Here is a 119354-nt window from a genome sequence, read left to right as displayed (position 1 = left end):
CGACCCTAAGTCTTGCGCGATTCCTCACGGAGGATCCTCCCACTCCCAAAATCGATGAGCCAAACGTGGCTTCATCGTCGGATGCAAACGTGCATCCGAAAGTTGATGTGCAAGCGGCTTCGGCCATTGATGCTTGGCACCATTCAGATTTCTTATGCAGAAATTACGTGCTGAATGGCTTATCAGATTCATTGTACAATGTGTACAGTGAAAAGAATACGGCCAAAGAACTATGGCAATCTCTTGAACGTAAGTACAAAATAGAAGATGCGGGTGCAAAAAAGTTTATGGTCGGTCGATTTTTGGACTACAAAATGGTAGATTCAAGACCGGTCATTAAACAAGTTCAAGAGATTCAAGTTATTTTGCACGAAATTCATGCTGAGGGCATGATTTTGGGAGAAACCTTCCAAGTGGCTGCTATTATTGAGAAGTTGCCACCGTCTTGGAACGATTTCAAGAACTACCTTAAGCACAAGCGAAAGGAGATGAACGTAGAAGAATTGGTGATTCGTCTACGCATTGAAGAGGAAAATAAAAGCGCCTCAAAGAAATACTTTAGTCAACATGTGGCTAAAGCAAATGTGGTTGAGCATAGTAAAGACAAGAAGAAACACAATTCTTTTGTCAAAAACCGGAGCCTTAATCCTAAAGGAGGAATCTCTAAGAAGTTCACTGGCAAGTGTTTCAATTGCAATGGCATGGGCCATAGATCTTCCGAGTGCAAGAAGCCGAGAAGAGTTCGAGAGGCTAACTTGACTCAAGGATTATCGGACATGGATCTATGTGCGATGATATCTGAGGTTAACTTGGTGGGGTCTAATCCACGAGAGTGGTGGGTTGACACAGGAGCTACAAGACATGTTTGCTCTAACAAAGATGTATTTTCAAGTCTCGAAGAAGTGAAGAATGGTGAAAAGCTGTTCATGGGGAATTCTGCCACTTCTGACATACAAGGTGAAGGAAAAGTGGTGTTAAGGTTGTCTTCAGGGAAAGATTTAACATTGACTAATGTGTTGTATGTTCCGGAGATTCGGAAAAATTTGATATCCGGATCTCTTCTAAATAAGCATGGTTTTAGAATTGTGATTGAGTCGGATAAAATTATTTTATCCAAAGGTGGAATGTTTGTAGGTAGAGGTTATGCTACTGATGGGCTTTTTAAGCCAAATGTAATGGCAGTTAAGCCAAGAATGAATGAAAAGAATAAGTCCTCTATTTATTTGTTGGATTCTTCCATTTTATGGCATGGTAGACTAGGTCATATTAATTATGATTCGATGCATCGATTAATAAAATTGAATAGTATACCTACATTCGAAATTAATAAGAAACACAAGTGTGAAATTTGTGTTGAAGCGAAATTGACGAGATCATCCTTTCGAAACGTTGAAAGAAGTAATAGACCGCTTGATTTAATTCATACAGATGTGTGTGATTTAAAAGGAACACCAACACGTGGTGGAGGAAAATATTTCATTACTTTTATTGATGATAACACAAAATATTGTTATGTGTATATTCTTAAAAGTAAAGATGAAGCCATAGAAAAATTCACTCTTTATAAAAATGAGGTTGAAAACCAACTTGGTAAAAAGATCAAGGTGTTAAGAAGTGATAGAGGAGGTGAATATGAATCACCTTTTGCCGAGCTATGTGCTCAACATGGTATAATCCATGAGACGACAGCACCTTATTCTCCTCAGCAAAATGGTACGGCTGAGAGAAAAAATAGAACATTAAAAGAAATGATGAATTCACTTCTATTAAGTTCTGGTCTACCACATAACATGTGGGGAGAAGCTATTTTGACAGCTAATTACCTTTTAAATAAGGTTCCACGAAAGAAGCTAGATAAGAGTCCATATGAATTATGGCATGAAAGAAAACCATCATATGAATACTTACGAATGTGGGGGTGTCTAGCTAAGGTAGCCGTACCATTACCTAAAAGGGTGAAAGTTGGACCAAAAACTGTTGATTGTATATTTATTGGATATGCACATAACAGTAGTGCTTATCGTTTTCTTGTATTTAAATCGGACATTCCGGATATTCATAAGAATACGATAATGGAATCGAGAAATGCATCGTTCTTTGAACATGTACTTCCATATAAGTCTAATGAAGAACAACGTTCTCCAAAAAGATTTCTTGAACTAGATGAACAAGAAAAGGAGAATGAAGTTGAGGTTGAACTTAGACGAAGTAAACGAGCTAGAACCGAAAAATCATTTGGTCCAGATTTTATTACTTTCATGATGGAAAGTGAACCTCAAACGTATAATGAGGCAATTAACTCGTCTGAAGGGCCTCAATGGAAAGAGGCAATTAATAGTGAGATAGAATCTATCTTGCAAAATCATACATGGGAACTAGTGGATCTTCCTCCGGGAAATAAACCACTAGGTTGCCGATGGATTTTCAAAAGGAAAATGAAAGCTGATGGATCAATTGATAAATATAAGGCAAGACTGGTGGTAAAAGGATATCGCCAACGAGAAGGTCTTGATTATTTTGATACATATTCTCCAGTTACGAGAATAACTTCTATTCGATTGATTCTTGCGATTGCTTCTTTGCGCAATCTAGAAGTTCATCAAATGGACGTAAAAACAACTTTCTTAAATGGAGACTTGGAAGAAGAAATTTACATAGATCAACCTCAAGGGTTTTCTTCTCAAGGGCAAGAAAATAAAGTTTGTAAATTAGTTAAGTCATTGTATGGCTTAAAACAAGCTCCAAAACAATGGCATGAGAAATTTGATCATGCTATGATCTCAAGTGGATTTAAGATCAATGAATGTGATAAATGTATTTATATTAAAGACACAAAAAATGGTTACGTCATTTTATGTCTTTATGTAGATGACATACTTATCATTGGAAGTGATGATAAAATGGTTAAATCCACTAAAGATATGTTAAATTCAAAATTTGACATGAAAGATATGGGATTGGCTGATGTGATTCTTGGAATCAAAGTGATTAGAACATCGGAAGGGATAGTTCTAAGTCAGTCACATTATGTGGATAAAATCCTCGAAAAATTTAATAATGATGATTCTGCAATGGCTAAGACTCCGATATATACGAGTCAACATCTATCTAAAAATCGCGGAGAGAGTGTATCTCAATTAGAATATTCTCGAATAATTGGGAGTCTAATGTACTTAATGAGTTGTACAAGACCAGATATAGCCTATGCAGTAAGCAAACTAAGTAGATACACGAGTAATCCGGGTAATAATCATTGGAAAGCCATTGTACGATTACTTAGGTATTTAAGAAATACTCGTGATTATGGTCTGCACTACACGAGACATCCTGCTGTTATCGAAGGGTACACTGATGCTAATTGGATTTCAGATATGAAAGACTCTAAGTCAACAAGTGGATATGTATTTACACTTGGAGGTGCAGCTATATCTTGGAAATCTTCTAAACAAACTGTTATTGCAAGATCCACGATGGAATCTGAATTTATAGCTCTTGACAAATGTGGTGAAGAAGCTGAATGGCTACGTCTATTCTTAGAAGATATTCCAATATGGTCTAAGCCCGTACCAGCAATTTCTATTCATTGTGATAGTCAATCTGCGATTGGACGAGCTAAGAGTCATATGTATAATGGTAAGTCTAGACATATACGTCGTAGACATAATACCATTAGACAATTACTCTCTAGTGGAATTATCTCAATTGATTACGTAAAATCAAAAGATAATATTGCGGATCCGCTAACCAAAGGGTTAAATAGAGAGTTGGTGTTAAAGTCCTCACAAGGAATGGGACTTAAGCCTACAATAAGTTAGTATGAAGGGAAACCCAACCTATGATGACTGGAGATCCCAAGAACTAGGTTCAATGGGACAACCTAATTGTACTAAAACTTGGTAGATTGCTATGGGTAAAAATCCTACGATAAAATAGCATTTCGGGAAAGGATAAGCACACAGGCTTTTAATGATTCTTTATGAATAAAGAGATCACCTATGTGAGAGAGAAGTGGGGCCGCTTCGAAAGAATTGCACGGCTCAATTCTAGACCCTCTCACTGAACCAGGCGAGTGTTCATGGCCAAAACGAACACAATCATGAGAACTGACATGTATCAGGAAGAATTTTATGTGAAAGTGTGTAATCGTTTACACAAAAGGCAGAATAGTTCAAGGACATCGAGTCTACTAATCGGCTAGTAAAGTTATATACTTTCATAAGGGAAGGTTCAAAGGGTTACACCTACCTATCCTATGTAAAATTCAACTGTTGAACCTTTCACCGGGTTAATCTTTCAATTTCCATTAATGTGGGGGATTGTTGGAATTAAACTAATTCCATTAAATAAATGGAAATGATATTTGGGCTAATGAAATTCACACCAAATTCAAATGTGAATTAAGTGTGAAATTAATCCAAATGAAATTCACATGAAATTCAAATATGAATTAAAGTGAAATTAATCCAAATGAAATTCACATGAAATTCAAATGTGAATTAAAGTGAAATTAATCCAAATGAAATTCACATGAAATTCAAATGTGAATTAAGGTGAAATTTCATCCAAATGAAATTCACATCAAATTCATTGTGAATTAAATTTGTTAATTGTTACAATTAACATAAATGTCTTGAATGAGGCAATTAACAAATGATGTTAATTGCCATTGTAACTACAAAATATTTATTGTAGGATGTAACTTGCAAAGATGATGAAAAGGCAAGCAACGATAACCGTTGGATGAATGGATGATGGATTAGTGACCGTTGGATTAAAGAATTGATTATGAGTTTAATTTTCAACTATAAATATCCCTTCACATTGTATTCCTCTCCACACATTATCTTATCACTTCTCTCTCTAGAATTCTAAAGTCTTTCCTTGTTCTTGTGAGTTTTCTTGTGAGTGTTCTTGTGAGCGTTCTTCGAGTTTCTTGACTCGATCATTTCTGTGCGAAACCCGGTTATTGTGATTCAGGTACTTTTGTCTAGTTCGCTGTTGTAGTGGTTTTTCTGTGCTAAATCATTGCAGGTTCCGTTGTACCCTGGGAAGCAGCCACCGACGAAACTCTCCAGCACAAACGGGAGACGGTGAAACTGTTTTAAGGGAACTGTGTTTCACAGGCCTCGGAGCAAACGAGAAGTCATTTTTACATAATCTATTGTATCTTTTGTATTATCCTTTTATTGTATTCATATATTATTTACGTGTAATTTTTTACGAGATAATATTACCAACACACCATAGATTAGGCGGAGATTAGAGATCCTATGAAAAAGAAAAGGGTTTGGCTTGGTACCTTCAATTTAGCTGAAGATGTTGCTCGAGAGTATGCGACGATGTTGTTCGATCCTTGTGCGAAGCCAAAACCAAGACTAATTTCTCAAACAACGTCTGTAAAAGTTATGTCAAAACGATTCATTAATGTTTAGTTATAATCTTGTTAGGTAGTTAGAAAGTATTAATAATATGTTACAACCATTATTAATTAATTAGGAGTGGTTATAACCATTATTATAACCATTATTATGATAATTAATACTAATATAAAAGTTGAGGTATAATTTGTGCCTATATTTTGTTGAAAGACTTATTTAGACTATGTGGGAGTTTTTTTGTACCTATAATGGATACAATGATCTGTTCAACTTGCAAACACAATTTTCTTTATTAGCAACTTTGAATTCATCTTGTTGATAAATGTAGATTTCCTCGTTCAAATAACCGTGTATGTCTGCGGTCTTCACATCTGGTTGAGTTAGCTCCAAATTCATTTGCGCTATCAAGGTCAAAAAAATTCTAATGGAAGAGTGTTTAATAACAGGAGAAAATACCTCATTATAATCAACTCCTTCCTTCTAAGTGTAGTCTTTAGCTACAAACTTTTCCTTGTAGCGAACATCAAACTTTTCAAGAAATCCTTCTTTCTTAGCAAATATACATTTACAACCAATAACCTTCTTCCCTTTTCGTAGATGCGTCAATTTGTATGTCTCATTCTTCTGAAGAGATTGCATCTCATCTTCCAAAACACCTCTCCTTTTTCCATTTTCAGTACTTCGACTGACATCTGAAAAAGTGGTTGGAACATCATCTACGACTAGAAGTGCATAGGCCGCCATGTCAATAAACCGAGATGGTTTTTGAGTAACTCACCTTGGTCTATTCACAATAATTGATTCACATTGTTCTGAAGGTTCTTGGGTCGAAACCTCTTCCTCATTTAACTCTTCGTCTGTTGTCGGAGAGTCACTTATTGTTGAGCTTATCTTTATCTGCTCAAACTCCACCTGTTGCGGAGTGCAATCAATCTTGTCTGGTGTTACCTTATTCAACATTGAATAATCATCAAAAGTAACATCTCTACTAATAATAGTTTTCTTTTCATTCAAATACTAAAGGCGATACCCTTTAACTCCAGTAGTAAATCCCATAAAAGAGTCTTTTTTTCTCATGGATCCAACTTTGATTCAAATAAATGATAATATACAGTAGAACCAAAAATATACAAAAAATTATAATTAGTTGCAGGTTTTCCAGACCATACCTTTAATGGAGTCTTTCCACAAAGTGCAGATGATGGCAGGCGATTTACCAAATGTTGAGTGTATGACACATCTTCTGCCCAAAATTTCTTGTCTAACCCAGCATTAGACAACATACATCGAACTTTCTCTACCAATGTCATGTTCATACGTTCCGATACTTCATTCTGTTGTGGTGTTTTTCTGACTGTGAATTGTTGAACTATGTCACACTCTTGGCATAACTTCTGGAATGGATCATTCTTGTATTCTTCACCGTTATCAGTCCAGAGAATTTTGATCTTTCTTCCTGTCTCGTCTTCAACTTGAGTTTTTCATTTAAAAAAAATCCAAAACACTTCACCTTTATTCTTCATAGTAAACACCCATACTCTTCTAGAAAATCATCAATAAAAGTAACAAAATAATGTCTACCTCTAAGAGAAGGAGTCTTGGAAGGTCCCTAGACATCTGAGTGCACGTAATCTAAGATACCCTTGGTGTTATGGATAGAAGTGCCAAATTTTACTCGCCTTTGTTTTCCCAGAATACAATGCTCACAAAAATCTAACTTACAAACTTTTCTACCTTTTAACAATCCTTGCTTGACAAGAGTTTGCATAGATTTCTCACCAGCATGCCCCAATTGCATATGCCATAGCTTTGTTGCCTCTAATTCGTTATTGCTCCTGAAAGTTGATACAATTGTTGTCCCATTAACCTTGATAGTAATACAAATTATTACTTTTCTTGATATCTTTCAACATCACTAACGCTCTAGATATTACCTTAAGAATTCCATTTTTCAATTTCACGTGTAGGCCTTTTGACTCCAAGGCCCCTAAAGAAATGAGATTCTTTTTCATATTCGGTATGTACCGAACATCTCTGATAATTCTGGTGGATCCGTCATCATTTCTCATCTTGTTTGAACCTATCCCTTTTATTTTACATGTACTAGCATCTTCCATGTAAACAACTCCACCATCTAGCTCATTAAAGTCAAAGAACCACTTTCGAACTGGTGTCATATGATAAGTGCATGCTGAGTCCAATATCCATGCGTCAGGATGTGATGTTGTGTGTGACATCGATAAAGAGTACCATGAAGTAACGTTGTTTCTAAGTGTTCAAATTCATCAGGAAAGGACGATAGCAACATCAAAACAAGATCTTCATCCTCAAACTTACATTCAAGGTTTAACATATCTGCTACTAATTCATTAAACTTAGTAATATGTTCATTCATAGTAGTACCTGATTGATAATCAAACCGCAACAACCGCTTATTCATAAGAAGCTTATTCTGACTACTCTTCTTCTGAAATTTGTCCTCCAATGCTTGCCATATTTTCTATGCAGAAGTTTCGTTCTTCACAACATACTTCTGCTCTTTAGACAGGCACGATCGAATTGTTCCGCACGCCAACCGATTCATGTTACTCCATTCTTTTTATTCTATACTATCTGTATTTTTCAACCTAAATAACAACATCTAGACCCTGCTAAAAAAGATAATCTAGAACCTCACCTTTCCACATGCCGAAATGCCCAGTTCCATCAAAGATTTCCACCACAAACTTCAAATTCGACATCGGTGTCCTCGTCTAGGATGACGAAGGAGTTGACTCCCCTTTTGAAGACTCCACCATGCCAAGGACGAACCTTCGGCTCTGATACCACTTGTTGGGAAAAACTCTAACGGAAACACAAAAGAAGAAAACAACCGAAAGAATACACTAACAGAATTTGATATCGGAGTTCGACCAAAATGTTGCATACGTCTATGAGAAATAAGACTATCAATTAATAGAAGAAAAGATACTAATATTGAGTGCAATAAACCAAAGAGGGAGAGTTTCTTTTATTCACTAAGAAACTTCCCCAACTCCCATCATCTTCCAATGTGGGATTTATTCTAATTGTGAATATAGTTTCTTTTATATACTAAGAAACTTCTTTCACTCTCATCATTTTCAGATGTGGGATTCTAATTGTGCCAAAACAACAATTCATCCAACATATCATACAAGGCTAACTTTAACTATTGTTGTTCTCACTAGAGAGCTTTATTACAGATGGTGTCTTAGCGTCCAACTTGTCTTATTAGCTAAGATAAAAATCGGATTCATAGATGGATCGTTCCTAAGGCCTACAGATCTAGAAGATGTAAGGTAGTGGGGAATCGTCGACTCTATGGTTCGTTCCTAGATGATGAATATGATCGACGTGAGACTTCAAAGAAGGTTTTAATCAACTAAAATAAGTCGTGATCTCTGACTGGAAATTAAATCAAGATACGAAGGAAATAACAGTCCAAGAAGGTATGATCTCCAAAAGGATATTATCATACTACAACAAGGATCAAATGGACTAGAAGAATACTACTCTAAGGTTAGAAGAATGTAGGATGAAATTCTTATTTTGAAACCACTTAGAAGATGTAGGTGTAAAGGAACTAAGGTATATTGTGATGGATATTTTCTGAAACTTGAAATGATTCAAGATGACAATGAGAATAAGTTACTACAATATCTGATGGGACTTAATGATCAGTATGAATATGTGAAGGATCAAATACTAATGTGAAAACTATGACATGTTGTTACAAGGTTTTTACAATGTTGCAGAATGTGGAAAAGAAAAGTTATCTAAGAAATGTCAATTAAGACAACTCCATGCATGCAAGAGAAAGAAGAAGTAATTCAGACATGTCTAAGTCCAATAATCTTTTGTGTTTTCATTACGGAGGTAAGGGTCATTTGAAGGAAATTTGTTTTAAGATTGTTGGTTATTCGTACTGGTGGAAACAACCTAAGGAAATAACAACAAGAAAATAGGAAGCATAAGTACAATCAACAATGCTTCAAAGTATGAGTATAGAGATGCAACTTTTGAAAAATATAGAATGTATAAAGATTTTCTGAAAAATATGAGATATGTCAAAGGAAAAGGAGCAACTAGAGCATCCTCAAGTGGTTGCAGATAAGTGTTCTAAACTTATATCTCATTTATATACATTTTTTGAGTTTAACATGAGCAACATCAACTTAGTTAAAGATACAAATGAATGGTTAATAGACTCAGATGCATCATGTCATTTATGTAATAGCATGAATCTAATGATAAACATTAGGATATTAGAGACTCCTAGACTTATATTTAGTTATGTCAAAATGATTATAATCTTGTTAGATAGTTAAATTTTTAAATATAACTATAGTAATTAGTTATAACAATTAGTAATTAGTTAAAAGTGGTTATAACCATTATTGTGTTAATTACTACTAATATAAAAGCTGAGGTATAATTTGTACCTATATTTTGTTGATAGACTTATTTAGAGTAGGTGAAAGTTTTTTTACATGTAATGGATTTGTGACACTATTTATACATAATAAAATATCACAAATCCCTATCGGGATTTTCTCTCATTCTTGTGTTCATTGCTTTCTCTTTAATTTTCTTCATAACAATTTTTAATTATCTCATTAACACCATTTCTTGACCTTGATTTTTGTTAAGTTCTACAACGTCGCTAAGCTTTATAGGTTATAAAAGTCGTATAGGATATTATGGCCTAGATTTAGTTATTGTCAAAGTTCCTTATGATGAGGGAGGAGGTGATATTGCGAGTTAATCATATGTAGAAAATTTGATGGTAAAGAATGGATGGTTGAATCAGAACCAGAGGAAGGACGTTTATGCACTGTATGCGGGAGTTGCGACGACAGAGATCATGGATATATTTAAAAAATAACCATAACATCATAGATAAATTAAGTATTCTTTAGCAATGTTAAGGAAATATAACACTATTGATATAGAATAAGTTATACCAATAGGATTTTTATATGTTGTTTGTCAAAATTTTAATATGGGTATAAACTTATACCTCTTTCTAATTTATACCCTTAGGTATAATATTTTTCATATATCATTTAATTTTTAATTTATTATTATACCATTTATTAATATTGTATATAACTTAATATTATATAATATATTAAATATATTATATTTAATTTCTTATATTATTATTATACATAATTATTTTTAATATATATATTTTCAAATAGTTCAGTATTTTAATTAAAGAATGTATATTTATTTTTATAACGATAACTTTATTAATTATTATTTTATATATTTACTTATTACAAAATAATATTTTTTATTTTATATATTAATTTTATTTTATGTTTATTTTATTGCAATTATTAATAATATTTAAATTAAAAAAATACAATTTACAATTTATATTATAATTAATTTTTTATAATTTAATTAAAATTATATTAATTATTAAATAATAACAATTCAATAATTTATAATAATAAATAATATTATTTATAATATAAATAAATTTAAAAAATAATAATAATAATTTCAAATTCATATTGATACAACTTATACTACATTTTTTATAGGAAAAAAGTGACGTATGTACTTATACAATTAGCTCACTTAAACGTTTATACTAATAAAATGTCATTTAAACGTATGTACTATCAAAAATTGGCTCATTTAGCCTCTTTTAGTAACCATAGTTAACTTTTATTTTTAAATTTATATATTTATTAATTAAATATTAATATATTTTCTCTCTTTCCTTTTCATTTATTATTTCATTTATTAATAATAAATGAATCCTCTATTTTTATAATTTTTTATTATTTCTATATGAGTATTTATGATTGATTATTTTAATTTAATTTTATATATATATATATATATATAAAAGCATTCATCATTAATTATTTTAACTCTATATTTCTTCTTTTTTTATATATATTTTTTATATTCATATTAATTATTAATTATTTTAAAATTGTTTGATCCAATAATTGAATATAACAATGAAAATTCTTTCAAAAATAAAAATCATTTAACACAAAAATAAATTAATTAATAATTAAGAATTGAATAATAATAAAAATCATTCATCAAACACCAAAAGAGTAATAATCAAATATTAAACAAAACAATTCTTTTACTACTAATATAAGTGGTGAATAAAAATAAAAATAAAATTATTAATTTCATTTTTATTTATATTAAACTAAATAAGAAAAAACCCTTTTTCATTTTTATTATATTAAATTAAATAAGAAAAAACCCTTCAAAAAAATATTATAGTAAAACATAAAATTCATAAATAAATTATTAATTTTTTTAAAAAAAATGAGAATTTAAGAAATATAAGAAATAAAAACTAATAAAAAAAATGAAATATAAAAGAGAAATTAATATTAAAATAAAATAAATTATTTAGTTTAATTAATGAAAAAGAATGAGAGGGAAAATATATTAATATTTAATTAATAAATATATAAATTTAAAAATAAAAGTTAACCATAGTTATTAAAAAGACTAAATGAGCCAATTTTTGATAGTACATCTGTTTAAATGACCTTAGTACATACGTCTAAGTGAGCTAGTTGTACAAGTAGATACGTCTAAGTGAGCTTTTTTCCTTCTTTATACTATATATATCAAACATAAAACTATAAACCACATATAACTTATACCATTTCTTATAATTCATATCAAACATCAATAACATATACAACTTATACTACCCTATACAATTTATAAATTGTTATAATTTATACATCTAAACAACATATACCCTATATAATTTGTATCACATATGAAACACTACATTTCCATATTAAAATTAATCCAAAAATAAAAATAAGAATAGAAGAAAATATGTTTTTTGAATTGTAATATTAAATAGACAATTTATTGGGTTTTTTTTATTGATAATGAATTGAATATAAATATATATATTTATTTTATTTTGAAAAAAAGTTAAAAAGATCATAATAAAATATCAATAACCATGACAATGACAAAAAAAAATCACTATTCCAATTAAAAAAACGAGACTTTAATTTTGAATAAAAAAAGAAAATAATAAAAATAATCAAAAAAATACCAATTAAATTTTAACATTCATGAAAATATATCCATCAATCTCACGACAATATGAATCTAAGATACATGAAAATAGAAAAAGTCACCAATCCGTTTAAAAAAACATAAAATGCTTATGGACTAAAAAAAATTTGAAGGGGTGAAATTTGAACAATAACCACCCTAGACGAGGCAATCAGGTTGATGATGAAATAATGAAATAGAATTTCATAATGTAATATCTAAAAACATTATCCTCAACTTAAGGAGACCATAATGTTGGAAGATAAGATGAAGAAAATTGTTCAATCCTCGACTTGGAAGTAAAAGAAAAACACAATTTTTTGGTTTTCCACCACCGTCCTTTTGTAGGGTGATGTTTCTTGACCATGCAAGATCTTCTGGAAACTCTGGGATAGGCAATATGTGATTTTGTGCAATAAGAACATTCATATTTCTCTTCTTATTAGATTTCACCATATTGCAATGGAGAAACTTGTTTTGTAACAATACTTGAAATGCATCTTTTAGCCTAAACTTTAGTATAAAGGAAGACAAACATACATTGGCATTTGGATAATTGATAGATAACAAATTTCTAAAAAAAGACATAGAAAGATAGCACAAGAGACACTTGGGGTCATACATCTAATACATGTATGAACAGACTAACACATCTCTATCTACTTTTTATTATCGCGAAAGGGAGTTGCTAAATTTCAATTCAATTTCTTAAAATAATCAATCTGGAGGAGTATATTTATTTAAAATAAACAGACTAAGCACAGAAAGTTGCTAAATTTACTCATAGAAGATGATAGATTCGTAATTTTGTGACACAATTTTATTTCACCTAACACTAAACAAAAGGACAATGGTATTATCTGAAAAATTAATAACAAACATGGACCTGAACTATTTTACAAAAGATTATAATGTTGGAATAGTGGTAGTTTAGACATTGTGTTGCCATTGTTACAAACTGTATCCTTAAAAAGAAATTGAGTTAAACTTTTCCATCCTTTAGCACATATCCAGGGGATGCTTGGTACGTAATTTTTATACTCAGGAATGAAAAAGGGAATAAAATGAAGTGTTTGGTTGATGAGTTTCATTCCAGAATATTGTTTGATTCCCGGATACTCCGGATTCTCTTGTAATGCATTTTCTTTTTTATAATTAAAATAATAATAATTTTTTAAATTTATTTATTAAAATAAATTATTTCAATTATTTAAATAATATTGAGAAATTATTTAAAATAAAATATAATGAATAAAATAAATTAATTTTTTTATAATAATTATAATAACTAATAATTATTTTTATATAATTAATTTATATTTTATATATTAATAATAAAATTATAATAAATTAATTAAATTATAAAAACTTAAAAATAAAATAACAATTTTATTTAAAATAAATATTTAAAAAATATTAGAAAAGTTAAATATAAAATATTTTAATAAAAAATGTTATTAAAAATATTATGCAATGTTATAGTATATATTATTAAATAAAATATTATATTATATTTAATTTGATTAATTATTAATATACAGTATTTTAAAAACTTTATTTTGATAAATAATTTTTATTTATAAATAAGAAAATTGAATCATTAAACTATAATTAATATAATAAAATATTAGATATTTATATTTTATTAAATTAAGATACATTTCAATATTTTATATATTTTAAACATTTATAATATAAAAATAATAATATTTTGTATTTTTAATTAAATAAAATATAATAATAAAAAATTAAAAATTTTAATATAATTTAATTACAAAATAATATTAATAATTTCTCTCTAATAAATCTAAACATTATCAATAGAATGGAAATATCCAAACGCTGTCAATGAGATTGAGAATGATTAATACTCATAAAAAAATAATACACTTCTATCAATCATACACATTTCCATTTCGCACATTTATCAATCTTATTCTTATTAAGATACATGAAAAAAGAAAAAGTCACCCATCTGTCTAAAAAACATAAAATCCTTACCGATTAAAAAAGATTATGGGTGAAATTTAAACAATGATCACCCCTACAATCAGGTTGGTTGGAAGATAAGATGAAGACAACTGTTCAATCCTGGACAGGCAGAAGAACATTCATATTTCTCTTCTTATTAGATTTCACCATATTGCTATGGAGAAACCTAGAAACCTGTTTTTGTAACAATACTTAAAATACAGCTTTTAGCCTAAACTTTATATTTTGCAAGAGTCTAAGGGAAGACAGACAGACATTGACATTTGGATAATTGATAAATAACAAATTTCTGAAAAAGACTAACACTTGGGGGTCATACATCTAATACATGATGTACGAACAAACTAACACATCTCAATCTACTTTTTATTATCGCGAATGGGAGTTGTTAATTTTCCGTTCAATTTCTTAAAATAATCTTGAGGAATATAATAATTTAAAATAAACTGACTCAGCTCAGAAAGTTGCTAAATTTGATCATAGAAGATGATAAATTCGTAATTTTGTGACACAATTTTATTTCACCTAACACTAAACAAAAGGACAATGGTATTGTCTGAAAAATTAATAACAAACATGGATCTGAACTAGTGGTAGTTTGGGCATTGTGTTGCCATTGCTACAAACTACATCCTTAAAAAGAAATTGGGTTAAACTTTTCCATCCTTTAGCACATATTCAATATACAAATAAATCTTGTTTTATTCTGACGAGGTTTTCATTTGTCAGTGAGTGACAAAAAAAAGTATGATATAATTATTTTATAGAAACAAGAACAGATAGATGAGAAAACTAATAAAAATATAACTTAATCAATATTTGAATTCTCAACTAATTAAAAAAGGTAATTGAAACAATGACTTAACAGCTTGTTTGCACAGTTAGTGTCACTTTTAAGATAAAAACTAACTAACGGCACAACGTTCCAATCTAAGATAGCACAAACTAAACAAGAAGGTTAATAGTAACAGAAGAAAGGAGGGTTGAGTTCATTCCATTAGGAAGAAATAAGAATCGACTAGCCATCAGCTACTAACTAATCATACTGCTAGTATGAGATATTGGTTATCTAACTACTTCTAACAATATAATACTACTAATACAATCTTCCATGAGGTTGAACTCCAGTGTATGTGTATTGTTTACTTCATGTACTTTTCCCAGGTAATTACAGAACACTATGTAGCTGTTAAGTTATCTAAGATACATAAAAATAGAAAAAATCACCATCAATCTAAAAAACATAAAATTTTATCAATTAAACAAGATTAAGGGGTGAAATTTGAAATATGACCTCCATTGGACGAGGCAATCGAACAGTCAATCCTTATTGATGATGAATAAAAATTCATAATGCAATATCTAAAAGCATATCCTCGACAAAAGGGGGCTATAATGTTGGTCAGCTTGGAGGTAGAAGAAAAACACCATTTTTTGGCTTCCCACCACCACCCTTTAGTAGGGTGATATTTCTTGACCATGAAAGACCTTCTGAAAACTCTCGAAATGACAATATGTGATTTTGTGCAAGAAAAATTAATCCTATTCCTCTTCTTATCAGATTTCACCATGCTGCAAGTATTAGAAAACTAACCGAATGGTATATAATCTCTATGGAGAAACCCTGTTTTATAACCATACTTGAAATGCATCTTTTAGCCTAAACATTTGTATTTTGCAAGAGTCTAATGGTAGACAGACAGACATTGACATTTGGATGATTGATAGATAACAAGTCGTTTGAAAAAGACATAGAAAGTTAGCACAAGAGACACTTGGGGGTCATACATCTAATATATGTATGAACAGATTAACCTTCTATCTCTACTATTTTAGTTCAATTTCTTAAAATAATTAATCTCGAGGGAGTGTAATTATTTATAATAAACAGACTAAGCTCAGAGTTCATAAAGTCTATCTTGTATTCCAATCTAAGACAGCCCAAACAAAACAAGAAGGTTAAAGTAACAGAAGAAAGGAGGGGCTGAGCTAATTCCATTAGGAAGAAATCAGAATCGACTAGCCATCAGCTACTAACTATTAATCTAATCATACTGCTGGTATTACATATTGGTTATCTAACTACTTCTAACACTACAATCGCTCCAACTACTAATACAATCTTCCATGAGGCTGAACTCCAATGTATGTGTATTGTTTACTTCATGTACTTTTCCCAGGTAATTACAGAGCACTATGTAGCTGTTAAGTTGTCTATTAATTTAAACATGATAAAGTTGAAATTCGGAACACACTTTCAATATATGTACTTCATCTTACTAACATGACATGTCTTTTTCCTGAAGACAGGATGAAAGGGTGATACATCTAATATATGTACTTCATCTTACTAGACCAACTTCATAGATGAGAACATCATCTCAGCAGGTCTGAAGAGTTTAAAGATTCAATGTATGAACAGATTAACACCTCCCTCTCTACTTTTTATATCATGAAAGGGGGTTGCCTGAATTTCCATTCAATTTCTTAAAATAATCAATCTTGACTTGAGGAGTGCAACTATTTATTTAGAATAAACAGACTAAGCTCAGAAAGTTGCTTAATTTGCTCAAAGAAGAGACTCTAATATTATTAGAGGCAATTCTCATACAAGAGGTGTCAGAAATAAGCATCAATCATCTTTGCCTATAAAGTGTATATATATATATATATATATATATATATATATATATATGATCTTCTCTTACATACTCTTCAGTTCAGGTCTCCATGATTATCAGAGATCCAATAATGTTTAAAGAGAAAAGTAAATAAAAAAATAAAAATGAAAACAATTCAAATCAGTTAGAGCGACAAATTGAAAACTAAGCAGGGTTCTTTCTAGAATATTCTAATGGATAGAGATGGATCAGAAGATTCCTGGCTTGGATTTCTCAAATAAATAAATGAGAACAGCGCTCGATAATTTCAGTTTCGATCATCTGGGGAAAAATTCATCACATCCATCATCTCAAATCAATCTCTATATCAAGCCAGATACATTAAATGAGAAAAACTTCATACATGAATTGGATGATTCCTGGCTTGGATTTCTCAAATAAATGAGAACTTTCAGCTTCGATCATAGGGGGAAAACATCAAAGAAATCGAAACAGATATATAACTTCAATTAGGCGGATCAAAATGAAGAATACATTCGCAAATCGATAAATAAAAATTGCGATGTATAATGGAATTCGAATAGCGTGTTGTATATAATGTGAGAGTGGAGACTAACCTAATTATGTGAAGATAAAAAAGAGGCTAATGTTTTTAAATTATTGGGCCTCCTGTGTATTTATTGAGAATATATTGAGCCTTTATTTATTGATAATACAGTAGCCACTAACCTAATCAAAATTTTATAAATTAATAAACAAATAATATATATATATATATATATATATATATATATATATATATATATATATATATATATATATATATATATATAAACAGATTTTCAAGAAAATAAATTAAATAATAATAAAACATTCATAAATAGTCAGAAGTTTGGGATAACCTATTTAAAAATAAATAAAAATATAAATTGTTCTTGATTTTTATTTAGGTTACTAATTAAAAATATATAATTATTTTAAATACAGTAACCGGGATCACCAAATCAGGCTTTAGGAGACTATTAAAGCTATTTTGTGATGTATTGCTTTTTCACTTTATAAACCAAACCATTTAACGAATAATTAACGAATCAATAAACTCAATCAAAATAATCCGATTAAAATAATTCCAGGCTAAATTATTTCTTAAAATATTTGAATATTTTAAATTAACATCATCAGAAATCAAAGAAGGAAGTTTTAAAGAAAAAACTAAACAAATAATAAAAATAAAAATAATTCAAGTAAGTTAAATTGTCAAATTGAAAACTAAGCAAAGTTCTTTCTAGAATATTCTAATGGACAAAGATGGATCAGAAGATTCCTGACTTGAATTTCTCAAATAAATGAGAACGGTGCTCGATAATTTCAGCTTCGATCATTTGGGAAAACATCATCACATCCATCAAAGAAATCGAAAAAGTTTAATAATTTTTACGATGATCAAAATGAAGAAACGTTACAAAATATGAATAATCATTAAATAAATAGAAGATCGATATATAATGAAAACCGAAGAGCGTGTCATATATACTGTGAGTGGAGAACTAACCTAATTCGAAAAAGAGCTAATGACTTTTAAATGACTTTTAAATTATTGGGCCTCTATTTAAGGGGAAATTTGATGAAATGACCCTACTAAAAGGCCTAAATAAATAAATGGATCTCGCTTGATAATGTTGGTAAAACGGGCCCCTTTGCCCTGCGAAAAGTCTGTAATACCCTCGCGCACTTGATTTATCGTTCATTTATGAGAAATGCAACTCACGCGTTTTCATCTAAACCGCGTGAGTTGATTAACGTGTTTTAGATGAAATGCGTGAATGACATTTCCCGTAAATGGAAAGTCAAGAAATGCGATTCACGCATTTTCATCTAAAACACGTTAATCAACTCACGCGTTTTAGATAAAAATGCATGAGTTGCATTTCTCGTCTTTAATCGTATAAATACTTTTTTTGCCCTGATTTAAAACAAAACCCCATTCATGAATATCGATCGACTCTCTCACTTGCCCCCTTTCCACTCCAGCTCTACTCTCAAACCCTACTCCCCTAAAGACCACGACCACGATCACGAGCAACAGCCGCCGCCGACGACGACCTCTTCGTTTAAAGTCGTGACCCACTACTCTTCGTTCTCAAAATGGGTATATTTATTTTATGTTTTTTAGTGATTATAAACAATAGGTTGGGTTATATGAACAATAAGTTGGTTATATTATAGTATAACTAGGTTATATGAACAAAGAAAGATGTATTATGCTCACTCACTGAGGAGGAGTTTGCTGGTATGTTTCATGGAAATACAATGTGCCAAGAATTGTCCACGAGTTTGCTTCAATGGACCTATTAGATAGGGGGTTCTTATGCCATTAGATTCATTGAAGCAAACTTATGAAAAAGTTGTTGCATTGGATTTCTTGAAAGTCTACCAGCAACCTCCTCGGTTATGATTCTTGAAAAGTTGCTGCATTGGATTTCTTGTAATGTTGTTGAACAATTTTCAATTACAGCTCAAGTACTTCTTTACTTTGATGGAGAGTGGAAAACTACTGATGATGTTACTCATTTTTCTACAAAGTCAAATAGTGATATGATTGTTCCCCAAAATTGTACTTATGCCCAATTTGTTTATCTAATTTATTCTGCTACTAATGTTTACATATCTAGATATGATTTATTACTTCAAGCCAAATATAATGCTCTTGGAATGAAGGTCAAATTTTCTTATATAATTGATATAAAAAAAAGATGTGAATGTGGAGTTCTTTTTACATGAAGCAGTTTTATTCCACAATCGCATTCCATTGTGTGTATCCTTAGCAGAGAAGTCATTACATCCAACAAACCCAACTCAAGAAAGTGTAGTGGTTCCATAAATTGATAATCCTGACGTATTCTCGAAGCAGTGGGAGGTTTTCTTTGAAACTGAAAATGACATTGAAGATGAACCATGTTTGCGTCTGAATGAGAGGAGTGATGATTGGGTTTCTATTACCCAACCTAGTAGTGCTGCTTGTGTTGCTAGTACTAATACAAACAGTGCTTGGGTTCCCAGGATTGGGTTCTAACCAAACTGTAGTAGTGATTGGGTTGCTAGTAACATACCTGATATTGAAAATCCGATACCTGAGGCATTAACTTTGGAAGTTGAAGTCAGTTCGTTGTTTGAGAATAAATGAGAGCTTCAACTAATGTTATATAAATATGCGATGGATAATCATTTTGAATTCAAAATGGCGAAGTCAAAAAAACATAGTTGGGTGGTGAAATGTTTGTATCCGAATTGGAAGTGGAGATTGCGTGCTGTGAAAGGAAAATATTCGGAAATGTTTGAGATTCGAAAATTTGTAAAAGATCATACATGTTCAATTGTGTAATGTCGAGAGAATGAAAGGCAAACACCATCATGGGTTATTGGGGAATGCATGAAGTGCAAGTACATGGACCATCACCATGATCACATGCCTAAAAAAATAATTGAAGACATGCAGACAATTTATGGAATAAAGATGAGTTATAATAAGGATTGGAGGTCTAGGGAACATGCCCTAATGGAGGTGCGAGGAACTATAGAGGATTCCTACGGTAAATTTCCATCATACCTCTACATGTTGGAGATAAATAATTCGGATATCATAACAGACATACAGACGGATGAGCACGGCCATTTCAGGTATATGTTCATGTCCATAGGCCTCTCAATTAGGGGTTTCAAAACCAGTTGTCATCCTGTATTGTGCGTCGATGTCAGTTTTCTTAAGCATAAGGTTGGAGGTCAACTATTGGTGGCTATAACATTGGATGCAAATGAACAACTATATCCTATTACTTTTGACGTGGTTGATTCAGAGAATAATAACTCCTTGACATACTTAATGCAACAACTAAGAGTGGCAATTGGATCAGTCCAAGATCTCGTCTTCGTATTCGATAGACACCCAAGTATTGTCAATGCATTGTGCTCGGTTTTTTCAAAAGCATATCACGGTGCATGCACATACCACATCAAGATGAATATAATGACCAAATTTAAAAATGATCACTGCCACGCATAATTTGAATTGTCTTCTCGTGCATACGTTATCCTAATGTTTAATCGATTTTTTGACAAGATCAGGATTTATGACCTTCATATAGTTGTCTCTTTGGCAGATATTGGGATGAAGAGATGAAGTCGTGCATTTTTCCCCGGTCAAACAATTACGCCAAGAGCTTTAATAGTCAGAGTATAGAAGTTAGAAAATATCCCATATCAACCTTAGCTGAATATTTTAGATTCACAATACATGATTGGTTTCAATTTAGAAAAGAAAAGTGGATAATCAAAAAGAACGTTTATCTCAATATTATGAAAAGTTCTTACGTGAGCAAGTTGAGAAAGCCATACTTTTTAACATCAATTTACTTAACTGATTCGAGTTTTATGTGCATGACGGTGAATCTCATTTTAAAGTTAACTTACACGCAATGACTTGTAGTTGTAGGGTATTTGATGTATTTGGTCTTCCTTGTACTCATGTCTTAGCTGTTGTCCGTACACGAAAATTGGATCCCTATGAGTTTTGCTCAAGGTAACAATTGCATTTTTAGTCGTTGTCTTTAATCTATCTATCTAACCAATTGCTCACATGTTTAATCGTTATCTTTTTCAGGTATTACTCAACTCAAATGTGGTTGAATGCATATTCAGAGACATGTTATCCCTTTGGTGATGAAAAAGAATGGGATATTCCATAAATTATCAAACTACGCGTCTGCCTAAAACCACATGTTAAGGTGAAGAAATGACGACCAACAACAAAACATAGGTCATCCCAAGGTGAGACTCTTAAGGTCCGAAGACGATGCAGCTCATGTGTTGGTCAGGGTCATAACAGGGCAACATGCAAATCAGTGATGCTTGTATCATCTACTGCAAGAGTAGCATCTCAGTAGTAACATCAATCATCATCATCTCAGCAACAACATCAACCATCATCTCATGTAAGACTTTTTATATTTAGAGTGAATTGAATGCAAAATAGTGTTTAATTCTAAGTGGTTAAGGATTATCTAACTGTTTTATATTTAATTTTAATGGAAGCAGGACCCAAGCAGGTGAAGGAATGCAGGCATAGGCAGAGCAGTGCTGCATTGGTTTATTCATTGAAAACCAAATGTATTATGAAATGTAAACTTATTTTGGATGTATTCATTGAAATCCAAATGCATTAGATTTCTCTTTAGAATATTTGAATCTTAATTATGTTTATATAGTTGAATATTTCTCTTCAAGTAAACAGAGAGAAGCCACAAACTGTCCATCTAGGTTGGCCATGTTAATGACTCAGCTGGTTGAACAAACAGTGACTCACGCATATTGTAATACGCGTGAGTGAGTCATGTTGTAATACGCGTGAGTAGTAACTGACGTATATTGTAATATGCGTGAGTCATAACTGACGCATATTACAATGTGCATGAGTTATGACTCACGCGTATTACAATATGCGTGAGTCATGTTGATGAGTAGTAACTGACACATATTGTAATATGCGTGAGTTATAACTCATGCGTATTACAATTCAATATTACACAATATGTTAGGATACCAGACTGTCCACTTTTTAATGATGATGATAAACAATATTCAGTATTACACAACATGTTACAACAATAATATTGAGTATTACACAACATGTTACAACAATAATATTCAGTATTACACAACATGTTAAACAGTATTCAACATATTCAACTTCATGGCTCTAAAATTTGGTGGAACAACCTGACTGCCCACTTTTCTCTATAAAATTTCATGTTATCTGATATGCAATTTTCTAGACCAAGTTTAGCAGTCAGGTACTCTATATACATTAATACAAAAGTGTCATAGTCCCCACTTATTGTTGCTTTTGGTACTTCTGTATGTGGGATTCTACGAAATCTTAAAGTCTCATTTCTCATGTTAGGATACCTGGCCATTTGAACTTCAGACAACGCTTTATGAAGGAAGGGCGACAACATTTGACACATGCGTATCATGAATTCTGCAAAATTGTCGTCTTTGAAAATTGACTGATCACAATCATAAACATAAATTCTCCATTCTTTCATTCATAGAACACATAGTGCCCAGTACTTGAGGTCAAGGTTGAGGGGGAAGTAAATGTCATCAACAATGCCCAACTGAGAATATGTTTATCTTCTCTACCCCAATAGTACAAGTAAAAGGATTCATCAAAATAATGTCCTTCTGGTTTATCAGGATTAACCGAATCAACAATAAATTGGTCATAGTGTTCTGTAAACAAAGGGACGAAATGACAATCTAAGATGGTGAAATTCGCCGCGTACGTCTTAGGGTAGGTGAATGCTCTTTCTCTTAGAAGATCACATCCGGCATTGATCTCCACATCAGTTAACCATTTACGTGTACTCATAAGTGTATTGAAGAATGAATAACCTATAGTGCCAACATAGAGCTCCAACTTTTTACATTGACTTCTTCTCGCAAACTTTTTCATCATAGTTGTCTTAAGTTTCGGATCAAACTTCGCCATAGGATCGACAATGATTGGATCTTCTTTCACCTTATTTTTTGGACGAGGGACGGTGTAGGGACTAATTAGAGCTTTCGACCTCAACCTCTTTCTCTTAAATTGGATATGGGATGCATCGTCCAATTCCACCACATCCTCCTCCTCATCCACCTTCTGCTTCAACTTCTTATTCTGCCCAACCTTCTTATTCGGAACCTTGTCTTCATTCTTCTCCACAAACAAATCATCGTCCACCTTCTTCTGCACCAACTTCTTATTCTACACCACCTTCTTATTCGGCACATTTTCCACCTTCTCCACAAACAAATCATCGTCCACCTTCTTCTACACCACCTTTTTATTCTACACCACCTTCTTATTCTGCACCACTTTCTTCTCCTCCACCCTCTCATCCTTCACAATCCCAACATTGTTCACAATCCCATCATCCTTCACAAAAAAACAAAATGATTGAAATATACAATTTGCAATTGCGAGAAATGCACCATTTGAAAATGCGAGAAACACACCATACATAACTCAATATCCTCAATCTTCTTCTCCACAATCTCATCATTGGATTTCTCATCAAGCACATGAGCTTCCTTCATAATAATAAATAGTCAGAAGATTGGGATAACCTATTTAAAAATAAATAAAAATATAAATTGTTCTTGATTTTTATTTAGGTTACTAATTAAAAATATATAATTATTTTAAATAAAAATATTATGATTAAATAACATAAAAGTAACCAGGATCACCAAGTCTGACTTTAGGAGAACCAATGAAAAATTGAAGCTATATTTTCATGTATTGTTTTTTCCTTTTATAAAACAAACCATTTAACGAATAATTAACTAATCAATCAACTCAATCAAAATAATTTAATCAAATTAATTCTCCAGACTAAATTATTGTTAAAATATTAAATATTTTAAATTAACATCAAAAATCGAAGAAGAAAGTGTTTAAAGAGAAAACTAAACAAATAATAAAAATGAAAACAATTCAAGTCAGTTAAATTATCAAATTGAAAACTAAGCATGGTTCTTTCTAGAATATTCTAATGGACAGAGATGGATCAAAAGATTCCTGACTTGGATTTCTCAAATAAATGAGAACGGTGCTCGATAATTTCAGCTTCGATCATTTGGGGAAAGCATCATCACATTCATCAAAGAAATCGGAACAGTTTAATAATCTTTAGGCCGATTGAAATGAAGAAACATTACAAAATATGAATAATCATCAAATAAATAGAAGATCGATGTATAATAAAAACTGAAGAGCATGTCATATATAAGGATGACAATTTAAAACCGCCCCGCGAAAACCGAACCGAATTGCCCCGTTTGGGACGGTTTTTCCCCGAAACCGAACGAGGATGGGGCGGGGATGGTATTTGTGTCCCCGCCCCGACCCGCCCCGATTTCACCCCGTTTTTACCCCGAGTCTGCTCCGAATACCATAAACATAATTAAATATATTAAATCACCAATATATTTATTTATTTACTATATTTTATAAGAGTATTAAAATTATTTCTTTATAATAATATAAAGTTTTAATATATTACAATATATATTATATTAAAAAATTCATTTATATAATTTTATTGTATAATATTTATTTATTTTTTTAAAATAAAAATTATTAACGGTGCCCTGCGGAATTCCCCAAAACCGAAAAAACCCGAACGGGGCGGTGATGGTATTAAAAAAATCCTCGAAATTAAAACGGGGCGGGGATGGTAATTGCATTCCCCGCCCCGAACCGCCCCATTTCCATCCCTAGTCATATATACTGTGTGAGTGGAGACGGGAGAACTAACCTATTTCGAAAAAGAGCAAATAACTTTTAAATTATTGGGCCTCTATTTAAGGGGAATATATTGGCCCTTTATTTATTTAAAATATAATAGGCCTTTACTTGGACTTTTCTCATCCTTCAACAATGGACTATATAAACTTCGATAATAAAGATTGATTGCATTTATAATATGGTTTTTACTTGGAGAAGTTTTTTAGTTTGATATTTGGTTACTTTTTTGAAATAAAAATATAATTATATATAAATCAATGATATTTTTATTTATAATTTTCTTATAATTATTTTTAATAATAATAAGAAATTTTAATATATTATTTTATACCAACATCATTTTATATAATTTATGTCATCTCAATTATACGTTATATAAACAATTTATCAATTAACTGTATCAATAACCAAATAATCTATCATTGTATTTAAGCATAACTAAATCCCAAAAGTGATCACATAAATCAATATAATTAATTAACAAATAATTTCACAAATTTCTCGCACCATAATATTTACCGTGTCATTTTTCATAAATCCTACTTAACTATACTTTAATGGGACTTTACTTTAGTTTTTCTCATACTTCTAACAATAGACTAGATCAACTTCCATAATAAGGATTGATTGCAATTATATTTCTGTTTATTCTAATTGTTATATATTTAAACAATAATGAGTATATTTAATAGTCATATTTTTTTTAAATAATTAATATATTAAACTTAATATAATTATTATAATTTATTGACAAAAATGTATATAAAAGATGATGTATCACATTAAAAAATTCTCTCCTATTAAATTTTTAATCCACAAAATACATCATTTTCTATATTTTCTAGTCATTATTTTTCTTGTCAAATTATATATAAAAACACGAAAAATAATTTAAATAACACTTGTATTTTTTTTTTCCAAATGTTACTTATAAAATATTTATCTTGTCAATTTGTCATACTAGACCCAAAAACATTATAAATATATATATTTATTTGATTATTCTTTGACTCAAAAATTATTTTTTTTAATAAGAAAATATAAAAAACAAAACCAAGCGTACACACGTGAGTAAAGAAATACTACATATTTGAATAACTCTAAAAACACTAACACATTTCCCTAGGCAAACTAAGAATATATTCTAATAATCCTTATTAATTGTCCTATGATATATGACAAAAAAACAATTTATACATTATAGTATGATATATACACAAACATGTTATAGACTTTCAAATGTATCTAGACTTTCAAATGTAATCTAGATACATGTTTTTTGTCCCAAATTATTGTTTTTTTCAAATATTTTATTATAATTTTTAAATATTCAATAAATGTGCTAGATAGGTTAGAATATCAATAATATTACTAATATCTTTAATTTTTAAAATAAAAACACAAAATATTATGCAACTTTGGTACATTTCCTTTATAAATTTCAATTTTAGTTATGTCTTATTTATGTCATAGCCAGTGGCGGACCCAAAAATATTTTCTCGGGGGGGCCAAATATATAGTAACGTAGCATTTTTTAGTGATCAATTAAATACATTTTCTAATTAAAATTTTACTCGATAATTACATAAAAATACTAGCAAACACAATTACAAAATACTAATAAACGCAATCACTAAATTATTCTTGTTCATGAGTCGATTCAGAAGAAGACAAATTTATTTTACGAGATTCTATTTGTTGAAAATATTACAATATTTGGAACATTTTCAATTGTTGAGAAAATATCTTTCTCAACATATACAACTAAACTATCATTCATCTATTCATCTCCCATTCGATTACGCAAATCAGTCTTCACGGTCTTCATTGCAGAAAAAAACTCTTTCAACGGATGCAGTTGCAACTGATAAAACTAAAGCCAACTCTATCAATCGATAAACCAATGGAAAGACTATATGTTTTTCTGTTGCAATCAATTTTTGAGCAAGAATTCCCAAGTCTTCAATTTAAGAAAATTGAGGATCATCCCGCAAATTAAATAAGTAAGCCCGAAGTTGTTGTTCCAAAAATAAATAATCACTGCCTGTGAAATTTTTGGGATAAAGTTTGGCAAGACGAATGAGTTTACGAATATCAAATTGGGAGAATGAATTTCTGGGAGGAAGACATGATATGCAGCCAAATAATTCTGTATTAAATTCTGAAAAACGATTATTCATTTATTGCATAATCAAGTCAACAACCTAACATTAAATAATAAATAATAACTATTAATGAATAATAAATAATAACTATTAATAGATAAGAAATAATTTTTATTATACCTGACAAAAGATTTCCACACGATAATGATGAAGATTAGTGATGAGTTCCTCTTTTCTTCTCCCCCTATCATTGCTATCAATTATCATATGTTTATTCATATCAAATATTAAGATCGGGTGTAATTGACAAAAACTGTTAACTTGGTCCAAAATATCATGTCATCCATCTTCTCTAAATTTTTGTAATTGATTTTTCGAACTCGAAATCAATGACATGGCTTGAACTATATTTTGCTCTCCTCTTTGTAGGCAAAGTGACAACTCACTTGTAATTTCCAATAATTTTTTCATCAAATGCAACACAAAATAAATAGATTTCAGCCTAACTATTTTATAAGTTAAAATAAATTAAAGGAGAGGCTAGGGTTTGATCACCTGACCTCATCTTCAGAGTTTGGTTACCAAACCAACTGGACTAAGACTTACTTGTCAAATATATATAAAAAATAATTTATCTTAAGGTTGGGGGAGGCCCGGGCCCCCAAGGCCCCCCTTGTAGGTCCGCCACTGGTCATAGCACATGATTTTGAAGCAATGTCTAACCTAAATGAAAATTAATAAGTAACATTGATGATGATGAGATCCCTACATTATCAACATAGGTTCACAATTCATTTTCTAATAAAGTAAAAATCATTATTGTCAATTTAATACATTAGAATGAACAACTTTTCCACAAAATTCAACAACTTTATCAACAAGTTACCTTGATCAAGAGATTCCAAATTCTCGTGACAAAGAAATAATATAATTTAATAAAGTTGTTAAAACAAATAAGTGTACCATTATAAATTAATAAACAACAATAAACAAGTTTTTTCTACTTCCCAATTAAAATAATTAATTGAAATCTAGTCTAGAGATGTTACTTACTTGAATGTTTGTCATTTTTTCCACAGAAATGAGATATGAAGATTTGTCTGTAATAATAACTGAATAACGACAATGAGGAGGTGGAAAGAGATGCCTGAAGCAGCCATAAAAGTAACTACTTAGAGAAATCAACAAAGTTCGTCATCTTTGTAGGTATGTTCTCAAGTAATTCATCAACACCTAAATAAGATGTTTCTTAAATAGTGGCTCCACGCATCTCATCCCACCGCCTCGTTCTTCCATGTCCAAGCCTATTCTTCCATGTATTGACTTCTTAATTTGTCTATTTATAAATATTTTATATAACTAATTTAGCCTAATTAATAGTAGACTATTTTACTTCTTCTAATCCTTTAATTCTAAAAAAAATAAAAAATTCTAATTAATAGGAGATAATACTAATTTTCCTGGTTTATTTGAATTATAACTAATATACTATTTTTTTTCTTTTTTTAATTATTTATTTGAATTATGATTAACTTTTTTCAAATTACTAACTATATATATATATAATACAATTTTTAGAATAACCATTAAATAAATATAAAAGAAACTAATTAATGATATTTTAGAATAAAATAATTTGAATTTGTTTAAGTATGATTAATCATTTTATTTTATTTTATGATAATAATATAATTAATAGGAGATTAAAAACTAACATGTTTAAAATATATTATATCTTCTTTTTATTATAAATTCTCTCTCACAAAATGTTACGGCTTCTATATTTATATATAAATAAATAAAGATACCAAACAATCAAGATCATTTATTTCTGTTCTATATTTCTTAATAACTAATTAAACTGAAAAACATTATTTCAATCCATATAAATCACTTATTATATTTCAATTGGTATTAATCACTTATTATAAGTGACACTAATTAATGTTGCCAAATAAAAGTTAGTTAGATTAGTTAGGAGTTAGTTACTTAAATTTATAATTAATTGATTTTATTCATTTTTTTTAGGAAAATAGAGGAAAAATTAAAATATTAAAAATCATTAATTTTAATGAGCCAAGATTCATCAATAACAAGTCAAGATCATAAAGAATCCTCAAGAATGTCAATATCCATCAAAAGATCCAAGAAATGCTAAAGAATGTCAAGATCCACTAAGGAGAATACCCAATTTCGAAATTTAAACCATGGTCAATGTTAATGGTAAGTCAAGACATGGATCCAACTGGTGACTTGACCCAAGATCCAACAAAAAAAAATAGCATGTTTTTCCTTTCATATTTCTATTATTATTGTGTTTGCATGGTTCATTTTTTGTGCTGATTTAATTTTCTGCTATTGAAATGTTACATATGTAATAGTATGTTTTGCCTTTTATATTTCCATTATTATTGTGTTTGTATGGTTCATTTTTTGTGCAGATTTAATTTTCTGCTATTGAAATGTAACATATATAATAGTATATTAATAACATGAATATAACTTAAAAGAAACATAAAAAAAATCTAAACCAAAGAACATAAAAATTAAGAACATAGATTAAGTTTTTTAGGTTTTGTTTTTATGTTGAAAATTTTAGGGCTCAATAGGTGTAATAAGGGTTTTGAATAAAGCCCAATTTTTTTCAAAATTAATGATAAATTGAGATCACTTGACCTATGATATTCGAAAAAAGGGCCAATAGTTGTCGTTTGAATTCTTATTAATTTAAAATTGATTTTTTTTTTCTTGCACTCATATGAATTATATTGTAAATAAAGAATTTTCTCAAAAGAAAACTAAACATATAAAAAAAACTCATAATAAGCTAAGAATTGAAAAAAATAATATCTACAATCTCTTTCTTCCTCTATTAATCCGGACATATTTGTAATTATTCTTCATTTATTTACATTATACTTCTTCCTCTATTTCATCAAATGCATTGAGAACGAAGTTGACAGATCTCCAAAATATCAAGCACCCTAAATGTTAATACATCGATCATGCAAAGAGGGAATAAAACAACGATTGGTCATTAATGTTGGAAAAATCCTGACAGAAACACAAAAGAAGAAAACAACCGAAAGAATACACTAACAGAATTTAATAACGAAGTTCGATCATAATGTTGTCTACATCTTCGAGGACTAAGGCTATCAATTAATAAGGAAGAAAAGATACTAGTATTGAGTGCAATAAACCAAAGAGGGGGAGTTTCTTTTATACACTAAGAAACTTCCCCAACTCCCATCATCTTCCGATGTGGGATTTATTCTAATTGTGAATATAGTTTCTTTTATATACTAAGAAACTTCTTTCACTCTCATCATCATCCGATGTGGGTTCTAATTGTGCCAAAAACAATAAATCTCCACCTTGGCACAATATCCAAATACTAATATTCAATATTAAAAATAGTTTTTCAGTGCTTCTAATTGGCGCTCTTCAGTGCCGACTCAAACGCGGAATATGGTTATAAAATCTAAACAAGGTTCAGATTTGGTTTATCCTGTGTCTTTCATCTTCAACTCTTTACCCAATTGAGCCTTCAATTTGTCAATTTCATATTGAATCTTTGATGCTATCAACATATCATCAACGTACAAGAGTAAATAGATATAAGACTCATCTTACAGTTTGCACAAATACACACATGAACTAAATATGCTTCTTGTGTACTTGTGCTCAATCATAAACTTGTCAAGTCGCTTGTACCATTGTCTAGACGATTGCTTCAACCTGCACAATGATCTGTTCAACTTGCAAACCCAATTTTCTTTATTAGCAACTTTGAATCCATCTGGTTGATAAATGTAGATTTCCTCGTTCAAATGACCGTGTATGTCTGCGGTCTTCAGATCTGGTTGAGCTGGCTCCAAATTCATTTGCGCTATCAAGGTCAACAAAATTCTAATAGAAGAGTGTTTAATAACAGGAGAAAATACCTCATTATAATCAACTCCTTCCTTCTGAGTGTAGTCTTTAGCTACAAACTTTTCCTTGTAGCAAACATCAAACTTTTCAGGAAATCCTTCTTTCTTAGTAAATATACATTTACAACCAATAACTTTCTTTCCTTTTCGTAGATGCGTCAATTTGTATGTCTCATTCTTCTGAAGAGATTGTATCTCATCTTCCATAACACCTCTCCTTTTTCCATTTTCAGTACTTCGACTGACATCTGAAAAAGTGGTTGGAACATCATCTACGACTAGAAGTGCATAGGCCGCCATGTCAATAAACCGAGATGGTTTTGAGTAACTCACCTTGGTCTATTCATAATAATTGATTCACATTGTTCTGAAGGTTCTTGGGTCGGAACCTCTTCCTCATTTAACTCTTCGTCTGTTGTCGGAGAGTCACTTATTGTTGGGCTTATCTTTATCTGCTCAAACTCCACCTGTTGCAGATGAAAATCAATTTTGTCTGGTGTTACCTTATTCAACATTGAATAATCGTCAAAAGTAACATCTCTACTGATAATAGTTTTCTTTGCATTCAAACACTAAAGGCGATAATACCCTTTAACTCTCGTAGTAAATCCCATAAAAAGAGTCTTTTTTTCTCATGGATCCAACTTTGATTCAACTAAATGATAATATACAGTGGAACCAAAAATATATAAAAAATCATAATCAGTTGTAGGTTTTCCAGACCATACCTTTAATGGAGTCTTTCCACAAAGTGCAGATGATGGCAGGCGATTTACCAAATGTTGAGCGTATGACACATCTTCTTCCCAAAATTTCTTGTCTAACCCAGCATTAGACAACATACATCGAACTTTCTCTACCAATGTCCTGTTCATACGTTCCGATACTCCATTCTATTGTGGTTTTTTTTTCTGACTGTGAATTGTCGAACTATGCCACACTCTTGGCATAACTTCTGGAATGGATCATTCTTGTATTCTCCACCGTTATTAGTCCAGAGAATTTTGATCTTTCTTTCTGTCTCGTCTTCAACTTGAGTTTTTCATTTAAGAAAAATCTAAAACACTTCACCTTTATTCTTCATAGTAAACACCCATACTCTTCTGGAAAATCATCAATAAAAGTAACAAAAGAATGTCTACCTCCAACAAAAGGAGTCTTGGCAGGTCCCTAGATATTTGAGTGCACATAATCCAAAATACCCTTGGTGTTATGGATAGAAGTGCCAAATTTTACTCGCCTTTGTTTTCCCAGAATACAATGTTCACAAAAATCTAACTTACAAACTTTTGTACCTTTTAACAATCATTTCTTGATAAGAGTTTGCATAGATTTCTCACCAGCATGCCCCAATTGCATATGCCATAGTTTTGTTGCCTCTATTTGTTACTGCTCCCGAAAGTTGATATAACTGTTGTCCCATTAACCTTGATAGTAATACAAATTATTACTTTTCCTGATAGCTTTTAACATCACTAACGCTCTAGATATTACCTTAAGAATTCCATTTTTTAATTTCGAGTGTAGGCCTTTTAACTCCAAGGCCCCTAAAGAAATGATATTCTTTTTCATATTCGGTATGTACCGAACATCTCTGATAATTCTGGTGGATTCGTCATCATTTCTCAGCTTGATTGAACCTATCCCTTTTATTTTACATGTACTAGCATCTTCCATGTAAACAACTTTACAATCTAGCTCCTTAAAGTCAAAGAACCACTTTCGAACTGGTGTTATATGATAAGTGCATGCTGAGTCCAATATCCACGCGTCAGGATGTGATGTTGTGTGTGACATCAATAAAGAGTATTCTGAATCTGCATCAACTTTATTTTCTACAACATTTGCATCTTCAGAATCTTTCTCTTTCTTCTTCAACTTTGGACAGTTAGTCTTCCAATGTCCTTTCTCACGACAGAAAACACATTCATCTTTGGCAACTCTACTTTCATATCTTCCTCATTTCCCTTTTGATTTGCTTTGTTGACGGCCCTTGACCATCAATGCTTCATCTGTTGTACCTATTTAGCTTTTGCTTTTGTCCTGCTTTCTCAATTCATGACTATATAAAGCAGAACTTACAACATTAAAAGAAACATTTTCCTTTCCATAAAGTAACGTTGTTTCTAAGTGTTCAAATTCATCAAGAAAGGACGATAGCAACATCAAAACAAGATCTTCATCCTCAAACTTAACATCAAGGTTTAACATTGTTAGAAATAATGTCTTGAAATAACAGAAAAATATATATACATACGATGTTACAAATAAATAAAATAAAATAAGATATACGAAGAACAATATCACCGTATTTGATGGTTGATTTGAGGTATGTGTTAGACACATTTCCCTTAAAACAGTTCCACCGTCTCCTCATGTGCTAGAGCTTATCACAGATGGCTGTCTCCCAGGGTACAACGAATCTAGTAGTGATTCAGCACCGAAATCACTACACAACGAGCTTGATAAAGTACCTGAACTATCATCGGGTTTCAACGGAAAAATCGAACAAAGAACTCGAAGAACACTCACAAAACAAGAAGAAGGCTTTTGGAATTCTAGAGTGAGAAAGATGAAGGATGAAGTATTTGTAAAATGAATAATGAATGGGTATATATTGCTGAGAATTAAACTTGTAAATAAAACCATCCAAACGTTTATTAGCAATAAATATTGCTCATTCATTTGTTAATTAATCCATAACTAATTAACATCAGCCTATACGTTGATTTGCAGAAATGCAATGTCAGACATTCAATGCTAATGCTAGCTAATTGAAGAGTCCATACGTTAGCCAATAGAACAATTAAAGCTAAATGTTTATCCTAACATTATGCTTTAATTTTCTAATTAGGCATTAAATATTAATTAAACAATTAATATTTAATTATAATTTGGATTAAATTCACCGTTAATTCACGTTTGAATTTGTGTGAATTTTATTTATTTACAATCTTATTTCCATTCATTAATGGAATTAGCTTAATTCCAACAAACATATCTGCTACTAATTCATTAAACTTAGTAATATGATCATTCATAGTAGTACATAATTGGTAATCAAACTACAACTACCGCTTATTCATAAGAAGCTTATTCTGACTACTCTTCTTCTGAAATTTGTCCTCCAATGCTTGCCATATTTTCTGTGCAGAAGTTTCGTTCTTCACAGCATATTTCTGCTCTTTAGACAGGCACGATTGAATTGTTCCGCACGCCAACCGATTCATGATACTCCATTCTTTTTCTTCTATACTATCTGTATTTTTCAACCTCAATAATAACATTTAGACTATGCTGAAAAAGATAATCTAGAACCTCACCTTGCCACATGCCGAAATGCCTAGTTCCATCAAAGATTTCCACAACAAACTTCAAATTCGACATCGGTGTCCTCGTCCAGTATGACGAAGGAGTTGACTCCCCTTTTGAAGACTACACCATGTCAAGGACGAATCTTCGGCTCTGATACCACTTGTTGGGAAAAACCCTGACAGAAACAACTGAAAGAAGAAAACAGCCGAAAGAATAGACTAACAGAATTTGATAACGGAGTTCGACCAAAATGTTGCATACGTCTCTGAGAACTAAGGATATCAATTAATAAAGAAGAAGAGATACTAATATTGTTAGATAGTTAAACTGTTTTTTTTAATTTGTTATAACAATTAGTAATTAGTTAAAAGTGGTTATGACCATTATTATGTTAATTACTACTAATATAAAAGCTGAGGTATAATTTGTACCTATATTTTGTTGAGAGACTTATTTAGAGTAGGTGGAAGTTTTTTTACATGTAATGGATTTGTGACACTATTTATACATAATAAAATATCACAAATTCCCATTCTTGTGTTCATTGCTTTCTCTTTAATTTTCTTCATAACAATTTTTAATTATCTCATTAACACCATTTCTTGACCTTGATTTTTGTTAAGTTCTACAACGTCGATAAGTTTTATAAGTTATAAAAGTCTTATAGGATATTATGGCCTACATGTAGTTATTGTCAAAGTTCCTTATGATGAGGGAGGAGGTGATATTGATGATAGTGCAGAAGTAAATGATGTGTTTAAATTGCGAGTTAATCTTATATAGCAAATTTGATGGTGAAGAATGGATGGTTGGATCAGAACCAGAGGAAGGACGTTTATGCGGTGTTTGCGGGAGTTGCGACAACAGAGATCATGGATATATTTAAAAAATAACCATAACATCAAAGATAAATTAAGTATTCTTTAGCAATGTTTGGTTACGGGTATAAGGAAATATAACACTATTGATATAGAATAAGTTATACCAATAGTATTTTTATATGTTGTTGGTTAGAATTTTTATATTGGTATAAACTTATACCTCTATCTAATTTATACCCTTAGGTATAATATTTTTCATATATCATTTAATATTTAATTTTTAATTTATCATTATACAATTTTTTAATATTGTATATAACTTAATATTATATAATATATTAAATATATTATATTTAATTTCTTATATTATTATTATACATAATTATTTTTAATATATATATTTTCAAATAGTTCAGTATTTTAATTAAAGAATGTATATTTATTTTTATAACGATAACTATATTAATTATTATTTTATATATTTACTTATTACAAAATAATATTTTTTATTTTATATATTAATTTTATTTTAAGTTTATTTTATTTCAATTTTTAATAATATTTAAATTAAAAAAATACAATTTACAATTTATATTATAATTGATTTTTTATAATTTAATTAAAATTATATTAATTATTAAATAATAACAATTCAATAATTTATAATAATAAACAATATTATTTCTAATATAAATAAATAAATAAAAAACAATAATAATAATTTCAAATTCATATTGATACAACTTATACTACATTCTTATACTATATATATCAAACATAAAATTATAAACCACATATAACTTATACCATTTTTTATAATTCATATCAAACATCAATAACATATACAACTTATACTACCCTATACAATTTATTCATGGTTATAATTTATACATCTAAACAACATATACCCTATATAATTTGTATCACATATGAAACACTACATTTCCATATTAAAATTAATCCAAAAATAAAAATAAGAATAGAAGAAAAAATATTTTTTAATTGTAATATTAAATAGACAATTTATTGGTTTTTTTATTGATAATGAATTGAATATAAATATATATATATATTTATTTTATTTTGAAAAAAAGTTAAAAAGATTTAAAATTAATTAGATCATAATAAAATACAAGGTTTTGAAAACCGTTTCGGTCATCAACCCCGGTTTTTGTGATGTACTTCGGTCCGACCGGTTCAACCGGTTAAACCACTAGTTGAATCGGATTTTTTTTTAATTTTTTTTAAAATAAATTTAAATATATTAATACATAAATTATATATATAAATTAGTTAGACATATAAAAATAATCAAATAAATACTAATTGAGCTTAATAATTGTCAACTTAATACTTAAATTAAAAACACGTTTACCTACATCCAACAATCAGTCAACAATACCTAAATTAAAACCAGTTTACCCACATCCAACAATCAGTCAACAAATTCAATACCAATAATTAAATTGAAGCAATCAACAGTCAGCAAATCCATTAAACAATAATCAAATTAATAAACCCACACATCACATTGAAGAACCCTAATTACAATACCTAAATTAAAAAACCCTAATTGAAGAATGAATCATAATTGCATATTCATTGTTTGCTGCTCATTCTCTTCTAAACCCTAATTAAACAATGAATCCTAATTGCATATTCATTGTTTGCTGCTCATCAATGATAAACCAACATATTATCGGAAATACTACAAGAATTCATACTTACTGAAGATCTGAAGAACAGCCGAAAATTTGACAAACAAATGTAGATCTGAAGAACAGCCTAAGATCTAAAGTAGATAATCGTCTTTCTCCTTCGTCTTCAACCTTTCTCCTTCGTCTTCAACCTTTCTCCTTCGTCGTTTCTTTCTTTCTCTCTGTTTTTGTTTAGTGTTTACTGTGATATGTTAAAGCAAAAGCAAAAACAAAAGCAAAAAGTAATAATAAATATAGGCTCACAGTCACAGGCTCACAACTCAGGTAGTAAAGTACTGAATACAGACAAAAAAAAATAATTAAATATTATTATAATAATATTATAATAATAATTATATAAAATTTATATAATTTACCTTTCCAATCGGAAAAAACCGATTTGTTTTTCAGGTTAAGTCGGCCGGTCGGACCGGATTTTGACCGGTTCGAAAGGTGACCGTTTTGAAGGTAAAACCCGGACCGCTCACCAAACCGTTTCGAGGTCGGACCGGTTGGACCGCCGATCGGACCGCGTATTTTAAAACCTTGATAAAATATCAATAACAATGACAAAAAAATCACTATTCCAATTAAAAAAATGAGACTTTAATTTTAAATAAAAAAAGAAAATAACAAAAATAATCAGAAAATACCAACTAAATTTTAACATTCATGAAAATCTATCCATCAATCTCACGACAATATGAATCTAAGATACATGAAAATAGAAAAAGTCACCAATCCGTCTAAAAAAACATAAAATGCTTACCGATTAAAAAAGATTAAGGGGTGAAATTTGAACAATGACCACCCCTAGACGAGGCAATCAGGTTGATGATGAAATAGTGAAATAGAATTTCATAATGTAATATCTAAAAACATATGCCCAACTTAAGGAGGCAATGATGTTGGAAGATAAGACGAAGAAAACTGTTCAATCAGCGGCTTGAAAGTAGAAGAAAAACACCATTTTTTGGTTTTCCACCACCGTCCTTTTGTAGGGTGATGTTTCTTGACCATGCAAGATCTTCTGGAAACTCTGGGATAGGCAATATGTGATTTTGTGCAAGAAGAACATTCATATTTCTCTTCTTATCAGATTTCACCATATTGCAATAGAGAAACTTGTTTTGTAACAATACTTGAAATGCATCTTTTAGCCTAAACTTTAGTATAAAGGAAGAAAAACATACATTGGCATTTGGATAATTGATAGATAACAAATTTCTAAAAAAGACATAGAAAGATAGCACAAGAGACACTTGGGGTCATACATCTAATACATTAATACATGTATGAACAGACTAACACATCTCTATCTACTTTTTATTATCGCGAAAGGGAGTTGCTAAATTTCAATTCAATTTCTTAAAATAATCAATCTTGAGGAGTATCATTATTTAAAATAAACAGACTAAGCACAGAAAGTTGCTAAATTTGTTCATAGAAGATGATAGATTCGTAATTTTGTGACATAATTTTATTTCACCTAACACTAAACAAAAGGACAATGGTATTGTCTAAAAAATTAATAACAAACATGGACCTGAACTATTTTACAAAAGATTATAATGTTGGAATAGTGGTAGTTTAGGCAATGTGTTGCCATTGTTACAAACTGCATCCTTAAAAAGAAATTGAGTTAAACTTTTCCATCCTTTAGCACATATCCAGGGTATGCTTGGTACGTAATTTTTATACTCAGGAATGGAAAAGGGAATAAAATGAAGTGTTTGGTTGATGAGTTTCATTCCAAAATTTTGATTTGATTCCCGGATACTCAGGAATCATCCATTCCTATCTGAATTGGGAGAAATGAATCACATTCCCTTGTAATTCATTTTCTCTTTTATAATTAAAATAATAATAATTTTTTAATTTATTTATTAAAATAAATTATTTTAATTATTTTAATAATATTGAGAAGTTATTTAAAATAAAATATAATGAATAAAATAAACTAAAATTTTTATAATAATTATAATAACAAATAATTATTTTTATATAATTAATTTATATTTTATATATTAATAATAAAATTATAATAAATTATAAAAATTATAAAAATTTAAAAATAAAATAATAATTTTATTTAAAATAAATATTTAAAAAATATTAGAAAAGTTAAATATAAAATATTTTAATAAAAAATGTTTTTAAAAATATTATGCAATGTTATAGTATATAAATAATTTTTATTTATAAATAAAAAATAGAATCATTCAACTATTTTTTTTATATGTTCTTAATATATATATATATAATTAATATAATAAAATATTAGATATTTATATTTTATTAAATTAAGATACATTTCAATATTTTATATATTTTAAACAATTATAATATAAAAATAATAGTATTTTGTATTTTTAATTAAATAAAATATAATAATAAAAAATTAAAAATATTAATTCAATTACAAAATAATATTAATAATTTCTCTCTAATAAATTTAAACATTATTAATAGAAATAGAATAAAAATATCCAAACCCTAATCTAAACATTATCAATAGAATGGAAATTTCTAAATGATATTAATGAGATTGAAAATGATTAATATTTATAAACAAATATTATACTTCTATCAATCATACACATTCTCATTCCACACATTTATAAATCTCATTCCTATTCCGATACATGAAAATAGAAAAAGTCACCCATTCGTCTAAAAAAACATAAAACTCTTATCGATTAAAAAAGATTAAGGAGTGAAATTTGAAAAATGACCACCCTTAAACGAGGCAATCAATCAGGTTGATGATGAAATAGAATTTCATAATGTAATATCTAAAAGCATATTCCCAACTGAAGGAGACCATGACGTTGGAGGATAAGATGAAGACAACTGTTCAATCCTCGGCATAAGAACATTCATATTTCTCTTCTTATCAGATTTCACCATATTACAATGGAGAAACCTAGAAACCTGTTTTGTAACTATACTTGAAATGCATCTTTTAGCCTAAACTTTGTATTTTGCAAGAGTCTAAAGGAAGACAGACAGACATTGGCATTTGGATAATTGATAGATAACAAATTTCCGAAAAAGACTAACACTAAGGGTCATACATCTAATACATGTATGAACAGACTAACACATCTCTATCTACTTTTTATTATCGCGAAAGGGGTTATTAAATTTCCGTTCAATTTCTTAAAATAATCAATCTTGAGGAGTATAATTATTTAAAATAAACAGACTAAGCTTAGAAAGTTGCTAAATTTGCTCATAGAAGATGATAGATTCGTAATTTTTTGACACGATTTTATTTCACCTAACACTAAACAAAAGGACAATGATATTGTCTAAAAATTTAATAACAAACATGGACCTGAACTATTTTCCAAAAGATTATAATGTTGGAATAGTGGTAGTTTAGGCATTGTGTTGCCTATTCTACAAACTGCATCCTTAAAATGAAATTGGGTTAAACTTTTCCATCTTTTAATACATATTTAATATACAGATAAATCTTGTTTTATTCTGACAAAATTTTCATTTGTCACTAAGTGACAAAAAAGTATGATATAATTATCTTATAGAAACAAGAACAGATATATGAGAAAATTAATAAAAATATAACTTAATCAATATCTGAATTCTTAACTAATTAAAAAAAGTAATTGAAATAATGACTTAACAACTTGTTTGCACAATTATTGTCACTTTTAAGATAAAAACTAACTTACGGCACAAATTTCCAATCTAAGATAGCACAAACTAAACAAGAAGGTTAATAGTAACAGAAGAAAGGAGGGTTGAGTTCATTGCATTAGGAAGAAATAAGAAACGACTAACCATCAGCTACTAACTATTAATCTAATCTTACTGCTAGTATGAGATATTGGTTATCTAACTACTTCTAACACTATTATACTACTAATACAATCTTCGATGAGACTGAACTCCAGTGTATGTATTTTGTTTACTTTTCCAGGTAATTACAGAACACTACGTAGCTATTAAGTTATCTAAGATAAAAAAGTTGAAAAAGTCACCATCAATCTAAAAAACATAGAATATTTTTCAATTAAACAAGATTAAAGGGGTGAAATTTGAAATATGACACTGGACGAGGATATCAAGAAGTCAATTCTTGTTGATAATGAAATAGAAATTCATAATGCAATATCTAAAAGCATATCCTCGGTGGAAGGGGGCTATGATGTTGGTCAGCTTGGAGGTAGAAGAAATACACCATTTTTTTGGCTTCCCACCACTGCCCTTTTGTAGGGTGATATTTCTTGACCATGAAAAACCTTCTTAAACTCTCGAAATGACAATATGTGATTTGTGCAAAAAAAGCAATCATATTCCTCTTCTTATCAGATTTCACCATACTGCAAGTATTAGAAAACTAACCGGATGGTATAATCTCTATGGAGAAACCCTGTTTTATAATCATACTTGAAATGCATCTTTTAGCCTAAACATTTGTATTTTGCAAGAGTCTAAGGGTGGACAGACAGACATTGTCATTTGGATTATTGATAGATAACAAGTCGTCTGAAAAAGACATAGAAAGTTAGCACAAGTGACACTTTGGGGTCATACATCTAATATATGTATGAACAGATTAACCTTCTATCTCTACTATTTTAGTTCACTTTCTTAAAATAATTCATTTTGAGGGAGTGTAATTATTTATAATAAACAGACTAAGCTCAGTGTTCATAAAGTCTATCTTGTATTCCAATCTAAGACAGCCCAAACAAAACAAGAAGGTTAATAGTAACAGAAGAAAGGAGGGGTTGAGCTAATTCCATTAGGAAGAAATCAGAATCGACTAGCCATCGGCTACTAACTATTAATCTAATCATACTGCTGGTATTACATATTGGTTATCTAACTACTTCTAACACTACTATCGCTCCAACTACTAATACAATCTTCCATAAGGATGAACTCCAATGTATGTGTATTGTTTACTTCATGTACTTTTCCCAGGTAATTACAGAGCACAACTAGACCCAACAATGATCACATAAATCACAACTAGACCCAACAATGATCACATAAATCACAACTAGACCCAACAATGATCACATAAATCAATACAATTAATTGACAAATCATATCATGAATGTGAGGAATGAAAATTCCATGCAAGGTGATCTTTTCATGTCAATTTTCAACTGATCCTACTTAACTTTAGTGACATCATACTTTAAACATAATTATACAAAGTGTAATGAACTGAATAATACTTAAGTTCTGATCAGAATAAAAACTTTATAAATATCTATAAAATAATTAAACTGAAAGATTTCAAAATTACAAACTCCCGCTGAAGTTAGAGATCGTTGATCTCTATAACACTCATACGAGCAATATCCTCATGAAAGACATTAAATGATAAACTTATTTCCATGAGGTTCATAACCATAGAGTTTGTACATATATATTTTATAGAAATCTATCCACTTTGTATCATTTCTTTCATAAAATAAACTTGATGTCAAAATCACTTAATTTGATGCCTAGTAACATGTTAGAAATTTCTCTGCAATAGTGGATGACGCCATAAGTGTTTGTTTGACACTTCTTCAAGAAACGACAAAACCAGCTAGCAAAAAATATTATCCGAAGTAGATTTCATACTATTTTGGCATCTCGTAATATCGGAGTCAGAATACTCAATGATCTCAAGACTTTCCGACTTCTTATATGTGAGCATTTAATTCTTAATTCTTTTCAAATATTTCATAACAATTGGGCTACTTAATGTCAAGCAAAGTTTGTGACAAACAAAATGTAACCCATATATAAAACCATAAATAAACATTTATTCCCACTGAACTTGTGATACACAAATAATCAATTAAATTCACCTCAAAACTAAAAGAGAGAATTGTTATTTTGTGAAACTTATGGTATCACTAACGAGAAGCTTCTTTAAGTCTTTAATTTGCAAACCATATTAATTTAGTTTCTCAACACAAAGTTTTCTCATTGCATTAAATTGTTTTTCAATGTCTCTATTGAAAAACCCCCCTTAACATCTATTATGGTGAAGCTCCATATCAAAATATGCAACGAGTACTATAAATTGTCCTTAAAGAGTAATTCAATTAAACTGGATTGTCATAAAGACACTTGATTTTGAGGTTTTTGAGTTTGTACTTAATGAATTTGATCAATATTGTCTTGTTACTCTTGATTTTTGAACATTATCATTAATATCAATAAAATCCTTATCAATGTCAAAAACACTTGAGATTAAATCAAATCTTCCATAATAGAAATTATTGATCTAAATCATTTTTAAAGACACGATCATTTCTCCCCTCAAACTCAATATCCTTAAAAAATATTGCAGTCTCGTCTAAAAAAAATTATTTTTATCTTGACATAATAAAAAATTATAGCCCTTGATCACTTAGAATATTTAATAAAATAGTTGTTCACATTTATAAACTTAAATAACAATTAAATTCAAATAATGATTTATCTCATCTCAAAATACTTAATGCAACATTAATATCAAGTCCTTGGACAGTAATATTAATTGCTAATAGTATTTTGGTGTAATGATCTAACATTAATAATAAGACATGTGAAATAATCAATCTATCTTTGGATGGATTAATTATTCACATGAATAAGACTTTATAATTATTACATATTTATCATCACAAGTATTAATGTAATTATGTCAATTAATTATCATCTTTGTGCCAAATAATATAATCACATGAATTACACAATACTACCATTAAAAATTGTCTTGAATTAATTTTAACAAACATTGTCACTTTGGTGATTATTTGTATAAATCAATACAATCCAAATAATGAACAATAATATCATTATTTTAAATTTAAATGTCATATTATTGTATATAACCCAAATCAATAATACATAATTTTCCAAGAAACATGTAATTTAAAAAATAAAATTATAACGTAGGCAAAATCTAACTTGATTTTGAAATTTGTAATATATCATATTAATCCAATTAAATAATAAATCTTTAAGATTTATTTGATTAAATTTCAAATATTTTTATGGCGAAATCCAATTATTAATTTATTAATAATCATTAACCTTAATCTTTTAATCCTAAAATAAAGAATATAATTAAAATTTTATTATATATATATATATATATATATATATATAACCTTAAACATTATTCCTTAATTCTCTTCTTATTTATAATATATATTATATATTATTTAATCCCTTAACAACAAATATAACAGTCAATTTAAAACGGTCAATTTAAACATATTTAAAACAGTTAATTTAAAACAGATTTAAAACAGTCAATTTAAAACAGAGAATTTCTCCCTTTAACGATAAAATCTAAACTTTAAAACAGAAAATTCCTCTTTTCACTAAAAAATCTAAACGAGAATCTAATTATCTATAAATCTAAATCTAGTAAACATTATTAAATAATATCATAAATTTTTATATTCTTAAATCAGTTATTCCATATTATTGGAAAAATCGATATATCCATATATTCCGAAATCAATATCCATATACTCCGAAATTAGAGAGAAAATTTAAATATTTATTTTAGGGATTTTATCATCTTAATTAACGTAAAATTCAAATATCCGATTAAAACTTTCAAATATATATATATATTCCTAATAACATGCTTTTATTTTTATTATGAATTGCATGCATATAAATTTCATGCATATATATAGATAGATATAATTTTTTCACATATAATTTTCTCACATAATTGATATAATTTTCTCACATAATTAAAATATAATTTTCTCACATAATTGATATAATTTTCTCACATAATTAAATTAGGATGGCTATGATACGAATTGTTAGAATTATATCATAATTTAATGTGTCAGAAATTAAAATCTGCGGAGGAAGCGTATCTTAATTAATCGCATGAATCTTCTCTTTCCTTATAATAGAAAAAACTCTTTAATGTCTCTCTGTCTTTAGACTTTCTTTATGTGGAATGGTTCTTCCATTTGATGAGTAAGTCAATAGTTTTCACTCTTTGTTGATGGGGACGCAAAGGAGAATTGATGTTACATAAAAATGGGGACCATTACCGTTACATATAACCAACAACAAGTTAGTTATTATGGTTTGGCAATTTCTAATTTATCCCCTTCAAAAAATTAAAAATGTCACTTAGTTATCCTCACTTTATATTCATGATAAATACAATCATAATCCATAAACTTAATTTCACATTAGATCACATTATTTTGGCTTATATTAAATATGACATATGCATAATTATTTATTATACAAGTGACCCTAAAAATTTCTAACATTTTGTCCTCAAACATTTGTACTTTGCACAAGTTTGAGTGCAAACATACCTGTGCATTTAAATAATAGATACATAACATACCTTTTTCTGAAGAAAGGGGATGAGAGGGTCATACATCTAATATATGTACTTCATCTTACTAGACCAACTTCATAAATGAGAACATCTCAGCAGGTCTGAAGAGTTAAAAGATTCAATTTATGAACAGATTAACACCTCCCTCTCTACTTTTTATTAGGATGAAAGGGGGTTGCCTGAATTTCCGTTCAATTTCTTAAAATAATCAATCTTGACCTGAGGAGAGCAACTATTTAGAATAAAGCTCAGAAAAGTTGCTAAATTTGCTCAAAGAAGAGACTTTAATATTAGAGTCAATTCTCATACAAGAGGTGTTAGAAATAAGCATCAATCATCTTTGCCATAAAACCATCTTTATTGTAATGTCTAATTAAACAAGAGCACAAATATGAACTTCCCTTACATACTCTTCAGTTCAGGTCTCCATGATTATCAGCATGGTTTGTCTCAGGAGAACGAATGTTTTTAAATTAACATCATCAGAGATCCAAGAAGATGTTTAAAGAGAAAAGTAAACAAAAAAATAAAAATGAAAACAATTCAAATCAGTTAGATTGACAAATTGAAAACTAAGCATGGTTCTTTCTAGAATATTCTAATGGACAGAGATGGATCAGAAGATTTCTGGCTTGGATTTCTAAAATAAATGAGAACGGTGCTCGATAATTTCAGCTTCGATCATTTGGGGAAAGCATCATCACATCCATCAAAGAAATCGGAACAGTTTAATAATCTTTAGGCTAATCAAGCTGATCAAAATAAAGAAACGTTACAAAATATTAATAATCATCAAATAAATAGAAGATCGATGTATAATAAAAATCGAAGAGCATGTCATATATACTGTGTGAGTGGAGAACTAACCTATTTTGAAAAAGAGCTAATGACTCTTAAATTATTGGGCCTCTATTTAAGGGGAATATATTGGCCTTTTATTTATTGAAAATATAATAGGCCTTTACTTGAGCTTTTCTCATCCTTCAACAACGACTATATAAACTTCCATAATAAAGATTGATTGCATTTATTTTCTGGTTTCAATTTTTACTTGGAGAAGTTTTTTAAGAATGATATTTGGGTACTTTTTCGAAATAAAAATATAATTATATATAAATCAATGATATTTTTATTTATAATTTTTTTTTATAATTATCTTTTATAATAATATGAAATTTCAATATATTATTATATACCAACATCATTTTATAAAATTTATGTCATCTTAATTATATGTTATATAAACAATTTTATCAATTATCTGTATTTAAGCATAACTAAATCCTAAAAGTGATCACATAAATCAATATAATTAATTGACAAATAATTTCACGATTATGACGAATAAAAATTTCATGCACCATAATATTTACCGTGTCATTTTTCATAAGTTCTACTTAACTATACTTTGTACATAATGGGACTTTACTTTAGTTTTCTCATACTTCTAACAATAGACTAGATCAACTTCCATAATAAGGATTGATTGCAATTATATTTTCATTTTCATAAGTCCTACTTAACTATACTTTGTACATAATGGGACTTACTTTAGTTTTCTCATACTTCTAACAATAAACTAGATCAACTTCCATAATAAGGATTGATTGCAATTATATTTTCGTTCATTCTAATTGTTATATATTTAAACAATAATGAGTATATTTGATAAAAATATATTTTTTAAATAATTATTAAATTATAAATATATTAAACTTAATATAATTATTATAATTTATTGACAAAAATGTATATAAAAAATGATATATCACATTTTAAAAATTATCTCCTATAAATTTCTATTCCACAAAATACATCATTTTCTATACTTTCTTGTCATTATTTTTTTTGTCAAATTATATATAAAAACACGAAAAAATAATTTAAATAACTCTGTATTTTTTTTTTCAAATGTTACTCTCTTTATAAAATATTTATCTTGTCAATTTGTCGTACTAGACCCAAAAATATTATAAATATATATATTTATTTGATTATTCTTTGACTCAAAAATTATTTTTTTTAATAAGAAAATATAAAAAAAACCAAGCGTACTCACGTGAGTAAAGAAATAACTCTAAAAACACTAACACATTTCCCTAGGCAAACTAAGAATATATTCTAATAATCCTTATTAACTGTCCTATGATATATGACAAAAACAATTTATATAATATAGTATGATATATACACAAACATGTTACAGACTTTCAAATGTATCTACTTTCAAATGTAATCTAGATACATGTTTTTTTATCCCAAATTATTGTTTTTTTTTTCAATATTTTATTATAATTTCAAATATTCAATAAATGTGCTAGATAGGTTAGAATATCAATAATATTACTAATATATTTAATTTTTAAAATAAAATCACAAAATATTATGCAACTTTGGTACATTTGCTTTATAAATTTCAATTTTAGTTTTGTCTTATTTATGTCATAGCACATGATCTTGAAGCAATGTTCAACCTAAATAAAAATTAATAAGTAACATTGATGATGATGAGATCCCTACATTATCAACATAGATTCACAATTTATTTTTTAATAAAGTAAAAGTCATTATTGTCAATTTAATACATTAGAATGAACAACTTTTACACAAAATTCAACAACTTTATCAACAAGTTGCCTTGATCAAGAGATTCCAAATTCTCGTGGCAAAGAAATAATATAATTTAATAAAGTTGTTAAAACAAATAAGTGTACCATTATAAATTAATAAACAAGTTTTTTCTACTCCCCAATTAAAATAATTAATTGAACTCTAGTTTAGAGAAGTTACTTACTTGAATTTTATTCATTTTTTCCATGGGAATAAGATTTGAGGATTTGTTTGTAATAATAATTAATAATTGGATGACGATTGAAAGGGATGCCTGAAGCAACCATAAAAGTAACCACTTAGAGAAATCAACCAAGTTTGTCATCTTTGTAAGTACCATTATAAATTAATAAACAAGTTTTTTCTATTCCCGAATTAAAATAATTAATTGAACTCTAGTTTAGAGAGGTTACTTACTTGAATTTTTGTCATTTTTTCCACGGGAATAAGATTTGAAGATTTGTTTGTAATAATAATTAATAATTGAATGACGACAAGGAGGAAGTTGAAAGAGATGTCTGAAGCAACCATAAAAGTAACCACTTAGAGAAATCAACCAAGTTCGTCATCTTTGTAAGTATGTTCTCAAGTAATTCATCAACACCCAAATAAGATGTTTCTTAAATGGTGGCTCCACGCATCTCAGTCCACCACCTCGTTCTTCCATGTCCATAACTAATATAGCCTAATTAATAGGGAATAATACTATATAACAACTAGCCTAATTCTAATTAATAATAGACTACTTTTACTTTTTCTAATCCTTTAATTCTAAAAAAAATTCTAATTAATAGGAGATAATACTAATTTTCCTGGTTCATTTGAATTATAATTAATATACTATTTTTTTTTAAATTATTTATTTGAATTATGATTATCTTTTTTAAATTACTAACTATATGTATAATACAATTTTTAGAATAACTATTAAATAAACATAAAAGAAACTAATTAATGATATTTTAGAATAAAATAATTTGAATTTGTTTAAATATGATTAATCATTTTATTTTATGATAATAATATAATTAATAGGAGATTAAAAACTAACTTGTTTAAAATATATTATATCTTGGCGCACAACTTTTTATTTATTATAAATTCTCTTTCTATAAAATGTTACGGCTTCTATAATCATTTATTTCTATTCTATATTTCTTAATAATTAATTAAGCGTAAAAAAATTATTTCAATTGATATTAATCACTTATTATCAGTGACACTAATTAATGTTGCCATATAAAAGTTATAAAAGTTAGTTAGATTAGTTAGGAGTTAGTTACTCAAATTTATAATTAAATGATTTTATTCTTTTTTTAGGAAAATAGAGGGAAAATTAAAATATTAAAAATAATTAATTTCATGAGCAAAGATTCATCAAGAACAAATCAAGATCCATAAAGAATCCTCAAGAATGTCAATATCCATCAAAAGGATCCAAGAAATGCTAAAAAAGACCAAGATCCACTAAAGAAAATATCCAATTTCGAAATTTAAACCATGGTCAATGTCAAGGTTAAGTCAAGACATGGATCCAACTGGTGACTCGACCTAAGATCCAACAAATAAAAATATAGCATATTTTGCCTTTTATATTTCCATTATTATTAAGTTTGTATGATTCATTTTTTGTGCTAATTTAATTTTTTTCTATTGAATATAACTTAAAAGAAACAGAAAAAAAAAATTTAACCAAAGAACATAAAAACTAAGAACATGACTAAAATGACTCATTTTCTATCATCATAGATTAAGATTTTTAAGTTTTGTTTTTATGTTGGAAATTTTAGGACTCAATATTTGTAATAAGGGTTTTGAACATTTGAATCCAAAAAATATCAAAATTAATAATAAATTGAGATCACCTGACCTATGATATTCGAAAAAAGGGAAATTATAAATATTTGTCATGTGAATTCTAATTAATTTAAAATTGATTTTTTTTCTTGCACTCATATGAATTATACTAATTTAAAATTGATTTTTTTTTCTTGCACTCATATGAATTATACGGTAGATAAATAACTTGCTCAAAAGAAAAGTAAACATATAAAAAACTCATAATAAGCTAAGAATTAAAAAAAAAAATAATATCTACAATCTCTCTTCTTCCTCTATTAATCCAGACATATTTGTAATTATTCTTCATTTTATTTACATTATACTTCTTCCTCTATTTCATTAAATGCATTGAGAATGAAGCTGACAGATCTTCAAAATTGAATTTCCTCGGAGGATGCATTTTGACCGGACACAGATTTAGAAGATCTCAAACTACTGGTGGTAATAGTAAGTAATGTTCTCTACCTGTTAAGAAAGGGAGACACATGTCAACCCAAATCTAATTTCCCAGAATATGCGAGGAGGATGATGAAAGAACAAACATTTATAGATAGAGAACTCGAGGAAGACGGTGACGAGGAGAGAAGACAGAAGAAAAGAAAAACGAGTTATTCTTTTTCTTCTTTCTTTTGTAGATTTCTGAGTTCACCACAGATTATGCGGAGATTAGAGATCCTATGAAAAAGAAAAGGGTTTGGCTTGGTACCTTCAATTTAGCTGAAGATGTTGCACGAGTATACAACAAGCCAAAACCAAGACTAATTTCTCAAACAATTTCTGTAAAAGTTATGTTAAAATGATTCATTAATGTTTGGTTATAATTTTGTTAGGTAGTTAGAATGTTTTAATAATTTGTTATAACTATTATTAATGAATTAGTAGTGGTTATAACCATTATTATGTTAATTGATACTAATATAAAAAGTTTAGGTATAATTTGTATCTATATTTGTTGAGAGACTTATTTAGACTAGGTGGGAGTTTTTTTGTACCTATAATGAATTTATGACACTATTTATACATAATAAAATATCACAAATCTCCATCAGATTTTTCTCTCAATCTTGTGTTCATTGATTTCTATTTAATTTTCTCCATAATGGTTTTTGATTATCTCATCAGCATCATTTTTTAACCATTTTGTTAAGTTCTACATGGTATCAAAGCCAGATTGATCTACTACGATTGCTAAAGAAAATCAAAATGGTGAATATTAGCGAAATATAAAGCAACTATAACCCTAACTCTACTTAAAATTGAAGGAATTATGTCCTTTAATTCAATGTGCAATGACTAAATGTGAATAAGACAATTAAGAAAATTAATTTAATCCAATTATTTTAGGAGTCGTAGTGCTTTGCTAGAAGCCAACTATGATTAATAGGGTAATACCTACCGCTATTATAATTGGGTCCTACGAGGTCACACATATAGGGTTTACCAATAGATGAAATGAGAATGATTATATTACTAATATATTAGATATTAGTAATATATATTATTCCTTTTATTTTGAAATAAAAGAGTAACTTTGTGGATAAACAATATATTAGATATTGTTAAAGACGTTTAAGCAAGAAAGAAATAAATATATATATTGAGGATATATTTATGAAAGATAAAATTATAACATATTTTATTGTCATAAATATGTTACGGTTTATCAAAAAGGAAGGTGGAAGGTTTCTTACATGACAATTAAAAGGGAAATAAATTTTCCTAGGTGAGAGGGGCATTTAAAAGGATGATTATTCAATAATCAATGAGACACACAAAAACTTCCCCATCCCCCTTTTTCTATAGCTGGAGAGAAGTTCTTTAGAACAAAGGGTGCTCTTGATTCTGAAAGCAAGCAATCAGATTGTTTCCTTTGGTTATCCTACGATCTAGCAATCGACGGTAACCGGATCTATTGGAACTCGTGTGGACCAAATAGAGGAGCAACAAGTGGGGCTCTGATCCTGATCCAATCAACCAGATCTGTCAAATTCACGCATCAAAGGTATATCATTTCAAGCTGTATGTTTATTCTATCAGTTATGCTATTATATCAATGATTAGGTATTTTAGATTAGATCTAAAATTTCCGCACATATAACTAATCAAAAACAACAATGGTATCAGAGCTAGGTTGCATAAACTGATAGAACTATTTGATGCAATCTGAATAATAATCTAACAAGTTAATGATTAATTATAATATGATGATATTATTCGTAATATACAGTTAATTGATCTTGTTATGAAATGTAATAAGTTTTGTTTAGAATTAAAATATATAAATATGATTTATATTATTTACTTTTTCTCAAAAGTTAAGAAAAGAAAATGCAAGTTCAAGATTAATACTCTTGAAAGTTACTACATGTTGAACCTTGAAGGATAGTGATCCGTAGAAAAGATTACATGTTTTAATATACATTGTTTTGGTTTTATTTATAACTATTTTTTTTTCACTTTTAAAATAAAACCAATGAAAGATTTTAGTTCCTAAAGAAATTGGGAAAATACCTTTCCACATCATAACCCAAGCAGTTTACAGTATTATTTTGGTTAGATGGGTTTCGCAAAAGCGATTGTGTCTTTCCTCTACTGTATACTCTTGAGGGTGAATCTATATAAGGGATTCATAAACATTGATATGGTTGTACCCAACAAGAGACCAATACCAAGTCTTGGATTTTTAGGTATAGGGATGACTCTAAATTGGATTTAGATTATCAACCAAGAATTATAAAGAAGTTATGATTAGTAAATATCGTTTACTTACCCTGAATATACAAGGTCTAAGGCAGTGCAAAAGTACGTTAGACTTTTATCAAATGGGATCTTGGAATCATTTTGTTCAGAAAGGAACTATAATAATTTGATTAAAATGCGCATTCACTCCTGTTAAATTGTTTATCACAAGTGTTTGCATTGTCAATACATAAACTAATTAAGTTGTATTTAAATAACATATTGTAGATAATGGCAAACGATAATTTGAAATTCTCCCTGCGCTCCATTATTGAGAAAAACAAGTTAAATGGGACTAATTTCCTAGATTGGGAAAGGAATCTGAGGATAATTCTGAGGTCCGAGGGACGTGAGGACGTTCTTACTACCCCTATTCCAAAAGTGACTGATACCTCGTCTGACGAGGAGAAGGCAACAGCAACCCAATTGAAAACTGAGGCTTTACCTGTCACTTGCTTAATGCTTGCTGCAATGGAACCTGATTTGCAGAAGAGGTTTTTGAGTTCCGATGCTTATACCATCACAACTGAGCTGAAAACTCTGTTTCAGGATCAGGCAAGGATTGAACGATATGAAACTCACAAGGCTATACTTGATAGCAGACTTGTGAAAGGGAAACCCGTAAGTCCTCATGTGATTAGTCTAACTGGGCTGTTCAAGAGGATGGAAGATTTGGGGACCCCTTATGACCAAGAGTTGGCCACGGATATCGTTCTTAGATCCTTACACGATGGTTTTGCACCTTTTAGAATGAAATACCATATGAATGGACTAAAGCATGATCTAAATGAACTCCACAACCTGCTTAAAAATGCAGAAGGCAATATCACTGATGACAAGAGGAAGGAAGTTCTGAATGTCAATAGTGGGAAGGGTTTTAAGAAAATGGCTAAGAATAAAAACAATTACCAAAGAAAAGGTAAACAAGTTGCAAAACCCAAGGGTGATGAGAAGCCAAGAGTAGCTTCTGAACATGATTGTTTTTATTGTAAGGCCAAGGGTCACTAGAAGAGAAACTGTCCCAAATATCTTGAAGATAAGAAGAACGGAACTGTGAGTTCCACTTCAGGTATTTATGTTATTGATATAATGACAACCAATGTCCATACACTAGATAATGGTCCCACTTGGGTATTTGATACAGCATGTGGTGTTCACATTATTTCAAATGTGCAGGGACTAAGAAATAGAAGGCGGGTGAAGAAAGGGGAGATAGACTTGCGCGTTGCAAATGGAGCAAGTGTTGCTGCACTTACTGTAGGAGTTTTTTGTCTGTCTCTACCTTCCGGTTTAACATTTGAACTTAATAATTGTTATCATGTTCCGTGTATTACCAAGAACCTTGTTTCGGTTGGTGCATTGCATTATGATGGTTTTGATTTTAGCCTTAAGAATGGGTGTATTTCTGTTTCTAAGAATAATATTTTCTATGCAACTGCTCATATGAATAATGGGATTTTTGAAATAGATCTTAAATCAGAATTATATAACATAAATAACAAAAGACAAAAACCAAATAATTTGAGTGAAACCTATCTATGGCATTGTCGATTAGGTCACATTAGTATGAATCGCATGAAGAAGCTCCATAGAGATGGAATTTTAAAAGATATGGATTATGAATCCATTATAACATGTGAATCGTGTCTGATGGGTAAAATGACAAGGTCACCTTTCAAAAGAAATTTTGAAAGGGCTACTGAACTATTGAATATAATACATACTGATGTATGTGGGCCAATGAGTACAGAAGCTAAAGGTGGTTATAAGTACTTCATCACATTTACTGATGACGTGAGTAGATATGGGTATGTTTACCTTATGTCACATAAATCAGAATCCTTTGAAAAGTTCAAAGAATTTCAATATGAAGTAGAGACTCAATGTGGCAAGAAAATCAAAGCACTTCGATCTGATCGTGGTGGTGAATACATGAGCCATGATTTTGATCATCATTTGAAAAATTGTGGTATAGTAACACAATTGTCAACCCCAGGAACACCACAGCTAAATGGTGTATCTGAAAGGAGAAACAGGACCTTGTTAGACATGGTCCGATCAATGATGAGTTTTGTCAATCTTCCGATTTCCTTCTGGGGATATGCCCTTACTACCGCTGTACTGACACTAAATAGGACTCCGTCAAAAACTATAGATAAAACTCCATATGAGATATGGACTGGAAAAGTTCCAAAGTTGTCTTTTCTGAAAATATGGGGATGTGAAGCTTATGTAAAACGTTTACAGACAGATAAACTTGCCCCCAAGTCAGATAAATGTTTCTTTATAGGGTATCCAAAAGGAAGTTTTGGATATTATTTCTACAATCCAACACAGCAAAAGATATTCGTTGCAAGGGATAGTGTCTTTTTGGAAAGAGAGTTTCTTTCCAACAAGTCAAGTGGGAGAAATATTCATCTTGAATCATGTCAAAATGATGATGAGCAACAAACTCAACAACAAGATGACATGGATGATGTCATGGATGATGTCAATGATGAGATAAATACTTATGAAGGGATAAGGACTCAGATCATCCAAGAACCTGAACAAGAGGATCTACAAACTGTTGTGGATCATATTCCGGATTCAGTCGTTGAACAAGTTGAACCCACTCGTAGATCGGAAAGGCCAAGGGTTATGCCAAGACGTTATAATGATTTCATCTTAAATGCAAGCCTTGATGTTCTTATGTTAGAACATAATGAGCCTTCCACCTATAATCAAGCAATGATGGGTCCAGACTCCAATAAATGGCTTGAAGCCATGAGGTCCGAAATGGATTCGATGTTTGAAAATCAAGTATGGGACTTGATAGATTTGCCAAATGGGGTCAAACCCATAGGGTGCAAATGGATCTTCAAACTCAAAAATGACAAAGATGGAAATAAATCTATTCACAAGGCAAGATTAGTTGCCAAAGGTTATAGACAAATTCATGGTATAGACTATGATGAGACATTTTCACCAGTTGTTATGATTAGATCCATTAGGATAATCCTAGCTATTGCTGCATATTATGACTATGAGATATGGCAAATGGATGTCAAAACAGCCTTTCTAAATGGTTTTTTGGAAGAGGATGTGTACATGACACAACCTGAAGGTTTTGTAGATCCGAATTATGCTGGGAAAGTATGTAAGCTCAAGAAGTCAATTTATGGACTTAAGCAAGCATCCAGGAGTTGGAACTTTCGATTTGATGATAAGATCAAAGAGTTTGAATTCATTAGATGCGAAGAGGATCCTTGTGTTTACAAAAGGTTTAGTGGGAGTAAGATAAATTTCCTAGTATTATATGTGGATGACATACTACTTATTGGGAATGACATTCCGATGCTAGAGTCCGTCAAAGAATGGCTGATGAAATGCTTCTCAATGAAAGACTTAGGAAATGCTGAGTACATTCTTGGAATCAAGATCTATAGAGATAGATCTAAAAGGCTACTTGGACTGAGTCAAGGAATTTATATTGATAAGATTCTTAAAAGATTCAAGATGCAAGATTCTAAAAAGGGATTTTTACCCGTTCAACATGGTGTATATCTCAGCAAGACGCAGTGTCCTAAAACATCTGATGAACTTGAGAAAATGAGCAAGATCCCTTATGCCTCTGCCATAGGATCTATCATGTATGCCATGGTATGTACACGTCCAGATGTTGCATATGCATTGAGCATGTGTAGCAGATACCAATCAAGTCCTGGAGAAGCACATTGGAGTGCAGCTAAGAATATCCTGAAGTACTTGAGAAGGACCAAGGATGATTTCTTAATATATGGGGGAGATGAAAAATTAATCGTATATGGCTATACTGATGCAAGTTTTCAGACTGACCGAGATGGCTTTGAGTCACAATCGGGTTATGTCTTCATCCTTAATGGAGGAGCTGTGAGCTGGAGAAGCTCCAAACAGGATACAGTAGCAAATTCTACAACAGAAGCTGAGTATATTGCTGCTAGTGAAGCAGCAAAAGAAGCTGTTTGGATAAGGAAATTTTTGGATGAACTCGGTGTTGTTCCTAGCATTTCAATGCCTATTGATATCTATTGTGACAACAATGGTGCCATAGCCCAGGCTAAGGAACCAAGTTCGAGCTCAAAATCCAGACATGTTATGAGGAAGTATCACCTTATTCGACACATCATTAATATGGGTGATATTAGGATGTGTAAAGTGCATACAAATGACAACATTGCTGATCCATTGACCAAACCTATGCCTCGGCCCAAGCATGAGAGTCACACTAGGGCTAAGGGCCTCAAACATATTGGAGAATGGCTTTAATTTTTTTTTGTTTATGAGTATTAAACACTTGTTTAAGTTTGACTTGATGATTTTAAGATATATGATATTTCATATTTATTTATACATTGTTCTTAACAAATATTAAATAATATGTCCAAATAATTCATTATTAACAAATGGGATCACCTTAAGTGTTCTGGTGAATGAAACCCCATTAAGTGAAATGAAGTTTTGAATTATTAAAAGTCTATAGTTCGAAATCATCAAATGGACATAGATGATTTTATATGTTACTATATTGTATGCTGACTGATAGCGTCAGGTTTCATGAGCTATAGGGACATAGAGATGTCTAGTCATATACATATATGTGTATAGATGATACATATAAGACTGACCTGCTTTAATACTCTTCAATATTATAGAGTTTTAAAATTAAACCATATTTAGTAGATTCCTCAGACATGAGTATGTTATGGTCTCACTGGATAATTAGTATTTCTTTGACATTGTTAAACGCTTTCCGTAAAAGGGAGTTATAAAGGCAATTGTTAGGATTGCTAAAAGTTGAGTGGGAGCCATAGTCATACAAGACTGGAATAGTCCTCCTATTTCGTGTATACTCCGATACATTGAAAAGGGAATGGTGTCTCGGCCACTTGAAGAGTGAGAACTGAAAATGCATGGCCATGCTCGGATGGATTATTTGAATCATCCGTTTTATTTACAGTTCGAACTCAGAGTTCAAGAAACATATTTGATAAAGGATATGGATGTCATCATATCATCGAATAAGACACTAAGAGACAAGGTATCTTATATTGCACACTTGTTTAAGGACAAGTGGGAGATTGAAGGAATTATGTCCTTTAATTCAATGTGCAATGACTAAATGTGAATAGGACAATTAAGAAAATTAATTTAATCCAATTATTTTAGGAGTCGTAGTGCTTTGCTAGAAGCCAACTATGATTAATAGGGTAATACCTACAGCTATTATAATTGGGTCCTACGAGGTCACACATATAGGGTTTACCAATAGATGAAATGAGAATGATTATATTACTAATATATTAGATATTAGTAATATATATTATTCCTTTTATTTTGAAATAAAAGAGTAACTTTGTGGATAAACAATATATTAGATATTGTTAAAGACGTTTAAGCAAGAAAGAAATAAATATATATATTGAGGATATATTTATGAAAGATAAAATTATAACATATTTTATTGTCATAAATATGTTACGGTTTATCAAAAAGGAAGGTGGAAGGTTTCTTACATGACAATTAAAAAGGAAATAAATTTTCCTAGGTGAGAGGGGCATTTAAAAGGATGATTATTCAATAATCAATGAGACACACAAAAACTTCCCCATCCCCCTTTTTCTATAGCTGGAGAGAAGTTCTTTAGAACAAAGGGTGCTCTTGATTCTGAAAGCAAGCAATCAGATTGTTTCCTTTGGTTATCCTACGATCTAGCAATCGACGGTAACCGGATCTATTGGAACTCGTGTGGACCAAATAGAGGAGCAACAAGTGGGGCTCTGATCCTGATCCAATCAACCAGATCTGTCAAATTCACGCATCAAAGGTATACCATTTCAAGCTGTATGTTTATTCTATCAGTTATGCTATTATATCAATGATTAGGTATTTTAGATTAGATCTAAAATTTCCGCACATATAACTAATCAAAAACAACAAAAATGTTAATACATCGATCAACATTTCTCATCCTCAAATAAAACAACGATCCATTGGTCATTTATCCAACATATCATACAGGGCTAACTTTAACTATTGTTGTTCTCATTAGAGAGACCTATTACGGATGATGTCTTAGCGTCTAACTTGTCTTATCAGCTAAGATAAAAATCAGATTCATAGATGGATCGTTCATAAGATCTACAGATCTAGAAGATGTAAGGCAGTGGGGAATCGTCGGCTCTATGGTTCGTTCCTGGATGATGAATATGATTGACGTGAGACTTTAAAGAAGGTTTTATGATTGACGTGAGACTTTAAAGAAGGTTTTAATCAACTAAAATAAGTCGTGATCTCTGACTGGAAATTAAATCAAGATACGAAGGAAACAACCGTTTTTGAAGATATTATCATACTACAACAAGGATCAAATGGTCTAGAAGAATACTACTCTAAGGTTAGACACATGTAGGATGAAATGCTTAGTTTGAAACTACTTAGAAGATGTAGGTGTAAAGGAACTAAGATATATTGCGATGGATATTTTTTGAAACTTGAAATGATTCAAGATGACGATGAGAATAAGTTACTACAATATCTGATGGGACTTCATGATCAATATGAATATGTGAAAGATCAAATACTAATGCGAGAACTATGACCAGTTGTTACAAGGTTTCTACAATGTTGCAGAATGTAGAAAAGAAAAGTTATCTAAGAAATGTAAATTAAGACAACTCCATGTATGCAAGAGAAAGAAGAAGTAATTCGGATAGGTCTAAATCCAAGAATCTTTTGTATTTTCATTACGGAGGTAGGGGGCATTTGAAGGAAAATTGTTTTAAGATTGTTGGTTATCCGTACTGGTGGAAACAACCTAAGGAAATAACAACAAGAAAAGAAGCATAAATACAATCAACAATGCTTCATAGTATGAGTATTGAGATGCAACTCTTGAAAAATACGTATAAAGATTTTCTGAAAAACATGAGATATGTCAAAGGAAAAAGAGCAGCTAAAGCATCCTCAAGTGGTTGTAGGTAACTGTTCTAAACTTATATCTCATTCATATACATTTTTTGAGTTTAACATGAGCAGCATCAACTTAGTTAAAGATAAAAATGAATGGTTAATAGACTCAGATGCATCATGTCATTTATGCAATAGCAAGAATCTAATGATAAACATTAGGAAATTAAAGACTCTTCGGCTTATATTCAGTTATGTAAAAATGATTCATTAATGTTTAGTTATAAGATAGTTAAATTGTTTTTATTAATTTGTTATAACAATTAGTAATTAGTTAGAAATGGCTATAACCATTATTATGTTAATTACTACTAATATAAAAGCTGCAGTATAATTTGTACCTATATTTTGTTGAGAGACTTATTTAGAGTAGGTGGATGTTTTTTTTACATGTAATGGATTTGTGACACTATTTTTACATAATAAAATATCACAAATTCCCATCGAAATTTTCTCTCATTCTTGTGTTCATTGCTTTCTCTTTAATTTTTTTCATAACAAATTTTAATTATCTCGTCAGCACCATTTCTTGACCTTGATTTTGTTAAGTTCTACAACGTCTCTAAGCTTTATAGGTTATAAAAGTCTTATAGAATATTAATGCATAGGTGTAGTTATTGTCAGAGTTCCTTATGGTGAAGGAGGAGGTGATATTGAAGATAGTGCAGAAGTAAATGATGTGTTTAAACTGCAAGTTAAACTTATGTAGCAAATTTGATGGTGAAGAATGGATGGTTGGATCAGAACCAGAGAAAGGACGTTTATGCGGTTTTTGCGGGAGTTGCGACGAAGGAGATCATAGATATATTTAAAAAAAATAACCATAACCAATAACCTATACAACTTATACTGACCTATATAATTTATACATTGTTATAATTTATACATCTTAACAACTTATACCCTATATAATTTGTATCATATATCAAACACTATATTTCCATATTAAAATTAATCCAAAAATAATAATAACCATTTTGAATAGGAGAAAATATTTTTTTTGAATTGTAATATTATATAGACAATTTATTGGGTTTTTTATTGATAATGAATTAAATATAAATATATATATATATTTTTTATTTTGAAAAAAAAGTTAAAAAGATTTAAAATTAATTAAATCATAATAAAATATCAATAACCATGACAATGACAAAAAAGAAATTCACTGTTCCAATTAAAAAAAATGAGACTTTAATTTTGAATAAAAAAAAAGGAAATAACAAAAATAATTATAAAATACCAATTAAATTTCAACATTAATGAAAATCTATCCATCAATCCCACAACAATATGAATCTAAGATACATGAAAATAGAAAAAGTCTCCAATCCGTCTAAAAATAATAAAATGCTTACCGATTAAAAAAGATTAAAAGGTGAAATTTGAACAATGACCACCCCTAGACAAGACAATTAGGTTAATGATGAAATATAATTTCATAATGTAATATTTAAAAGCATATCCCCAACTTAAGGAGTCCATGATGTTGGAAAATATTATGAAGACAACTGTTCAATCCTCGCTTGGAAGTAGAAGAAAAACACCATTTTTTGGCTTCCCACCACCGCCCTTTTGTAGGGTGATGTTTCTTGACCATGAAAATTCTTCTGGAAACTCTGTTATTGACAATATGTGATTTTGTGCAAGAAGAACATTCATATTTCTCATCTTATCAGATTTCACCATATTGCAATGAAGAAACCTAGAAACCTATTTTGTAACCATACTTAAAATACATCTTTTAGCCTAAACTTTGTATTTTGCAAGAGTCTAAGAGAAGTCAGACATAAGTTGGCATTTGGATAGTTGATAGATAACAAATTTCTGAAAAAGACATAGAGAGATATCCCAAGAGACACTTGCGGTATCTACTTTTTATTATTGCGAAAGGGAGTTGCTAAATTTCGGTTCAATTTCTTAAAATAATCAATCTTGAGGAGTATAATTATTTAAAATAAACAGACTAAACTCAGAAAGTTGCTAAATTTACTTATAGAAGATGATAGATTCATAATTTTGTGACACAATTTTATTTCACCTATCACTAAACAAAAAGGAAAAATTAATAACAAACATGGACCTGAACTATTTTACAAATGTTAGAATACTGGTAGTTTACAAACTGCATCCTTAAAAAGAAATTGAGTTAAACTTTTCCATCCTTTAGCACATATTCAGGTGATGTTTTAAACTCAGGAATGGAAAAGAGAATAAAATAAAGTGTTTGAATGAAGAGTTTCATTCAAGAATATTGATTTGATTCCCGGATAATCATCAGGAATCATTCATTCCTCATTCCTCTCTGAATTTGGAGGAATGAATCTCATTCCAATGCATTTTCTCTCCATAATGTTCAATCTCGACGTTCTCTCTCATAATTATAATTATAATATTATTTATATTTTTTTCTTTTATAATTATATTAGACTTTCTTTTATAATTAAAATAATAATAATGTTTTTTAATTTATTTATTAAAATAAATTATTTAAAATAAAATATAATAAATTAAATAAATTAAAATTTTTATAATAATTATAATAACTAATAATAATAAAATTATATTTATATAATTAATTAATATTTTATATATTAGTAAAAAATTATAATAAATTAATTAAATTATACAAACTTAAAAATAAAATAATAATTTTATATAAAATAAATATTTAAAAAATATTAGAAAAATTAAATATAAAATATTTTAATAAAAAAATGTTATTAAAAATATTATGCAATGTTATTTTATATATTATTAAGTAAAATATTATATTATATTTAATTTGATTAATTATTAATATTTAATATTTTAAATACTTTATCTTATTTGATAAATAATTTTTATTTATGAATAAAAAAATTGAATCATTAAACTATAATTAATATAATAAAATATTAAATATTTATATTTTATTAAATTAAGATACATTTCAATATTTTATATATTTTAAATATTTATAATATAAAAATAACAATATTTTGTATTTTTAATTAAATAAAATATAATAATAAAAATAAAAAATATTAATATAATTCAATTACAAAATAATATTAATAATTTATCTCTAATAAATCTAAACATTATCAATAGAAATAGAATGAAAATATCCATATGCTATCAATGAGATTGAGAATGATTAATACTAATAAGTTCCGATACATGAAAAAAGAAAAAATCACCCATCCGTCTAAAAAAACATAAAATTCTTACCGACTAAAAAAGATTAAGGGTGAAATTTAAACAATGACCACCCTAAAACGAGGCAATCAGGTTGATGATGAAATAGAATTTCATAATATAATATCAAAAAGCATATTCCCAATTGAAGGAGACCATGATGTTGGAAGATAAGATGAAGACAAATGTTCAATCCTCTGCAGAAGAACATTCATATTTCTCTTCTTATCAGATTTCACCATATTGCAATGGAGAAACCTAGAAACCTGTTTTTGTAACAATACTTAAAATGCATCTTTTATCCTAAACTTTATATTTTGCAAGAGTCTAAGGGAAGACAGACATACATTGACATTTGGATAATTGATAGATAACAAATTTCTGAAAAAGACTAACATTTGGGGGTCATACATCTATTACATGATGTATGAACAGACTAACACATCTCAATCTACTTTTCAATTTCTTAAAATAATCAATCTTGAGGAATATAATAATTTAAAGAAACAGACTAAGCTCAGAAAGTTGTTAAATTTGTTCATATAAGATGATAGATTCATAATTTTGTGACACGATTTGATTTCACCGAACACTAAACAAAAGGACAATGGTTGTCTGAATTTCCATTCAATTTCATAAAATAATCAATCTTGACACGAGGAGTGCAACTATTTATTTAGAATAAACAGACTAAGCTCAGAAAGTTGCTTAATTTGCTCAAAGAAGAGACTCCATTAGAGGCAATTCTCATACAAGAGGTGTCAAAAATAAGCATCAATCATCTTTGCCTATAAAGTGTATACATACTCTTTAGTTCAGGTCTCCATGATTATCAGCATGGTTTGTCTCAGGAGAACGAAAAGTTTTTAAATTTACATCATAAGAGTTCCAAGAATGTTTAAAGAGAAAAGTAAACAAAAAAATAAAAATGAAAAAAATTCAAAGTCAGTTAAATTATCCGATTAAAAACTAAGCACTGTTCTTTCTAGAATATTCTAATGGACAGAGATGGATCAGAAGATTCCTGGCTTGGATTTCTCAAATAAATGAGAACGATGCTCGATAATTTCAGTTTCGATCATTTCGGGAAAGCATCATCACATTCATCAAAGAAATCGGAACAGTTTAATAATCTTTAGGCTGATCGAAATGAAGAAACGTTACAAAATATGAATAATCATCAAATAAATAGAAGATCAATGTATAATAAAAACCGAAGAGCATGTCATATATACTGTGTGAGTGGAGAACTAACCTATTTTGAAAAAGAGCTAATGACTTTTAAATTATTGGGCCTCTGTTTAAGAGGAATATATTAGCCCTTTATTTATTTAAAATATAATAGGCCTTTACTTGAGCCTTTCTCATCCTTCATGACTATATAAACTTCCATAATAAAGGTTGATTTCATTTATATTCTGGTTTCAATTTTTACTTGGAGAAGTTTTTTAAGAATGATATTTGGGTACTTTTTGAAAATAAAAATATAATTATATATAAATCAATGATATTTTTATTTATAATTTTTTTATAATAATATGAAATTTCAATATATTATTATATACTAACATCATTTTATATAATTTATGTCATCTCAATTATGGCTTTATATAAACAATTTTATCAATTAACTGTAATAATAACCAAATAATTTATCGTTGTATTTAAGCACAACTAAATTCCAAAAGTGATCATATAAGTCAATATAATTAATTGACAAATAATTTCACGAATATGACAAATAAAAATATCACGCATAATAATATTTACCGTGTCATTTTTCATAAATCCTACTTAACTATACTTTAATGGGAGTTTACTTTAGTTTTTCTCATACTTCTAACAAAAGACTAGATCAACTTCCATAATAAGGATTGATTGCAATTATATTTCTGTTTATTCTAATTGTTATATATTTAAACAATAATGAGTATATTTAATAAACATATTTTTTTTAAAATAATTAATATATTAAACTTAATATAATTATTATAATTTATTGACAAAAATGTATATAAAAGATGATGTATCACATTAAAAAATTCTCTCCTATTAAATTTTTAATCCACAAAATAAATCATTTTCTATACTTTCTAGTCATTATTTTTCTTGTCAAATTATATATAAAAACATGAAAAATAATTTAAATAACTCTTGTATTTTTTTTCCAAATGTTACTTATAAAATATTTATCTTGTCAATTTGTCATACTAGACCCAAAAACATTATAAATATATATATATTTATTTGATTATTCTTTGACTCAAAAATTATTTTTTTGATAAGAAAATATAAAAAAAACAAAACCAAGCGTACACACGTGAGTAAAGAAATACTACATATTTGAATAACTCTAAAAACACTAACACATTTCCCTACGCAAACTAAGAATATATTCTAATAATCCTTATTAATTGTACTATGATATATGACAAAAAAAAAACAATTTATACATTATAGTATGATATATACACAAACATGTTATAGACTTTCAAATGTATCTAGACTTTCAAATTTAATCTAGATACATGTTTTTTATCCCAAATTATTGTTTTTTCTCAAATATTTTATTATAATTTCAAATATTCAATAAATGTGCTAGATAGGTTAGAATATCAATAATATTACTAATATCTTTAATTTTTAAAATAAAAACACAAAATATTATGCAACTTTGGTACATTTCCTTTATAAATTTCAATTTTAGTTATGTCTTATTTATGTCATAGCACATGATTTTGAAGCAATGTCTAACCTAAATGAAAATTAATAAGTAACATTGATGATGATGAGATCTCTACATTATCAACATAGGTTCACAATTCATTTTCTAATAAAGTAAAAGTCATTATTGTCAATTTAATACATTAGAATGAACAACTTTTCCACAAAATTCAACAACTTTATCAACAAGTTACCTTGATCAAGAGATTCCAAATTCTCGTGACAAAGAAATAATATAATTTAATAAAGTTGTTAAAACAAATAAGTGTACCATTATAAATTAATAAACAACAATAAACAAGTTTTTTCTACTTCCCAATTAAAATAATTAATTGAACTCTAGTCTAGAGATGTTACTTACTTGAATGTTTGTCATTTTTTCCACAGAAATGAGATATGAAGATTTGTCTGTAATAATAACTGGATAACGACAATGAGGAGGTGGAAAGAGATGCCTGAAGCAGCCATAAAAGTAACTACTTAGAGAAATCAACAAAGTTCGTCATCTTTGTAGGTATGTTCTCAAGTAATTCATCAACACCTAAATAAGATGTTTCTTAAATAGTGGCTCCACGCATCTCATCCCACCGCCTCGTTCTTCCATGTCCAAGCCTATTCTTCCATGTATTGACTTCTTAATTTGTCTATTTATAAATATTTTATATAACTAATTTAGCCTAATTAATAGGAAATAATACTATATAACAACTAGCCTAATTAATAGTACATTATTTTACTTCTTCTAATCCTTTAATTCTAAAAAAAATAAAAAATCCTAATTAATAGAAGATAATACTAATTTTCCTGGTTTATTTGAACTATAACTAATATACTATTTTTTTTTTATTTTTTTTTATTATTTATTTGAACTATGATTAACTTTTTTAAATTACTAACTATATATATTATATCTTGGCGCACAATTTTTCTTTTTATTATAAATTCTCTTTCACAAAATGTTACGGCTTCTATATTTATATATAAATAAATAAAGATACCAAACAATCAAGATCATTTATTTCTGTTCTATATTTCTTAATAATTAATTAAACTGAAAAACATTATTTCAATCCATATAAATCACTTATTATATTTCAATGGGTATTAATCACTTATGATAAGTGACACTAATTAATGTTGCCAAATAAAAGTTAGTTAGATTAGTTAGCAGTTAGTTACTTAAATTTATAATTAATTGATTTTATTCCTTTTTTTAGGAAAAATTAAAATATTAAAAATCATTAATTTCATGAGCCAAGATTCATCAAGAACAAGTCAAGATCCGTAAAGAATCCTCAAGAATGTCAATATCCATAGAAAGGATCCAAGAAATGCTAAAGAATGCCAAGATCCACTAAGGAGAATACCTAATTTCGAAATTTAAACCATGGTCAATGTCAAGGGTAAGTCAAGACATTGATCCAACTGGTGACTCAACCCAAGATCCAACAAAAATAAATATAGCATGTTTTGTCTTTTATATTTCCATTATTATTGTGTTTGTATGGTTCATTTATTGTGCTGATTTAATTTTCTGCTATTGAAATGTAACATATATAATAGTATATTAATAACATGAATATAACTTAAAGGAAACAGAAAAAAAAATATCTAAACCAAAGAACAGAAAAATTAAGAACGTGACTAAAATGACTCATTTTCTATCATCATAGATTAAGTTTTGTAAGTTTTGTTTTTATGTTGAAAATTTTAGGGCTCAATATGTGTAATAAGGGTTTTGAATAAAGCCCAATTTTTTTCAAAATTAATGATATATTGAGATCACTTGACCTATGATATTCGAAAAAAGGGCCAGCAATTATAAATATCTATCATTTGAATTCTAATTAATTTTTTTTGCACTCTTATGAATTATATTGTAAATAAAGAATTTGCTCAAAAGAAAACTAAACATATAAAAAAAACTCATAATAAGCTAAAAATTGAAAAAAAATAATATCTACAATCTCTTCTTCCTCTACTAATCGGACATATTTGTAATTATTCTTCATTTTATTTACATTATACTTCTTCCTCAATTACATCACATGCATTGAGAATGAAGCAAACTACTGGTGGTGGTAGTAGTGAGTAATGGTATCTACCTGTTAAGAGAGGGAGACACATGTCAACCCAAATCTAATTTTCCGAAGACAAACTTGTTATACGCGGGGAGGATGATGATAGAACAAACATTTATAGACAGAGAACTCGAGGAACACGGTGACGAAGAGAGAAAACAGAAGAAGAGAAAAATAAGTTATCTTCTTTTTCTTCTTTCTTTTGTAGATTTCTGAGTTCACCATAGATTAGGCGGAGATTAGAGATCCTATGAAAAAGAAAAGGGTTTGGCTTGGTACCTTCAATTTAGCTGAAGATGTTGCTCGAGAGTATGCGACGATGTTGTTCGATCCTTGTGCGAAGCCAAAACCAAGACTAATTTCTCAAACAACGTCTGTAAAAGTTATGTCAAAACGATTCATTAATGTTTAGTTATAATCTTGTTAGGTAGTTAGAAAGTATTAATAATATGTTACAACCATTATTAATTAATTAGGAGTGGTTATAACCATTATTATAACCATTATTATGATAATTAATACTAATATAAAAGTTGAGGTATAATTTGTGCCTATATTTTGTTGAAAGACTTATTTAGACTATGTGGGAGTTTTTTTGTACCTATAATGGATACAATGATCTGTTCAACTTGCAAACACAATTTTCTTTATTAGAAACATTGAATTCATCTTGTTGATAAATGTAGATTTCCTCGTTCAAATAACCGTGTATGTCTGCGGTCTTCACATCTGGTTGAGTTAGCTCCAAATTCATTTGCGCTATCAAGGTCAAAAAAATTCTAATGGAAGAGTGTTTAATAACAGGAGAAAATACCTCATTATAATCAACTCCTTCCTTCTAAGTGTAGTCTTTAGCTACAAACTTTTCCTTGTAGCGAACATCAAACTTTTCAAGAAATCCTTCTTTCTTAGCAAATATACATTTACAATCAATAACCTTCTTCCCTTTTCGTAGATGCGTCAATTTGTATGTCTCATTCTTCTAAAGAGATTGCATCTCATCTTCCAAAACACCTCTCCTTTTTCCATTTTCAGTACTTCGACTGACATCTGAAAAAGTGGTTGGAACATCATCTACGACTAGAAGTGCATAGGCCGCCATGTCAATAAACCGAGATGGTTTTTGAGTAACTCACCTTGGTCTATTCACAATAATTGATTCACATTGTTCTGAAGGTTCTTGGGTCGAAACCTCTTCCTCATTTAACTCTTCGTCTGTTGTCGGAGAGTCACTTATTGTTGAGCTTATCTTTATCTGCTCAAACTCCACCTGTTGCGGAGTGCAATCAATCTTGTCTGGTGTTACCTTATTCAACATTGAATAATCATCAAAAGTAACATCTCTACTGATAATAGTTTTCTTTTCATTCAAATACTAAAGGCGATACCCTTTAACTCCCGTAGTAAATCCCATAAAAGAGTCTTTTTTTCTCATGGATCCAACTTTGATTCAAATAAATGATAATATACAGTAGAACCAAAAATATACAAAAAATTATAATTAGTTGCAGGTTTTCCAGACCATACCTTTAATGGAGTCTTTCCACAAAGTGCAGATGATGGCAGGCGAATTACCAAATGTTGAGTGTATGACACATCTTCTGCCCAAAATTTCTTGTCTAACCCAGCATTAGACAACATACATCGAACTTTCTCTACCAATGTCATGTTCATACGTTCCGATACTTCATTCTGTTGTGGTGTTTTTCTGACTGTGAATTGTCGAACTATGTCACACTCTTGGCATAACTTCTGGAATGGATCATTCTTGTATTCTTCACCGTTATCAGTCCAGAGAATTTTGATCTTTCTTCCTGTCTCGTCTTCAACTTGAGTTTTTCATTTAAAAAATATCCAAAACACTTCACCTTTATTCTTCATAGTAAACACCCATACTCTTCTGGAAAATCATCAATAAAAGTAACAAAATAATGTCTACCTCTAAGAGAAGGAGTCTTGGAAGGTCCCTAGACATCTGAGTGCACGTAATCCAAGATACCCTTGGTGTTATGGATAGAAGTGCCAAATTTTACTCGCCTTTGTTTTCCCAGAATACAATGTTCACAAAAATCTAACTTACAAACTTTTCTACCTTTTAACAATCCTTGCTTGACAAGAGTTTGCATAGATTTCTCACCAGCATGCCCCAATTGCATATGCCATAGCTTTGTTGCCTCTAATTCGTTATTGCTCCTGAAAGTTGATACAATTGTTGTCCCATTAACCTTGATAGTAATACAAATTATTACTTTTCTTGATATCTTTCAACATCACTAACGCTCTAGATATTACCTTAAGAATTGCATTTTTCAATTTCACGTGTAGGCCTTTTGACTCCAAGGCCCCTAAAGAAATGAGATTCTTTTTCATATTCGGTATGTACCGAACATCTCTGATAATTCTGGTGGATCCGTCATCATTTCTCATCTTGTTTGAACCTATCCCTTTTATTTTACATGTACTAGCATCTTCCATGTAAACAACTCCACCATCTAGCTCATTAAAGTCAAAGAACCACTTTCGAACTGGTGTCATATGATAAGTGCATGCTAAGTCCAATATCCATGCGTCAGGATGTGATGTTGTGTGTGACATCGATAAAGAGTACCATGAAGTAACGTTGTTTCTAAGTGTTCAAATTCATCAGGAAAGGACGATAGCAACATCAAAACAAGATCTTCATCCTCAAACTTACATTCAAGGTTTAACATATCTGCTACTAATTCATTAAACTTAGTAATATGTTCATTCATAGTAGTACCTGATTGATAATCAAACCGCAACAACCGCTTATTCATAAGAAGCTTATTCTGACTACTCTTCTTCTGAAATTTGTCCTCCAATGCTTGCCATATTTTCTATGCAGAAGTTTCGTTCTTCACAGCATACTTCTGCTCTTTAGACAGGCACGATCGAATTGTTCCGCACGCCAACCGATTCATGTTACTCCATTCTTTTTATTCTATACTATCTGTATTTTTCAACCTAAATAACAACATCTAGACCCTGCTAAAAAAGATAATCTAGAACCTCACCTTTCCACATGCCGAAATGCCCAGTTCCATCAAAGATTTCCACCACAAACTTCAAATTCGACATCGGTGTCCTCGTCTAGGATGACGAAGGAGTTGACTCCCCTTTTGAAGACTCCACCATGCCAAGGACGAACCTTCGGCTCTGATACCACTTGTTGGGAAAAACTCTAACGGAAACACAAAAGAAGAAAACAACCGATAGAATACACTAACAGAATTTGATAACGGAGTTCGACCAAAATGTTGCATACGTCTATGAGAAATAAGACTATCAATTAATAGAAGAAAAGATACTAATATTGAGTGCAATAAACCAAAGAGGGGGAGTTTCTTTTATTCACTAAGAAACTTCCCCAACTCCCATCATCTTCCAATGTGGGATTTATTCTAATTGTGAATATAGTTTCTTTTATATACTAAGAAACTTCTTTCACTCTCATCATTTTCAGATGTGGGATTCTAATTGTGCCAAAACAACAATTCATCCAACATATCATACAAGGCTAACTTTAACTATTGTTGTTCTCACTAGAGAGACCTATTACAGATGGTGTCTTAGCGTCCAACTTGTCTTATTAGCTAAGATAAAAATCGGATTCATAGATGGATCGTTCCTAAGGCCTACAGATCTAGAAGATGTAAGGTAGTGGGGAATCGTCGACTCTATGGTTCGTTCCTAGATGATGAATATGATCGACGTGAGACTTCAAAGAAGGTTTTAATCAACTAAAATAAGTCGTGATCTCTGACTGGAAATTAAATCAAGATACGAAGGAAATAACAGTCCAAGAAGGTATGATCTCCAAAAGGATATTATCATACTACAACAAGGATCAAATGGACTAGAAGAATACTACTCTAAGGTTAGAAGAATGTAGGATGAAATTCTTATTTTGAAACCACTTAGAAGATGTAGGTGTAAAGGAACTAAGATATATTGCGATGGATATTTTCTGAAACTTGAAATGATTCAAGATGACAATGAGAATAAGTTACTACAATATCTGATGGGACTTAATGATCAGTATGAATATGTGAAGGATCAAATACTAATGTGAAAACTATGACATGTTGTTACAAGGTTTTTACAATGTTGAAGAATGTGGAAAAGAAAAGTTATCTAAGAAATGTCAATTAAGACAACTCCATGCATGCAAGAGAAAGAAGAAGTAATTCAGACATGTCTAAGTCCAATAATCTTTTGTGTTTTCATTACGGAGGTAAGGGTCATTTGAAGGAAATTTATTTTAAGATTGTTGGTTATTCGTACTGGTGGAAACAACCTAAAGAAATAACAACAAGAAAATAGGAAGCATAAGTACAATCAACAATGCTTCAAAGTATGAGTATAGAGATGCAACTTTTGAAAAATATAGAATGTATAAAGATTTTCTGAAAAATATGAGATATGTCAAAGGAAAAGGAGCAACTAGAGCATCCTCAAGTGGTTGCAGATAAGTGTTCTAAACTTATATCTCATTTATATACATTTTTTGAGTTTAACATGAGCAACATCAACTTAGTTGAAGATACAAATGAATGGTTAATAGACTCAGATGCATCATGTCATTTATGTAATAGCATGAATCTAATGATAAACATTAGGATATTAGAGACTCCTAGACTTATATTTAGTTATGTCAAAATGATTATAATCTTGTTAGATAGTTAAATTTTTAAATATAACTATAGTAATTAGTTATAACAATTAGTAATTAGTTAAAAGTGGTTATAACCATTATTGTGTTAATTACTACTAATATAAAAGCTGAGGTATAATTTGTACCTATATTTTGTTGATAGACTTATTTAGAGTAGGTGAAAGTTTTTTTACATGTAATGGATTTGTGACACTATTTATACATAATAAAATATCACAAATCCCTATCGGGATTTTCTCTCATTCTTGTGTTCATTGCTTTCTCTTTAATTTTCTTCATAACAATTTTTAATTATCTCATTAACACCATTTCTTGACCTTGATTTTTGTTAAGTTCTACAACGTCGCTAAGCTTTATAGGTTATAAAAGTCGTATAGGATATTATGGCCTAGATTTAGTTATTGTCAAAGTTCCTTATGATGAGGGAGGAGGTGATATTGCGAGTTAATCATATGTAGAAAATTTGATGGTGAAGAATGGATGGTTGAATCAGAACCAGAGGAAGGACGTTTATGCAGTGTATGCGGGAGTTGCGACGACAGAGATCATGGATATATTTAAAAAATAACCATAACATCATAGATAAATTAAGTATTCTTTAGAAATGTTAAGGAAATATAACACTATTGATATAGAATAAGTTATACCAATAGTATTTTTATATGTTGTTTGTCAAAATTTTAATATGGGTATAAACTTATACCTCTTTCTAATTTATACCCTTAGGTATAATATTTTTCATATATCATTTAATATTTAATTTTTAATTTATCATTATATCATTTTTTAATATTGTATATAACTTAATATTATATAATATATTAAATATATTATATTTAATTTCTTATATTATTATTATACATAATTATTTTAATATATATATTTTCAAGTAGTTCAGTAATTTAATTAAAGAATGTATAATTATTTTTATAACGATAACTTTATTAATTATTATTTTATATATTAATTTTATTTTAAGTTTATTTTATTTCAATTATTAATAATATTTAAATTAAAAAAATACAATTTACAATTTATATTATAATTTATTTTTTATAATTTAATTAAAATTATATTAATTATTAAATAATAACAATTCAATAATTTATAATAATAAACAATATTATTTCTAATATAAATAAATATAAAAAATAATAATAATAATTTCAAATTCATATTAATACAACTTATACAACATTCTTATACTATATATATTAAACATAAAATTATAAACGACATATAATTTATACCATTTTTTATAATTCATATCAAACATCAATAACATGTACAACTTATATTACCCTATACAATTTATTCATTGTTATAATTTATACATCTAAATAACATATACCCTATATAATTGGTATCACATATGAAACACTACATTTCCATATTAAAATTAATCCAAAAATAAAAATAAGAATAGAAGAAAAAATATTTTTTAATTGTAATATTAAATAGACAATTTATTGGGTTTTTTTTATTGATAATGAATTGAATATAAATATATATATATATATATATATTTATTTTAATTTGAAAAAAAGTTAAAAAGATTTAAAATTAATTAGATCATAATAAAATATCAATAACAATGACAAAAAAAAATCACTATTCCAATTAAAAAAAATGAGACTTTAATTTTGAATAAAAAAAAGAAAATAATAAAAATAATCAGAAAATACCAATTAAATTTTAACATTCATGAAAATCTATCCATCAATCTCACGACAATATGAATCTAAGATACATGAAAATAGAAAAAGTCACCAATCCGTCTAAAAAACATAAAATTTAAAAAAACATAAAATGCTTACCGATTAAAAAAAATTAAGGGGTGAAATTTGAACAATGACCACCCTTAGACGAGGCAATCAGGTTGATGATGAAATAGTGAAATAGAATTTCATAATGTAATATCTAAAAACATATGCCCAACTTAAGGAGGCCATGATGTTGGAAGATAAGATGAAGAAAACTGTTCAATCAGCGGCTTGGAAGTGGAAGAAAAACACCATTTTTTGGTTTTCCACCACCGTCCTTTTGTAGGGTGATGTTTCTTGACCATGCAAGATCTTCTGGAAACTCTGGGATAGGCAATATGTGATTTTGTGAAAAAAGAACATTCATATTTCTCTTCTTATCAGATTTCACCATATTGCAATGGAGAAACTTGTTTTGTAACAATACTTGAAATGCATCTTTTAGCCTAAACTTTAGTATAAAGGAAGACAAACATACATTGGCATTTGGATAATTGATAGATAACAAATTTCTAAAAAAGACATAGAAAGATAGCAAAAGAGACACTTGGGGTCATACATCTAATACATGTATGAACAGACTAACACATCTCTATCTACTTTTTATTATCGCGAAAGAGAGTTGCTAAATTTCAATTCAATTTCTTAAAATAATCAATTTTGAGGAGTATCATTATTTAAAATAAACAGACTAAGCACAGAAAGTTGCTAAATTTTCTCATAGAAGATGATAAATTTGTAATTTTGTGATACAATTTTATTTCACCTAACACTAAACAAAAGGACAATGGTATTGTCTGAAAAATTAATAACAAACATGTACCTGAACTATTTTACAAAAGATTATAATGATGGAATAGTGGTAGTTTAGGCATTGTGTTGCCATTGTTACAAACTGCATCCTTAAAAAGAAATTGAGTTAAACTTTTCCATCCTTTAGCACATATCCAGGGATGTTTGGTACGTAATTTTTGTACTCAGAAATAAATCTCATTCTCTTGTAATGCATTTTCTCTTTTATAATTAAAATAATAATAATTTTTTAATTTATTTATTAAAATAAATTATTTTAATTATTTAAATAATATTGAGAAATTATTTAAAATAAAATATAATGAATAAAATAAATTAAAATTTTTATAATAATTATAATAACAAATAATTATTTTTATATAATTAATTTATATTTTATATATTAATAATAAAATTATAATAAATTAATTAAATTATAAAAATTTAAAAATAAAATAATAATTTTATTTAAAATAAATATTTAAAAAATATTAGAAAAGTTAAATATCAAATATTTTAATAAAAATGTTTTTAAAAATATTATGCAATGTTATAGTATATAAATAATTTTTATTTATAAATAAAAAAAATAGAATCATTCAACTATTTTTTTATATGTATTTAATATATATATATATATATATAATTAATATAATAAAATATTAGATATTTATATTTTATTAAATTAAGATACATTTCAATATTTTATATATTTTATATATTTTATATATTTTAAACAATTATAATATAAAAATAATAATATTTTGTATTTTTAATTAAATAAAATATAATAATAATAAATTAAAAATATTAATTCAATTACAAAATAATATTAATAATTTCTCTCTAATAAATCTAAACATTATTAATAGAAATAGAATAAAAATATCCAAACCCTAATCTAAACATTATCAATAGAATGGAAATATCTAAATGCTATTAATGAGATTGCAAATGATTAATATTTATAAACAAATATTACACTTCTATCAATTATACACATTCTCATTCCCGATACATGAAAATAGAAAAAGTCACCAATTCGTCTAAAAAAACATAAAACTCTTATCGATTAAAAAAGATTAATGGGTGAAATTTGAAAAATGACCACCCTAAACGAGGCAATCAATCAGGTTGATGATGAAATAGAATTTCATAATGTAATATCTAAAAGCATATCCCAACTGAAGGAGACCATGATGTTGGAGGATAAGATGAAGATCACAACTGTTTAATCCTCGGCAGAAGAATATTCATATTTCTCTTCTTATCAGATTTCACCATATTACAATGGAGAAACCTAGAAACCTGTTTTGTAACTATACTTAAAATGCATCTTTTAGCCTAAACTTTGCATTTTGCAAGAGTCTAAAGGAAGCCAGACATACATTGGCATTTGGATAATTGATAGATAACAAATTTCTGAAAAAGACTAACACTAAGAGTCATACATCGAATACATGTATGAACAGACAAAAACATCTCTATCTACTTTTTATAATCGCGAAAGGGGTTGTTAAATTTCCGTTCAATTTCTTAAAATAATCAATCTTGAGGAGTATAATTATATAAAATAAACAGACTAAGCTTAGAAAGTTGCTAAATTTGCTCAAAGAAGATGATAGATTCGTAATTTTGTGACACGGTTTTATTTCACCTAACAATAAATAAAAGGACAATGATATTGTCTAAAAATTTAATAACAAACATGGACCTGAACTATTTTCCAAAAGATTATAATGTTGGAATAGTGGTAGTTTAGGCATTGTGTTGCCTATTCTACAAACTGCATCCTTAAAATGAAATTGGGTTAAACTTTTCCATCTTTTAATACATATTCAATATACAGATAAATTGTTTTATTCTGACAAAGTTTTCATTTGTCACTAAGTGACAAAAAAGTATGATATAATTATCTTATAGAAACAAGAACAGATATATGAGAAAATTAATAAAAATATAACTTAATCAATATCTGAATTCTTAACTAATTAAAAAAAGGTAATTGAAATAATGACTTAACAACTTGTTTGCACAATTATTGTCACTTTTAAGATAAAAACTAACTTACGGCACAAATTTCGAATCTAAGATAGCACAAACTAAACAAGAAGGTTAATAGTAACAGAAGAAAGGAGGGTTGAGTTCATTTTGCATTAGGAAGAAATAAGAATCGACTAACCATCAGCTACTAACTATTAATCTAATCTTACTGCTAGTATGAGATATTGGTTATCTAACTACTTCTAACACTATTATACTACTAATACAATCTTTGATGAGACTGAACTCCATGTATTTTGTTTACTTCATGTACTTTTCCAGGTAATTACAGAACACTATGTAGCTATTAAGTTATCTAAGATACAAAAAATAGAAAAAGTCACTATCAATCTAAAAAACATAAAATATTTATCAATTAAACAAGATTAAAGGGGTGAAATTTGAAATATGACCTCCACTGCACGAGGATATCAAGAAGTCAATTCTTGTTGATAATGAAATAGAAATTCATAATGCAATATCTAAAAGCATATCCTCGGTGGAAGGGGGCTATGATGTTGGTCAGCTTGGAGGTAGAAGAAATACACCATTTTTTGGCTTCCCACCACTGCCCTTTTGTAGGGTGATATTTCTTGACCATAAAAGACCTTCTGAAAACTCTCGAAATGACAATATGTGATTTTGTGCAAAAAATTCAATCATTTTCCTCTTCTTATCAGATCTCACCATGCTGCAAGTATTAGAAAACTAACCGGATGGTATAATCTCTATGGACAAACCCTGTTTTATAATCATACTTGAAATGCATCTTTTAGCCTAAACATTTATATTTTGCAAGAGTCTAAGGGTAGACAGACAGACATTGGCATTTAGATTATTGATAGATAACAAGTCGTCTGAAAAAGACATAGAAAGTTAGCACAAGAGACACTTGGGGGTCATACATCTAATATATGTATGAACAGATTAACCTTCTATCTCTACTATTTTAGTTCAATTTCTTAAAATAATTAATCTCGAGGGAGTGTAATTATTTATAATAAACAGACTAAGCTCAGAGTTCATAAAGTCTATCTTGTATTCCAATCTAAGACAGCCCAAACAAAACAAGAAGGTTAAAGTAACAGAAGAAAGGAGGGGCTGAGCTAATTCCATTAGGAAGAAATCAGAATCGACTAGCCATCAGCTACTAACTATTAATCTAATCATACTGCTGGTATGTATGCTGGTATTACATATTGGTTATCTAACTACTTCTAACACTGCTATCGCTCCAACTACTAATACAATCTTCCATAAGGCTGAACTCCAATATATGTGTATTGTTTACTTTATGTACTTTTCCCAGGTAATTATAGAGCACTATGTAGCTGTTAAGTTGTCTATTAATTTAAACATGATAAAGTTGAAATTCGGAACACACTTTCAAAATGATCAACAAAAGGAACAAGTATGAAGTTTTTTTTAATCAGATGGCAAAGAAACATAATTTTAAAAAAATAATTGAGACTTGCATCATATTTTTGTTAGAATTATCTTAATTAGATCCTAATTTAATGTGTGAGAAATTAAAATCTGAATGCGGCGGAATCGTACCTTAATTAATCGCATGAATGTTCTATTTCCTTATAATAGAAAAAACTCTTTAATGTCTCTATCTTTAGATTTTCTTTATGTGGAATGGTTTTTCCATTTGATGAGTAAGTCAATAGTTTTCTCTCTTTGTTGATGGGGACGCAAAAGAGAATTGACGTTACATCAAATGGGGACCATTACCGTTACATATAACCAACAATAAGTTAGTTATTATGGTTTGGAAATTTCTAATTTAGCCCTTCATAAAATTAGAAATGCTACTTAGGTATCCTCACTTTATATTAATGACAAATATACCCATAATCCTTAAACTTAATTTCACATTAGATTACATTATTTTGGCTTATATTAAATATGACATATGCATAATTATTTATTATACAAGTGACCCTAAAAATTCCAACAATCTCCCACTGGGTCACGTATGTACAAAAATAAATGTATCAACGATAATGCGCCTGAAGTTTTATGTCATCTCAATCATATGTTGTATAAACAATTTTATCAATTAAACATATCAATATAGGACCAAAGAGCTCGTCGTTGTATTTAAGCACAACTAGACCCAACAATGATCACATAAATCAATACAATTAATTGACAAATCATATCATGAATGTGAGGAATGAAAATTCCATGCAAGGTGATCTTTTCATGTCAATTTTCAATTGGTCCTACTTAACTTTAGTGAGATCATACTTTAAAAATAATTATACAAAGTGTAATGAACTGAATAATACTTAAGTTCTGATCAGAATAAAAACTTTATAAATATCTATAAAATAATTAAACTGAAAGATTTCAAAATTACAAACTCCCACTGAAGTTAGAGATCGTTGATCTCTATAACACTCATACGAGCAATATCCTCATGAAAGACATTAGATGATAAACTTATTTCCATGAGGTTCATAACCATAGAGTTTGTACATATATATTTTATAGAAATCTATCCACTTTGTATCATTTCTTTCATAAAATAACCTTGATGTCAAAATCACTTAATTTGATGTCTAGTAACATGTTAGAAATTTCGCTGCAATAGTGGATGACGCCATAAGTGTTTGTTTGACACTTCTTCAAGAAACGACAAAACCAGCTAGCAAAAAATATTATCCGAAGTAGATTTCATACTATTTTGGCATCTCATAATATCGGAGTCAGAATACTCAATGATCTCAAGACTTTCCGACTTCTTATATGTGAGCATTTAATTCTTAATTCTTTTCAAATATTTCATAACAATTGGGCTACTTAATGTCAAGCAAAGTTTGTGACAAACAAAATGTCACCCATATATAAAACCATAAATAAACATTTATTCCCACTGAACTTGTGATACACAAATAATCAATTAAATTCACCTCAAAACTAAAAGAGAGAATTGTTATTTTGTGAAACTTATGATATCACTAACGAGATGCTTCTTTAAGTCTTTAATTTGCAAACCATATTAATTTGGTTTCTCAACACAAAGTTTTCTCATTGCATTAAATTGTTTTTCAATGTCTCTATTGAAAACCCCCCCTTAACATCTATTATGGTGAAGCTCCATATCAAAATATGCAACGAGTACTATAAATTGTCCTTAAAGAGTAATTCAATTAAACTGGATTGTCATAAAGACACTTGATTTTGAGGTTGTTGAGTTTGTACTTAATGAATTTGATCAATATTGTCTTGTTACTCTTGATTTTTGAACATTATCATCAATATCAATAAAACCCTTATCAATGTCAAAAACACTTGAGATATAAATCAAATCTTCCACAATAGAAATTATTGATCTAAATCATTTTTAAAGACACGATCATTTCTCCCCTCAAACTCAATATCCTCAAAAAAAATATTGCAGTCTCGTCTAAAAAAATTATCTTTATCTTGACATAATAAAAAATTATATCTCTTAATCACTTAGAATATTTAATAAAATAGTTGCTCACATTTATAAACTTAAGTAACAATTAAATTCAAATAATGATTTATTCCATCTTAAAATATTTAATGCAACATTAATATCAAGTCTTTGGACAGTAATATTAATTGCTAATAGTATTTTGGTGTAATGATCAAACATTAATAATAAGACATGTCAAATAATCAATCTATCTTTGGATGGATTAATTATTCACATGAATAAGACTTTATAATTATTACATATTTATCATCACAAGTATTAATGTAATTCTGTCAATTAATTATCAGCTTTGTGCCAAATAATATAATCACATGAATTACACAATACTACCATTAAAAATTGTCTTGAATTAGTTTCAACAAACATTGTCACTTTGGTGATTATTTGTATCAATCAATACAATCCAAATAATGAACAATAATATATCATTATTTTAAATTTAAATGACATATTATTGTATATAACCCAAATCAATAATACATAATTTTCCAAGAAACATGTAATTTAAAAAATAAAATTATAACGTAGGCAAAATCTATATTTTTTTTGGGCGAAATCCAATTATTAATTTATTAATAATCATTAACCTTAATCTTTTAATCCTAAAATAAAGAATATAATTAAAATTTTATTATATATTAATTTATATATATATATATATATATATATATATATATAACCTTAAACATTATTCCTTAATTCTCTTCTTATTTATAATATATATTATATATTATTTAATCCCTTAACAACAAATATCAACCGTCAATTTAAAACGTCAATTTAAAACGGTCAATTTAAACAGATTTAAAACAGTCAATTTAAAACAGATTTAAAATGGTCAATTTAAAACAGAGAATTTAAAATATGAAATTATCTATAACCTAATATTATGTTTGAAATTATCAAAACCAATATATATAAAATATATATAATCCGAAAACATGAAATTATCCCTAAACCTATAAATTCATGCATATATATATATATGTATGATTCCTGAGAATCTAAATATCCCTAAACATAAGAGAATCTTATGAGATTATTCAAATATCTCTTCGCATCAATTTTCATGATAACATCATACATTCTTAATTAATATATAACCGTTCCTCCTCAAAGAAACTTAAAAAAAAATCTAAATATTCATAGATATAGGAACTTAACTATAGACAATCTAAATATTTATAAATCGATAAATCTTTATATCTTTATACCAAATTAATATATATATATATATATATATATATAATCCTAATAACATGCTTTTATTTCTTTTATTTTTATTATGAATTTCATGCATATAAATTTCATATATATATATATATATATATATATATATATATATATATATATATATATATATATATATATAACTTTTTCACATAATTAATATAATTTTCTTACTGATATAATTTTCTCACATAATTAAATTAGAATGACTCTGATAACAATTGTTAGAATTAGATCCTAATTTAATGTGTTAGAAATTAAAATCTAAATGCGGTGGAAGCGTACCTTAATTAATCGCATGAATCTTCTCTTTCCTTATAATAGAAAATTCTCTTTAATCTCTCTATCTTTAGACTTTCTTTATGTGGAATGGTTCTTCCATTTGATGAGTAAGTCAATAGTTTCTCTTCTTTGTTGATGGGGACGCAAAGAAGAATTGACGTTACATCAAATGGGGACCATTACCGTTACATATAACCAACAATAAGTTAGTTATTATGATTTGACAATTTCTAATTTAGCCCCTTCATAAAATTAGAAATGCCATTTAGGTATCTCACTTTATATACATGACAAATACACCCATAAGCCATAAACTTAATTTCACATTAGATCACATTATTTTGGCTTATATTAAATATGACATATGCACAATTACTTATTATACAAGTGACCTTAAAAATTCCAATACTTTTGTCCTCAACATTACTTTGCACAAGTTTGAGTGCAAACATACCTGTGCATTTGGATAATAGATACATAACATGCCTTTTTCTGAAGAAACGGGATGAGAGGGTCATACATCTAATATATGTACTTCATCTTACTAGACCAACTTCATAGATGAGAACATCTCAGCAGGTCTGAAGAGTTAAAAGATTCAATGTATGAACAGATTAACATCTCCCTCTCTACTTTTCAATTTCTTAAAATAATCAATCTTGACTTGAGGAGTGCAACTATTTAGAATAAAGCTCAGAAAAGTTGTTAAATTTTCTCAAAGAAGAGACTTTAATATTAGAGTCAATTCTCATACAAGAGGTGTTAGAAATAAGCATCAATCATCTTTGCCATAAAACCATCTTTATTGTAATGTCTAATTAAACAAGAGCACAAATATGAACTTCCCTTACATACTCTTCAGTTCAGGTCTCCATGATTATCAGCATGGTTTGTCTCAGGAGAAAGAAAGTTTTTAAATTAACATCATCAGAGATCCAAGAAGATGTTTAAAGAGAAAAGTAAACAAAAAAATAAAAATGAAAACAATTTAAATCAGTTAGATTGACAAATTGAAAACTAAGCATGGTTCTTTCTAGAATATTCTAATGGATAAAGATGGATCAGAAGATTCCTGGCTTGGATTTCTCGAATAAATGAGAACGGTGCTCGATAGTTTCAGCTTCGATCATTTGGGGAAAGCATCATCACATCCATCAAAGAAATCGGAATAGTTTAATAATCTTTAGGCTGATCAAGCTGATCAAAATGAAGAAACGTTACAAAATATGAATAATCATGAATAAATAGAAGATCGATGTATAATAAAAATCGAAGAGCATGTCATATATACTGTGTGAGTGGAGAACTAACCTATTTCGAAAAAGAGCTAATGACTCTTAAATTATTGGGCCTCTATTTAAGGGGAATATATTGGCCCTTTATTTATTGAAAATATAATAGGCCTTTACTTGCCTTTCTCGTCCTTCAACAACGGACTATATAAACTTCCATAATAAATATTGATTGCATTTATATTTTGGTTTCAATTTTTACTTGGAGAAGTTTTTTAAGATTGATATTTGGGTACTTTTTCAAAATAAAAATATAATTATATATAAATCAATGATATTTTTATTTATAAATTTTCTTATAATTATCTTTTATAATAATACGAAATTTCAATATATTATTATATACCAACATCATTTTATAAAATTTATGTCATCTTAATTATATGTTATATAAACAATTTTATCAATTATCTGTATTTAAGCATAACTAAATCCTAAAAGTGATTACATAAATCAATATAATTAATTGATAAATAATTTCACGACTATGACGAATAAAAATTTTCTGCACCATAATATTTACCGTGTCATTTTTCATAAGTCCTACTTAACTATACTTTGTACATATTGGGACTTTAGTTTAGTTTTCTCATACTTATAACAATAGACTAGATCAACTTCCATAATAAGGATTGATTGCAATTATATTTTCATTTTCATAAGTCCTACTTAACTATACTTTGTACATAATGGGACTTTACTTTAGTTTTCTCATACTTCTAACAATAGACTAGATCAACTTCCATAATAAGGATTGATTGCAATTATATTTTAGTTTATTCTAATTGTTATATATTTAAACAATAATGAGTATATTTGATAAAAATATAATTTTTAAATAATTATTAAATTATAAATATATTAAACTTAATATAATTATTATAATTTATTGACAAAAATGTATATAAAAAATGATATATCACATTTTAAAAGTTATCTCCTATTAAATTTCTATTCCACAAAATACATCATTTTCTATACTTTCATGTCATTATTTTTTTTGTCAAATTATATATAAAAACAGGAAAAATAATTTAAATAACTCTGTATTTTTTTTTCAAATGTTTCTCTCTTTATAAAATATTTATCTTGTCAATTTGTCGTACTAGACCCAAAAACATTATAAATATATATATTTATTTGATTATTCTTTGACTCAAAAATTATTTTTTTTAATAAGAAAATATAAAAAAAAAACAAGCGTACACACGTGAGTAAAGACATAACTCTAAAAACACTAACACATTTCCCTAGGCAAACTAAGAATATATTCTAATAATCCTTATTAATTGTCCTATGATATATGACAAAAACAATTTATACATTATAGTATGATATATACACAAACATGTTATAGACTTTCAAATGTATCTAGACTTTCAAATGTAATCTAGATACATGTTTTTTATCCCAAATTATTGTTTTTTTCAAATATTTTATTATAATTTCAAATATTCAATAAATGTGCTAGATAGGTTAGAATATCAATAATATTACTAATATCTTTAATTTTTAAAATAAAAACACAAAATATTATGCAACTTTGGTACATTTATGTCATAGCACATGATATTGAAGCAATGTCTAACCTAAATTAAATTAATAAGTAACATTGATGATCATTATCAACATAGGTTCACAATTTATTTTCTAATAAAGTAAAAGTCATTATTGTCAATTTAATACATTAAATGAACAACTTTTCCACAAAATTCAACAACTTTATCAACAAGTTGCCTTGATCAAGAGATTCCAAATTCTCGTGGCAAAGAAATAATATAATTTAATAAAGTTGTTAAAACAAATAAGTGTACCATTATAAATTAATAAACAACAATAAACAAGTTTTTTCTATTTCCCAATTAAAATAATTAATTGAACTCTAGTCTAGAGATGTTACCTACTTGAATTTTTGTCATTTTTTATAAGGGAATGAGATTTGAAGATTTGTTGTAATAATAACTGGATAACTATAAAGAGGAGGTGGAAAGATATGCCTGAAGCAGCCATAAAAGTAACTACTTAGAGAAATCAACTAAGTTGTTCGTCATCTTTGTAAGCATGTTCTCAAGTAATTCATCAACACCCAAATAAGATGATAAGATGTTTCTTAAGTGGTGGCTCCACGCATCTCATCCCACCGCCTCGTTCTTCCATTTCCAAGCCTATTCTTCCATGTATTGACTTCTTAATTTGTCTATTTATAAATATTTTATATAACTAATTTAGCCTAATTAATAGGAAATAATACTATATAACAACTAGCCTAATTAATAGTAGACTATTTTACTTCTTCTAATCCTTTAATTCTAAAAAAAAATAAAAAAAATCCTAATTAATAGGAAATAATACTAATTTTCCTGGTTTATTTGAATTATAACTGATATACTATTTTTTCTTTTTTAATTATTTATTTGAATTATGATTATCTTTTTTAAATTACTAACTATATATATATATATAATACAACTTTTAGAATAACTATTAAATAAATATAAAAGAAACTAATTAATGATATTTTAGAATAAAATAATTTGAATTTGTTTAAGTATGATTAATCATTTTGTTTTATTTTATGATAATAATATAATTAATAGGAGATTAAAAATTAACTTGTTTAAAATATATTATATTTGGGTCACAACTTCTCTTTTTATTATAAATTCTCTTTCTACAAAATGTTACAGCTTCTATATTTATATTTATATATATATATATATATATATATATATATATTTATATTTATATTTATATATATATATATATAAATAAATAAATAAATAAATAAAGATACCAAACGATCAAGATCATTTACTTCTGTTCTATATTTCTTAATAATTAAACTAAACATATAAAAAAAACTCATAATAAGCAAAAAAAAAAAAAAAAAAAAAAAAAAAAAAAAAAAAAAAAAAAATTGAAAAAAATAATATCTACAATCTCTCTTCCTCCTCTATTAATCCCCGGACATATTTGTAATTATTCTAATTATTCTTCATTTTATTTACATTCTAATTCTTCCTCTATTTCATCAAATGCATTGAGAATGAAGCTGACATATCTCTGAAATTAAATTTCCTTGGAGGATGCATTTCGATCGGACAAGGATTTGGAAGATCTCAAACTATTGATGGTATTAGTGAGCAGTGGTCTCTACTTGTTAAGAAAGGGAGACACATGTCAACCCAAATCTAATTTCCCAGAATATGCGAGGAGGATGATGAAAGAACAAACATTTATAGATATAATTTCCCAGAATATGCGAGGAGGATGAAAGAACAAACATTTATAGATAGAGAACTCGAGGTAATCTTGTTAAATAGTTAGAAAGTATTAATAATTTGTTATAACCATTATTAATTAATTAGGAGTGGTTATAACCATTATTATGTTAATTAATACTGATATAAAAGTTGAGGTATATTTTGTGCCTATATTTTGTTGAGAGACTTATTTAGACTATGTGGGAGTTTTTTTGTACCTAATTAAAAAAGGTAATTGAAACAACGACTTAACAGCTTATTTACACAGTTATTGTCACTTTTAAGATAAAAACTAACTGACGACACAACGTTCCAATCTAAGATAGCACAAACTAAACAAGAAAGTTAATAGTAACAGAAGAAAGGAGTGTTGAGTTCATTCCATTAGGAAGAAATAAGAATCGACTAGCCTCTAACTACTTCTAACACTATAATACTACTAATACAATCTTCCATGAGGTTGAACTCCAGTGTATGTGTATTGTTTACTTCATGTACTTTTCCCAGGTAATTACAGAACATTATGTAGCTGTTAAGTTATCTAAGATACATAAAAATAGAAAAAATCACCATCAATCTAAAAAACATAAAATTTTATCAATTAAACAAGATTAAGGGGTGAAATTTGAAATATGACCTCCATTGGACGAGGCAATCGAACAGTCAATCCTTATTGATGATGAATAAAAATTCATAATGCAATATCTAAAAGCATATCCTCGACAAAAGGGGGCTATAATGTTGGTCAGCTTGGAGGTAGAAGAAAAACACCATTTTTTGGCTTCCCACCACCGCCCTTTCGTAGGGTGATATTTCTTGACCATGAAAGACCTTCTGAAAACTCTCGAAATGACAATATGTGATTTGTGCAAAAAAAAGCAATCATATTCCTCTTCTTATCAGATTTCACCATACTGCAAGTATTAGAAAACTAACCGAATGGTATATAATCTCTATGGAGAAACCCTGTTTTATAACCATACTTGAAATGCATCTTTTAGCCTAAACATTTGTATTTTGCAAGAGTCTAATGGTAGACAGACAGACATTGACATTTGGATGATTGATAGATAACAAGTCGTTTGAAAAAGACATAGAAAGTTAGCACAAGAGACACTTGGGGGTCATACATCTAATATATGTATGAACAGATTAACCTTCTATCTCTACTATTTTAGTTCAATTTCTTAAAATAATTAATCTCGAGGGAGTGTAATTATTTATAATAAACAGACTAAGCTCAGAGTTCATAAAGTCTATCTTGTATTCCAATCTAAGACAGCCCAAACAAAACAAGAAGGTTAAAGTAACAGAAGAAAGGAGGGGCTGAGCTAATTCCATTAGGAAGAAATCAGAATCGACTAGCCATCAGCTACTAACTATTAATCTAATCATACTGCTGGTATTACATATTGGTTATCTAACTACTTCTAACACTACAATCGCTCCAACTACTAATACAATCTTCCATGAGGCTGAACTCCAATGTATGTGTATTGTTTACTTCATGTACTTTTCCCAGGTAATTACAGAGCACTATGTAGCTGTTAAGTTGTCTATTAATTTAAACATGATAAAGTTGAAATTCGGAACACACTTTCAATATATGTACTTCATCTTACTAACATGACATGTCTTTTTCCTGAAGACAGGATGAAAGGGTGATACATCTAATATATGTACTTCATCTTACTAGACCAACTTCATAGATGAGAACATCATCTCAGCAGGTCTGAAGAGTTTAAAGATTCAATGTATGAACAGATTAACACCTCCCTCTCTACTTTTTATATCATGAAAGGGGGTTGCCTGAATTTCCATTCAATTTCTTAAAATAATCAATCTTGACTTGAGGAGTGCAACTATTTATTTAGAATAAACAGACTAAGCTCAGAAAGTTGCTTAATTTGCTCAAAGAAGAGACTCTAATATTATTAGAGGCAATTCTCATACAAGAGGTGTCAGAAATAAGCATCAATCATCTTTGCCTATAAAGTGTATATATATATATATATATATATATATATATATATGATCTTCTCTTACATACTCTTCAGTTCAGGTCTCCATGATTATCAGAGATCCAATAATGTTTAAAGAGAAAAGTAAATAAAAAAATAAAAATGAAAACAATTCAAATCAGTTAGAGCGACAAATTGAAAACTAAGCAGGGTTCTTTCTAGAATATTCTAATGGATAGAGATGGATCAGAAGATTCCTGGCTTGGATTTCTCAAATAAATGAGAACAGCGCTCGATAATTTCAGTTTCGATCATCTGGGGAAAAATTCATCACATCCATCATCTCAAATCAATCTCTATATCAAGCCAGATACATTAAATGAGAAAAACTTCATACATGAATTGGATGATTCCTGGCTTGGATTTCTCAAATAAATGAGAACTTTCAGCTTCGATCATAGGGGGAAAACATCAAAGAAATCGAAACAGATATATAACTTCAATTAGGCGGATCAAAATGAAGAATACATTCGCAAATCGATAAATAAAAATTGCGATGTATAATGGAATTCGAAGAGCGTGTTGTATATAATGTGAGAGTGGAGACTAACCTAATTATGTGAAGATAGAAAAAGATGCTAATGTTTTAAATTATTGGGCCTGTGTATTTATTAAGAATATATTGGGCCTTTATTTGTTAAGAATATATAAACAGATTTTCAAGAAAATAAATTAAATAATAATAAAACATTCATAGTCAGAAGTTTGGGATTACCTATTTAAAAATAAATAAAAATAAAAATTGTTCTTGATTTTTCTTTAGGTTACTAATTAAAAATATATAATAATTTTAAATAAAAATATTATAATTATATAACATAACAGTAATCGATCACCAAGTCAACTTCAGGAGACCGATTAAAGCTATTTTGTGATGTATTGTTTTTTCATTTTATAAACCAAATCATTTAACGAATCAATAAACTCAATCAAAATAATCCGATAAAAATAATTCTCCAGGCTAAATTATTCTTAAAATATTAAAATATATTAAATTAGTATCATTAGAAATCGAAGAAAGTGTTTAAAGAGAAAACTAAACAAATAATAAAAATAAAAACAATTCAAGTCAGTTAAATTTTCAAATTGAAAACTAAGCACGTTCTTTCTAGAATATTCTAATAGACGGCTATGGATCAGAAAATTTCTAGCTTGGATTTCTCAAATAAATGAGAATTGAGAATGGTGCTCGATAATTTCAGCTTTGATTATTTGGGGAAAGCATCATCACATCCATAAAAAAATCGAAATAGTTTAATAATCTTTAGGCTTAAGAAATGAGTAAACGTTACAAAAATATAATTATCATCAAATAAATAGAGGATCGGTGTATAATAAAAATCGAGCGTGTCATATATACTGTGTGAGTGGAGAACTAACCTAATTCGAAAAAAAATGTAATGACTTTTAAATTATTGGGCCTCTGTTTAAGAGGAATATAATGGCCTTTATTTATTGAAAATATAATAGGCCTTTACTTGAGCCTTTCTCATCATTCCAACAATATTTGGAAAAGTTTTTTTAAAAATGATATTTGGGTACTTTTTCGAAATAAAAATATAATTATATATAAATTAATGATATTTTTATTTATAATTTTTTATAATTATTTTTTTATAATAATATGAAATTTCAATATATTATTATATACCAACATCATTTTATATAATTTGTGTTATCTCAATTATACATTATATAAACAATTTTATCAATTAACTGTATCAATAACCAAATAGTCTATCGTTGTATTTAAGCACAACTAAATCCCAAAAGTGATCCCATAAATCAATATAATTAATTGACAAATAATTTCACGAATACGACGAATAATAAAAATTTCATGCACCATAATATTTTCCGAGTCATTTTTTATAAGTCCTACATAAATATACTTATAAACATAATGGGACTTTTACTTTAGTTTTTCTCATCCTTCTGACAATAGACTAGATCGACTTCCATAATAAGAATGGATATAAGAATGGATTGCAATTATATTTTTGTTCATTCTAATTGTTATATATTTAAACAATAATGAGTATATTTGATAAAAATATATTTTTTTAAATAATTATTAATATATTAAATTTAATATAATTATTATAAGAGTAATGATATATACAGCACCTTTATACATCACTTTCGCATAACACCTACCTCATTTGAAAAGAAAGAGAAAATATTTTTCGCTCTCTTGTATTTTTTTTAAGATATATTTTCTCTTTTTTTTCCAAATGAGGTAGGTGTTATGCGAAAGTGTTGTATAAAGTGCTGTATGTATCACTACTCTTATTATAATTTATTGACAAAAAAGTATATAAAAAATATATTCTAATAATCCTTATTAAATGTCCTATGTTATATGACAAAAAAAAAACAATTTATGTATTATAGTATGATATATACACAAACATGTTACAGACATTCAAATGTATCTAGACTTTCAAATGTAATATAGATATATGCTTTTTATTCCAAATTATTGGATTTTTCAAATATTTTATTATAATTTTAAATATTCAATAAATATGCTAGATAGGTTAGAATATCAATAATATTAGTAATATCTTTAATTTTTAAAATAAAAACACAAAATATTATGAACTTTGACAAATTTACTTTTATAAATTTCAATTTTAGTTATGTCTTATTTCTGTTATAGCAATTGATCTTGAAGCAATGTCCTAACCTAAATGAAAATTAATAAGTAACTTGGATGATGATGAGATCCCTACATTATCGACATATTCACAATTTATTTTCTAATAAAGAAAGTTATTATTGTCAATTTAATACATTAGAAGGAACACTAGTAAAAATAGGACCTTTAGCCACGGTTTTTCCCGAAGGTTTTGTAAACCTCTCCTAAATACTCCCGAGAGGAACAAATCCTTCGGGATTAAAAATGGATCCCGAGTGGGGTGTAAAACCTTCGGGTTTATTCATTATTACCGAAAGTTCTACAAAGAACTTTCGGTTTTAACCTTCCCAAAAAACCCAAAAAAATTCTAAGTGTTGGATGTGGGTTAATTGCGAAGGTTTTTGTGAGAACCTTCGGTTTTGAAATCCCTTGGTTTTTTAATTCCGAAAGTTTTACAAAGAACCTTCGTTTTTGAAATCCCTTGGTTTTTTAATTCCGAAAGTTTTACAAAGAACCTTCGGTTTTGCTCATTAAAAAAAAATTCAAATTTTTGAAATTGTTTTTTCCGAAGGTTTTTTAATAAACCCTCGGTTTTGACTAATATCAAAACCGAAAGTTTTATGAAAACCTTCGGCCTCAACCTCCATAAATACAAACCCTAACCCTTCTCTTTTTCATTCTGCTTCTCTCTTTTCTCTCTCTTCCGCCGCCGCCGCCGCCTGCCTCCTCCAAGCCACGGGTTCTTCTCCTCTCTTCAGGTAATTTGTTTGATTTGGTTTTTTTGTTTTGTTTATTGTAAGATTTAGATTTTTCTTAAGTTTGTATATATATATATTATAGATCTAGATTTAATTCTGTTAGTTTACGTTATTTTGTTTGATGAATATATATATATATATACATATATCTGAAATGCATTTAGGATATGGGTGATGATTCGACATGGAAGAGACTTCGGCGTACACCGGAGAAACTGCATCCGTGTTACCAGAATCTGATAACACAATCAGAAATTGCGGCACGTGAGGAAGAGGTCAGAAAGATGACACTGGAAATGGAACAAATCCGACTAAGGGATGCCGAAAGAGGTCGTTTGCTTAGTGAAATCAAAGCGGACCGGGCCGAAATGTCTCAGAGATTAGAGAATCTCGAACAGGAACTTGTCTTGTTGAGGAGTCGACTGAACAGGAACTTGTCTTGTTGAGGAGTCGACTGAATTTATAACAGATTGTTCGGAATATTTGTTTGGTTTCGAATTTTGTAATGTTCACGATCAATTAATGTGATCGTTTAATGTATGCTGCATTTCTTTTATCATTAATATATTGGTTTGGCTGAACAAGTTTTGGTTAGGTTTTGGTTGCGAGCAAAATAATCCGCACATTTTTAAAAATTTAGGGGAAAAAACCGAAAGTAATATTGAAATCTCTCGGTTTTTCTCTTTTTGGAAAAAACGAGAGATATTAGAAAACTCTCGGTTTTTAGCCAAAGAGAAAACCGAGAGTTATATGACAAACCCTCGGTTTTTATCCTAAAGAGGAAAACCGAGAGTTATTTACAAAACTTTCGGTTTTCCTCTTCGGGTAAAAACCGAGAGTTTTAATATAACTTTCGGTTTTCTTGAAAAGGAGAAAACCGAGAGTTAGTGGAAAACTCTCGGTTTTACCCGAAGAGGAAAACCGAGAGTTATTTACAAAACTTTCGGTTTTAACCGAAGGGGAAAACCGAAAGTTTTGTAAATAACTCTCGGTTTTCCTCTTCGGGTAAAACCGAAAGTTCTTTGCAAAACCCTCGGTTTTTCCACACAGAGAAAAACCGAAAGTTATTAGTAAAAAGAGGAAAACCGAAAGGTCTTTATAAAACCCTCGGGTTTTCCACAAAAGAGGAAAACCGAAAGGTCTTTGTAAAACCCTCGGTTTTTCCAAAGAGAGAAAAACCGAAAGTTCTTGTAAAACCCTCGGTTTTACCACAAAGAGAAAAACCCGAAAGTTTTCATATAACTCTCGATTTTTCTCTTTATGGAAGTCCCGAGAGTGTCAATACCGAGGGATGGCGAGGGTTACTAAAACCTTCGGTAAGGTGTCTTCACCGAAAGTTATAGGGTCAAAACTGAGAGATTTAACTCTCGGTTTTGACCCCTTTTTCACCAGTAGAACCACTTTTCAACAAAATTCAACAACTTTATCAACAAGTTGTCTTGATCAAAGAGATTCCAAATTCTCATGGCAAAGAAATAATATAATTTAATAAAGTTGCTAAAACAAATAAGTGTACCATTATAAATTAATAAACAACAATAAACAAGTTTTTTCTACCCTTCAATTAAAATAATTAATTGAACTCTAGTCTAAAGATGTTACTTACTTGAATTTTTGTCAATTTTTTCTACGGGAATGAGATTTGGGAATGAAATTTGAAGATTTGTCTGTAATAATAATTGGATGACGACAAGAAAGAGGTGGAAAGAGATGCCTGAAGCCGCCATAAAAGTAAGCACTTAGAGAAACCAACCAAGTTGGACATCTTTGTAAGCATGTTCTTAAATAATTCATCAACAACCAAATAAGATGTTTCTTAAACGGTGGCTCCACGCATCTCAGCCCACCGTCTAGTTCTTCCATGTCCAAGCCTATTCTTTCATGTATTGACTTCTTAATTTGTCTATTTATAAATATTTTATATAACTAATATAGCCTAATTAATAGGGAATAATACTATATAACAACTAGCCTAATTAATATTATACTACTTTTACTTCTTCTAATCCTTTAATTCTAAACAAAATTAAAAAGAATCCTAATTAATAGGAGATAATACTATTTTTTTTTGGTTTATTTGAATTATAACTAATATACTATTTTTTTTCTTTTTTAATTATTTATTTGAATTATGACTATCTTTTTTAAATTACTGACTATATATATATAATACAATTTATTTAGAATAACTATTACAAAAATACAAAAGAAACTACTTAATGATATTTTAGAATAAAATAATTTGAATTTGTTTAATTAAGATTAATCATTTTATTTTATGATAATAATATAATTAATTGGAGATTAAAAACTAACTTGTTTAAAATATATTATTTCTTGGCGCACAACTCCCTCTTTCTATTATAAATTATCGTTTGACAAAATGTTACTGCTTCTATATTTATATATAAATAAATCAAGATTCCAAACAATCAAGATCATTTACTTCTATTCTATATTTTTTAATAATTAATTAAACTGAAAAAAATTATTTCAATAGGTTATTATCAGTGACACTAATTAATGTTGCCAAATAAAAGTTAGTTAGATGAGTTAGGAGTTAGTTACTTAAATTTATAATTAATTAATTTTAATTGATTTTATTCCCTCTTTGTAGGAAAATAGAGGGAAAATCAAAATATTAAAAATCATTAAGTTTCATGATACAAGATTCATCAAGAACAAGTCAAGATTCATAAAGAATCCTCAAGAATGTCAATATCCATCAAAAGGATACAAGAAATGCTAAAGAAGGCCAAGATCCACGAAATATAATACCCAATTTCGAAATTTAAACCATGATCAATGTCAATGTGAAGTCAAGGTTAAGTCAAGACATAGATCCAACTAAAGGATCAACCTGGTGACTCGACCCGTGATCCACCCAAGATCCAACCAAAAAGATAGCATGTCCTTTTATATTTCCATTATTATTGTGTTTGTATGATTATTTTTTGTGTTGATTTAATTTTCTGCTATTGAAATGTCACATATGTAATAGTATGTTAATAACAAGAATATAACTTAAAAGAAATAGAAAAAAAAATCTAAACCAAATAACATAAAAACGAAGAACATGACTAAAACGACTTATTTTCTATCATTATAGATTAAGTTTTCTAAGTTTTGTTTTTATGTTGGAAATTTTAGGGCTCAATTTGTTCAATAAGGATTTTGAACATTTTAGCCCAAAATATTTCAAAATTAATGATGAATTGAAATCACTTGACCTAGGGTATTCAAAAAAAGGGCCAACAATTATAAATATCTGTCATTTGAATTCTAATTAATTTAAAATTAATTTTTTTTTCTTGCACTCATATGAATTATATTGTAAATAAATAACTTGCTCAAAAGAAAACTAAACATATAAAAAAAACTCAAAATAAGCTAAAAAATTGAAAAAATTAATATCTACCATCTTTCTTCTTCCTCCATTAATCCGGACATATTTGTAATTATTCTTCATTTTATTTATATTCTACTCCTTCCTCTCTTTCATCAAATGCATTAAGAATGAAGCTGGAAGAGCTCAAACTACTAGTTGTATTAGTGAGTTGGCCTCTACCTATTGTCACGGCCCACTTGTAGACTGAGCCCGTGACACTATACGCGGGGAGGTTGATGAAAGAACAAACATTTATAGACAGAAAACTCGAGGAAGGCGGTGACGAGGAGAGAAGACAGAAGAATAGAAAACAAGTTATCTTCTTTTTCTTCTTTCTTTTGTGGATTTAAGAGTTAACCACATATTAGGCGGAAATTAGAGATTCTATGAAAAACAAAGGGTTTGGCTTGGTACCTTCAATTTGGCTGAAGATGTTGTTCTATCCTTGTGCGGAGCCAAAACCAATACTAATTTCCAAACAACGTATGTAAAAGTTATATCAAAACGATTCATTAATGTTTAGTTATAATTTTGTTAGATAGTTAAACTGTTTTGTTAATTTGTTATAACCGTATAATTTGTACCTATATTTTGTTGAATGACTTATTTAGACTAGGTGAGAGTTTTTTTACATGTAATGAATTTGTGACACTATTTATACATAATAAAATATTGAAAATCCCCCATCGGGTTTTACTCTCAATCTTATTTTCATTGATTTCTTTTTAATTTTCTTCATAGTCGTTTCTGATTATCTCTTCATCATCATTTCTTGACCTTGATTCTTGTTAAGTTCTACATGGTATCATAGCTAGATTGATCTACAACGATTGCTAAAGAAAATTAAGATGGTGAATATCGGCAAAATATCAAACAACTCTAACCCTAACACTGCTCAAAATGTTAATCCATCAATCAACATTTCTCAGCCTCAACCGACACATCCAACAAAGAGGAAATAAAAATCCCTTTGGTCATTCATCCAGCAGATCATCAGATCATCTGAACCAAAGAACATAAAAACTAAGAACATGACTAAAACAACTCATTTTCCATCATCATAGATTACATTTTCTAATTTTTGTTTTTATGTTGGAAATTTTAGGGCTCAATATGTTTAATAAGGGTTTTGAAAATTTGTGCCAGAAATTTTTAAAATTAATGATGAATTGAGATCATTTTACCTAGGATATTTGAAAAGGGGCTAACAATTATAAATCTCTATCATTTTAATTCTAATTAATTTAAAATTGATTTTTTTCTTGTACTCATATGAATTATACTGTAAATAAATAACTTGCTCAAAAGAAAACTAAACATATAAAAAAACTCATAATAAACTAAAAAGTTGAAAAAATAATATCTACAATCTCTCTTCTTCCTCTATTAATCCGGACATATTTTTAATTATTCTTCATTTTATTTACATTCTACTTCTTCCTAAGCTGGCAGATCTCCGGAATTGAATTTCCTTAGAGTCTAAGAGGATACATTTCGACCGGACACGGATTTGGAAGAGCTCAAACTACGGGTGGTAGTAGTGAGTTGGTCTCTACCGGTTAAGAAAGGGAGACACAGGTCAACCCAAATCTAATTTCCTAAAGACCAACTTGTTATACGCTGGAAGGATGATGAAAGAACAAACATTTATAGAAAGAGAACTCGAGGAAGACGGTGACAAGGAGAGAAAACAGAAGAATAGAAAAACAAGTTATCTTCCTTTTCTTCATTCTTTTGTGGATTTAAGAGTTCACCACATATTAGGCGGAGATTAGAGATCCTATGAAAAACAAAGGATTTGACTTGGTACCTTCAATTTGGCTGAAGATGCTGCTCGAGTATACGACGATGCTGTTCGATCCTTGTGCGGAGCCAAAACCAAGACTAATTTCTCAAACAACGTATGTAGAAGTTATATCAAAACGATTCATTAATGTTTAGTTATAACCTTGTTAGATAGTTAAACTGTTTTGTTAATTTGTTATAACCATTTGTAATTAGTTAGGAGTGGTTATAACCATTATTATGTTAATTAATACTAATATAAAAATTGAGGTATAATTTGTACCAATATTTTGTTGAATGACTTATTTAGACTAGGTGGGAGTTTTTTTACATGTAATGGATTTGCGACACTATTTATACATAATAAAATATCGCAAATTCCCGATCGAGTTTTTCTCTCAATCGATTTCTTTTTAATTTTGTCCATAATCGTTTCTGATGATCTCATCAACATCATTTCTAGACCTTTATTCTTTTTAAGTTCTACATGGTATCATAGTCAGATTGATCTACTATGATTGCTAAAGAAAATCAAGATGGTGAATATCGACAAATTATACAGCAACTCTAACCCTAACACTCATCAAAATGTTAATCCAACAATCAACACTTCTCATACTCAACCGACACATCCAGCAAAGATGAAATAAAACAACAACCCTTTGGTCATTCATCCAGCAGATCATCCAGGACTAACTCGAACTAATATTGTTCTCACTAGAGAGACCCATTACGGATGGTGTCTTAGTGTACAACTTGCCTTATCAGCTAAGATAAAAATCATATTCATAGATGGATCATTCCCAAGGCCTACAGATCTAGAAGATGTAAGGTAGTGGGGAATCGTCGACTCTATGGTTCGTGCCTAGGGATGGCAATGGGTACCCTACCCACCGGGTAGTGAAGTACCCATCCCTGAACCCAATTTTCAAATTACTACCTGACCCTAACTCCGAACCCGACGAATATCTCTATTTATATCCTCATCCCCGATTCGTTGGGTACCCGATCCCCGACGGGTACCCCATTACCCAATATTAAATATTAAAAATTATATTTTAATTAAATAAAATTATATAAATTAAATATAATATGTTACTACAAATATAATTAACCTAAAATTATTAATAAATATTATATCCTTAAACAATACATAGAAAATCATCCACACTATATAATATAAATTTATCAATACTACAAAAATACAAAAAACTTAAAAGTGATAGAACATAATTCTTAATTAAACACAAAAAGTTCAAAAATCATCAAATTAGTTTTCTCACAAAAATCATCCTTCTTGAATACATTTCTTCAACACATGAAAATTACAACCTACAAAATCAATAAAAAAAATTAACATTAACAAATACAAAAAATAGAATTACGATTAAAGTATTTAACTAATAACATACTTCAAATCTTCGACAAACAATTAATTACTTAGAAAATAAATTCTTCGTCGGTATCACATATTGTAGATGTGCAATCATGAAGATGTAGCTAAGAATTAAATATATAAAAATACATACATTAGTAACAAGAGTGGATCTATATTAAGTATAACATATAAATATTTTTATTTATTTGAATTGTCGTCACAAATCCAATCTCTAGTGCACATTAGTGCTTCCAACATTCCAGGAAGAAGTCGATTGCGGTGAGGACTTACGATTCTACCACTCGTACTAAATGCAGATTCTGATGCAACGATAGATATAGGTATGGAAAAGATGTCTCGGAAAATCATTTGTAAAGTATGATATTTTGTTCCAAAAGTACTCCACCAATATAAGATATCAAAATTACCGGTATCTATGATGATCACTTCCTCTAAATAAAAATCTAACTCTGATTTAGAAGTATCCGTTAACATATTTAATTGAACAACAAACTCATTATATCCAGACAAAATATTCCAATCACTTGAAGTTTCACCACTATTCACTCACTGTCGTGGTATGAGAAAAAGTAGAACCACATTCATTGTTACGATTTTGAAACAAACTCTTACTTTTCATCAAAGTCTGATATTCAACGAGTAAATCAACACAAATGCTTTGAATCCTATTTACTTCCAAAACTTCATCAATCCGATAAATTTTCGAGAAGCAATAATGTAACAACGTCAACTTAAATCTAGGATCTAAAAGTGTAGTAACTCCCATAATCCCATGAATCTCAGACCGGTATTTATCAAATTTGACCTTCATTTGTTCTTCCATGTCCCTAATTAATGGATTAGAATCACATTTCCAATTGGATAAAGAAAACTTAATCTCACAAAGATTTTGGAAATATATATTAGTAGTGGGATATTTACTTACTGAGAATAACTGAGAATAACTTTGTGATATTATAGAATAATTCCAACTTTGAGCAAACGATACTCGCAAATTCCCAATCCATTTGTGTTGGAAGAAAGGTATAAGAAGACTCACTAAACATCAACCACTCAAAAACATATTTATAAATTAGAGTTGTTTGAAGCATAAGAAAAGTAGAGTTCCATCGAGTTTTACAATCAAGGGCTAACTTTTTTGAATATGAAATTTGTAGATGACCACAATTTTCAATGAACTTCTCCTCTCTTTTTGGACTTGCTCTCCAAAAAAAAACACTATCTCGAATTTTTTCAATACTATCTCCAATAATATTTAATCCATCTTTGACAATCAGATTAAGGATGTGAGCACATCTAAAAATATTTTCCACGCAATAATAATGTAAATGAATTAAGTTTTTTTAGATATGATCTTTAACAATTGCATCATTTGCACTATAATTATCCAGTGTTCTAAATGGCGGTATGCGGTGATAGAGCGGTAAGTGACTGCCTACTGCCTTGAGTGCCTAGGCGATGCCTAAGCGGCTGAATATAAATATAAATATAATAAAGATGCTCTATTATTATCATTTTATCAAAAAACCAAATTAATATTCTTTAACATAGTAATATTTAACAAAAAATAAGTATGTAAACGAGCTGAAGAAGAGATAGATGATTAGATGATCGAAGAAAATGTAGATGATCAAGGGAGGTGAGGTGAATGAGATAAAAAACGAAAAAGAAGAAGAGAAATGATTTGGAATATAAAGATTCATTTTAAAATTTAAATAAATAATGGAAAATAAAGAGTTTTTTATTAAATTTATATATATATATATATATATATATATATATATATATATTAGTAATTAATTAATTAAAAATAATAAATAATTAAATAATCTGACCGCCTCATGTATAGGTGGAGCTGTGTTGGACCGCCTCGACTGCCATTTAGAACACTGCAATTATCAACCGTCAAAGTAGTGAGCTTCCTATCAATAACCTAACTCATCAAAGTGTCTCTTAAAATGTTAGAAAGAACATCTCCTGTATGTGGGGCAGGCATATATACAAAGCTGATAAGTGCTGATAAGTCTCTTTTACAAGTGCCATGATTCGTCTATCCAATGAGCAATAATAGCCATATAACATTGTCTTTGATTTTGGGAAGTCCACATATTAGTGGTAATAGCTATTCTACTTTGACTTGACTCAGTTTGTTTCATCACTTTGTCTTTCAAAGTGTGATATTCACTCAAAATGTCGATTGGAGGGTATTTCTAGAAATCATAGTGAACATCGATTGTATGCTATTCAAAAAATCTCTAAAACCTTAATGGTCAACTATTGAAAGAGGATAGTCATGTCTAATAATCATTCTTGCTAATTTTTTTTGTGACACTTCTTGGTCAAAAATCATATTAACAATCTTTGTTATTACAATCTTCACCCTTTAGATATTTTTGATTCATCTGATTGATATCTTTCATCTTCAATTTTGGACAAGTCCGAAGATGAGCCCACAAATGTTTTGTGCCATTTTTTGAATCACCTCCTAGTTGCTTCTTATAATGATTGCATATTGCCTTAACTTTTCCATTTCTAATTTCATTTTGAAAATCATTTCAAACGTTTGAAAATAACTTTCTTTTCTTCCCAACAATGGTATCATCAACACTTGTTGTAATTACACTTGTTGTAATTACGATAGCAATTGAATTTGATGAAACATTTTCAATGGCTGGAGATACTTGAACATTAATGCTATCACTTGAAACTTGAAACTTGAGTAGTTTTCATGTTTGGTGGCGTTAAACTCATTCTTTTTTTTTTTTTTTGTAAAAGCTAAAAAAATCAAATAAAAAAATAAGGATTAATATGATTATAACTTGGTCTTATATATTAATATTTTTCTAAAAATATTTATAAAAATAATAAATAACTAATATATTGAACTATTATTCTATAAATATATTAAACTAAATATAAGGAACTTTTAATATTTCTTAAAAAAAAAATCTTGGACCCTTTATTTTTGCCTATATAAAAAATAAATTTACTTATTGTATTACTTTATTAAATTATATATTATTTCATAAAAAATATTTAATAATATTAATATTCTATTATAGTTTAAGACCCTAGTGATGATCTAGATAAATTTATATAATGTTTGATGTGGTTTATTTAATCTGAGTCAAATAAGCCTAAATATATTACCACATATATCAGTTTATACCTAATATATATACATATAATAGTAAAATGTCTAGTAATCAAGAGATTCCACATATTAAACAAAAAAATCTATAAATAATGAAAGTAGTGGTCGTGTATAACTTAATTATAGAAAAAAATCAACTTTATTGCTTTTAAGAAAAGACGAAGCTACAAAATAAAGATTGAAGATTAAGTTAATAAATAAATATAAGATTGTAAAAGTTGAAAAACAGGCATAACTTTATTAAATAAAAACATTACTTACTTGCATATTTATTTAACTTATGTTGTAGAGATTGAAAAATATAACATTTTTTTGTTATTGGAGACTTTGAACAAAAACTAGAAGAAGGTTGAAAAAGATAGAAGTTGAAGACTTGAACTCTAGAAGTAAGGTTGAATGGAGATATATGATAGAGAAACACTTATTACAATTTACAAATGAATGAAATGATGTTAAGAGTGATGTGTATAGAAAATGATGTTAAACGTGATCTTAAGACTTAAGAATAATGATAAAATAATTAATATATTTATTTAATGATAGTTAGTAGTTATAAATATTAATATTAATATATTTGGGTATCGAGTTTGGGTTTCCAACACTCCCCATCCCCGACCCTGAACCCGATCAGGTACCATTTTTCACTCCCCATCCCTAACCCGAACCCGATTTAAAATATCCAAACTCGATCATCGGGTATCCACGGGTATTGGGTATACGAGTACCCATTGTCATCCCTATTCGTGCCTAAATGATGAATACAATCAACGTGATACTTCAAAGAAGGTTTTAATTAACTAAAATAAGTCGTGATCTCTGACTGGAAATTAAATCAAAATACTGGAAAAATGTGTTCGATCATAGGAACAGGTGATAGTGGGTATTTATATTGGGAAAGAACCTGCCACTTTTGATGCCACCAAGGAAGAACTCATGAAGCAATGGGGAAAAGAAGGTCTAATGAAGGTCACCTCTAATAGTCACTACATGTATTTCCTTAAATTCAATCAAGAGGTTAATCTTGAGAAAATTTTAGAGTTAGAACATACACACGTGGGGAAAGAATACATGAAGCTCGAAAAATGGAAGGAGGGTACGAGCTATGACAGTATTCTAAAAGAAATAGTGCAAATCTGGTTCAAGTTGTGAAATATCCCTCCTCACATGTACAACGCGGAAGCCTTAAGCCATTTCGCTAGCCTTCTAGGAAACCCGCTATACATGGACAAAATCACTATGGAAAGAAAAAAATCTCACATATGCTAAGATGAGCGTTATAGTTCAACCCAGAAGCGTTCTCCCCAACGAAATTACAATGGTAGATCAAAAGGGAAATGCTACCAAGATGGGCATACACTATGAATGGCGACTGTACAGATGCATGAACTATACTACCTTTAAAACATTCTATAATCAGATGCCCTAAATTAATGGCCAGTTAGATAGGAAACCAGGAACAACAAATGCAGAATGGAGAAGCTAAATAACAAAAGATTCCTAGTACAAATGAAACTGTTGTAGAAAAACAAGCAGCAAAAGAAAGAAATGTTAAAGGGAAAGATGTTCATAATTTGGGTGAAGGAACAAAAGGAAATCAAACTCAAGAAGAGGGAAGTAAGAAAGGAAAAGAAATTGATTAAATAGGGGATTCTGAAGAAGATAAACCTAAATGCAAGGAAGAGGAAGATGCAGAAGATGAAAGCAAAGATACAATAGAGGAGAAGGAAACTAAGGTTGTTGATCCTTAAACACGAAAACCTGAAGCAGAGAAAAGTGTGACAAAAACCTTAAAATCCTGAAAAAGAATACATTTTATTATGTTAGTACGATTTCATATGGAGGAAGATTAAACAATAAGAGCAGACAAACATCATCATCTGTTTCAATTCAATCTCCCTTCATGAAGAACGTGAGAAGATTAGGACATGGAAGAATGCAATATGATCAAAAGGTGGATATGGAGACATCATAGGTTGTGATAGCTAGATTGTAGTCTTTGTTCATTTTAATTTGTGTTTTGTAATGTGATTTGACTGCCACCATTCAGAAACTTTGGGGTCTTTTGTTTGTCATCTTACAATCAAAACTAGGGCTTGTCTAGTTTTGATTATTGACCCCTCCCACTTTTGGGCATTTTAATGAAATAGTGTTAAACCGTTTTCAAAAAAAAAGTTTGTCATTATTCCTGATTTATATTATGTGAAACTTTGATTTATAATCCAAAGTATCATGTAATGACAAAAGTTCTTCATTTCATCTTTTCCAATAATTATTTATAGATGCACTTTGTTTTGTAACGGTTAGACTCACAAATAGCCTGTTTATGATAAATAAGAAAATAGTTAGTAGTTTATTGTTGATGTGTAGTTTATAGTTGATTTTCAGACTTTATTATTGTAAGGCATGTCCTTGGATATTGATAGTGAATAAAAAAAATATAAATGAATTAGTTAGATAGTTTTATAATATTTTTTTATTTATAACAATAAGTAATATTACATCAAAGTAAAATTTTATATAATTTGATCTAAAATTCAAATTTTAAAACATTTTTATTGAAACTACTTTTCTTCCGACTAACCAATGTTACATTGCTAATTGATATGATTGGTATACGTGTAACTTGTCGTTTATTTATTTAATATTTTCTTTAAATATTTTTCAAATAAAAGTACGGAATAAATTTCAATCACACAATTTATAATTTTATACACTTTTAATTTAAAATTTATGTTAAATATTAAATTTGGACTAAACTTTATTTTTACATACTAAAATCAATTCAATAAATTTAAAAATATTATTTTTATTTAAAATATTTATAAATAAATAATATTTTATTTATACAGTATCTTTACCCATGCAAATGCACGAGATTCATACTAGTTATAAATAATAATATCAACAATACGGGATTTTTCCAAAGTTCATTATCTTCATCCAACATATATGTCTTATACAAGACATCATTCTTGAAACAAGGTTTGCACCGAAGAAGAAATTAATAAGAAATTAATGTTGAAGGTTTTGAGATCATCAATCCTACACCAGCTTATGCCCTTCAAATGTTTTACAACTTCTTCATCCTCCATAATTTGTCATTGATTTTTAAAAGTTGCAACATTATTGTTTAAGTAAGATTTCTAAATTTAGATATTATATAAAAATTGCTCAATGCATACCACTTTTGATATTTGAATTTTATTCCCCCTTAATGACATTGATCCAAATATTAGGAATTGCTTTCACTGAAACTTAAATAGGTGCATATAAAAACAACTATAAAGGAGTTTGAGTGTATATAATATAATAATATATATATATATGATATTAATATATTATTATATTACTATATTATATTCTATAATATAAATTATAGAATATAATATTTTAATATATTAATATTATATACACTAACGGATTAACTAAAATATTGGGCATAAACAAAAAAATAAATAAGTTGCAACCTAAACAACTTTAATAAGTATCTCAAATTTATTAAATAGCACAAAATATATATATATATATATATGAGAAATGATTAGGTGAAGAAATTTGGTGAGGGAATTTGGTGAGGGAATGACTTGGCATAATCTTATTTGCTGAAAAAATCAAATAATTTTTCTCTTTTCTCTCTTTTCTCTCACTTTTACATTTTACAACCAATGAAGGTGATGTCAAGTCATTCCCTCACCAAATTCTCTCTATCACTTCTCTCTCTCTCTCTATATATATATATATATATATATATATATATATATATATATATATATATATATATATAGCTATGAAAGAACAATTCATAAAAAGAAAATAAACTTAACCTCTTGACAGTGTGAAGACTAATTTTTTTCTCACAAATATTTCACCTATATGGAATCTTCCATAAAATGTTTGGATCTTCAAAACACCACCCTTTCTTCGGACCCCACTTTTCTCTAAGTCCTAACCACTAATTATATCATATTCAAATGTCAAAACCAAAATGAAATATTTTCTTTTTTCAATCTGGATAGAAATAAGGTCCAAAATAACAAGAGAAAACCTATTAAAAGTAAGAAAAATCAATTAACTAGAAGATTTTATTTCTTCTAGTAATGGTTAAAGCCAAAATAAATACACATGTGAATGAATAGATTTGTACACAACTCAATACTTTAAAGAGAATACAATCAAATACAAATTACATATAAAAAATTGGAAAAAGGGTAGTGCTTTGAAGAAAATGGGGTTTGATGGAGTAGAAGATGAAGGTCAATGCTCGGTAGAGAATGTGAAGGAGGAGAGTGCTTGATTTTAAAAAAAGTGTTATTTCAAGGGTCCAAATAATATACCAATTGACAACAGAATGAATGTTCGTTTGAAGAAAAACATGAGATGGTTAAATGTTTAATAGTTTGAACCCTAAATGACTCGACATAGAGTTCGATTGTATATAAAAACTGGACCATTTTTTTTATATATATTCTAACACTAAATTATATGTGTTTAATTTTGTATTATTCGTTGTGACGGTTTTCATACTCTTATATAGGCTTGTAGAAAATATGGTATTAATATATACAATAGAGTTTACAATATATTTAATTATCATAGGTTAGAATTAGGTATTTAGGTCAGCCTTATTTTCCTTAGAAGGATCTGTCTGTATTACATTTATATGTTCTAAAAATTGAAAGTTGGATATGTACTTCTATATTTATATAATATATAGGAGTATAGTATAGATGTATATTATAATTAGTGTGATATCTATATATATCTAATAACGCTTAATTTGAAATGTTGAGGGTGTACTTCACGCTCTCTCCAAAATAATTCTCATATCACAAGGTATTTTTTCATATTTCTCTCTTCATTTATGAATTGTTTTTCTTTCCTAAATATATTAATTAATTTTAATTTGTATATATATATTAATGTTATAATTATTATTAAAATATATTAAAATTTAATATTTTACATATACACATTAAACCAAATATTTATCTATATTAATTAAGTTTAGCATTAAATACTAATTATAAAACATTAAAACGTGCCATAAAATCAAGAATTTCAAATATATATTATATTAATTATAAAATGTAACTTTCAGTTATTCCATTATATTAATTATAAAATAGAAAAAAAAAATTATCATGTTTAACATTAAATACTAACTACAAAATATTAAAACTTACAATAAAATTAATAATTTCAATTATATATTATATTAATTATAAAATTTAACTTTTAATTATCATATTATATTAATTATAATATAAAACTTAACCTGCAATAAAATTAAGAATTTCAAATATATATTATATTAATTATAAAATGTAACTTTCCGTTATCCCATTATATTAATTATAAAATAGAAAAAAAAATATAATTATCATATTTAGCATTAAATACTAATTATAAAACATTAAAACCTACCATAAAATTAAGAATTTCAATTATATATTGTATTAATTATAAAATTTAACTTTCAGTTATTATATTATATTAATTATAATATAAAACTTAACTTTCAGTTATCATATTATAATAATTATAAAATTTAACACAAAAATAATAATTATGAAAAACATAAACAGTGCAATTAAATCAATATAATAAATTAACCTAATTTTTCATCTTTTTTTCCATCTAAATATTTGTTTTCCTATAAATAATTTTACATCAACAAGGTTCAATTTAAGAGAGAAGAGTGATATTCTGCCTATTTAGTCTCCTTTCGCCTTTCAATGTTTTGCTTTTTTTTTTCTTAGGAATTTTATCATTTTAGGCAACTACAACAACCTTCTATCTTTTGAATTCCATCTTGGTTAAAGTGAGTAATAATTAAATTATATTAACATCAATTTCTCTATCAACATCATTATTTCATTCAATAATTAAATTGGTAATATGTTATGTTTCACCAATCTATTGTTCATTGTTTTTTTTTTCTAGGAATTTGATCATTTTAGGCCGCTGCAACAACGTCCTATCTTTTGAATTCCATCTTGGTTAAAGTGAGTAATAATTAAATTATATTAACATCAATTTCTCTATCAACATCATTATTTCATTCAATAATTAAATTGGTAATATGTTATGTTTCACCAATCTATTGTTCATTGTTTTTTTCTTCCAGGAATTTGATCATTTCAGGCCGCTGCAACAACGTCCTATCTTTTGATTAAATTTTATGACTAATTAATAAAATAAAAATTTTAAATACATATAATCTCTTTATTCTTAGCAAAATATTTTTTTTCTATTTTCCTATTTTTTTTTAAATATTATTATTACTTATTATAACATTTAATTAATTAATTTATTATTCATATTATTTTATAATATTTGTCATATTTAATATATTTATATTATATTAATAATCTTTTTATTATTATTCAATCTAAATATTTTTAAAATTACTTTAGTTGAAGTTATCCAATATAATATTCATCATTCTTTTGAGTCAAAGTAGGAGTAATGACTATATTGTATGATTTAATAAAATAAAAATAATTTTTTAAGTTAAATATATTTAATTTTTTTAAATACATATAGTTTTATTAGTTAAAAAAAGATGATCTCTATCTTTTGAGTATAAGATTTTTTTTCTATTCCAAACAATTTCACATGATAAAGTTTAATGTATTTAATAATATTTATTTTTAATCACAAAAGAAATAAATAATTTTTTTTGAAATATTATTATAACATTTAATTAATTATTTATTATTTCCCATTATTTTTCAATATTTATCTTTATTCTCATTTTTAATATATTCATATTATATTAATAATTTATTATTATTATTAACATATGATATATAAATACTTTTTTTTATAAGAAATGTGCTTGTTATGTCTATAACATCTAATTTTTAAATATTTGATCATTTTTTCACATATATTTTCGTTAATTATAACAATCCAATTATTCACTTAAATATTCTTAATGTTTTTATATAAAAAATGTTTTGCATAATATATTAAATTTTCATAAAAATAAATAACTATTTTTACAGAAGATGGTGAATCTATTAAAAGCTAATACACGATATTTATTTTTAATCATAAAAGAATTTTTTTAAATATATTATATTTATTATTTCTCATTATTTTATAATATTTGTCTTTATTCTCATATTTAATATATTCTCATATTTAATTTTTTATTATTATTCAATCTATATTTACATATAAATATTTTTAAAGTTTTTTTATTTTTACTTTTTTTATTTTAAATTTTATTTTTATGTTTATATTTTATACTAACTATTATAATGTCAATTCATATCAAAATATAAAAAATTGACACACAAGCCTCCATTGGATTGGAATTCTAGATTTGACTACGGATGACAATTACAAACATTTAGTTGCAAGAGTTATGTACATGTGAGATGCAATAAATACTAAAAAAAAATAATGAATTGCTAAGTGTTGATTTCTTATTAATAGACAAGGAGGTAAGTGTGTTTAATATTTTGTTATATATTAATGTATGTTAGTGCAAACTAACATGTAATTTATAGGGTGCGGTTATTCACGTCAGCATCGATCGTCAATTTGTTCCAAGACATCGAAACTTATTAAAGGAGGGTAACATATACATATTTCAAAAATTTTGAGTTGTCAAGTCAAACGCTCAGTACAAACCAGTTCCAAACTCTTTGAAAATTTTGTTTAGCTACTTTCTGAGATTCTAAATATTTCGAGATATAAATTTAATTTTTCTGATTACAAGGAGGTTATTTCTAGAAGTGACAATTGCTCACAACTAACAGGTAGTGTTTTGATTAACTATTGTCTTTCATTTAATTTTTAACTTACATTTTCCTTTTTTATGTTATAGTTATTATAGCTCGTCTTATCAGTTTGGGCTCTAAGACTTTTAGCAAAATTGGATATAACACAGTTGCAAAATGTGGTTTAAACCTTCAATTTGATAGGTTGGTCATTTATAAATCTATAAGTTAAATGAGTTCTTTTGTTTTTTTACTCTATTAAATATTTTAATTTATTAAATATTTTAATTTTTACCTTTTCTATGTGTTATTTTATAGTGGAGAAGATATTAATCTAACTTTATGGGGAAACATAGCCGAAAAATTTGAATTTGTTGAAGGATCTAACAACCAAGATCCTATCGTAATAGTTGTGACCGACTTTCTTGTCAAGTTATACCAAGGTATGAATTGTAAAAAAAATATGTTTATGTCTTAATATGTTTGTGTTAACCATTTTTATGTGCTTTCAATAGGTCATCATGTCCTTTCTTCAACAACGACCACACAAGTTTTTCAAAATCTAATGATTCCAGAGGTGGTGACTATGCGAGAAAGGTTGATATTGTCTTTCTTTAAACAATACTCTTTGTTTAAATATTTGTTGTTTTAATGAATATTATTTTTGTGCCACGTTTAATCAACTAATTGTAGATTTGCTGTCCATCCATCTCAAGTATGTTTGTTGGATGATACTGTTGAAAGTTCGATGTCTTTACAAGATGAGATGATGAAAGATCGACACACAATTGAGGAATTATACAACCTATTGTCAAATGAGGAAAGCAAGGTTGGTAAAATTGGTATTTCAATATTTTTATAGTTATCTTACTGGTTTATTGGTTAACAGGAATGTATACGTACCGTTGAAGCGACAATCAATAATGTATGCAACTACAATGGTTGGTTTTACTACTCTTGTGATGATTGTCACAGAAAAGTAACGCTCGAGGGCGATGTTTTTTTTGCAACTCATGTGTTAAAGTTACAAAAAATCCTACTCCAAGGTGTTTATTTTTGTCTCTTTGATCATTAACAAACTATATTCATATATTTAATTATAACTATTTTGTTTTTTCATTAATTATTTTGTATCTATTTTAGATATAAATTAGAGATTGAGGTTGGTGACGAGTCAGGAGCTGCACTATTTGTGCTTTTTGATAGAGTTGTAAATAAGTTAGTTAATCTAACCGTTTCAGATTTGTTACAATTACATCCGAGTTGTGACAAAGATTTACCATTGCCGTTATCATCAATGTCATCGCGAAAACTTGTGTTCCAAGTTAAAATTACTGATTACAACCTCAAGAAAAAATCACACAATTTTACAATTATAAAAGTGTTTGATCCAAGTCAATCACTCATTACTCAATAGGTAAACATATTTTGGATATCTTTATGCTCAACTTTGAAACGTGTTTTATATATTAAATTAAATTTTGTTAAGGGAGGAGCATCAATTTCAGACAAAATTGTTAAAGAGGTACTTTTTCAATTTTTTTATCAAATAAATTGTTTTTTTAATCTATTTTAATGTCTTATTTAAATATTTGAAAAGTTTATATATATTTGATTAAATTTTATTAGGGATGATCATCAATTTCAAACAAAGTTGTTAAAGAGGTACTTTTTCAAATTTTTGTGATCAAATAAATTGTTTTTTTTATTATCTATTTTAATGTCTTATTTAAGTTTTTGAAATGTGTTTTATATGTTAATTAAATTTTATTAGGGAGGAGCAACAGACAAAGTTGTTGAAGAGATAGGACAAAAAAGACAAAAAATTTATTTTTTATTTTTTATTTTACAATTTTTTAATTTCATTTTATGGAAGTTGTTTTTTTTATTAGTATACATTATTAACTATTATTATAATATAGGATATCTTAAATTATACTAGAGTTATACATTTATTTTTTTTATGAATGTTTGTTTAATATTGTGTTGACTTAAATTTTTATTTTGCTTTCAATAGTTTAAATTAAATCAAGCCTTTTGGTTTGTATTGTATTATTATTATTTTCAGTTTTAATCGATCATTCTTTTTTCTCACATCATGTATATATTTCATAATTAATTTTATATAAATATATTTTTCCTTACATAATTTTTCTACAATTATTTATATATTATTTGTTTATTATTTATTTTTATACAATTTACTTATATTATGAAACAATTAATAATAATTATTTTTTCTATTTTTTTCTCTAATTATATATATATATATATATATATATTATATTTTCTCTTCATATAAATATATTCTCTTTTATTAAATTAAATATTTTATAAAAATTTCGTTTATATTTTTCCGTACAACGTATGAAATTACTAGTAGTCATAAATAACGTTAATTAATAAATTCTAAAAAGATATATGATAATGTAAGCTATTGACTAATGACTAGTTTTGTCATTGACTCTCATAATGGGCCTTATCTAAAAGATATAATCAAACATGTACCATGCCATATACCTTATCTAAATAATATTTTTTAAAGGATGAAATTATTTTATTAATCTAATTAATCGATTAAATCACACCAAAATACTAAAAACCTATAAAAAAAATAATTCAGTTCAATTTAGACATTATTTGTCACAAATAAGACCAATTAAAAATATTTATCAGAAAAATCACTAAAAAAAATAACAACTCAAAACAATTTTGACACATAAGAGACTCAAAATACTGGTGAATCGAGTCATTTTTTTATGTATTTCACTTGCTGATCAAATAATTTTAGACATTTAAATTATTTTTTGTTATGTGCTATATCATCGCTTCTTCACTAATATCTATATCGTTTTCAATTATTCAGCAAAATATCCAAAGAATATTGGTATATATATATATATTTCTACACTATTAAAAAAACATTTAGAAAAGATAATGGACTATCAATATTCAATCATTAACATTTTTAACCACTATAAATATAATAGTTGGTTAATAGGAATCAATCATGTATTCATGTCATATATGTATATATATAATATAATGTGGCATCCTATAAAAAAAAATATACTTGAAAATTCATCATCAAAACTTATAGTTATCCTTTCAACTTCATTCATTCATGCTATAACGACTATTTCATAAACAAATGATAATGCAGTTTTTTTTTTCTACAATGGTGGAATTTGGTGTGTTTTAACCAATTTTACTTTAAAAAAAAAAGTTGTTATCATTATTCCAACCCTCTAGCAATAATTTTAATTTTTGCCCATTAAAATAGTAGATTATGATTGGCCCATCATCCATGGAAGTTGTATTTGACCATTTCCTTTTTCTTTTACTTATTGTCCATATTTAAATTAGAACAAATTGTATTTAAAAAAATAGTAAAGAATATTATCAATTTCCGTCTATAATTAAACCGAACATATAATTTGTTAAAATAAATAAAAGAAATATAATAAATATGAAGTAAAATAATAAAATATAATGCAAGGGTAAGATATTTATATAGAGTATTACTGGCTGGGCCAATACCATGGCGAGCTCTAATTTGATCTAAGGTCCCCAACTGGACTAATATATGTTTGGTAGATGTTAGTATGAGCCCATTAAAAATATTATGGGCTCAAATTTGATAGCTCGAATTCTGAGCTAATTTTTGTTACTGTATTTATATTATTTATAAGAGGGTCGAGGAAGGCAACGACTAACACTAAGAGCGAAACAACAAATCTTATGTGGCATGTCACATGTCTATCACGGTGGAGGAAAAAAATTAAAATGCGTTTCCCGCTCATTGAAAAAGAGTCTCTACCAGTCGCGTCTCCTTGCGTTTCTTCTTCTTCTATTCTTGTTGCTATTCCTTTACTCTCGCGTTCTTCTTCTTCACTTCTGGTTGGTGGATCTTCCATTGTTTGCGTTCTTCTTATTTCCTTTCGGTTGCTCTTTCTTTTGCTCTTTACTAGTCACATCTCTTCGTTTGTGCAACAAAAATGACAAAAATAGGGTTTCCGAAGCTCAATTTCATTTAAGTTTTTCAAGCTTCAAATTTTACGTTTTATTTTTATTTTTTTAAGATTTACATTTTTCTCTAATTTGACTATCACGAATCACGGAAAGAAATCAATATAATAGAAACATTCTTCAACTAATTTAGTAATTAAAATATTAAAATAATATCAAAAAATCAAAATTATGTTAAACGTATAATAATATCAAAGAAATATTAGACGGAGCAAAAAAATAAATTAAACGGACAAAATTTTTTAAATGTTCCACAAGTAAGTTAAACGGGCCAAAATGTGTTAAACATGTCAAAATGTATAAAACGTGTCAAAATGTGTCAAAAGTGTGAAGACATGTTAAATGTGTCGTTAAACATGTCAAAACATGTAAAATGTGCCAAAAATATGTTAAATGTGCTAAAAACTTGTTAAAACTTGTCAAATGTGTTAAACATGCAAAAAACGTATTAAATGTGTCAAAACATGTTAAACGTGTTTAAATGTCAAAACGTATTAAACATGCAAAAAAAACATGTTAAAAACATGAAAAACGTGTTAAATGTGCCAAAACGTGTTTAATGTGCTAAAAATATGTTAAACGTGCCAAAAATGTGATAAACCTGTCAAAATGTGCCAAAAACGTGTTAAAGATGTTAAAAACGTGTTAACCGTGCCAAAAATGTGTAAAACTTGTGAAAAACGTGTTAAATATGCCAAAAACGTGTTAAACGTGCCAAAAACATGAAAAACATGTTAAACATGTGAAAAACATGTTAAACACGTGTTAAACGTGCCAAAAATGTGTTAAACATGTCAAAACGTGTGAAAAACATGTAAAACGTATTAAAAATGTCAAAAACGTGAAAAGCATGTTAAACGTGTGAAAATGTGTTAAACATGTCAAAAATGTGAAAAACGTATTAAAGTGTTAAACGTGCCAAAAACGTAAAAACATATTTAAGAAAATAATATTTTGAACCGATATTTTATTTTTAAATTTAGTAAGTTAAAATGTCGAACCAATATTTTTATTTCTACCATGTTGAATTGATATATTTTCAATGAAAATCGAAACTTAAAAAAATCTTTTGACCTTGAGTTATCATAATTAGTTTTGTCAAACTAATATTTTAATAAAATAGATAATATATATTAAAATTATTTTTATTATATTTTATTTTATAAACATAAAAATTGAGATTGAATTACAATTTTATAATTTTTTCAAACATAGGAATTGGGATTGAATTATAATTCTATAATTTTTTCAAACATAAGAATTGAATTGTAATTCAATGCCAATTCTCATGGAATTGGAATTGTGATTCCAATGCCAATGCCAATTCCAATTTCAATTCCACTGATCCAAACATACAATGATGTTTCAAAAATTAAAGATTACAACTAATACAAGTTCACCTTAAATGCACTTGTGGATAGTGCTCTAAAGTGGCATGAAAATAATTAAGTGATGACGATTAAAATTATAATGTAATAAAGAATATATTTTTTAAATCTAAGAAAAACAAAAATACTCTAGATTAAATTATCTCGAAAGGTAAGTTAGAGCAGGTAACAATAATATAGTAATACAAAATAAACTTCCTTATGAAACAACTTCAAATGAATCCTCTTTCTTAAAAATGATATGTAATCAATTTTTTATTTTTATTTTAAACTGTGATATTTGATCTCATAAGTCTTAAGAACTATTCTTATCGCTTAAACTATTAATGACGTAATTAGTTCAGTGATAAAGCACAAAAATTTTGTTCGTAAATTCATGAGCTTAAGTCTTTATATAAAAACGGGACAAAACTACGACTTAGACATAAGATAAAAATTTGTACCTAATGATTTTTAATATAGTAATGAATAATGATGAACAAGTTATAAACGAACAAGCCATAAAAAGATAAACGTGACCTTCTTGGTAGAGTGAAGACAAACACTTTTGTTTTGTTTTTTGTCTCACAAATATTTCACTATATGAAATCTTCCATAAAATGTTTGATCTTGCATAAAATTTATTAAAACTATGTTATGATATTACATTTAGATAAATTAAATTAGATTTTTGTTTCAACAATCAAAATTTCTTCTATAGAAAGAGGCTAGCAAGACAAGCCATATCAGATTCAAGTCTTCATCCTAAAGAAATCAATAATACCTCCTTTTTCGTGCCTCCAAAATAGTAAAAACTATTTTTTTTATATATATATAAATATAAAAATTAAATTTAACAATAAGAATTGATCTAGCGATTAAAATGCTTGTGGTATAACTTATAAGACTAAAATGACAATATATATATATGAGGATTAAAAAAAATGAATTGAGATGAATTATTAATAATGTATATTTCAAAAGAATGTAACTAAATTGACAATATTGATAACAAATATGCGTAAAAATGTGAGAGAGTAAGAATGTGTTGAGATGAATTGTTAATAATGTATATTTCAACGAGAATGTAACTAAATTGACAATATTGATAACAAATATGCATAAAAATGTGAGAGAGTAAGAATGTGAGAGAATGTATTATTTCTTAAAAATCATTAAACAAAGAAGTATTTTGATTCAATTATGTTTATTTATAAAATAACATTTATCTAATTATATATATATATATTTATTATGTTTAAATATTTTTCAAACATTTATCATATAATATATAATAATAAAACAATTTTAAATTTGATACAACAAATTTTAAAAATATTTTAATTATATTTTTTTGTATTATTTTTCATTATATATAAAAATAAAATTATACATATATATATATATATATATATTAAATTATTAATATTATATAACTTAATCTAAAAAATTTAAAAAATTGAAATTATAATAAAAACTCATATAATATTTATTTATTAATTTAATAAAATGTTAAGTTTTAAATTTTAAATTTGACTTGATAAGATGTAGGAAAGATTTTTGAGAAAAATTCCAAACCAAGACAATTAAAAATAAATCTTAACAGAAAATTCCTAAAATTAAAAAGTAAATGTTAATAAAAATCCTAAAGCCAACACAATTAAAACCTAAATCTTAAGGAAATCTAAAACCTATCTATAAGATGAACTCTCTCTTTCTTTGCACCGTATATAGCCATCTTCATTGGGCTCGCTTGGCAACCGAATGCCAACTTCGTCGACCGACGATTCAAGTTGCGTCTGGCAACCAAATGCCGACTTCTTCAACCACGATCAAGTTGCGCCGCCACCGTGAAAATCGTCGAGGATCTAGTCTAGTCGTCTTCCATTTATATTCCTCTTCTCCATATCATTGCGTTGGGGTTGAAGCAGGTCATTCCACCGAAAAATCACCGAAAAATCACCGAAAAATCTTCACGATCATATTAGCGAAACTGCTCTTCGGATTGGGTATCTGGTCTCGGCGGTCGGTTCGGTTCGGTTGATGAATATGGTTCAAATTAAACTCGGAACTCTTGGATTTAGGAGTATTCAATCTATGGATTGCTTTCGTTCCTCTACTGATTTTGGTTAGTTCTGCTCTTCTCTTTTACGTTTGTATTGTTTTATATGTTTTTACTCCTTAGTCTGTGTTTGATTGTTTCAGTTTCTTTGTTTATTTATTGTTGTAAGTTTGTTAAATGATGTTCTTTGCATACCGTGTTCATCTGGAACCCTGGAGAAGGCGGGTTTTGGGAAAACAGAGGTGATTGTTTCAGAAACAGGGTGGGCATCTAAATGTGATGCGAATGAAGTTGGGGCGAATGAGGAGAATGCTAGGACTTATAATAAAAATCTACGAAAGAGATTGTTGAAGAAGAAGGGTATTCCTTATAGGCCGAAGAGAACTGTGAAGGGATATGTTTTCGCATTGTTTAATGAGAATCTGAAACCGGGTCCTACTTCTGAGAGGAATTTCGGATTGTTTAAGGCTGATGGAAGTACTGCTTATGATATTGGGTTTAGGGGTCTTGTACCCTCTTTGGGTTCATCATTTAAGATTAAGGTTAGTATTTATTGTTCTTTAATCATTAACTTGTCTTTTTTCTATTATATACTTATCAATGTTTTCTTCTCTAATGTAGAATTTCAGGTTTGGCGGTTGGACAAACATGGCGGCATGGGCTATGGCCACTCTGTTTCTCATTCATTTCAGTTAGAATAAATAATACATTGTAATTTTTATTTGTTCATTTTAAATAAAGCTCTCAAACTCATTCATGAACAGAGAAGACGAGAAGGATTCACTGTCAAACTAGAAGAAGTAGAGGATTGGCTGTATGAAGATGGGGAAGATGAGACTAAAGGAGTATACGTTGATAAAGTTGATGAACTCAAGAAGGTACTATTTTCAACACTCTCTATCTTCTGAATTTGGAGGAATTTTTGTTGGCCTAACTTCAAAAACCAAATTTGTAGCAAGGTGATCCTATTGAAGAGCGCCACAAGGAACATACAGAGAGGGATTCAGTGATAGACCAGCTTGTATATAGCATCAATAGCTACAGAGGCTGTAATGTCAACTGATCCCAAGTTCGATCATATTGAATTATCAGAGAAGGAAAAGGTACGATACACAATTGGTTTTCTTATACAAAATGTATTAAGAGTTTTTTTCGCATATAATCTCTCTATTTTATCTATATTAGTAACACCTTGTTTGGAAGAATACCTCTAAAACACCATTGTGTTATTTTAGTCTAATTTATTTAAAATCTCTGATCAAAGCCCCAGATTTGTTTTCATACAAGAAGTCAGATTAAGTTCTTAAATTTTCCAAAATAAGCCTAACTTAAAAAAGTCTTCTTTCTCATACGGTGATCAACTAGTTTATGATGAGTTAGTGTTTATCACTTAATATGCCGTTTGTTATGCATTTTTAAAATTTAGATAATGATACATAAAAATCTACATTTGACTAAATTCACAATGATATCTATATCAAATAAGTTAAAATTCATATTTTAATCCAGTTCTTGATTTAAAAAATAATCTTAACACCAAATAAAAAAAATACACTATAATTTCGATAGTGATCTAGAAAATAATCTGAATTATGATCCAGAAAATGATTTTACCAATTGACAATTTTTCAATGAATGAAAGATTGCAACAACATACCTGTTTCTTCCAAATAGTCTGGAAAATTATATTTTTGATTTAGTTATTAAAGTTCTTACTTTTTTTTTCTTAAGTGTTGTAGAATTAAAGAGGTCATATGCAGATTTCTTACTATTACATATTGTATTTTCAAGTACTGAAAGAGTGTGTGAAAACTTCCTTCATTATATATCACATTATATATCACCGTTTATTAGTTCAAGTAAGTTATTTTCATCATACTTAAATTTATATTAACATATTTCTATTTTAGAGCACGGTAATGGTAGGTTTGTTTTTAAATGAATGAGTCATTTTTTTTATGATTTTAAAAATTATTAGAATTCGAATTTAAATAATACATGTTTATTTGAAAATAAATAAACATATATCATATACTACGTTTAACTTTGTAAATGTTAAAAATATTATTTGATTTATTAAAATATTATTTTTTATTTAAATATAATTTTTTATTAATTTAAAATTTTCATTAAATTTAAATTTGTATTCAACTCATATGCATGTTTTCTATTTAATCTAATATTTTTTAAATTTTGTATTTAACTTTTATTAAATTTAAAGTTACATTTAACATATTTTGTATTAAATTTTATTTAGTTTTATATTTATATATTTATTAATAATATTATTTATTCTTAAATATTCTTATTCTGTTTATAAATAATTTTAAATTCAACTTTTATTTATCATTAATTCATAAAC

The 119354-nt window shown here is 28.3% G+C and overlaps 2 protein-coding genes, 1 long non-coding RNA gene, 17 other non-coding genes and 3 pseudogenes across 20 annotated transcripts; 2 read left to right on the top strand and 21 right to left on the bottom strand.

Annotated features, from left to right (window-relative positions):
• Positions 1 to 16796: 16796 nt before the first annotated feature.
• On the bottom strand, positions 16797 to 16931 carry LOC124923177. Its single transcript, XR_007098186.1, has one exon. It is a non-coding gene; the product is annotated as a small nucleolar RNA snoR77 (small nucleolar RNA).
• Positions 16932 to 17007: 76 nt separating this feature from the next.
• On the bottom strand, positions 17008 to 17109 carry LOC124923149 (annotated as a pseudogene).
• A 217-nt stretch (positions 17110 to 17326) lies between these two features.
• On the bottom strand, positions 17327 to 17429 carry LOC124923073. The gene has a single exon (XR_007098094.1). It is a non-coding gene; the product is annotated as a small nucleolar RNA Z103 (small nucleolar RNA).
• A 962-nt stretch (positions 17430 to 18391) lies between these two features.
• On the bottom strand, positions 18392 to 18489 carry LOC124923094. Its single transcript, XR_007098113.1, has one exon. It is a non-coding gene; the product is annotated as a small nucleolar RNA Z103 (small nucleolar RNA).
• Positions 18490 to 24688: 6199 nt separating this feature from the next.
• LOC124923093 lies at positions 24689 to 24787 on the bottom strand. Its single transcript, XR_007098112.1, has one exon. It is a non-coding gene; the product is annotated as a small nucleolar RNA Z103 (small nucleolar RNA).
• Positions 24788 to 45704: 20917 nt separating this feature from the next.
• On the bottom strand, positions 45705 to 45837 carry LOC124923174. Its single transcript, XR_007098183.1, has one exon. It is a non-coding gene; the product is annotated as a small nucleolar RNA snoR77 (small nucleolar RNA).
• Positions 45838 to 45901: 64 nt separating this feature from the next.
• LOC124923153 lies at positions 45902 to 46001 on the bottom strand. Its single transcript, XR_007098164.1, has one exon. It is a non-coding gene; the product is annotated as a small nucleolar RNA snoR1 (small nucleolar RNA).
• A 62-nt stretch (positions 46002 to 46063) lies between these two features.
• On the bottom strand, positions 46064 to 46146 carry LOC124923106. Its single transcript, XR_007098125.1, has one exon. It is a non-coding gene; the product is annotated as a small nucleolar RNA Z159/U59 (small nucleolar RNA).
• A 121-nt stretch (positions 46147 to 46267) lies between these two features.
• On the bottom strand, positions 46268 to 46366 carry LOC124923080. Its single transcript, XR_007098100.1, has one exon. It is a non-coding gene; the product is annotated as a small nucleolar RNA Z103 (small nucleolar RNA).
• Positions 46367 to 53078: 6712 nt separating this feature from the next.
• LOC124930752 lies at positions 53079 to 53855 on the top strand. Its single transcript, XM_047471106.1, has one exon. It carries the CDS (start codon positions 53079 to 53081, stop codon positions 53853 to 53855), a length of 777 nt encoding a protein of 258 aa, XP_047327062.1.
• Positions 53856 to 63707: 9852 nt separating this feature from the next.
• LOC124923147 lies at positions 63708 to 63803 on the bottom strand. The gene has a single exon (XR_007098160.1). It is a non-coding gene; the product is annotated as a small nucleolar RNA snoR1 (small nucleolar RNA).
• A 15-nt stretch (positions 63804 to 63818) lies between these two features.
• LOC124923112 lies at positions 63819 to 63902 on the bottom strand. The gene has a single exon (XR_007098130.1). It is a non-coding gene; the product is annotated as a small nucleolar RNA Z159/U59 (small nucleolar RNA).
• Positions 63903 to 64022: 120 nt separating this feature from the next.
• On the bottom strand, positions 64023 to 64121 carry LOC124923090. Its single transcript, XR_007098110.1, has one exon. It is a non-coding gene; the product is annotated as a small nucleolar RNA Z103 (small nucleolar RNA).
• An 18507-nt stretch (positions 64122 to 82628) lies between these two features.
• Positions 82629 to 82735, bottom strand: LOC124923180 (annotated as a pseudogene).
• Positions 82736 to 82790: 55 nt separating this feature from the next.
• On the bottom strand, positions 82791 to 82890 carry LOC124923155. Its single transcript, XR_007098166.1, has one exon. It is a non-coding gene; the product is annotated as a small nucleolar RNA snoR1 (small nucleolar RNA).
• Positions 82891 to 82952: 62 nt separating this feature from the next.
• On the bottom strand, positions 82953 to 83035 carry LOC124923110. Its single transcript, XR_007098128.1, has one exon. It is a non-coding gene; the product is annotated as a small nucleolar RNA Z159/U59 (small nucleolar RNA).
• A 121-nt stretch (positions 83036 to 83156) lies between these two features.
• Positions 83157 to 83255, bottom strand: LOC124923083. Its single transcript, XR_007098103.1, has one exon. It is a non-coding gene; the product is annotated as a small nucleolar RNA Z103 (small nucleolar RNA).
• Positions 83256 to 88331: 5076 nt separating this feature from the next.
• On the bottom strand, positions 88332 to 88466 carry LOC124923176. Its single transcript, XR_007098185.1, has one exon. It is a non-coding gene; the product is annotated as a small nucleolar RNA snoR77 (small nucleolar RNA).
• Positions 88467 to 88542: 76 nt separating this feature from the next.
• LOC124923148 lies at positions 88543 to 88644 on the bottom strand (annotated as a pseudogene).
• A 213-nt stretch (positions 88645 to 88857) lies between these two features.
• Positions 88858 to 88956, bottom strand: LOC124923078. Its single transcript, XR_007098098.1, has one exon. It is a non-coding gene; the product is annotated as a small nucleolar RNA Z103 (small nucleolar RNA).
• On the bottom strand, positions 88861 to 89190 carry LOC124922627. Its single transcript, XR_007097841.1, has 2 exons — positions 89014 to 89190; positions 88861 to 88931 (listed from the first exon to the last, which is right to left on the bottom strand). It is a non-coding gene; the product is annotated as an uncharacterized LOC124922627 (long non-coding RNA).
• Positions 89191 to 89807: 617 nt separating this feature from the next.
• On the bottom strand, positions 89808 to 89913 carry LOC124923085. Its single transcript, XR_007098105.1, has one exon. It is a non-coding gene; the product is annotated as a small nucleolar RNA Z103 (small nucleolar RNA).
• Positions 89914 to 116678: 26765 nt separating this feature from the next.
• Positions 116679 to 118206, top strand: LOC124922635 (heat shock 70 kDa protein 15-like). The gene is made up of 4 exons (XM_047463359.1): positions 116679 to 117534; positions 117614 to 117683; positions 117757 to 117870; positions 117948 to 118206. The coding sequence occupies exons 1-4, from the start codon at positions 117464 to 117466 to the stop codon at positions 118053 to 118055; spliced, it is 363 nt and encodes a 120-aa protein (XP_047319315.1). The 5' UTR covers positions 116679 to 117463; the 3' UTR covers positions 118056 to 118206.
• Positions 118207 to 119354: the final 1148 nt, after the last annotated feature.

Source organism: Impatiens glandulifera, chromosome 1, assembly GCF_907164915.1.
Source record: "Impatiens glandulifera chromosome 1, dImpGla2.1, whole genome shotgun sequence".
Lineage (NCBI taxonomy): Eukaryota > Viridiplantae > Streptophyta > Magnoliopsida > Ericales > Balsaminaceae > Impatiens > Impatiens glandulifera.
The sequence above is the reverse complement of the archived record's forward strand: the minus strand, read 5'-3'. Positions and strand labels throughout refer to the sequence as shown.

What these genes read in the sequence shown, in the direction of transcription:
- LOC124930752 (XM_047471106.1), top strand. Translation starts at nt 53,079, where the DNA reads ATGGCAAACGATAATTTGAAATTCTCCCTGCGCTCCATTATTGAGAAA.
- LOC124922635 (XM_047463359.1), top strand. Translation starts at nt 117,464, where the DNA reads ATGGAAGTACTGCTTATGATATTGGGTTTAGGGGTCTTGTACCCTCTT. An exon ending in GTTCATCATTTAAGATTAAG is followed by an intron (nt 117,535 to 117,613) that starts GTTAGTATTTAT and finishes TCTCTAATGTAG; the next exon opens with AATTTCAGGTTTGGCGGTTG. An exon ending in AAGTTGATGAACTCAAGAAG is followed by an intron (nt 117,871 to 117,947) that starts GTACTATTTTCA and finishes CCAAATTTGTAG; the next exon opens with CAAGGTGATCCTATTGAAGA.